Genomic DNA, 144,179 nt, shown 5'->3' on the forward strand with positions numbered 1-144,179 from the left:
CCGAGCAGTGTCGGCCATTTTTTTCAGCAGCGCATCCAGGATATCCGGGGCGCTTCTGGCTCTGCACGTCTTCCAACCACTACTACAGGTTTTCCTGCCGCCTGATTGTCCGGAACCCTCAGCAACAACACCCGCAGGCTGTAACACCGATTGGCACCATCTTCCACGACTCAGTTAATGAGTAAGTGTCTACAACTACCCCTATATATGATTGTTATCAGCTCTGGCAGTTCCATCATTGGTAGTCTGTGGGTGTAATAGGGTTTTGCAAAACCCATATCATAAGTTTGTTTTAGTTGGTTTAGCACGATACCTTATTCTTTGCATTTTTTCTAGTTCACCTGTAGGTGTGACAGGTGAGGCACGGCACCTGTCGGGTATCAGCAGCTTTCACTGATCCATCATTAGCGCCAGTGTGTTAATTTCCTATTTGGGGTTTTGTAAGCTATTGTCTGGCTGCGGCCTGAGCATTTATTATTCCCTCGCTGCAGCATGTCTGCTAGCCAGTCCACAGTGAAGCGGCCCATCCAGTGACCAATTATCCTAGGTGTAGTTCCCTGACTGACCTGAGGGTAAGGGGGGCACCGGAGAGCTGCAAGTTCCAAAGCGGAACTGGAAAGCTGGATATACATAAATCCCTGCAGTTTGTGATATATTGTAGCAGCAGTGGGATAACTAAAATAAGTCCCTGCGGTAAATTGATAGTTTAATAGCCTTGTTTGTGTTTTCATCACATTGTAGCAGTGGAAGGATAACTACGATAAGCTCTCCTGCACAGGTGATAGCCGTGTGCTGGCCAAATGTCATCCCGATTCGTGACATATTGGTGGCAGCACGGTGGGATTCCTGACAGTGGGGCTGTGTGTATGTCTGCTGGTGTGTGCGGAGATGTCTACAGAGCTGTGTGGGTGTCTGTCTGTGGGTGTGTACGGGGCTGTGTGTGTGGGGCTGTGCATGTGTCTTCAAGTGTGTGGGGCTTTGTGTGTGTCTGCGGGTGTGTGCATGTCTGTGGGAGTGCAGGGCTGTTTGTGTGTCTGTGAGTGTGTGTGGGGCTGTGTGGGTGTCTGTCTGCAGCTGTGTGGGTCTGTGTGCTTGCTTTCGGCTGTGTTCGTGTCTGCGGGTGTGTGCGGGTCTGTGTACGTGTCTGTCTGTGAGTGTGTGCGGGGCTGTGTGTGTGTCTGAGGGTGTGTGTGGGGCTGTGTGCATGTCTGTCTGAGTGTGTGCGGGGCTGTGTGCGTGTCTTTCTTTGGGTGTGTGCGGGGCTGTGTGTGTGTCTGTGGGAGTGTGCGGGCCTGTGTGCATGTCTGTCTGTGAGTGTGTGTGGGGCTGTGTGGGTGTCTGTCTGTGGCTGTGTGCGGGGCTGTGTGCGTTTCTGTGTGCATGTCTGCGGCTGTGTGCAGGGCTGTGGGAGAGTGCGGGGCTGGGTGCGTGTCTGTCTGTGAGTGTGTGCGGGGCTGTGTGGGTGTCTGTCTCCAGTTGTGTTCGTGTCTTCTTTTGTGTGCGGGGCTGTGTGCGTGTCTGCGGGTGTGTGCAGGCCTGTGTGTCTGGATGCGGGCTGTGTGCGTGTCTGTGCGGGGCTGTATGCAGGGCTGTGGCTGCGCAGGGCTGTGTGGGTATCTGTCTGCTGATGTGTGCGGGGCTGTGTGTATGTGTGCGGGAGTGTGTGGGGCTGTGTTCATGTCTGCGGATGTGTGTGGGGCTGTGTGTGTCTGTGGGTGTGTACAGGGCTGTGTGTGTGTCTCTGGGAGTGTGCGGGGCTGTGTGTGTGTCTGCGGGTGTGTGCAGGGCTGTGTGTGTGTCTATGGGAGTGTGCGGGGCTGTGTGGGTGTCTGTCTGCGGCTGTGTGTGTATGTGCGTGTCTTCGGGTGTGTGCGTGTCTGCGGATGTGTGCGTGTCTGTGGGTGTCTGTCTGTGGGTGTGTGCGTGTCTGTGGGTGTGCGGGATTGTGTGGGTGTCTGTCTACGGGTGTGTGCGGGGCTGTGTGTGTGCGGGTCTTGTGTAGGCAGGCATCATCTGATGGGTCTACTAGTCCTGTCCAGCTATGCATGCTACAGTGACAGCTAACCAATGATGGGACAACAGTAGTCCCATCATCCAGCTACTGTGTAAAAAAAAAATACATACACACATATACACATAAAGTACATACAGGATATTCTCGCCATACAGATAATCCCCGACTCCCTAATCCTGGGATGGTATAGGTACATCGACGATGTCCTATTCATCTAGAAAGGCTCTGTCCAAGGACTACAGACTTTTCTGTTGGGGTTGAATCCCAACGACGCCAATATCAGTCTCACATATACATATCATCAGCAGTAAATTTTATTTCTTGACTTCACGCTTAGGGTACAGGATAGTGGCATTGTATACACGGATATGTACTGTAAGGAAACTTCAGTTAATGCTTTACTACATACATCATTCTCACATCCGGGGTCCACGGAAAAGGCCATCCCCACTGGTCAGTTCCTTCTTGCTAGAAAGATCTGTACCTCCGATTCTTTATTTGAGAGGCAGGCTGTGGACCTTGGGGAGCGGTTTAGACAAAGAGCATACAACAACAGATCTATCAGGAGAGGATACATGAGGGCAAAAAATACCTCCAGAAATGGTCTGTTGGTGGAGGGAAAAAAGAAGAAAACAAATGAGGATCATCCAAGGTTCGTCTCCACATTTAACCCCTTAACCCACAAGGGTGGTTTGCACGTTAATGACCGGGCCAATTTTTACAATTCTGACCACTGTCCTTTTATGAGGTTATAACTCTGGAACGCTTCAACGGATCCTGATGATTCTGACATTGTTCTCTCATGACATATTGTACTTCATGATAGTGGTAAAAAAAAATTGATATTAACTGCGTTTTTTTTTTAAAAAAAAGGAAATTTTGTGAAAATTTTGAAAATTTCGCAATTTTCCAAATTTTAATTGTTATGCCCTTAAATCACAGAGATACAGTACAGACCAAAAGTTTGGACACACCTTCTCATTTAAAGATTTTTCTGTATTTTCATGACTATGAAAATTGTACATTCACACTGAAGGCATCAAAACTATGAATTAACACATGTGGAATTATATACTTAACAAAAAAGTGTGAAACAACTGAAATTATGTCTTATATTCTAGGTTCTTCAAAGTAGCCACTAGGGTTGAGCGAAACGGGTCGTTCATTTTCATAAGTCGCCGACTTTTGGCAAAGTCGGCGTCTCATGAAACCCAATCCGATCCCAGTGTGGGTCGGCCACGTGGAACGCGAACTTGGCGCCAAAGTCGCGTTTCGAATGACGCCTTCCCCGCCATTTTTTTGAGCCAATTAATTGTGGGCAGCGTGATGACATAGGTTCCGGCTCCTGCGGCATCATAGTGCTATGTTACGTTTTCGGACGTAGTAATTTCCGGAGTCAAAAAATAACATATGCCTTGCACGGAGGAGAGAGAGAGAGAGAGAGAGAGAGAGAGAGAGAGAGAGAGAGGGAGAGAGGGAGAGAGAGAGAGAGAGAGAGAGAGAGAGAGAGAGAGAGAATAAAAAAGATAATTTCATTGACATACATTGGGTTTCGTGTTCCGGGTCCGGAACCCGACTTTACAGTAGAATCGGCCGATTCCATACGATCCGACATCCGAGAAGGTCGGGTTTCACAAAACCCACCTCGATCCTAAAAAAGCTAAGGTCGCTCAACCCTAGTAGCCACCTTTTGTTTTGATGACTGCTTTGCACACTCTTGGCATTCTCTTGATGAGCTTCAAGAGGTAGTCACCAGAAATGGTTTTCGCATCACAGGTGTGCCCTGTCAGGTTTAATAAGTGGGATTTCTTGCCTTATAAATGGGGTTGGGACCATCAGTTGTGTTGAGCAGAAGTCTGGTGGATACACAGCTGATAGTCCTACTGAATAGACTGTTAGAATTTGTATTATTGCGAGAAAAAAGCAGCTAAGTAAAGAAAAAGGAGTGGCCATCATTACTTTAAGAAATAAAGGTCAGTCAGTCTGAAAAATTGGGAAAACTTTGAAAGTGTCCCCAAGTGCAGTTGCAAAAACCATCAAGCGCTACAAAGAAACTGGCTCACATGAGGACTGCCCCAGGAAAGGAAAACCAAGAGTCACCTCTGCTTCTGAGGATAAGTTTATCCGAGTCACCAGCCTCAGAAATCGCAGGTTAACAGCAGCTCAGATTAGAGACCAGGTCAATGCCACACAGAGTTCTAGCAGCAGACACATCTCTACAACAACTGTTAAGAGGAGACTTTGTGCATCAGGCCTTCATGGTAAAATAGCTGCTAGGAAACCACTGCTAAGGACAGGCAACAAGCAGAAGAGATTTGTTTGGGCTAAAGAACACAAGGAATGGACATTAGACCAGTGGAAATCTATGCTTTGGTCTGATGAGTCCAAATTTGAGATCTTTGGTTCCAACCACCATGTCTTTGTGTGACGCAGAAAAGATGAACAGATGGACTCTACATGCCTGGTTCCCACCGTGAAGCATGAAGGAGGAGGTGTGATGGTGTGGGGGTGCTTTGCTGGTGACACTGTTGGGGATTTATTCAAAATTGAAGGCATACTGAACCAGCATGGCTTCCACAGCATCTTGCAGCAGCATGCTATTCCATCCGGTTTGCGTTTAGTTGGACCATCATTTATTTTTCAACAGGACAATGACACCAAACACACCTCCAGGCTGTGTAAGGGCTATTTGACCAAGAAGGAGAGTGATGGGATGCTACACCAGATGACCTGTCCTCCACAGTCACCAGACCTTAACCCAATTAGAGATGATTTGGGGTGAGCTGGACCACCGAGTGAAGGCAAAAGGGCCAACAAGTGCTAAGCATCTCTGTAAACTCCTTCAAGATTGTTGGAAGACCATTCCCAGTGACTACCTCTTGAAGCTCATCAAGAGAATGCCAAGAGTGTGCAACGCAGTCACCAAAGCAAAAGGTGACTACTTTGAAAAACCTAGAATATAAGACATATTTTCAGTTGTTTCACACTTTTTTAAGTATATAATTCCACATGTGTTAATTCATAGTTTTGATCCTTTCAGTGTGAATTTACAACTTTCATAGTCATCAAAAATACAGAAAAATCTTTAAATGAAAAGGTGTGTCCAAACTTTTGGTCTGTACTGTATGTCACACAAAATACTTAATAAGTAACATTTCCCACATGTCTACTTTACATCAGCACAATTTTGGAACCAACATTTTTTTTGTTAGGGAGTTATAAGGGTTAAAAATTGACCAGTAATTTCTCATTTTCACAACACCATTTTTTTTAGGGACCACATCACATTTGAAGTCACTTTGAGGGGTCTATATGATAGAAAATACCCAAGTGTGACACTGTTCTAAAAACTGCACCCCTCAAGGTGCTCAAAACCACATTCAAGAAGTTTATTGACCCCTCAGGTGTTTCACAGGAATTTTTGGAATGTTTAAAAAAAAAATTAACATTTAACTTTTTTTCACCAAAAATTTACTTCAGCTCCAATTTGTTTTAATTTACCAAGGGTAACAGAAGAAATTAGACCCCAAATGTTGTTGTACAATTTGTTCTAAGTACGCTGATACCCCATATGTGAGGAAAAACCACTGTTTGGGCACATGGCAGAGCTCGGAAGGGAAGGAGGGCCGTTTTGACTTTCCAATGCAAAATTGACTGGAATTGAGCCCCTGATGTGCCTAAATATTGAAACCCCCCCACAAGTGACACCATTTTGGAAATTAGACCCAATAAGGAACTTATCTAGATGTGTGGTGAGCACTTTGACCCACCGAGTGCTTCACAGAAGTTTATAATGCAGAGCCGTCAAAATAAAAAATCATATTTTTTCACAAAAATGATATTTTGCCCACAATTTTTTATTTTCCTAAGGGTAACAGAAGAAATTGGACCCCAAAAGTTGTTGTGCAATTTGTCCTGAGTACGCTGATACCCCATATGTGGGGGTAAACCACTGTTTGGGCGCATGGCAAAGCTTGGAAGGGAAAAAGCGCCGTTTGGAATGCAGACTTAGATGGATTGGTCTGCAGGCATCATGTTGCATTTGCAAAGCCCCTGATGTACCTAAACAGTAGAAAACCACCCACAAGTGACCCCATATTGGAAATTAGACTCCCCAAGGAACTTATCTAGATGTGTTGTGAGAACTTTGAACCCCAAATGTTTCACTACAATTTATAACGCAGAGCCCTGAAAATAAAAAATATTTTTTCCACGCAAATTATTTTTTAGCCCCTAATTTTGTATTTTTCCAATGGTAACAGGAGAAATTGGACCCCAAAAGTTGTTGTCCAATTTGTCCTGAGTACGCTGATACCCCATATGTGGGGGGAACCACCGTTTGGGTGCATAGCAGAGCTCGGAAATGAAGGAGCGCCATTTGGAATGCAGACTTAGATGGATTGCTCTGCAGGCATCACGTTGCATTTGCAGAGCCCCTGATGTACCTAAACAGTAGAAACCCCCCACAAGTGACCCCATATTGGAAACTAGACCCCCCAAGGAACTTATCTAGATGTGTTGTGAGAACTTTGAACCTCCAAGTGTTTCACTACAGTTTATAACGCAGAGCCGTGAAAATACAAAATCTTTTTTTTCCCACAAAAATTATTTTTTAGCCCCCGGTTTTGTATTTTCCCAAGGGTAACCTGTGCACAGTATATACCATATGGGAATAAACGTACTAGAAATAGGAAACCAATATGGCTAAATAAAGCTGTAAGGGGCGCAATAAGTGACAAAAAGAAAGCATTTAGAGAATTAAAGGAAGTAGGTAGTGATGACGAGGCATTAAATAAATACAGAAAATTAAATTAATTCTGTAAAAAGCAAATCAAGGCAGCAAAAATTGAGACAGAGAGACTCCTTGCCAGAGAGAGAAAAAATAATCCCAAAATATTCTTTAACTACATAAATAGTAAGAAACTAAAAAATGATAGTGTTGGCCCCCTTAAAAATAGTCTGGGTGAAATGGTGGATGAGGATGAGGAAAAAGCCAATATGCTAAATGACTTTTTTCATCAGTATTTACACAAGAAAATCCCATGGCAGACAAAATGATCAGTGATAACAAAAATTCCCAATTAAATGTCACCTGCTTATCCCAGCAGGAAGTACGGCGGCGTCTAAAAATCACTAAAATTGACAAATCTCCGGGCCCGGATGGGATACACCCCTGAGTACTGCGGGAACTAAGTACAGTCATTGATAGACCATTATTTTTAATCTTTAAAGAGTCCATAATAACAGGGTCTGTACCACAGGACTGGCGTATAGCAAATGTGGTGCCAATATTCAGAAAGGGGACAAAAACTCAACTCGGAAATTATAGGCCAGAAAGCTTAACCTCTACTGTGGGTAAAATCCTGGAAGGCATTCTAAGGGATGCTATACTGGAGTACCTGAAGAGGAATAACCTCATGACCCAGTATCAGCACGGGTTTACTAGGGACCGTTCATGTCAGACTAATTTGATCAGCTTCTATGAAGAGGTAAGTTCCGGACTGGACCAAGGGAGCCCAGTGGATGTAGTGTATATGGACTTTTCAAAAACTTTTGATACGGTGCCACACAAAAGGTTGATACATAAAATGAGAATAATGGGGATAGGGGAAAATATGTGTAAGTGGGTTGAGAGCTGGCTCAGGGATAGCTCAGGGATAGGAAACAAAGGGTGGTTATTAATAGAGCACACTCGGACTGGGTCGCGGTTAGCAGTGGGGTACCACAGGGGTCAGTATTGTGCCCTCTTCTTTTTAACACATTTATTAATGACCTTGTAGGGGGCATTCAGAGTAGAATTTCAATATTTGCAGATGCCACTAAACTCTGCAGGGTAATCAATACAGGGGAGGACAATTTTATATTACAGGATGATTTATGTAAACTAGAAGCTTGGGCTGATAAATGGCAAATGAGCTTTAATGGGGATAAATGTAAGGTCATTGGGTAGAAGTAATAAGATGTATAACTATGTGCTTAATTCTAAAACTCTGGGCAAAACCGTCAATGAAAAAGACCTGGGTGTATGGGTGGATGACAAACTCATATTCAGTGGCCAGTGTCAGGCAGCTGCTACAAAGGCAAATAAAATAATGGGATGTATTAAAAGAGGCATAGATGCTCATGAGGAGAACATAATTTTACCTCTATACAAGTCACTAGCTCGACCACACTTAGAATACTGTGCACAGTTCTGGTCTCCGGTGTATAAGAAAGACATAGCTGAACTAGAGCGGGTGCAGAGAAGAGCAACCAAGGTTATTAGAGGACTGGGGGGTCTGCAAAAGCAAGATGGGTTATTACACTTTGGGCTATTTAGTTTAGAAAAACGAAGACAGTACAAAGACCTTTCTGATGATCTTTTTAATCATAGACCTGAGACATGGACAGAGGGGCATCCTCTGCGTCTGGAGGAAAGAAGGTTTAAGCATAATAACAGACGCGGATTCTTTACTGTAAGAGCAGTGAGACTATGGAACTCACTGCCGTATGATGTAGTAATGAGTGATTCATTACTTAAATTTAAGAGGAGACTGGATGCCTTTCTTGAAAAGTATAATGTTACAGGGTATATATACTAGTGTTATGGTTCTCAATGGCAAGAGAACATAGCCCAGCAAACATAAGAACTAGCTCTTGGAAGGATGGAAACTAAACTGACCATGAACTAAACCTGCCGCACAACTAACAGTAGCCGGGTAGCGTAGCCTGCGTTTTATCCCTAGACGCCCAGCGCCGGCCGGAGGACTAACTAATCCTGGCAGAGGAAAATATAGTCCTGGCTCACCTCTAGAGAAATTTCCCCGAAAGGCAGACAGAGGCCCCCACAAATATTGGCGGTGATTTTAGACGAAATGACAAACGTAGTATGAAAATAGGTTTAGCAAAATTGAGGTCCGCTTACTAGATAGCAGGAAGACAGAAAGGGCACTTTCATGGTCAGCTGAAAACACTATCAAAACGCCATCCTGAAATTACTTTAAGACTCTAGTATTAACTCATAACATCAGAGTGGCAATTTCAGATCACAAGAGCTTTCCAGACACAGAAACGAAACTACAGCTGTGAACTGGAACAAAATGCAAAAACAAACAAGGACTAAAGTCCAACTTAGCTGGGAGTTGTCTAGCAGCAGGAACATGCACAGAAAGGCTTCTGATTACAATGTTGACCGGCATGGAAGTGACAGAGGAGCAAGGCTAAATAGCGACTCCCACATCCCGATGGAAACAGGTGAACAGAGAGGATGATGCACACCAGTTCAATTCCACCAGTGGCCACCGGGGGAGCCCAAAATCCAATTTCACAACAGTACCCCCCCCCTCAAGGAGGGGGCACCGAACCCTCACCAGAACCACCAGGGCGATCAGGATGAGCCCTATGAAAGGCACGGACCAAATCGGAGGCATGAACATCAGAGGCAGTCACCCAAGAATTATCCTCCTGACCGTATCCCTTCCATTTGACCAGATACTGGAGTTTCCGTCTGGAAACACGGGAGTCCAAGATTTTTTCCACAACGTACTCCAACTCGCCCTCAACCAACACCGGAGCAGGAGGCTCAACGGAAGGCACAACCGGTACCTCATACCTGCGCAATAATGACCGATGAAAAACATTATGAATAGAAAAAGATGCAGGGAGGTCCAAACGGAAGGACACAGGGTTAAGAATCTCCAATATCTTGTACGGGCCGATGAACCGAGGCTTAAACTTGGGAGAAGAAACCCTCATAGGGACAAAACGAGAAGACAACCACACCAAGTCCCCAACACAAAGCCGAGGACCAACCCGACGCCGGCGGTTGGCAAAAAGCTGAGTCCTCTCCTGGGACAACTTCAAATTGTCTACTACCTGCCCCCAAATCTGATGCAACCTCTCCACCACAGCATCCACTCCAGGACAATCCGAAGATTCCACCTGACCAGAAGAAAATCGAGGATGAAACCCCGAATTACAGAAAAAGGGAGACACCAAGGTGGCAGAGCTGGCCCGATTATTGAGGGCAAACTCCGCTAAAGGCAAAAAAGCAACCCAATCATCCTGATCTGCAGACACAAAACACCTCAAATATGTCTCCAAGGTCTGATTCATCCGCTCGGTCTGGCCATTAGTCTGAGGATGGAAAGCAGACGAGAAAGACAAATCTATGCCCATCCTAGCACAGAATGCTTGCCAAAATCTAGACACGAATTGGGTACCTCTGTCAGAAACGATATTCTCCGGAATACCATGCAAACGGACCACATTTTGAAAAAACAGAGGAACCAACTCGGAAGAAGAAGGCAACTTAGGCAGGGGAACCAAATGGACCATCTTAGAGAAACGATCACACACCACCCAGATGACAGACATCTTCTGAGAAACAGGAAGATCCGAAATAAAATCCATCGAGATGTGCGTCCAGGGCCTCTTCGGGATAGGCAAGGGCAACAACAATCCACTAGCCCGAGAACAACAAGGCTTGGCCCGAGCACAAACGTCACAAGACTGCACGAAGCCTCGCACATCTCGAGACAGGGAAGGCCACCAGAAGGACCTTGCCACCAAATCCCTGGTACCAAAGATTCCAGGATGACCTGCCAACGCAGAAGAATGAACCTCAGAAATGACTTTACTGGTCCAATCATCAGGAACAAACAGTCTACCAGGTGGGCAACGATCAGGTCTATCCGCCTGAAACTCCTGCAAGGCCCGCCGCAGGTCTGGAGAAACGGCAGACAATATCACTCCATCCTTAAGGATACCTGTAGGTTCAGAATTACCAGGGGAGTCAGGCTCAAAACTCCTAGAAAGGGCATCCGCCTTAACATTCTTAGAACCTGGCAGATAGGACACCACAAAATTAAACCGAGAGAAAAACAACGACCAGCGCGCCTGTCTAGGATTCAGGCGTCTGGCGGACTCAAGATAAATTAGATTTTTGTGGTCAGTCAATACCACCACCTGATGTCTAGCCCCCTCAAGCCAATGACGCCACTCCTCAAAAGCCCACTTCATGGCCAAAAGCTCCCGATTCCCAACATCATAATTCCGCTCGGCGGGCGAAAATTTACGTGAGAAAAAAGCACAAGGTCTCATCACGGAGCAATCGGAACTTCTCTGCGACAAAACCGCCCCAGCTCCGATTTCAGAAGCGTCGACCTCAACCTGAAAAGGAAGAGCAACATCAGGCTGACGCAGCACAGGGGCGGAAGAAAAGCGGCGCTTAAGCTCCCGAAAGGCCTCCACAGCAGCAGGGGACCAATCAGCAACATCAGCACCCTTCTTAGTCAAATCAGTCAATGGTTTAACAACATCAGAAAAACCAGCAATAAATCGACGATAAAAGTTAGCAAAGCCCAAAAATTTCTGAAGACTCTTAAGAGAAGAGGGTTGCGTCCAATCACAAATAGCCTGAACCTTGACAGGATCCATCTCGATGGAAGAGGGGGAAAAAATATATCCCAAAAAGGAAATCTTTTGAACCCCAAAAACGCACTTAGAACCCTTCACACACAAGGAATTAGACCGCAAAACCTGAAAAACCCTCCTGACCTGCTGGACATGAGAGTCCCAGTCATCCGAAAAAATCAAAATATCATCCAGATACACAATCATAAATTTATCCAAATAATCACGGAAAATGTCATGCATAAAGGACTGAAAGACTGAAGGGGCATTTGAAAGACCAAAAGGCATCACCAAATACTCAAAGTGGCCCTCGGGCGTATTAAATGCGGTTTTCCACTCATCCCCCTGCTTAATTCGCACCAAATTATACGCCCCACGGAGATCTATCTTAGAGAACCACTTGGCCCCCTTTATGCGAGCAAACAAATCAGTCAGCAGTGGCAACGGATATTGATATTTAACCGTGATCTTATTCAAAAGCCGATAATCAATGCACGGCCTCAAAGAGCCATCTTTCTTAGCCACAAAGAAAAAACCGGCTCCTAAGGGAGATGACGAAGGACGAATATGTCCCTTTTCCAAGGACTCCTTTATATATTCGCGCATAGCAGCATGTTCAGGCACAGACAGATTAAATAAACGACCCTTAGGGTATTTACTACCCGGAATCAAATCTATGGCACAATCGCACTCCCGGTGCGGAGGTAATGAACCAAGCTTAGGTTCTTCAAAAACGTCACGATATTCAGTCAAGAATTCAGGAATCTCAGAGGGAATAGATGATGAAATGGAAACCACAGGTACGTCCCCATGCGTCCCCTTACATCCCCAGCTTAACACAGACATAGCTTTCCAGTCAAGGACTGGGTTATGAGATTGCAGCCATGGCAATCCAAGCACCAACACATCATGTAGGTTATACAGCACAAGAAAGCGAATAATCTCCTGGTGATCCGGATTAATCCGCATAGTTACTTGTGTCCAGTATTGTGGTTTATTGCTAGCCAATGGGGTGGAGTCAATCCCCTTCAGGGGTATAGGAGTTTCAAGAGGCTCCAAATCATACCCACAGCGTTTGGCAAAGGACCAATCCATAAGACTCAAAGCGGCGCCAGAGTCGACATAGGCATCCGCGGTAATAGATGATAAAGAACAAATCAGGGTCACAGATAGAATAAACTTAGACTGTAAAGTGCCAATTGAAACAGACTTATCAAGCTTCTTAGTACGCTTAGAGCATGCTGATATAACATGAGTTGAATCACCGCAATAGAAGCACAACCCATTTTTTCGTCTAAAATTCTGCCGTTCACTTCTGGACAGAATTCTATCACATTGCATATTCTCTGGTGTCTTCTCAGTAGACACCGCCAAATGGTGCACAGGTTTGCGCTCCCGCAGACGCCTATCGATCTGGATAGCCATTGTCATGGACTCATTCAGACCCGCAGGCACAGGGAACCCCACCATAACATCCTTAATGGCATCAGAGAGACCCTCTCTGAAATTCGCCGCCAGGGCGCACTCATTCCACTGAGTAAGCACAGCCCATTTACGGAATTTCTGGCAGTATATTTCAGCTTCGTCTTGCCCCTGAGATAGGGACATCAAGGCCTTTTCCGCCTGAAGTTCTAACTGAGGTTCCTCATAAAGCAACCCCAAGGCCAGAAAAAACGCATCCACATTGAGCAACGCAGGATCCCCTGGAGCCAATGCAAAAGCCCAATCCTGAGGGTCGCCCCGGAGCAAGGAAATCACAATCCTGACCTGCTGAGCAGGATCTCCAGCAAAGCGAGATTTCAGGGACAAAAACAACTTGCAATTATTTTTGAAATTTTGAAAGCAAGATCTATTCCCCGAGAAAAATTCAGGCAAAGGAATTCTAGGTTCAGATATAGGAACATGAACAACAAAATCTTGTAAATTTTGAACTTTCGTGGTGAGATTATTCAAACCTGCAGCTAAACTCTGAATATCCATTTTAAACAGGTGAACACAGAGCCATTCCAGGATTAGAAGGAGAGAGAGAGAGAAAGGCTGCAATATAGGCAGACTTGCAAGAGATTCAATTACAAGCACACTCAGAACTGAAGGGAAAAAAAAAAAAAAAAAATCTTCAGCAGACTTCTCTTTTCTCTCCTTTCTCTGTCAATTAATTTAACCCTTTGTGGCCGGTCAAACTGTTATGGTTCTCAATGGCAAGAGAACATAGCCCAGCAAACATAAGAACTAGCTCTTGGAAGGATGGAAACTAAACTGACCATGAACTAAACCTGCCGCACAACTAACAGTAGCCGGGTAGCGTAGCCTGCGTTTTATCCCTAGACGCCCAGCGCCGGCCGGAGGACTAACTAATCCTGGCAGAGGAAAATATAGTCCTGGCTCACCTCTAGAGAAATTTCCCCGAAAGGCAGACAGAGGCCCCCACAAATATTGGCGGTGATTTTAGACGAAATGACAAACGTAGTATGAAAATAGGTTTAGCAAAATTGAGGTCCGCTTACTAGATAGCAGGAAGACAGAAAGGGCACTTTCATGGTCAGCTGAAAACACTATCAAAACGCCATCCTGAAATTACTTTAAGACTCTAGTATTAACTCATAACATCAGAGTGGCAATTTCAGATCACAAGAGCTTTCCAGACACAGAAACGAAACTACAGCTGTGAACTGGAACAAAATGCAAAAACAAACAAGGACTAAAGTCCAACTTAGCTGGGAGTTGTCTAGCAGCAGGAACATGCACAGAAAGGCTTCTGATTACAATGTTGACCGGCATGGAAGTGACAGAGGAGCAAGGCTAAATAGCGACTCCCACATCCTGATGGAAACAGGTGAACAGAGAGGATGATGCACACCAGTTCAATTCCACCAGTGGCCACCGGGGGAGCCCAAAATCCAATTTCACAACATACTAGATTCCTTGATAGGGTGTTGATCCAGGGAACTAGTCTGATTGCCGTATGTGGAGTCGGGAAGGAATTTTTTCCCCAATGTGGAGCTTACTCTTTGCCACATGTTTTTTTTTGCCTTCCTCTGGATCAACATGTTAGGGCATGTTAGGTTAGGCTATGGGTTGAACTAGATGGACTTACAGTCTTCCTTCAACCTTAATAACTATGTAACTATGTAACTATGTAACAGAAGGAATTGGACCCCAAAAGCTTCTTTCCAATTTGTCCTGAGATAGCTGACACCCCATATGTTGGGGTAAACCCCTGTTTGGGCGCACAGGAGAGCTCAGAAGGGAAAAAGCATTGTTTTACTTTTTCAACGCAGAATTGGCTGGAATTGAGATCGGACGCCATGTCACGTTTGGAGAGCCCCTGATGTGCCTAAACAGTGGAAACCCCCCAATTCTAACTGAAACCCTAACCCAAACACACCCCTAACCCTAATCCCAACCCTAACCATAACCCTCACCACACCCCTAACCTAATCATGCCCCTAACCCTAATCTCAACCACACCCCTAACCCTAATCCCAACCCTAACCACACCCTTAACTCCAGCACACCCCTAACCCTAATCCCAACCAAAGCCCTAACCACACCCCCAACCCTAATCCTAACCCTAATCCCAACCGTAAATGAAATCCAAACCCTAACTTTAGCCCCAACCCTACGCCAAACTTTAGCCCTAACCCTAACTTTAGCCCCAAATCTAACTTTAGCCCCAACCCTAACTGTAGCCCCAACCCTAACCCTAACTTTAGCCCCAACCCTAACCATAACTGTAGCCCCAACCCTAACCCTAACTGTACCCACAACCTTAACTGTAGCCCCAACTCTAACTGTAGCCCTAACCCTAATGTTAGCCCCAATCCTAACCCTAACTTTAGCCCCAACCCTAACCCTAACTTTAGCCCCAAACCTAACCCTAACTTCAGCCCCAACCCTAACTGTAGCCTTAACCCTAACTTTAGTCCCAATCCTAACCCAATGGGAAAATGGAAATAAATACTTTTTTTAATTTTATTATTTTTTCCTAACTAAGGGGGTGATGAAGGGGGGTTTGATTTACTTTTATAGCGGGTTTTTTAGCAGATTTTTATGATTGGCAGCCGTCACACACTTAAATACACTTTTTATTGCAAAAAATAGTTTTGCATCTCCACATTTTGAGAGCTGTAATTTTTCCATATTTTGGTCCACAGAATCATTTGAGGTCTTGTTTTTTGCGGGACGAGTTGACGTTTTTAATGGTACGTGACATTTTTTGATCGCTTTTTTTTCCTGATTTTTGTGATTCAGAATGACCAAAAAACAGATATTCATGAATTTCTTTTCTTTTTTTTTTAGGGGGGGGGGGGGCGTTTATACCTTTCCACGTTTGGTAAAATTAATAAAGCAGTTTTATTCTTCGGGTCAGTACGCATCGCTTTATTCTGAGGACTATTACCTTTTTATTTTTTTGCTGATGATGCTGTATGGCAGCTCGTTTTTTGTGGGACAAGATGATGTTTTCAGCGGTACCATGGTTATTTATATCCACTTTTTGTTCGGCGGTATGATGATAAAGCGTTGTTTTTTGCCTCTTTTTTTTACGGTGTTCACTGAAGGAGTTAACTACTGGGACAGTTTTATAGGGCGGGTCGTTACAGACGCGGCGATACTAAATATGTGTACTTTTATTGTTTGTTTTTTTATTTAGAGAAAGAAATGTATCTATTGGAACAATATATATTTTTTCTTTATTTAGGAATTTTTTTTTTTAACACATGTAAATATTTTTTTTTTACTTTATAACATTGCCCCAGGGGGGACATCACAGTATAGCGTCAGATCGCTGATCTTACACTTTGCAACGCACTGTGTCAGATCAGCGACCTGGCAGGCACTGCAGGGAGGCTTGCCGGCGCCTGCTCTGAGCAGGCTCTTGCAAGCCACCTCCCTGCAGGACCCGGAAGGAGCCCCACGGCCTATGCCGCCGGAACGCTGCGATGATGTTTGATCACAGTGTTCCGGAGGTTAATGTGCCGGGAGCGGTCCTTGACCACTCCTGGCACATAGTGCCGGATGTCAGCTGTAATAATCAGCTGACACCCGGCGGCAATCGGCCGCGCTTCCCCGATCACCTATGACGTACTATCCCGTCCCTGGGAATTAATTCCCAGGTCACCTCGACGGGATTGTACGTCATATGGGATTAAGGGGTTAATCATAGATGGGATATAATGAGAACTATTTTGAATAGATATTGGCCAATTCTAGAAACTGATCCCATTTTACAGAAGTGCCTTCCAAACCGACCTCTAATGACAGCACGGAGGAGCAGTACCATGAAGGATATTCTCGGGCACAGTCATTATATTGCCAAATTGCCAACAGGCGATTTTAGTCCTGCATATCTGCAGATCTCCTCCGACTAAAATCCCTTTATGTATGTAACATGTACATTTTAAACATTTTTTGCATGTTTTTTTCTAAATAAATTAATATTTTTATCTCTAAGATGTTGTTTGGGACTTTTTTGCTCTATTTCTCTCTGTTGATATCTAGCTGGAGCGGTCCATTTGAATCTATATTTTTTAGTCATTTTGGGAGAGCTGGTACACTTTGCTCTCGGCCTCATTGTATGGTGGTGCTTTATGATTATACTAATGTGTATTAAGTTCACACATTGTGGAAAATTTCTGCTGCTGATTTGATTAGAAATTCGCAACAAAATCCCCAAGTAACACATGCAGATTTCCTTGTGGATTTGGCTGCAGATTTCTCCCTGCTCCATTTACTAAGCATTGAATAGGATGAAAACCGCAATGAAAATCTGCATAATTGGGAAAGATTATTTTTTTAAATGTGAATAGGATTAAAAAAAACAACCAAAGCCTAGATTGCATCTACTGGCCGATCATGGCCGTTTAGCACTCGGCTTAGCTGATCACCAGTCGTTTAGACAGGCCGACTGCACTTTCATGCCCACAAAATGATAGTCATTGTGGGCTCATATCAAATATCATTGTTCTCGGCAGCATGTCTTTACACCGGATAATGTGCTGCCGAGAATGAGCATTTTAATTCTTTCAGCCCCCAAGCCTGTTTTCACCTTCTCGACCAGGCCAAATTTTTCAATTCTGACCAGTGTCACTTTGTGGTGATAACTCTGGAACGCTTCATCAGATCCCACTGATTCTGGGAATTGTTTTTTCGTGACATATTGTACTTCATGGTAGTAGTATACTTTGATCAATATGACTTGTGTTTATTTGTTGAAAATATTGGAAATTTGGCAAAAATGTTGAACATTTTGCAAGTTTCAAACTTTTAATTTTTGTGCCCTTAAACCTGAGAGTGGTGTCAAGCCAGTTTTTTAAGGGACCACAGTTGAAGTGACTTTGATGTTCCTATGTAATAGAAAATGCCCAAAAGTGACCCCATCCTAAAAACTGTACCCCTCAAAGTGCTCAGAACCACATTGAAGAAGTTTATTAACCCTTCAGGTGCTTCACAGGAATTAAAGCAACGTGGACGGAAAAGAAATACAATTTTACTTTTTCCCAGAAAAATGTTCCTTTAGCTCCATATGTGGAGGAAAACTAGCAGGGCTCGGAAGGGAAGGAGCGCCGTTTGACTTTTGGAGCGCAAAATTGGCTGGAATCATTAGCAGATGCCATTTGGTGTTAGGAGAGACCCTGATGTATCTAAACAGTGGAAACCACCCACAAGTGACCCCATTTTGGAAACTAGACTCTTCAAGGAATTTATGTAGACTTGTGGTGAGCACCTTGAATCCACAGGTGTTTCAGAGAATTTTACAAGGTGAAAATGAATTTTTTTTTTTTACATTTTTTCACACAAACATGTGCTAGCCCTTCGATCTCTGGAAGGCAGGGTGAACAAATCAACAGCAGGTAAAGAATTGGTTTTATTTATTTTTTGCGCTGTTCCTTGTGCGGTATAATGATTAGGTGATTTTATTCCCCTGGTCGGTGCGATTACAGTGATACCAGATTTATAACGGGTTTTTATGTTTGGCAGCTGTCACAGTAAAAGACGCATTTTATTGCAAATAGTTTTTGCATCACCATATTTTGGGAGCTATAATTTTTTCCATATTTCTGCCGACAGTCATGTGAGGGCTTGTTTTTTGAGAGACGAGTTGTCATTTTTATTGGTACCATTTTTGGTCACTTTCTATTCAAATTTTTGAAAGGCAGAATGAACAAAACCCAGCAATTCTAGAATAATTTTTTTTGGGGGTGGGGGACGTTTATGCTGTTCCATGTGTGATAATATTTATGAGGCAGCTTTATTCTTCGGGTCAGTACAATTACAGCAATACCATATTTACATAGATTTTTTTTATGTATTGGCACTTTTACACAATAAAATTTTTTATAGAAAAAATAATTATTTTTGCATCGCTTCATTCTGAGAGCTATAACTTTTTAATTTTTCCTTTGACAGAGTTGTATGGTGGCTTGTTTTTTTGTGGGACAAGATGATTTTTTCAGCAATACTATTATAATTAACATTAGTATTTTGAAAGCGTTTTATTCCACTTTTTGTTCGATGGTATGAAGAAAAAGCATTGTATTTTGGCCCTTTTAATTTTTTTTTTTTTACTATTTTTACCATTTTTTTAACTTTAGTCCCTTTTATGGGACTTTCATTTTCATGGTGAATGATAGGGCGGTGAATGGGAATTATAAAGAAGTGTAATGTAGAGCGTGCATATAGGAGTGTGTGTATAATGAGGGGGCCGATTGATCAAAAGGGTGGATAGCTGAAAACAACAATCATGTTGGCGGACCCCTAGTTAGGAAAAATGTGGCAGTTAATAAGTCACTCTGAATGTTGGGCATAGGTGGGTCACTATAGAAATTCTTGGATGGAATGAATGTCTCTCATGTGGAATATTGGAATATAAGGATGCTGCATTAAGGGTGACCGTTTTATTTCAATATAAGTGTCCAAAACTTCTTAGTTCTGTTCACATGTAATCATTAAAGGGGTTGTCCACTACTAGGACAACCCCTTCTTGAAATAATAACGCTTATACTCCCCTCCAATGCCAGCTCCGTTCCTATGGTGTCAGCACTCACCCTCTCTGCGGGACTCTCATGCGGTGTGGTGACACATGACGCTGGCACCCAATCAGCACAGGCATCACTGCTCCCGTCTTTGGACAAATCGAACATGAGAGGAAGTCCGGGCTGCAGCTGAGCTCTGACTTCCTCTTCATGTTCAATTTGTTTGCAAACATTGAACTAATCTTAAAAATGACCCCATTCTAGGAGGGATAATCTAGAAAAACAAAACCTGTATCTCTTAATGTAAATGCAAAATGATCAATAATATAGTCACATCCAATAGGCTCAAACTTAGGAGTAAACAATACATTATAAAGACTCCATCCTTGTTGCCATCTCTTAGGGATAGTTACAGATGTAGGCAGTGTTGGACTGAGGTGCAAAGTTCCACCATTAACCAACTCCAGGAACCCAACTTTTCAGCTAAATGCAAATATGACAATATCCTCAATCACAAATGTATATAACAATGAACGGGGTGTATTGGTAAATGAATAAGATGCTGCCTTTGTCTATAAGTAGTGATTCAAGTATATTGTGCCAAGTACTGCCAAGCACTGAAGATAGCATGTCCCCTGAGTTTTTCCAGCAAGATGGTGCACCACCACATTATGGGTGTCAGGTCCCAGCATTCCTACATGAACAGTTTCCTGGAAAGTAGATTTGTCGTCATAGGCCAGTTGAATGGCCACCAAGGTCTCCAGATTTGACCCCTTAGACTTTTATCTTTGGTGTCATCTGAAGGCAATTGTCTATGCTGTGAAGATATGAGATGTGCAGCATCTTAAACAACGGATACTGGAAGCCTGTGCTAGCATTTCTTCTGCGGTGTTGCTATCAGTGTGTCAAGAGTGGGAGAAGAGGGTTGCATTGACAATCCAACACAATGGGCAGCACTTTGAACACATTTTGTAAGTGGTCATAAACTTGTAAATAACTCATGAAAGAATAAAGTTAGGTTGAAGCCAAGCACACCACTGCTTTTCTTGTGACATTCTCAATAAGTTTGATGCGTCACATGACCTTCTTCCCATTGGAAAAAATAAAGTTGGATCCAAAATGGCCGACTTCAAAATGGCTGCCATGGTCACCAACCATCTTGAAAAGTCCACCCCTGCCATATACTAATATGCCACAAACAGGAAGTTAATATCACCAACCATTCCCATTTTATTTAGGTGCATCCATATAAATGGCCCACCCTGTTGACTTCCTGCGCATTAGTGAGGGACTAGAGAGTAATTATTAATGTAGTTTGTTCTGAGTTTTTGTCTAATTTCTCTTTTGTTCATCCTTAATAGGGGTCCACCACACAATCCAGCTGTCCACCGTATGGCTCCATCAGCCTCAACATCATACACCCTCCTATATATGTCCTCTCCATCTCGAGCACTCTTCTATGGACCGCAGTCATATACAGCCTTATCAAGGAGCCTGTTTTAGGTGAACTCCCCTATAGGAACATCCTGATCTGGAGGGAAAGGGTTCAGTTCCTGTCATGGAGAGAGAGGGAAAGGAAGCAGAGGAGCCGTGTAGCCTGAAGTGCTGCAGCTCCTGGGAAGAGACATTCAGAAGGCAGAACTGTATTGCAGTGAGCGTGCAAGGAAGTCAGAGCAAAGGAGAAGATACCAGAAGGGGACCAGCCCTGCACAGGCTGCCTCCTTCTGAGGCGCAGAATACCGGTAACCAGCACACCAAGGGAGTAAGGACCTTTATGCCTTGCTCCAGAGACCGGCAGGACAGCTAATTTCATGTTACCTGTCTGCCCTACACCCAGGAGGCACGGTGGCACCCCTTAGAGGCTGGGGCATGATAGAGTCCCTATAAACCACCTCAAGCCACCAGTCATACATGTTTGTCCTATCCTATCTGGGGGACAGAGAGAGAGACATAATATCTACAACAGTTGTGAGGACCTCATGAAAAGCTTAGCAGTAAGGGACTACAACACTGCAACGCAAAGGAATGCTACTGATTTCCACCTGGACAAGGGGACTCAGGATTTGTCTCCAAACTGGCCAAATTCTGCCTGCCCTGTGATCTGGTGCTCTGGACTGTGGATGCTGATGTCTTCAGTAAAGGTAAAGAGACTGCAACCTTGTGTCCTCGTTCTTCTTTTGGCCACTCACCATCCACCATCTACACACCGGGAAGACCTGGGGACATACTTCACCTGTGGGATGGTATACCATCTAGCTGCCATAACATCACCCCAGCGGACCTCTTAAAGCAGCGTCGGTCACCCTGACCGAATACCACAGGTGGCGTCACAAACACATACTTTATCCCTTTAAAGACTTTTCCCTTTTACACGGACCGGGTTAGCCACCGTGACATCCCCCTGTGAACCGCAGGACCCGGTACCGAGTACCCCACGGCCCCATGGGGGCGATCCAACTTTGGCATCACAAGCAGGATCTACTAAAGCCTGCAAAGCGGGTTGTGTGCCTAAAAGACTTTGCCTAACTGATTTGTGCTAAAAGACTGTGTATTGCGCATTGCCGCCAAAAATTGCCGCAAGAACTGCCGCCATTGCTGCACTGCGTGGAGCGCAAGGGGAAGGAGACGTACCTTCGTGGGCGGAGCTAGCCAAAAAGCGCAAAGCAGGAAGAATGGGTTCTGCCCTGCTGCCTGGAACGCCGGAAGTGAAGACGTCGTGCAGCGGAGCTGAAAGAAGAGACCCTGCAAAGAGTCAAGCGGAGCACCGGAGGAACCGCTGCTGATTCCGGAGAGGAGCCCCAACTTCCACCAGGTTAGCGAGGGGGAAGAGCAAAGTCTAACCAGGGAGGGGAGTTGGCGGCAGTTGCAGCCGCAGACCTAATGGCACCCCCAGGCCTTGCCGTGGATGTGCCCTCAGGCCCCGGGATAGACGCAGCCGCAGGCCTTGTACTGCTGCCAGGTCCCGCAGAGACTGCCGCTACCATCAGCCAGCCGGGCACCGCTCCAGCTACAGCGGCCATCATGCCCCTCTCCATGCCGTACATACCAGGAGCAGCCTGCCTCCCGCAATATTCTGGAGAATCGCATACATTAGCTGACTTTAAAGAAAGACTCTGCAGCCTGCTTGAAGTTTATCCCCTGACAGAGCATCATAAAGTTCACATTGTAACGGGCCAACTGTTTGGAGCGGCCCTGAGAGAAGTGAAATCCTGGCCAGCTGTGGATAAAGGGACTGTGCAGCGGATCTTTGCTAAGCTTAAAACCACCTTTGACACCTGCACCGCTACAGAAATCAAATTGAAGTTTTATGGGCCAAGCAGAGGCCGCAGGATAGCCTACGAGACTATGTGCTTAATCTCCAGGAAGCACTGTGGGCAATCAGGCAGGTTGACCCTAACAGCGTGCAAGATGAAGACAAACTCTTAAAAGAGCGGTTCATGGAGGGACTCCTGTGCAATAACCAAAGGGCCCAACTGCGCCTCCTGGCCATGCAGAATCCGGACCTAGCCAAGCCCTCACTTACCACCAGGAGGTGGCGCCAGATCCTCAAGTCCTTGCTGAGGCCGATGCCCAGATCCTTGAAGACAATTCTCCCGCAGGACTACACCTCGAGCTGCAGGAGCTGACTATGAACTTTGCAGTGCTAGCCCGGACCGTGCAGTCCCTACAGGAGGCCCCCCAAGGAGAAGATCACGCTGGCTTTCAGACCAGAGGATGTTCCCTGGCGACGACAGAAGAGGATCCCGCCGACCAGAGGAAGAGACGACGATCGCTATCATCAGGACAGACGACCCATCTGCCGCCGCTGCAATCAGGCAGGCCACATTGCAAGGTACTGTCATTTAAACGAGCGACCCCTGGGGCAGAGGGTCAATCCCCAGTAGTAGGATGACCAGGCCCACAAAACAGGAGAGACAAGTACGTTGGAGGATGACCTGTTATCCCCATTGTGATCGATGGTATCCCCATGAACGCTCTGTTGGACACTGGTTCTCAGGTGACAAATATGCCCTACATCCTTTATAAACGTTATTGGGCTGACACAGACATTACTCGTGGCCCTGATGATGATTTCACCATAGTAGCCAGTAACGGTCAGCCCTTACCACAAGTGGGATACAAAGAGGTAACCATTAAAGTGGGGCGGGTAGAGTTGAAATCCCAAGGGATAGTGGTTGTTGATATTGATCACCATGAATGTAACCCTATGATAACCATTGGTACTAATGTCATAGAAAATTGTCTTGCAGAGGTTATTGTCCTATTACAACAGGTGGCCGAAACTGCTGGTTCCAGTGAGCAATGTGTTTTGCAGAAAGAAATCAGAGCTCTGGTACAGAGACAGCAGGTAGAACTATCTGGTGGAGAAATTGGCCATGCCACAGTGAGTGATTCAATCCCCATGGCAATACCCCCCATGAGTGAAATATTAATATGGTGTCGGGCAGCAATAGGCCTCCGAGGTAAAGACTACCAGGCCCTGGTAGAACCTGTGTATTTGGATAGTAGGCCCACAATCCTGACATCCAGAGGGGTGGTTGAGGTCCGCAAGGGGAGAGTTCCAGTACGTGTTCTTAACTGTGGAGATAAAGAGGTCTACCTAACCAAATATGCCACATTTGCCAAACTGTTTACTGTTGATAATAATGTGATACAGGTAACAGAACGCTTGGTCCCGTTCCACCAGGCAGAGGACAATAGCTCTGCAGGACAAATGGAAGATTGGTGTCAGAAACTACACGTGGGCACTGACTCTACACCATCACACCAAAAACGAGCTTACGGGTGGTCCATGAGTATGAGAGAGTATTCAGCAAACACCCACTAGATTTTGGGCAGGTAAAAGGGATTCAACATCAAAACCCCTCGGGAGATCATCCGCCCATTAAAGAGAGATACCGTCCTGTACCTCCAGCTCATTATCAGTGTGCCAAAGACATGTTGCGAGAGATGAAGGAGGCTGGGGTAGTTAGAGACAGTCGTAGACCTTGGGCAGCTCCATTAGTCCTCGTCAGGAAGAAAGATGGCACGATGAGAATGTGTGTAGATTATAGGCAGATAAACCGCATTACACACAAGGATGCATACCCTTTGCCTAGAATAGAAGAGTCATTAGCTGCTTTAAAATCTGCTAACTACTTCTCTACCTTGGATCTCACCAGTGGGTACTGGCAGGTTCCCGTAGCAGAAGCGGATAAGGAAAAGACGGCCTTCACCACACCGATGGATCTCTGCGAATTCAACTACATGCCGTTTGGACTGTGCAATGCCCCAAGAACATTTCAGAGGATGATGGAGCGCTGTCTTGGACACAAGAATTTTGAAACCGTCTTGCTGTATCTGGACAATGTCATTGTCTTCTCCAAAACTTATGAGGACCATCTAGAGCACCTGGCCGAGGTGTTCGAAGCTCTGTCTAGCTTTGGTCTAAAGGTAAAGCCATCCAAATGCCTTCTGTTAAAGCCCAAAGTGCAGTACCTGGGCCATGTGGTGAGCGCCGAAGGAGTGGCCCCAGACCCTGACAAGGTCACTGTGATCAGAGACTGGCCAAAGCCCAGCAACCTCCATGCAGTTCCTCGGGTTGGTAGGCTACTACAGAAGATTTATCAAAGACTTCACTAAGAAAGCCCTACAAGACCTGTTAGTGGGCCAATCCAAGAAAACCAAGGGTAAGAATACCCCATTTGACTGGGACGCCGGACTGGAGAGATCCTTCACTGGTTTGAAGTTGGCTCTGACGGGAGATTAGGTACTGGCTTACCCTGAATATGACCAACCGTTTGTGCTGTACACAGATGCCAGCAACATGGGGCTAGGAGCCGTGTTGTCCGAGGTCCAGAAAGGCAAAAAAAAGGGTAATCGCCTACACCAGCAGGAAACTTCATCCCACTGAAAGGAACCCTGAAAACTACAGTTCCTTTAAGCTGGAGCTCCTCGCCATTGTCTGGGCAGTGACGGAAAGATTCAAGCACTACCTGGTCTCGGCAAGATTCACCATCTTCACGGATAACAATCCACTGAAACACTTAAACACAGCAAAACTTGGTGCCCTGGAGCAACAGTGGATGGCCCGGTTGTCCAATTATGATTTCACCATCAAGTACCATGCAGGGCACAAGAATGCGAATGCCGATGCATTGTCCAGAATGCCCAACTTGCCAGAGATGCAACCTGTACAGATGCAAAAAGATCAAAACAACACCGTACCACCCACAAACCAACGGAATGTGTGAAAAGATGAACCAAGTAGTGATTGACCTACTGAAGACCTTACCTATACAGGAAAGGAACTTATGGCCAGAAAAGTTGCCAGACTTGGTAGACTTGTACAACCACATTCCAGTGAACTCCATCAACTGCACTCCAGCATACCTGATGAGAGGAAGATCCAGCAAACTACCTGTTGATCTAGACATGGGAGTCCTAACTCATCTGATGCAGATTAGGAAACAGAAAGACAACATAGGTACCGCCAAGTACAAGAGTGTGTCAAAAGAAGTCTATCTCAAGCCTGACAAAAACAAGAGAGAGACTACAACCAACATGCTCCTGCAATTCCCTTGTCACCAGGTGAACAAGTGTTAAAGCATAAAAGGAGAATGCACAAACTTGATGATCAGTGGGAAGCAGAAGCATATACCATCTTACCGTCCAACTTTGACAATACTAAAGTCTGTCTTATCAGCAAAGATGGAGGAGAAACTTCGACGGTAATATCTAGAGACCATCTCAAGAAATGTCTTGATAAATTGAGGTACAGAGAAACAGATCCAGGATCATCTCCACCTGTGGAAGAGAAGATGATACACACTGTTCTTGGAGATTTTCCACAGTCTTGGACTCAAGTACATCAGGCCATCATGATACCTGTCTTAACGTTTCCCCAGCTGGAAATACCAGAACAAAATGTGATTCCAGACCATCCTGAACCAGAAGAACCAACCAACCAACCAACAACTTTGCACCAACAGGTTCAAGCAGCAAATGTCACCCCAGCAGTGGAACCAGAGAATCCACCCTCTGCTATTGGTGAATCTGTCAGACCTATGGTGAGTCTAAGAAGATGCAGACTCTTGCCCCATTTACCTACATAATACAGATAGTACACACACTAGTGGGTCCACTACAGTAACAGCAGGCATGTTAGATCAGGAACTGCGCAGGTCTATTCATAGTACCAAAGGTCAAATCCCAGCTCGTTACTGGGACTAACAATGTCAATAATTGCTGTTACATGTTTGAATTGTTTGCTTATCTTTGTTAAAGGTTTAAAAAATGGACATTGCTGTAATGGACAATGCTTATCCAAAAACTTTCTTTGTATATAGTTTGGCACCTCCAAGGTGCACCCTGGTTCTGCCCACATTGCCAGCATGGGTAGAGCCTTTTTTTGCTTCATCTGACCAAAGACAATAACAGATGTACTCTTATAAACTTGTTAATGCAACGTTCAAGTGTCCTCACCTCCCATAAAGGGAAGCCAAAGTTTATAATTGTTCAAATGTTTTTCAAAAATGTTTTTCAAAATGTTTGCATTTTTTAACCTGTAACTGTTGTTTTCTTTTCTCAATCCGGGAGTACTGGATTTAATGGGGGGGGAGTGCGGCACCCCAGGGTCCTGATCATCACAGTGGTATTGCTTTCCTCTCAGGGAGAGTGATGCTACATTTGGAGGCAATGTAGGAGAACTCTTTGTCAGGTAACACAATGCATGCAACATGTTCACACTCCAGACCAGAAGGGGGTGCTTTAAGCCGGTTTTAGGTGAACTCCCCTATAAGAACATCCTGATCTGGAGGGAAAGGGTTCAGTTCCTGTCAGGGAGACAGAGGTAAAGGAAGCAGAGGAGCCGTGTTGCCTGAAGTGCTGCAGATCCTGGGAAGAGACATTCAGAAGGCAGAACTGTATTGCAGTGAGCATGCAAGGAAGTCTGAGCAAAGGAGAGGATACCAGAAGGGGACCAGCCCTGCACAGGCTGCCTCCTTCTGAGGCGCAGAATCCCAGTAGCCGGCACACCGAGGGAGTAAAGACCTTTATGCCTTGCTCCAGAGACCAGCAGGACAGCTAATTTCACATTACCTGTCCGCCCTACACCCAGGAGGCACGGTGGCACCCCTCAGAGGCTGGGGCATGAGAGAGTCCCTACAAACCGCCTCAAGCCACCATACGGGTTTGTCCTATCCTATCTGGGGGACAGAGAGAGAGACATAACATCTACAACAGTTGTGAGGACCTTATGAGCAGCTTAGCAGTAAAGGACTACAACACTGCAGCGCAAAGGAAGGCTACTGATTTCCACCTGGACAAGGGGTCTCTGGACTTGCCTCCAAACCGGCTGGACTCTGCCTGCCCTGTGATCTGGTGCTCTGGACTGTGGATGCTGAAGTCTTCAGTAAAAGTAAACTGACTGCAACCTTGTGTCCTCATTGTTCTCTACGCCTCTCAACATCCACCATCTACACACCGGGAAGCCCTGGGGACATACTTCACCTGTGGGAAGGTATACCATCTAGCTACCATAACATCACCCCAGCGGACCCCTTAAAGCAGCGTCGGTCACCGTGACCGAATACCACAGGTGGCGTCACGAACACAAACTTTATCCCTTTAAAGACCTTTCCCTTTTACACGGACGTCCCAGGGCCACGGACCAGGTCAGCCACCGTGACATCCCCCATGTGAACCACATGACCCGGTACCGAGTACCCCACGGCCCCATGGGGGCGATCCAAATGCATGCATAATAATTCTTTACAGCTACATTTTTCACTAATGCAACTAAAGTAAAAAGATAAAGCATGGAAGCAGTAGATACAAAATATGATTTTTTTCAATGAAGGCTGTTTGAAAAATTACTTAATTCATAGATGTATTCTAGCAATAAATATTGGTTTAGGAGGTGAATAGAGCCTTTAATTAGAATAACAGATCCTGTAATATTTAAGCATTATATCATAAGATCTGTTCAACAAAACTGACACATAATAAATATGGAGACAAAAAGTGAGATGGAAAACTACAGGCCCTGCAACTTTCCATACATCATTGGGGATATACTGTATGTGGTGTGCAAGATGTTCTCCTTGATAGTTGCTGATGCTAACCTTCTCAACCGGTGTCCGCTTGGACTCAACAGTGATTGAAACTAATCTGGTTAGTTTCTATGATGAAGATCAGCAACCTCCTGCACAACAACTGCTGTCAATCTTCAACTCCCAACTCATCGTTTTACAATAGCTAATGTGTCAAAAGTTTCAGATTTCTTTTCAGTGATGAGGTATGTCCCAGATTAGCCTGGGGTAAAGTGGTCAATGTTGTGTAGCTGGATTTATCATGGGCGTTGGATACTGTGGCACATATAATGAGCATGCCGTTCATTTTCTCATGAAGATGGCCTATATCCATGCGGCTCTTAAGGGAAATTACATCATAGACTTTTGCTCGGGCTCCACATGCTCTTTGGGAGGTTAACTTGGCACATATATTTTTGTTAGTAAATAAAGGGGTTGTCAACTACTAGGACAGCCCCTTCTTGATCAAAATGTTTGGCCACCATAAAATAACGCCAGTGCAGCGCCCCAGAGTCCTGGTCGTTGCAGTGATGTCATTCTTCCACCAGGGGGAGTGATATTACATCTGATGGCAATAAAGGAGATCTTCCTTCCAGGTATCACAAACCATACACCACACTTCACACTCCAGACCACCAGGGGGAGCCTTTCTCCTATTTGCTAGGGCACTCCTCACAGAAGGGTAAAACTGGTGGGCTGGATAGAAAGTTAGAGAGAAGCTGACTGGGCTTTGCCCAGGCAAGACCTGTCAGGCAGACAGGGGAAAGGAGGAACATCGGAGCTGCAGACAGAGGGTCCCTGTCAGAGGTGGGATCCTGACAGAGGCCTAGCGAGACAGAAAGACACGGAGCTGCACCTGCCCCACGTGAGGCAGCATCCTAAGAAAGGACACGAAGAGAATTGTGTTGTAGAGGGTGAGAAACGAAGTCATAGCAAAAGGAGAGAACACCAGAAGGAGTTCTGCCCTATAATAGGCTGCCTCCTTCTGAGGTGCATAGCCAGTGGCCGGAACACCAAGGGAGCAACCATCCCCAAGCCTTGCTCCAGAGACCAGCAGGACAGTCAATTCCAAGTTGGCTGCCCGACCTTAATACCTAAGAAGACACGGTGGCAACTTGTGGGGGTTGGGGCATCTCTAGGGTCCCTATAAATAAGCCTCAGGCCATTAGTCATACGGGTTTGTCCTATCCATACCATCTGGGGGACAGAGAGGAAGAAATAACATCTAGAACATCTACAAGAGTTGTGAGGACCTTACCGAGAAGCTCAGCAGGGAGGTACTACAACACACAAGCGCTAGAAGGAAGGCTACTGATTTCCACCTGGATAAGGGGATTCTGGATTTGCCTTCAGACTGGCCGGACTCTACCTACCCTGTGGTCTGTACCCTGGACTGTGGATGTTGAAGCCTCCAGTAAAGGTAAAGAGACTGCAACCTTGTGTCCTCATTATTCTCTGCGCCTTACATCATCCACCATCACCACCTACACTTCTGGGAAGCCCTGGGGACACACTTCACCTGTGGGAAGGTATACCATATCCCTCAAAGGGCCACGTACCGGGTCGGGCCGGTACCGAGTACCCCATTGCCCTTACTGTGGAGGCGCTCCACCTTTACTCACATACTGTGCCGGCGATGTTCCCGACGTGTCATCACTTGCTCTCCCTGGAGCTCTCATGCGGTGTTGTAACAAGTGACGCTGGCGCCCAATCAGCGCTGGTGTCACTGTACCCGCTTTCGGAAAAATTTGAATATGAAGAGAAAGTCTGGGCTGCAGCTGATCTCGGACTTCCTTTACGTGCTCAATTCGACAGGAGGCGGGGACAGTGATGCCAGCACTGATTGGACGCTGGCATCACATGTCACAACAATAGCATGGGAGAGCGAGTGCCGCCACCGTGACAATGGTGCCAGCACAGGAGGTGAGTAGAAGCTTTATTATTTTATGGGGGCCAAGCGTGAGGTATGAGAAGAAGTTGTCCAAGTAGTGGACAATTCTTTAAGGTAAATAAAATAATTGATTTTAATACATTTACGTAAGTATATATGGATACAAGTTTGATTAGATTTCATTGACTACTGCTTTATTTGATACTTTTGTTGTGTTACTAGGAAAATGAAACGCCATCTTGATTTGCTGATCACTGGTACATGCTATATTCCCGTTCTGGATGTTTCATATAGAAATTAGCAAAGTGTGAAATAATTTCTGGAACTGTTTTCTATTTTAGGATGAAGAAAGTAGGAAATATTCACAAACAAAAGTCCTTTTACCTCTCTTCTGTAATGCTGTAGATAAGCCCCCGATGTTACCTGAAAGAGGAGAAAAAGACGTTAGATTATACTCACCCAGGGTCCAGGTGTGGTCAGGTCGGATGGGTGTCTCCGGTCCGCTCCGGCGCCTCCCATCTTCATTCCATGACGTCCTCTTCGGGTCTTTACGCCACGGCTCCGGCGCAGGCGTACTTTGTCTGCCCTGTTCAGGGCAGAGCAAAGTACTGCAGTGCGCAGGCGCCGGGCCTCTCTGACCTTTCCGGCACCTGCGCACTGCAGTACTTTGCTCTGCCCTGAACAGCCGCGGCGTAAAGACCCGAAGAGGACGTCATGGAATGAACATGGGAGGCGCCGGAGTGGACCTGAGACGCCCATTTGACCAGACCTCAGCGGGACCGCCCCTGGGTGAGTATAATCTAACGTCTTTTTCTCCTCTTTCAGGTAACATCGGGGGCTTATCTACAGCATTACATACTGCTGTAGATAAGCCCCTGGTGCCGATGAGCTTACCTCACCAGCCATTTTGGGGGTGACAGGTTCCCTTTAACGCGGTAAAGATTTTAAACATAACCCCGGTTTAGTGGAACATCTGATAAATGAGACACCGGAGAGACCATTTCCGTGCTCAGAATGTGAGAAAAATTTTACTCAGAAATCAAGTCTTTTGGAACATATAAAAATTCACACAGGGGAGAAACCATATACATGTAGAGAATGCGATAAAGGTTTTAGGCACAAAACAAGTCTTGTAAAGCATCTAAGAACTCACACAGGGGAGAAGCCATTTTCATGTCTACAATGTAAGAAAAATGTTGCCTATAGAAAAGGTGTAGGTCATTGACCTACATTTCATTTATTCGCTGGGGAATTACAAGCACGAGCACCGCTGCATTTAGCAGGGCTCCTGCCTGTAATATTAGTTAACCCCTTCAGATGGATTACTTCGTGGGACGAGACGGTTCACCAGAAGGTATGTATCTTGTGCGTTTATTATTTTTCCAAGCGAGGGTGTTCCTGATGGATTGAGAGAACAATAAATTATTACAACAACCGCTGTGTTTATTTCATTAAAATACTTTTAAATCATGTGTGTGTGTGTTTTTTAACCCTTTCGTACTATTGGATTAATAATGGATAGGTGACATAATTGACGCCTCTCCATTATTAATCTGGCTTAATGTCACCTTCCAATAGCAAGGTGGCATTAACCCTTCATTACCCCATATCCCACCGCTACAGGGAGTGGGAAGAGAGTGGCCAAGTGCCAGAATAGGCGCATCTTCCAGATGTGCCTTTTCTGGGGTGGCTGGGGGCAGATGTTTTTAGCCACGGGGGGGCCAATAACCATGGACCCTCTCCTGGCTATTAATATCTGCCCTCGGTCACTGGCTTTACCATTCTGGCGGAGAAAATTGCGCGGGAGCCCACGCCAATTTTTTCCGCCATTTAACCCTTTATTTCAGCAGCTACAGCGCTGAAATTTTGCACATACACACTACTAACATTAGTAGTGTGGAATATGCAAAAAAAAAGGGGATATGAGATGGTTTACTGTATGTAACCATGTGTCATATCCTGTCGGGTTTGTGCAGGAGAAATGAGAAGCCGGCAATTGAATTACCGGCTTTTAACACATATCGCGCTGAATGAAATCTAAATACAGAATATATATATATGTGTCTCAATGACATATATATATATATATATATATATACTGTATATATGTTTTCCCGAACATTTGAGCACATAAATCCATTAGATGTCGGTTTTGCAAGCCTGCGCGAAAATCTCGCAGTACGGATGCCATACGGATTACATACGGAGGATGCCATGCGCAAAATACGCTGACACACCCTGACTACGGATCAATATTTTGGGAACATTTCTCCGTATTACGGCCGTAGTACGGACGTATAATACGTGGCGTATTGTCTTACGCCAAGTGTGAGGCCGGCCTTAATTTGTGTTCATGTCTTCCAAAATCTCAACTAGAAGAAGATTTTTTTGGTGTATTATGTTCCTTAACCTCCAGGGTGCTGTTGGCTAGGGGACTTTGGGGCAGAATAGAAACAGGTGTCATTAACAGATTGGACATTTTGCTCTGCACAACATTAAATGATGTGGTGGCTGAGGAGGTAAACTCAGCAGAAACGCTGACTCCAGCTGATGATGTCACTGTCAGAGGCTACATTATCCTGCTGTGCTTGAGAAAACAATAGCACACATACTCCATCGCATCCTTCACGTTCTCCTCGCTAATCTGACTGCCAGAATTTGCAAAAGAGGCCAAATGTGACTTGTGTTTGGTAATACTGAAGTTTTCTAACAGCACTTCCAGTGGTGTGAGAACATCTGCTGTCCTTGATATTATTATTTTTTCTATCTCCCTGCCATGGCCGTCGCCCGTATTTTGTTTAGGTTTAGTATACATTTTTTGTGAAAGTATAAGGTTTTATTTGTTTCTAAGCTTTTTGCAATTTTCAAGTTTTACAACCTTATTCCCTTAAGCCAGAGAGATATGTCACGCAAAATAGTTAATGACTAACATTTCCCACATGTCTATTTTACATCTGCATAGTTTATGAAACATAATTTTTTTGTTAGGAAGTTAGAAGGGGTTGATCAGCAATTTCTCATTTTTCCAACAAAATGTACAAAAGCACTTTTTCTTGGACCACATCACATTTGAAGCGACTTTGAGGGGCCTATGTGACAGAAAATACCCAAAAGTGACACCATTCAATATAACTGTACCACTCAAAGTGCTCAAAACCACCTTCAAGAAGTTTATTAACCATGCAGGTGCTTTACAGGAATTAAAGAAATGTAGAAGGAAAAAAATTAACATTTTATTTTTTTTCATAAAATTGTTGGTTTTGACCCAATTTATTTATAACAGGAGAAAATGGACCCCAAAATTTGTTGTATGATTTCTCCTGAGTATGTCAATACCCCATATGTAGTGGAAAACTGCTATCTGGGTGCACGGCAAGGCTCAGAAGGGAAGGAGCACCGTTTAACTTTTTGAGCAGAAAATTGGCTGGAATCGAGAGTGTTTGCAGAGCCCCTTATATGCATAAACAGTAGTGTTGAGCGATACCGTCCGATACTTGAAAGTATCGGTATCGGAAAGTATCGGCCGATACCGGCAAAGTATCGGATCTAATCCGATACCGATACCCGATACCAATACAAGTCAATGGGACACCAAGTATCGGATGGTATCCTGTATGGTTCCCAGGGTCTGAAGGAGAGGAAACTCTCCTTCAGGCCCTGGGATCCATATCAATGTGTAAAAGAAAGAATTCAAATAAAAAAATAGGGATATACTCACCCTCTGATGCGCCCTGGACTTCGCTTGAAAGACCTTAGGTGACGTCACGGCTTTGTGATTGGTCGCGTAGCGGTCACGCGACCGCTACGGACCAATCAGAGCGCCGTGACGTCATCTAAGGCCCTTCAAGCGCGCATTCTTAGGTACAACGGCTCCCAGTTACGGCGGTAAAGTCCAGGGGCCGCCGGAGAGGTGAGTATATCCCTATTTTTAATTTTAATTCTTTCTTTTACACATTGATATTAATCCCGATACCGATTCCCGATACCACAAAAGTATCGGATCTCGGTATCGGAACTCCGATACCGCAAGTATCGGCCGATACCTGATACTTGCGGTATCGGAATGCTCAACACTAATAAACAGTCGAAACTCCCCATGAGTCACCCTATTTTGTAAACTACACCCCTAAGGGAATGTATTTAGAGGCCAAAACAGTAGAAACCCCACAAGTGACTCCATTTTGGAAACCACAACTTTTGAGGAATTCATCTAGGGGTGTAGTGAGCATTTTTATCCTTCAGCTGATTCACAGAATTGTATAAGATTAGGCTGAGTAAATAGAAAGTTAACATTTTTTCCACTAAAATTTTGCTTTGGGCCCAAATTTTTAATTTTCAAAAGGAATTATAGGAGAAAATGAATGGGGGAATGTGTAATGTAATTAGTCCTGAGTACACCGAAACCCCATGTGTGGTGAAAAGTACTTTTCTGGCACAGTGCAAAGCTCAGAAGGGAAGAAGCGCCATATTGGAGTTTAGATCTAGAATGGTTTGATGGTGCCATGTCACATTGGCAGAGCCCCTCAGGTGCCAGAACAGCAGAATCCCCAATGAAGTGATTTAATTTTCCAAACTACACACTTGATTAATTCATCTAGGGGTGCAGTGATCATATTGACACCACATGTGCCTCACAGAATTTTATAATATTGAGCAGTGAAGATAGAATAATTACATTTTTATCCCTAAACTGTTGTTTCAGCCCCAAGTTTTTAATTTTTATAAAGGCTAACAGAAAAAAATCATCCAGTCTCGATTACAGCCATTTTTTGCTTTCAAAAAGTCAAACGATGCTCCTTCCCTTCCGAGCCCTGCAATGCTCCCAATTAGTAGTTTTTCCTTACATATGGGATGTCAGCATACTCAGTAAAACGTGCACAACAACCTTTGGGGTCCATTTTTTCCTGTTACTCAACGTGTGAACATCCCGTAAAGTGACACTTGTCAGAATCATTAAATTTGACCTGGTCATCAAGGTGAAAACAGGATTTGGGGGTAAGGGGTTAAAGATGCTTGTTTACATTTGAAACTAGTTGGTTTTTCTACTATTTTTCCATGTGATTTATAAAGTTTTAATTATATTAATAAATAGAATTATTTTAACACTTTGAAGTTGCAACAATTTTTATGAAATAATATTGCCCAGTTCGAAGTTTTGTCAAGAAGCACCAAGAGTTATTTCTGCTGTATGGAGGACGTTCGCTGGTTGCCATTTTTCTTCTCGTGTCTTTCAAAAGTAACACTCATCCCACAAAAAACAAAGCTCTCACATGGCTATGAGGAAGGAAAATAAAAAAGTTATGGCTTTTGGAATAAGGTGAGGAAAAAACAAAAATTAAAAACTGAAAATCTCCCTGGGGGGTTAGGGGTTACAGACTTATCAAAGTAATAAAAGGGAACAGAAGCTTTACCATCTCCTCCCCAGATGGAGGATCGGGTCTTCTACAATATCTAACACAACAACTCCCTCAAGAAACCAGGATCTTCTCCTGATCTGAACAGCTTACATGGATTACAACTAACAATCCAAGTCTTAAAATCAAGAATGTCCGCTACAATAACTTTTATATAGAATTCTCTATTATTCCTGGATCTTCTGGGCCAAACAACAAACTTTTATTGTTCTTACTGGTTCCCCTGTGAATTCTGTTACCTGAGGGATCACAATATCTACAGAAATGGATCACAATGATATAATCTCATTCCACATGAATAAAAGGTGTTTTCTGCAACAACGTATGTATAGAGATGGGCAGAGACCTGGATGTTCGGGTCCGGTGAGTTCGGCTGAACAGTTACAAAAAGTTTGGGTTCGGGTACCAGTACCCAAACCTGGACCCCATTCACTTGAATGTGGGGCCCAAACATCCAGTGTTTGCCATGTGAATAACAGCGCGGCAAACACCGCTTCTGATTGGCAGTAAAACTAAAGCCGCTTTGGCCAATTTATTTCTTTTAATTATTACTTTTATTACATTTTCAAATTTAAAGACAAAACAGGAAAATAAGAAAAGGAAGTGAGAAAATAAGAGGAATATTGGGGAGAAAAAGGTAATATACATTATAGGGTACAGTAGGAAAGGAGAGGTAAAAGGGAATGTAAAATATATCATTAAAGGAGAAAACAAAAGCAAAAAAAACCCAAATATACGTTTTAGTATTATACTTACATAAATAATAGGAGCATTTAACTTTTTTTCCCCAAACATTAATAGCTATATAGAAAAGAAATACATGTATGTGGTTAGTACAATGTAAATACAGAATAATGTTATTAAACTATAATTGCTTTATATATACTTCTGAAGGTCAAGAATACAAATTGTTGACATTGTTGGGGGAAAGTTCAGCTGAAGACAGAAGGATGTAATTCCTCAGTTACCGTAATAATAAGGGAAAAAGTTTGTAGTGTTGTTCCGATGACCCAGTAGTAATAAGCGGCCATGAGGAGGTTAGGAGATGAGAAGCTTCTGCGAGCTCTAAAACCTGATGGAAACAGATATCATAATCATCCAGCATTACCCCCATTACCCCCAGGGGCTACCGCAGGCTCGGAGGCATCACTATTGCTGGAAAACTATTTCTATACCATCAACTCAAAGGGACCCACCCTGAAGAGTCCCAAATCTCCACCAAGCAATTAAAAAATTCCAAACACAATATGAGGTTTCCATTTACTTCATGTACAACTCTCCACAGCACAATTTTCCCACCAATTCCAAGAACACTCTCCTCACTGCCACAGCCAGCATTGCCTGACTCCATATAACACGAGTCAACCCCACCATAAGAAATGTCTGTTCCAAACCCTCCATGAATGATTTAGGCCCATAAATCAATCCCTACTGCATTCACATGCACCCCATCATTCAACCACAAATTCCGCTTGCCGGTCTCCAAATCCATATGCTTCACTACGACCCTATAGCTCTTTTCTAAACATCTCCCCACTGCTCACTTTTATTCTGCTCTTATTGATCTTTTCCATAGCTGGGGCAGCGTGTCAATTTTGATTGGGTACAATATCCTACCACACTATCGTCATGTTCGTATAAGATGTACAGATGTGTAGGACATCATGGCAAATGTCCCCGATCAGATCCCTGCAGGGGCAATTGCCCAAATCGTTTTCCTCAACATGTAGTATCAACACCTCTGGGGAATGATCCAGTTGAGTGAAATGATGAAAAAATGGTAATACCTGTCACTAACTCATACCTCGTACCTCAGTCCACTTAGCTACGACCTCGCTTTTATAAAAACCCAACTGATGCACATTTTCAGTATATCATACCTCATAGTTCCCCAGTACACTAAAGAGTCCCCTAAAATCCACACTAGATGCATTCTGCCTAGATGTGAAAAGAGAGGCGAGGGAAAGAGGGAGGAAACAGATGAGAGCAGATAGCAGCTATCTTTTTATCTTTTCTTCATATATAAATATATATCCATTGTAAGGATGCAGCTGCTCAGGTCCTGGATGGGAGATATCTGTCACCTACATGGTTAGGTTCAGTGATTTCATGCCCAGAAAAGCAGGCTCCACCAACATTAACACTGGGAGGTTTTTTTTGAGACCAGAATGTGGGTTAGGATTTCATTAGTAACTAGGGGTGGGTGGGGGGCCTGGCTGTTCCCTAATCTTCCAATCTAGGCTATGCAGTCTATTTACACTGAAAAAGATAACAATTAGTGATGAGCGAGCATGCTCAGTAATGCTCGGTGCTCGCCCGAGGATCGCAGTGCTCACGTCCTTTCCTCAGATCCTTTCGATAGTACAGTGTGAAAATCAAGCTATTTTAAACAGGTTTTTGACCGTCACAGCGATCACATCTGAGTACGCAGAAAATTCTGCCATTTATGTGGTACTAGCTGTACTACCCGGCTTCGCCCGGGTTAATGACTGCTGTTAGCAAAATAGAATGTGTTAACAAAAATTTATTCTGCACACAAAAACCACAAAACAAATAGATAGAAATGTAATTATTAAAAGGCAAAAACTAAGCAAATAGAAGCATTTCACAACATATATTAGCTTTGTTATACTGAGAATGTCTTTGTTGCCTATATTAACCAATCAGAGCTCAGGTTAATTAACTGTAGCAAAATAGAAGCTGAGCTGTGATTGGTTGCTATTGGCAGCCTGATAAATCCCCAGCCAACAGGAAGCCCTCCCCCCTGGCAGTATATATTAGCTCACACATACACATAATAGACAGGTCATGTGACTGACAGCTGCCGTATTTCCTATATGGTACATTTGTTGCTCTTGTAGTTTGCTTATTAATCAGATTTTTATTTTTGAAGGACAATACCAGACTTGTGTGTGTTTTAGGGCGAGTTTTATGTGTCAAGTTGTGTGTGTTGAGTTGCGTGTGGCGACATGCATGTAGCGACTTTTGTGAGATGAGTTTTGTGTGGCGACATGCGTGTAGCAACATTTTGTGTGTTGAGTTGCATGTGACAGGTTAGTGTAGCAAGTTGTGTGCAGCAAGATTTGTGCATGGCGAATTTTGCGCGTGGCGAGTTTTATGTGTGGTGCATTTTGAGTATGTGCAAGTTTTGTGTGAGGCAACTTTTGCATGTGGTGCAACTTTTGTACATGTGGCAATTTTTCTGTGTGTGCAAGTTTTGCATGAGGTGAGTTTTCCATGAGGTGAGTTTTGCACGTGTGGCGAGTTTTGCGTGAGCCTAGTTTTGCATATGGCGAGTTTTGCATGTAGCGAGTTTTGAGTGGTGACTTTTGTGTTTCGACTTTTATGTGGCGAGGTTGGTGTGTGTGTGTGGTGAAATGTGTGCTGAGGGTGGTATATGTGTTCAAGCACGTGGTAGTGTGTGGCGCATTTTGTGTTTGTGTTCATATCCCCGTGTGTGGTGAGTATCCCATGTCGGGGCCCCACCTTAGCAACTGTACGGTATATACTCTTTGTCGCCATCGCTCTCATTCTTTAAGTCCTCATTGTTCACATCTGGCAGCTGTCAATTTTCCTCCAACACTTTTCCCTTCACTTTTTCCCCATTATGTAGATAGGAGCAAAATTGTTTGGTGAATTGGAACGCGCGGGGTTAAAATTTCACCTCACAACATAGCCTATGACGCTCTCGGGGTCCAGACGTGTGACTGTGCAAAATTTTGTGGCTGTAGCTGCGACGGTACAGATGCCAATCCCGGACATACACACATACATACATACACACATTCAGCTTTATATATTAGATATACCTTTATGTAATCTCCTGTATATAGTATATACCTGTGTGTCATCTCACCTATATATAGTATATATCTGTGTGTCATCTCCTGTATATAGTATATACCTGTATGTCATCTCCTCCTATACATAGCATATACCTGTGTCATCTCCTCCTGTATATACTATATACCTGTAGGTAATCTGCTCCTGTATATAGTATATACCTGTGTGTCATCTCCTCCTGTATATAGTATATACCTGTATGTCATCTCCTCCTGTATGTAGTATGTACCTGTATGTCATCTCCTCCTCTATATAGTATATACCTGTGTGTCATCTCTCCTGTATATAGTATATATCTGTGTGTCATCTCCTCCTGTATATAGTATATACCTGTGTGTCATCTCCCCTGTAAATAGTATATACCTGTGTGTCATCTCCTGTATATAGTATATAGCTGTATGCCATCTCCTCCTGTATTAGCCCTCGTTCACACGTTATTTGGTCAGTATTTTTACCTCAGTATTTGTAAGCTAAAATGGCAGCCTGATAAATCCCCAGCCAACAGTAAGCCCACCCCCTGGCAGTATATATTAGCTCACACATACACATAATAGACTGGTCATGTGACTGACAGCTGCCGGATTCCTATATGGTACATTTGTTGCTCTTGTAGTTTGTCTGCTTATTAATCAGATTTTTATTTTTGAAGGATACCAGACTTGTGTGTGTTTTAGGGCGAGTTTCGTGTGTCAAGTTGTGTGTGTTGAGTTGCGTGTGGCGACATGCATGTAGGGACTTTTGTGAGATGAGTTTTGTGTGGCGACATGCGTGTAGCAACTTTTTGTGTGTCGAGTTGCATGTGACAGGTTAGTGTAGCAAGTTGTGTGCAGCAAGTTTTGCGCATGGCGAGTTTTGCGCGTGGCGAGTTTTATGTGTGGTGCCTTTTGAGTATGTGCAAGTTTTGTGTGAGGCAACTTTTGCATGTGTTGCAACTTTTGTGCATGTGGCAATTTTTCTGCGTGTGGCAATTTTTCTGCGTGTGCAAGTTTTGCGTGTGGCGAGTTTTGCACGTGTGGCGAGTTTTGCATGTGGAGAGTTTTGCGCGTGGCGAGTTTTGAGCGGCGACTTTTGTGTTTCTACTTTTATGTGGCGAGGTTGGTGTATGTGTGGTGAAATGTGCACTGAGGGTGGTATATGTGTTCGAGCACGTGGTAGTGTGTGGCGCATTTTGTGTGTGTGTTCATATCCCCGTGGTGGTGTGATTATCCCATGTTGGGGCCCCACCTTAGCAACTGTACAGTATATACTCTTTGGTGCCATCGCTGTCATTCTTTAAGTCCCCCTTGTTCACATCTGGCAGCTGTTAATTTGCCTCCAACACTTTTCCTTTCATTTTTTCCCCATTATGTAGATAGGGGCAAAATTGTTTGGTGACTTGGAAAGCGCGGGGTTAAAATTTCACCTCACAATATAGCTTTGACGCTCTCAAGGTCCAGACGTGTGACTGTGCAAAATTTTGTGCCTGTAGCTGCGACGCCTCCAACACTTTTCCTTTCACTTTTTCCCCATTATGTAGATAGGGGCAAAATTGTTTGGTGAATTGGAAAGCGCGGGGTTAAAATTTCACCTCACAACATAGCCTATGACGCTCTCGGGGTCCAGACGTGTGACTGTGCAAAATTTTGTGGCTGTAGCTGCTACGGTTCAGATGCCAATCCCGGACATACATACATACATACATACATACACACACACACACATTCAGCTTTATATATTAGATTGTAAAATTTTGTTGGAGTGTCTTATAGAAGTTCTTGACACCAGTTTGCTGAAAAAAAAATATTTACCTACAGAGCAGATATTTTACACTGGGTTTAGTCTGCCACACGGATCGCATATCATTGCGCTCAAAATTGTGCAATTTCAGGCCTCCATTAAACTTTTTTTTGGTGTGTCTTAGCCTATTTATTGACACCATTTTGCTGCCAGAAAAAAAATTTACAGGCCAGATATTTAAAAATGAGGTATCTCCTTCACATGCCTCACCTATCATTGGGCTAAAAATTGTGGCATTTGAGGCCTCCAGTGAACTGTTTTTGCTGGGTCTTAGTCTAGTTATTAGCACCAGTTTGCTGTGGTTTTCCGGCACTCGGCTCACGTATAAGTTCGCTCCAAATTCAGGCATTTGTAGTGATCGTGAAAAATATTGTAGTCCATTTAAAATGGGCAAGGTGCGTGGCAAGGGATGGGTAATTGGACGTGATGGTGATGTTGTATGCAGAGGGCGAGGCCAAGGCCGTAGGCAAGCTGAAATTGAGCCAGAACAAACAGCCATATCTTCTCACTCGACTTTCCTGTCACAATTACTAGGGGACCGCAGCAGCACACCACTATTGAACCCAGAGCAGTGTCAAAAGTTTGTTGGTTGGATAGCAGATGATGCTTCCAGTCACGTTGCCACCACCACCACCACCCTATCTTCCACACCATCAAGTTTGAGTAGCCGTGACTGTGGACCACATATTCCTCACCCTGATCCTCCTTCCTCCCACACTGCCAAGTACCCTGAGACAACTGATCTCACACTTGGACACTCCGAAGAGTTCACTTTTCCATTTAGAGCTTCTGGCCTCTCTCCCGATCCACTTGAAGTGGAGTAAGTGAAGATAGCAAGTAGCGATAACTAAATATTTGAACAGCCACGGTTACACGAAGGCGACGGTGGAAATGTGTCACAAGAGGTGGACAATGATGAGACACAATTGCCAGAAGGTCAGGAGGAGGAGCAGGGTGCAGATGTGGAATACGAGGTGGTGAATGACATAGTGACTGACCCAACCTGGCAGGAGGACATGCAGAGCGAGGACAGCAGCACACAGGGGGAGGGAGGCATAGCACCCCAACAGGCAGGAAGAAGCAGTGTGGTGGCCGCAGACAGAAGGTGGGCAACTATTACTCGTAACACCAACACTACAGAAGTTGGAAGTACAACTGTTAGGTCTTCCCGAGTCTGGTTGTTTTTTAAATACTCTGCAAATAACCCCAAACAGGCCGTTTGCACCGCCTGCCATGCCTGTGTAACAGCCCAGGTAAAACCTAACCAACATAAAGAGGCCTGGCCACATCCTGCAAAAAAGTATATGATATAGTGCAAAAAATTGTATGCATATGATAAACACATACACTGTATGTTGGTTAGGTTTTTCTGGGGCGTCTGTCACTGTGTGCTGCATATTATAGTGCTGGGCAGCCCGCCTGTTATTACAAGGGGCGTCATTAATAGGTTGCATACCAGACACTGTGCACCACACTCATCAGTGTGACTGGCGTCCTATGCGAGTTGTATCAATGTGCATTTTTTCTGCTAGGCAGCCAACCCCTGCAATGTTTGGTTGGTGTGGGGGTGGCTGTTTTTATGAAGTAGTTTGCACCTGTGTCGCTCCTAGCCTTTATCAGTGGAGGCCTGCTGCATCCTGCTAAGTGTGCATTTGTCATCAGACAGGGTTTTGGGAAGGCTGTATCTTATGGTATGTATTTTTTCTGAGTTTTTTCTAGGTGAGCTGTTTTTTGATATTAGTGGTAGGACCCGCAATATTATGAGGACCCTTGACGTTGGGTTGCGGGCTTACTTTATTTTGGCCAAAATATTAAACCAATACCTCATATAGTGTATGTGTTTATCATATGCATACATTTTTTTGCACTATATCATATCCTTTTTTGCAGGATGTGGCCAGGCCTCTTTATGTTGGTTAGGTTTTTCTGGGGCGTCTGTCACTGTGTGCTGCATATTATAGTGCTGGGCAGCCCGCCTGTTAATGCAAGGGGCATCATTAATAGGTTGCATACCAGACACTGTGCACCACACTCATCAGTGTGACTGGCGTCCTATGCGAGTTGTATCAATGTGCATTTTTTCTGCTAGGCAGCCAACCCCTGCAATGTTTGGTTGGTGTGGGGGTGGCTGTTTTTATCAAGTAGTTTGCACCTGTGCCGCTCCTAGCCTTTATCAGTGGAGGCCTGCTGCATCCTGCTAAGTGTGCATTTGTCATCAGACACACTCAATTAGCACCATCATCAAGCATGCCTTCGTCCTTGTCCCAGCGCAGCATTCAGTTGTCCATACCCTAGTCCTTGGAATGCAAGCGCAAATACGCTGTCATGCCTCAGAGGCCACACTGCTAAATTCACACATTTCTCATCTGCTTGCACTTGAAATGTTGCCTTCTAGGCTTCTGGAGACAGAACCTTTCCGCCACCTTATGGTGGCGGCCATCCCAAGGTACTCGTTCCCAAGCTGCCACTATTTTTCCCGATGTCCCGTCCCCGCTTTACACAACCACATGTCTCACAACATAAGCTGTGCCCTCAACAATGCTGTTACTGGGAGCGTACACCTAACCACGGATACGTGGACAAGTGCTTCTGGGCATGGACTGTACATCTTGCTGACGGCACAATGGGTTAACATACTGGAAGCCGGGACCCAGTCAGACCTTGGGATGGAACATGTCCCCACGACGCCGAGTATTGCAGGCTCTACGTCAATCAGGGTTGACCTCACAGTGTACAGCTCCTGCACCTTCTCCTCCTCACCCTCCATCTCCTAAATGACCACATCAGTCACAGGCTGGAAGCACTGCAGCACTACCTCAGCCAAGCGGCAACAGGCTGTGCTGAAGTTAATATGCTTAGATGATAAACCGCACAATGCTGAAGAGTTGTGGACAGCTCTGAAAGAGCAGGCAGATCTGTGGCTGACTCCGCTGAACCTCCAGCCAGGGATGGTCGTGTGTGACAATGGCTGTAATCTGATGGGTACTCTGAGGCGAGGTGAGCTAACACACGTACCATGCCTGGTCCATGTGCTTAACCTTGCTTTTCAACGGCTTCTCAAAAGCTACCCGAAGCTGCCGTATCTCCTTGTCAAGGTACACCGGCTGTGTACCCATTTCAGAAAGTCAGCTACAGATTCTGCCGAACTTGCTCTGCTTCAGCAACGTTTGCAGCTTCCAGACTGTTATGTGATGTCCCCATGCGTTGGAACTCTACACTGCAGATGTTGGAAAGATTTGCCGAAGAGGGCAGTTGTTGACTATCAGAATCAACAAGGTCGTTGGTATTCAGTTCAGACTCCACACATAAGACCTCAGGAGTGGACATGGATGTCAGACATATTTACCATCCTCCAAAACTTTGAGCACTCCACCAAGATGGTGAGCGGCAATGACACCATAATTAGCATCACCATCCCACTTCTCTGTGTCCTGAAATGCTCTCTGCTCACTATCAAAGAGGATGCATTGCAGGCGGAGACTGATGAGCTGGAGCAAGGAGCCATGCATGGTGAATACACACAGCCCACCCACATCTCATCCCAGCTTGGATTGGGTCACAATGAGGAAGAGGAGGAGAAAGAACAAGAGCTACGTTCATGCGCTATAGACGGTACTACAAGCACAACTGTTAAGTCCTTCTCAGTCCCTGGCTTACTAGAGGTAGGGATCCGAGTGAAATGACACGCAGCACAAAAGGTTGTGTGATCATATACAGGGGAAGCCCAGGAGCACGTCTGACTCACTGGGCTCTACCCCCTCCTTTTTATAGCAAAAAGTTAAACATTTTACAGACATGCGTACAAGCGCTCATATTTCACATCCTTTTACAAAAACAGTCTATACTAGAGATAAGGTTCAGCTTCTGGTATGTAGGTAAAAGGTTACAATAGTCAAGAAGGAATGCGTCCATAAAAGGAAATGTCAACTTTGCTTAAGTTTCTTGAAATAAGCCAGATGTCTCAGGAGAAAGACACAATGGATTCTTTCAGTCTGATCTCCACAATTCCCCCCTTTGACATATTCTTTTATTTTTATTACCATAGGGCCAAAGACAAAGCCTTTATTTTTGGTATTACACATGTACATGCTTGTATTCAATAAGAGAATCAAATCTAGTATTAATTCTTCCGTTTAACTCTCGCAACCTTTTCTTTGTTTTGCAATAAGTTTGTTCATTCTTTTTTCTTTATACGGCAGTATATACTAAAACATTTATGAAACAACAAAAAGTTAATACGGTAATAATAATTAGAATCACTAGAAGATAACATAAGAAAAGAAAAAAAAAAAAATTTATACTCTTGCATCTATTACACAAAGTTTATCTGTGCATACTGAGATACCCTTGAGCACAATCTGGAATAGTACGTATATGACTACAATAATCATAACTATATGTATTAATGCTCTGCATAATCCCAGCAACCCACCCACCGATTCCTCTGAACCAGTTGGCTGGGTTAAGAAAAGAAAAGGTATCTGACCACCAGCTATCCTTATTCTGGTCATTATCTTTGTCATACTGATCTCTGAGTCGTTGTACGTCCTTTAATTTAAATGTCATACTCATAGTACTATTCGGGTCTATATAATGACAGCAGGTGGGTCCGATGATTTGACACATACCCCCTTGTGAGGCAGTTAGGTAATCCAATACCAGGGTATGTTGGTTGACGACTATTATAAGCTGATTCTGTACAGCTATACTAGTATTTAGTATATCCAATATATCCCAGATCTGATCATCTAAATAGTCTGTGGCCCTAACCAGTTTATCCCACATTTGTGTAATCATAGGGTAAATAAAAATAGAACTGACAATTTTATTGGCTATACCCATTTGCACTATGTGTGGTCTCCCCGAGGGGCATGGTGAGTTATCTGCAGCTCTTTTATACAGTGTGTGCTTGGGCACGGCTTGCATATTCACTTGTTTATTTGAAATTATGAATGTAGCTGGGGTTAGGCGTCCTAATGTACAAGTACCCTTTATACCTACGGGAAGCCATTTATATGCTCCTTCTCCGCATATCCAAAATGTACCTTCAGGCAGATCCCATAGAGCTGAGTGCTGCAATACCAATCTGTGAGCCAAATCCACAAATCTAGATACATTCTGAAGCATACACCAAGAGGGTTTTTGTCCCAAGGGGCTACAGTACCCGGCTGCGGGATTCCCACATACAGGCATTCCATTGACATACTCATCAGATTCATTACAAACCAGGTTCCCCGGTTTGCTTGTACAATCGCTTGCATTACCTTGAGGGAACAACTCAGAATGTTCCCAATTTCTATTGTGTATGTATCTTTCCAATACTACAGGTTTGAAAGCATCAGAGGGATCGGCGGTTGTACTGAAACTGAGCTGTAGATTTTCTGTGGGGACCTGTCCTAAATTAGTTAATCCAGTCTTATTCCTAGGTACCCATTTTCCTCCCTTAAATGCTAAATATTGTAGATGTGTATTACTCCCTGAGAGATTACCCTGCCACCAAGGAAATTCTACCCATCCCACAATTGGTATGGCGATTGTAGTATTCCACAGCCTAGCATTACCAGTTTGGTTGTTGGCCAGGTTGTCTGAACAATTAGGCCAAGCGAATATTTCTTCTGCTGATACGGGAACTGCTAGAAAAGGTATACTTGTGGCTGATACCGGTGAATGGGTACAGATCCAACAATCTGTCAGGGTTTGTGTATTGTTTAACAAGTCATGCACTAATTTTTTATGATGTTGTACGAATCTATTGTTCAAAGGGGTTAGAGAATTTAGTCTTTCCCATGCCTTTGTCGTGGTTAATACTATTAACATCAATATCATGAGTTTATACTGCTTTTTTTTGCAATGGCTTGCATGTATCCATGATGCCTTTCCTTCAAGCTTGACTGATGTAGGTGTTGTCAACAGGACTTGGAAGGGTCCGTCAAACCTTGGTTCTAGAGCCTTTCTGGTGTGTCTTTTTACATAGACTTGATCACCTGGTTCCAACTTGTGACTTCCTTCAATGTTGTCAGGATCTGGAAGGGAAGCAAAAACTTGTGCATGCACCTTAGTTAATTGTTTCTGAAGATTTTGCACATAAGAAGTCAATGACTCAATATTTAACACAAGTTGCTGTGGAAAATAACATCCTAAATTGGCAGTCCTACCAAACAAAATTTCATATGGAGACAGTTTAGTCTTACCCCTTGGGGTATTGCGTATTGAGTAAAGGGCCAGTGGAAGGCATTCTGTCCAAGGCTTTCCTGTTTCAGCCATGGCTTTCTGTATTTTTAATTTTAAAGTTCCATTCATGCGTTCCACCTTACCAGAACTTTGAGGATGGTACGGAGTGTGTAACTGACTTTCAACACCCAACATTTTCAGTACATTTTGAAATATTTCTCCAGTGAAATGAGTACCCCTATCTGACTCGATCACTTCAGGGAGACCGTAACGGGGTATCAGTTCGGCAACTAGCTTTACAGCAGTGTTTTTAGCTGAAGCCTTCCGAACTGGATAGGCCTCTGGCCACCCCGAGAACATGTCCACACATACCAACACATACTCATACCCATTACTTTTTGGCAGCTGGATAAAGTCTATTTGTAATCGCTGAAACGGATAGAGAGGTCGGACGTGGTGCTTCATAGGGGTCTTTGTTGTCTGTCCGGGATTATGTGCCAGGCATATAACGCATGCAGCACAATAGTCTCTTGCATAGTTGCCAAAACCTGGAGCCAACCAGACTTGCTTTGCCAGTAGTGTCATTGCATTTGCAGACACATGAGTAGGGTGGTGTAGTCCACCAACTACAATCGGGTACCAGGCTCTAGGTAGACATATTAGTCCATCTTTCTTCCAAATTCCTGCTTGTTCTTCTGCCCCTTCCTTTTTCCATCTATCCCTCTCCTCTTCTCCTGCATCTTCCTGTGCTTGTCTCAGTCTATCTTCAGTATTTTCTGTGAGGTTTACAGTATGAACCTGTCGTAAGGGTTTGACTGCCGCTGCTTTGGCTGCTTTATCAGCCCTATCATTTCCCCTAGATTCCCTAGTGTCGAGTCTCACATGTGCAGCTACCTTAATTACTGCTACTTCTTTTGTTTCTTGTGCAGCCTCTAAGATCTGTTTGATCAGAGAAGCATGTTTTACAGGTTGTCCTGACGCTGTCATGTAACCTCTAGCTCTCCAGATTACTCCAAAATCAAACACAATACCATGTGCATACCTAGAATCAGTGTATATATTAGCTGTCTGATTCTCAGCTATTTTTAGCGCTTCAATCAATGCTGTTAGTTCTGCTTCTTGTGCAGACTGTTTTGGTGGAAGTGGTTCTGCTTTGAGAGTTTCAGATTCTGACACAACTGCATACCCTGTATGGAAGTTACCTGTGTCATCTGCAAACCTACTACCGTCTATAAACAGCTCTAAATCTGGATTTTGAAGTGGTGTTTCGGATACATTGGGTAAGCCTGCCGTTTCTTGTAAAATGAGCTCTGTACAATCATGTGTGTCTGTAGGGAAAAAATTTGCGTGTGGATCAGTGTCCTTATTCCCCCCTTCAGACTCGAGAGGTAGCAGTGTTGCTAAATTAAGAGTCTGAAGCCTTGCAAATGAGATAGAGGGGAGCAGCAAAGAACACTGTAGCCGCAAATGTCTGGCCATGGAAATGTGTTTTGGTTGGACCTGGTTTAATATCCCATAAACATCATGTGTAGTTTGAACTGTGAGTGGATGCTCTAGGACAATTTCTGATGCTTTGTCCAACAATAGTGAGACAGCAACAACTACACGTACACAGGTTGGCGCTGCTCTAGCTACGGAATCTAACCTTGCTGAAAGATATGCAATTGGTGTTTGTTTCCCTGCATGCTTCTGGGTAAGAACTCCTGTAGCATGAGAATCAACTTCTGCAGCCATAAGCTGAAATGGTTTGGTGTAGTCTGGTAGCCCTAACGCTGGAGCTGAAACAAGGGCATCTTTTAATTGTTGGAACGAAATCTGACCTTCTTTTGTCAACAAATAAGGTTCACTTTTTACACAGTCATACAGTGGTTGCATTAGTTGACTGGCATGTATAATCCATTGTCTACAATGAGACACTATTCCTAAAAATGCTCGTAGCTGTTTATGATTTCTAGGCTCATTCATCTGTCTTATTGCTTCAGTTCTTTGAGGTGTAAGATGCTTTTTACCTTGAGAAATGCAATGACCTAGAAAGACCACTTTGATCTGACAAACTTGTAGCTTTTGTCTATTCACTTTACACCCTTCTTTTTCTAGAAAACATAGTAAACTCACAGTGGACCTTTCTGCAGTTTCTAGGTCTGGGCAGCAAAGTAGTATGTCATCCACATACTGTAAAATTACTACCTGTGGTTCGGGTTCAAACCTCTGGAGGACTGTTTGTAGGGCATTTGAATAAAGAGTAGGGGAGTGTATCATTCCCTGTGGAAGGCGTGTCCACGCCAACTGTTTGCCCTTAAATGTAAATGCAAACAAATGCCAACTATCTTGGTGTAAAGGAACCGAGAAAAATGCATTTGAAAGATCTATTACAGTAAACACTTGAGAACTGGCTGGTATCTGTGATAGTAACGTATGAGGATTGGGTACAACTGGGGTGATTGGATCTAGAACTTTGTTTATTTCTCTTAGATCATGTACCATACGATATTTGGGCATAGAACCCTTATCAAGAGTTCTCTTCTTGACTGGATACAGAGGAGTGTTAGCAGGTGATTGTATCTCTACCAAAACTCCTTTCTCTCTATATCCCTCTATCTGTTTTGTAATTGCTAATTCCTGCTGGGCACTCACAGGGTATTGTCTGAGCTGTGGGAGAACAGTTCCTGGTTGCACAGATAATTTTACAGGAGAAATATGCAATAATCCCACATCAGTGTCACCCTGTGCCCACAGTGTTTCTGGGATCATTGAGAGATCTAGATCTGTGGTGTACTCTTTTTCTTCAGTATAATCCTCAAAAGCCTGAATTCTGACATATTGTTCTAATGATTCTGCATCATCAGGGATAGTCAGCATAACTGTGCCATCTTCCCTAAAATTGATGTTAGCTTCTAATTTCTTTAGGACATCAGTTCCTAACAGACATGTTGGGGCACCTCTGGCATACAAAAATCTGGATGCAAAACATTTAGGTCCTAATGAGACCTCTAGGGGCACAGTATATGGCAGTGTTCGAATTACCCCATCATAACCCTCAGCAAAAGTTGTTTGTTCTGAAATATCTTCCGGATTCGGAAGAAAATCTTGATTCAAAATTGAGGAAGTTGCACCTGTATCTATCAAAAATGGAATCTCTCTCCCCCCCACATTCACCTGTATCATAGGTCTCCTAGCTGGTAGGGAAGTTTGTAACACATCGAGTCAGTCTGAATCTGGTATGGGACCATCTATGATGGTAGATTTCTGCTGGTTGTCCGTTTGGGGAGGGTTATTTCTGGGAACAAATTTGCCTGACTTTATATCTGCCAACTTCTTCCTGCACTCTCTTTGGAAATGACCTGGCTTTTTACAGTAGTGGCAAGGAAAATTGTGTCTCACTCTTCCTCCTGTATTAGCTTGTGCTATTCTAACAGGCTTACGATTCTCTCTCATATCCATGGCTATTCCTAAACATCGTTGTTTCACAATATTTGGTTGTTCAATTGTTCTCCAATCTGGAGTAGAGGATTTAAATTTTTCTCTGATTTTCGGATCTAGCCCCTCTATTAATTGTTTTGTAAAAAGTCTCCTTACTGAAGCATCAGTCAAATCCAATCCTTCATCCCTAAAGCTATTTTCTAGTTCTTGACTATATTCTTCAATACTTTGCCCAAATTTCTGCATAATCACACCTGTAGACCCCCTTTCCCTCTGTTTTCCTCTCATGAAAATTATTAATGCCTCTGTGAACTGGGTACCTGATGCTTCTGTCTGTAAGGCACCCCCTTTTGCCACTGGTCTATTGGGCTGTAGGTGTGTCAATAATTCCTGAAAAAGTCCGGGGGACATTTTCATTCTACATAATTCTTCCCCGTCCGCCCAGACCCCAGCATGAGTCTGCATGATTTGTTGTATATACTGTGCAAATCGGATAGGATATTGAGTGGGATCAGGCGCATTATGCAGGAGGGACATACCCTCAGCAGGGGACCAAGGAAAGTATTGTCTGGTCTGATGATATCTGGTGTTCATTACTCCGTCAGCACCAGGTTCCCTAAAGGGTCTTGGTACTACCCTAACAGGGGCAAGTACAGCGCCATATCTAGGTGTACCACAGGCTAGGCAATCATTTCTCCAATCTGGATTTTGTTGTCCACAGTGTGAACATTCCCATCCTCCTACCCCACCAAGATTGGGATACAAGGCTGGAAATTGTTTTCCTCCTTCTACTCTTCCAGATGATACAAATGATTGGGCTTTTGGATCTAGGTAAGGTGGCGGGATTATGTCACAACTTTTTCCCTTCCCCATGATCCATTTGGAAGTGTCTGGATCGTACTTCCAATTCTCCTCTTTAGCTGTTTTTGAGACCTCTATCATACAGTGTATGATTTCTTCCCACCCATTGTCTTTGATAATTCCACCTCGTTCTTTACTCAGTTTTTCCCATTCTGTACTGAACATAAGTGCTTCTGAAATTCCCAATTTTTCTCTTACCCTTCTAATCTGCCTTCTGACTGTCTTTCCACATCTTTCCTGTATGATATCTGCTGCTTCCACTTGTCCTAAGACGGTTTTTGTCTGTTTATTTCCCATTTTTCTTTTTCAATATTAGCTATTTCTACCCCAGGTGACGTTTGGACAATCACTTACTCTATGGTGATGTCTCGTTGCCTTCTCTCCTAGGGAGCTAAAATATTGAAAGGCTTGTCTGCTCCATTTCTTCTAATATGCAGGACGTACTTAAGTGCTATTATGCATGCAAACAGACCCAGCAACACCATACAGATCACAAAACTTTCTGTGTCAGTTAGCATACTTGTCCCAGGCTCATGAAACCGCGTCCTGGGCTCATTCTATCAAACCTTATCCAGAAATGAAGGAGGTTAAGCACTTAATGAGAGTCAAGCATGGGCGGAGGTCTCCCAGAAGGACGCAACCACATGACCCAGTTAGGCTGACTTCCGTGTATAAGGCTTATACCCCAACTATTTCGGCTTATTTTTCTACGCACTTTTGCTCTTCTTTCACAACATACCACAACCTTCACACTGTTCACACACTGCCAGGGACAGGACTCATAAATCTATACAATATGGTAACCCGAGTTTTATAGGTATCTACTCACTATTAGACTAACCCAGCGTGACACGGCTCATAGAGATCTTTCGGATAATACAGGGCAGATAAAAGAGAACTAATAATGTCTCTTACCTGGCCAGGTTTTTCAGTTCATTTGCCGTCCTGTCGTGATTCTCAATGGCGAGAGAACATAGCCCAGCATATATGAGAACTAGCTCTTGGAAGATGGAAACTATACTGACCATGAACTAAACCTGCCGCACAACTAGAAGTGGCCGGGTAGCATGCCTACGTTTTTTTATCCCTAGATGCCCAGCGCCAGCCGGAGAACTACCTAATCCTAGCAGAGGAAAAGACAGTCCTGGCTCACCTCTAGAGAAATTTTCCCAAAAGGCAGACAGAGGCCCCCACATATATTGGCGGTGATTTAAGATGAAATGACAAACGTAGTATGAAAATAGGTTTAGCAAAATCGAGGTCCGCTTACTAGATAGCATGAAGACAGAAAGGGCACTTTCATGGTCAGCTGAAAACCCTATCAAAACACCATCCAGAAATTACTTTAAGACTCTAGCATTAACTCATAACACCAGAGTGGCAATTTCCGATCACAAAAGCTTTCCAGACACAGTAACGAAACAGCAGCTGTGAACTGGAACAAAAAGCAAAAACAAACAAGGACAAAAGTCCAACTTAGCTGAGAGTTGTCTGGTAGCAGGAACATGCACAGAAAGGCTTCTGATTACATTGTTGACCGGCATGAAACTGACAGAGGAGCAAGGTTATATAGCGACTCCCACATCCTGATAGGAGCAGGTGAACAGAGGGGATGATGCACACAAGTTAAATTCCACAAGTGGCCACAGGGGGAGCCCAGAATCCAATTTCACAACAGTACCCCCCCCTCAAGGAGGGGGCACCGAACCCTCACCAGAACCACCAGGGCGATCAGGATGAGCCCTATGAAAGGCACGGACAAGATCGGAGGCATGAACATCAGAGGCAGTGACCCAAGAATTATCCTCCTGACCGTATCCCTTCCATTTGACCAGATACTGGAGTTTCCGTCTGGAAACACGAGAGTCCAAGATCTTTTCCACAACGTACTCCAACTCACCCTCAACCAACACCGGAGCTGGAGGCTCAACGGAAGGCACAGCTGGTACCTCATACCTGCGCAACAATGACCGATGAAAAACATTATGAATCGAAAAGGATGCAGGGAGGTCCAAACGGAAGGACACAGGGTTAAGAATCTCCAATATCTTGTACGGGCCGATGAACCGAGGCTTAAACTTAGGAGAAGAAACCCTCATAGGGACAAAACGAGAAGACAACCACACCAAGTCCCCAACACAAAGCCGAGGACCAACATGACGACGGCGGTTGGCAAAAAGCTGAGTCTTCTCCTGGGACAACTTCAAATTGTCCACCACCTGCCCCCAAATCTGATGCAACCTCTCCACCACAGCATCCACTCCAGGACAATCCGAAGATTCCACTTGACCGGAGGAAAATCGAGGATGAAACCCCGAATTACAGAAAAACGGGGACACCAAGGTGGCAGAGCTGGCCCGATTATTGAGGGCGAACTCCGCCAAAGGCAAAAAAGCAACCCAATCATCCTGATCCGCAGACACAAAACACCTCAAATATGTCTCCAAGGTCTGATTAGTCCGCTCGGTCTGGCCATTAGTCTGAGGATGGAAAGCAGATGAAAAAGACAAATCTATGCCCATCCTAGCACAGAATGCCCGCCAAAATCTAGACACGAATTGGGTCCCTCTGTCAGAAACGATATTCTCCGGAATACCATGCAAACGAACAACATTTTGAAAAAACAGAGGAACCAACTCGGAAGAAGAAGGCAACTTAGGCAAGGGAACCAGATGGACCATCTTAGAGAAACGGTCACACACCACCCAGATGACAGACATCTTCTGAGAAACAGGCAGATCCGAAATAAAATCCATCGAGATGTGCGTCCAAGGCCTCTTCGGGATAGGCAAGGGTAACAACAATCCACTAGCCCGAGAACAACAAGGCTTGGCCCGAGCACAAACGTCACAAGACTGCACAAAGCCTCGCACATCTCGTGACAGGGAAGGCCACCAGAAGGACCTTGCCACCAAATCCCTGGTACCAAAGATTCCAGGATGACCTGCCAATGCAGAAGAATGAACCTCAGAGATGACTCTACTGGTCCAATCATCAGGAACAAACAGTCTACCAGGTGGGCAACGATCAGGTCTATCCGCCTGAAACTCCTGCAAGGCCCGCCGCAGGTCTGGAGAAACGGCAGACAATATCACTCCATCTTTAAGGATACCTGTGGGCTCAGAATTACCAGGGGAGTCAGGCTCAAAACTCCTAGAAAGGGCATCCGCCTTAACATTCTTAGAACCCGGTAGGTAAGACACCACAAAATTAAACCGAGAGAAAAACAACGACCAGCGCGCTTGTCTAGGATTCAGGCGCCTGGCAGACTCAAGGTAAATTAAATTTTTGTGGTCAGTCAATACCACCACCTGATGTCTGGCCCCCTCAAGCCAGTGACGCCACTCCTCAAAAGCCCACTTCATGGCCAAAAGCTCCCGATTCCCAATATCATAATTCCGCTCGGCGGGCGAAAATTTACGGGAAAAAAAAGCACAAGGTCTCATCACGGAGCAGTCGGAACTTCTCTGCGACAACACCGCCCCAGCTCCGATTTCAGAAGCGTCGACCTCAACCTGAAAAGGAAGAGCAACATCAGGCTGACGCAACACTGGGGCGGAAGAAAAGCGGCGCTTGAGCTCCCGAAAGGCCTCCACAGCATCAGGGGACCAATCAGCAACATCAGCACCCTTCTTAGTCAAATCAGTCAATGGTTTTACAACATCAGAAAAACCAGCAATAAATCGACGATAAAAGTTAGCAAAGCCCAAAAATTTCTGAAGACTCTTAAGAGAAGAGGGTTGCGTCCAATCACCAATAGCCTGAACCTTGACAGGATCCATCTCGATGGAAGAGGGGGAAAAAATGTATCCCAAGAAGGAAATCTTCTGAACCCCAAAAACACACTTAGAACCCTTCACACACAAGGAATTAGACCGCAAAACCTGAAAAACCCTCCTGACCTGCTGGACATGAGAGTCCCAGTCATCCGAAAAAATCAGAATATCATCCAGATACACAATCATAAATTTATCCAAATAATCGCGGAAAATGTCATGCATAATGGACTGGAAGACTGAAGGGGCATTTGAAAGACCAAAAGGCATCACCAAATACTCAAAATGGCCCTCGGGCGTATTAAATGCGGTTTTCCACTCATCCCCCTGCTTGATTCGCACCAAATTATACGCCCCACGGAGATCAATCTTAGAGAACCACTTGGCCCCCTTTATACGAGCAAACAAATCAGTAAGCAGTGGTAACGGATATTGATATTTAACAGTGATTTTATTCAAAAGTCGATAATCAATACACGGCCTCAAAGAGCCGTCTTTCTTAGACACAAAGAAAAAACCGGCTCCTAAGGGAGATGACGAAGGACGAATATGTCCCTTTTCCAAGGACTCCTTTATATATTCTCGCATAGCAGCGTGTTCAGGCACAGACAGATTAAATAAACGACCCTTAGGGTATTTACTACCCGGGATCAAGTCTATGGCACAATCGCACTCCCGGTGCGGAGGTAGTGAACCAACCTTGGGTTCTTCAAAAACGTCACGAAAGTCAGACAAGAATTCAGGAATCTCAGAGGGAATAGATGATGAAATGGAAACCAAAGGTACGTCCCCATGAGTTCCTTTACATCCCCAGCTTAACACAGACATAGCTCTCCAGTCGAGGACTGGGTTATGAGATTGCAGCCATGGCAATCCCAGCACCAAAACATCATGTAGATTATACAGCACCAGAAAGCGAATAACCTCCTGGTGATCCGGATTAACACGCATAGTCACTTGTGTCCAGTATTGTGGTTTATTACTAGCCAATGGGGTGGAGTCAATCCCTTTCAGAGGTATCGGAGCCTCCAATGGCTCCAAATCATACCCACAGCGTTTGGCAAAGGACCAATCCATAAGACTCAAAGCAGCGCCAGAGTCGACATAGGCGTCCGCGGTAATAGATGACAAAGAACAAATCAGGGTCACAGATAGAATAAACTTAGACTGTAAAGTGCTAATAGAAACAGACTTGTCAGGCTTCTTAGTACGCTTAAAGCATGCTGATATAACATGAGTTGAATCACCACAATAGAAGCACAACCCATTTTTTCGTCTAAAATTCTGCCGCTCGCTTCTGGACAGAATTCTATCACATTGCATATTTTCTGGCGTTTTCTCAGTAGACACCGCCAAATGGTGCACAGGTTTGCGCTCCCGCAGACGCCTATCGATCTGAATAGCCATCGTCATGGACTCATTCAGACTCGCAGGCACAGGGAACCCCACCATAACATCCTTAATGGCATCAGAGAGACCTTCTCTGAAAATCGCCGCCAGGGCGCACTCATTCCACTGAGTAAGCACAGACCATTTGCGGAATTTTTGGCAGTATATTTCAGCTTCATCTTGCCCCTGAGACAAGGACATCAAGGCCTTTTCCGCCTGAAGCTCTAAATGAGGTTCCTCATAAAGCAACCCCAAGGCCAGAAAAAACGCATCCACATTGAGCAACGCAGGATCCCCTGGTGCCAATGCAAAAGCCCAGTCTTGAGGGTCGCCCCGGAGCAAGGAAATTACAATCCTGACCTGCTGTGCAGGGTCTCCGGCAGAGCGAGACTTCAGGGACAAAAACAATTTGCAATTATTTTTAAAATTTTGAAAGTGAGATCTATTCCCCGAGAAGAATTCAGGCAAAGGAATTCTAGGCTCAGACATAGGTGCATGAACAACAAAATCTTGCAAATTTTGTACCTTTATGGCGAGATTATTTAAACCTGTAGCTACACTCTGAAGATCCATTTGAAACAGGTGAACACAGAGCCATTCAAGGATTAGAAGGAGAGGAAGAGAGGAAGGCTGCAGTATAGGCAGACTAGCAAGTGATTCAATTAAGAGCACACTCAGAACTAGAGGGAAAAAAAAAAAAAAAAAAATTGTAGCAGACTTCTTTTTTCTCTCCTTTCTCAGCCAGTAATTTAACCCTTTTTTGGGCCGGTCAAACTGTCGTGATTCTCAATGGCGAGAGAACATAGCCCAGCATATATGAGAACTAGCTCTTGGAAGATGGAAACTATACTGACCATGAACTAAACCTGCCGCACAACTAGAAGTGGCCGGGTAGCATGCCTACGTTTTTTTATCCCTAGATGCCCAGCGCCAGCCGGAGAACTACCTAATCCTAGCAGAGGAAAAGACAGTCCTGGCTCACCTCTAGAGAAATTTTCCCAAAAGGCAGACAGAGGCCCCCACATATATTGGCGGTGATTTAAGATGAAATGACAAACGTAGTATGAAAATAGGTTTAGCAAAATCGAGGTCCACTTACTAGATAGCATGAAGACAGAAAGGGCACTTTCATGGTCAGCTGAAAACCCTATCAAAACACCATCCAGAAATTACTTTAAGACTCTAGCATTAACTCATAACACCAGAGTGGCAATTTCCGATCACAAAAGCTTTCCAGACACAGTAACGAAACAGCAGCTGTGAACTGGAACAAAAAGCAAAAACAAACAAGGACAAAAGTCCAACTTAGCTGAGAGTTGTCTGGTAGCAGGAACATGCACAGAAAGGCTTCTGATTACATTGTTGACCGGCATGAAACTGACAGAGGAGCAAGGTTATATAGCGACTCCCACATCCTGATAGGAGCAGGTGAACAGAGGGGATGATGCACACAAGTTAAATTCCACAAGTGGCCACAGGGGGAGCCCAGAATCCAATTTCACAACACCGTCCATTATCCCAGATCTCCGTTGTCCGTATCCGCAGGTAAATCTCGAGCAAATACTCTCGCCTCAGGTCCCTGTTCGGGCGGCCAAGAAATGTTGAGTCCTTCTCCGTCCCTGGCTTCCTGGATGGGATCCAAATAAATAACACGCAGCACAAAGGTTGTGTGTTCATAGACAGGGATAGCCCTGGAGCCCGTCTGACTCACTGGGCTCTACCCCCTCCTTTTTATAGCAAAAAGTTAAACATTTTACAGACATGCGTACAAGCGCTCATATTTCACATCCTTTTACAAAAACAGTCTATACTAGAGATAAGGTACAGCTTCTAGTATGTAGGTAAAAGGTTACAACACAGAAGGAATGCGTCCATAAAAGGAAATGTCAATTTTGCTTAAGTTTCTTGATATAAGCCAGATGTCTCAGGAGAAAGACACAATGGATTCTTTCAGTCTGATCTCCACAGTAACTAATAGACATGCGCAGTAGCTATTTCCGGGACGCCGTGAAATCAGCGCACAATACTCCTCTACATAGGACACAAGTCCCCAAACAGCTGCACCAGATCCACAAATTAGTAAGTAGTATTTAATCTAGTATCGAGCGCACAGCACACTACCATTACCCCTGATGAAGTCACTACTGTGACGATACGCGTTGGGTGGGACACAGGGGGGCTGACGTCCTTTTTGCCTCTCCTTATTTCAGCGTACGGATCGCCTGTGAGCATGTCCACCAGGACCTTTTGGTGTGGGTAAATATTTGCTTTGTGATTAATAATGTAATCAGGAACAATCGGTTGGTCCAGTAGTCTGTGAGCTTATTGATGTAATATTTGTATATTGATCTAATAGCCATAAAGACTTATATTTAGCAACAGACTTCATGATATGGGTATCGGCTCAGGACTATAGAGGCACATCATGTAGGAGGCCAGTCCTCATGTGATATTTATCTTCTTGGGTAATTTTTCTATTTGTCTGTTTTAAATGTTTTTAACTTGTTAGTGTTCTGTGTAAAGGTACCTTCACACGAAACGACATCGCTAGCGATCCGTGACGTTGCAGCGTTCTGGATAGCGATATCGTTTCGTTTGACACGCAGCAGCGATCAGGATCCTGCTGTGATGTCGCTGGTCGCTGAATAAAGTCCAGAACTTTATTTGGTCGTCCGATCGCTGTGTATCGTTGTGTTTGAAAGCAAAAGCAACGATACCAGCGATGTTTTACACTGGTAACCAGGGTAAACATCGGGTTACCAAGCGCAGGGCCGCGCTTAGTAACCCGATGTTTACCCTCGTTACCAGCGTAAAAGTAAAAAAAACAAACAGTACATGCTCACCTGCTCGTCCTCCAGCGTCTGCTTCCTGACACTTACTGAGCGCCGGCCCTAAAGTGAAAGTGAAAGCACAGCGGTGACGTCACCGCTGTGCTGTTAGGGCCGGAGCTCAGTCAGTGTCAGGAAGCAGACGCTGGGGGACACGCAGGTGAGCATGTACTGTTTGTTTTTTTTACTTTTACGCTGGTAACCAGGGTAAACATCGGGTTACTAAGCGCGGCCCTGCGCTTAGCAACCCGATGTTTACCCTGGTTACTCGGGGACCTCGGCATCGTTGGTCGCTGGAGAGCGGTCTGTGTGACAGCTCTCCAGCGATCAAACAGCGACGCTGCAGCGATCGGCATCGTTGTCGCTATCGCTGCAGCGTCGCTTCGTGTGAAGGTACCTTAAGGACTTGTTATCAATAAAATTGTTATTTTTGTGGATCCCTGCAGTCTTTGCATGTTTCTTTTTTCTGGTGTATTTAATTGGCAAAACCCAGAAAACGCTGACGACCCTTGAGATCTCTGATTTGCACCCAATCCACAATAGCCTGTAACTTCCTAGGGTCCATACGAAACCCCTTAGCAGACAAAATGACCCCCAGAAAGGACAATTCCTGAGCGAAAAATGAACACTCCTCTGGTTTAGCAAATAGTGAGTTCTCCCTAAGCCTCAGAAGAACTGCACGGAGGTGGTCCATGTGACTGTGTTTGTCGGCAGAATATATGAGGATGTCATCCAAATAAATTACCATGAAGCACCCAATAAAATCTGAGAAAACTTGATTCATGAAATTCTGAAATACAGCTGGTGCGTTAGTCAGACCAAAGGGCATAACCAAATTTTCAAACAAACCTTCAGAGGTGAGAAATGCAGTTTTCCATTCATCCCCTTCCCGCATACGGATGGGGTTGTATGCCCCTCTGAGGTCCAACTTAGAGAACCACCTGGCCCCCGACAATTGATTATACAAATCGGGTATCAGTGGGAGAGGATAAGTATTTCTTATGGTGATTTTATTAAGTTCTCGAAAATCGAGGCATGGGCGTAAATCACCATCTTTTTTCTTCACGAAAAAGAACCCCGCAGCCACAGGAGAGACAGATGGCTGAATGTGCCCTTTGCGGAGACTCTCGGAGATATACTCCTTCATGGCAGCCCGCTCAGGGGCGGAAAGATTGTACAAACGGGCTTTGGGCAATTTGGCACCGGGAACCAGATCAACCGAACAATCAAATGAGCGGTGTGGTGGCAGAACCTCAGCCTTTTTCGGAGAACACATCCTCAAAGTCCTTCAGGTACTCCGGAATACCCTCCAGACTGACGGATGACACATATACACAAGCAAGACATCTCTTAGAACAACTGGGACCCCATTTAACAATGTCCCGAGATTCCCAGTTAATAACAGGATTATATAATTGCAACCAGGGAAGCCCCAATACCAGTCCCGCTGGTAGATTGTCCATAACGAAACATGAAATGCGTTCCTGGTGTAAGGCACTCACTTTAAGGAGAAACTCTTCTGAAACCATTTTGATGACATTCTTAGCCAGTGGTGTTTTGTCAATGGCGACAACATGAATAGGAGTCTCCAGCCTAACTGTCCCTAACTTACACCTGGACACCAAGTCAGAGTTAATAAAGTTCATGGACGACCCACAATCCACGAAGGCAGAAGTGGATACGGAGCCACTCCCACCACAAAGTTTCACTTCCAACAAAATTTTTGAAAATGAAAAAAAGGTACCCGAGAGTCGGGGTGACTACCACGACAATCACCCGGACTCAGATGTTTGTAGGTTGGTGGACAGGAGGAGCAGTCTTTTTTCCAATGTCCAGGATCTCCACAGTAAAAACACAACTTTGCTTCAAACCGTCGTCTCCTCTCCTTCTCCTTGAGATTGGCGACTCCCACCTCCATAGGTTCAGACAGGGGTGAAACAACAGGACCAGCAGAAAAAAGTGGACCCTTTCGCTGAGCAATACCTCTTTCCCTGAGCCTTCGATCCATGCGGATAGCCTGAGTCATGGTCTCCTCCAATGAGCTGGGAGGTGGATGGAGGGCCAGAGCGTCCTTCAGGTAATCCGCCAGTCCACTCCTGAACAGACATCTAAGCGCGGAGTTATCCCAGGACACCTCAGTGGACCATCGGCGGAACTCAGTGCTGTACCACTCGGCTGAGCGTTCCCCCTGAACCCGACCCATAATAGTGTCCTCTGCCAACCTGACACGGTCTGGTTCCTCATAGATAAGTCCTAGGGCCTCAAAGAACCTATCTACAGACATCCGTTCAGGAGCAGTGGGGGGCAGTGAGAAAGCCCAAGACTGGGGTCCCTGCCTAAGTAAGGAGATAATAATCCCTACCCGCTGAGTCTCATTCCCAGACGATCGAGGTCTTAGGGTACTGTCACACAGTGCCATTTTGATCGCTACGACGGTACGATTCGTGACGTTCTAGCGATATCGTTACGATATCGCAGTGTCTGACACGCAGCAGCGATCAGGGATCCTGCTGAGAATCGTACGTCGTAGCAGATCGTTTGGAACTTTCTTTCGTCGCTTGATCACCCGCTGACATCGCTGGATCGTTGTGTGTGACAGCGATCCAGCGATGTGTTCGCTTGTAACCAGGGTAAACATCGGGTAACTAAGCGCAGCACCGATGTTTACCGTGGTTACCAGCGTAAACGTAAAAAAAACAAACAGTACATACTCACATTCCGGTGTCTGTCCTCTGGCGTCTCAGCTTCTCTGCACTGTGAGCGCCGGCCAGCCAGAAAGCGAGCACAGCGGTGACGTCTGACGTCACCGCTGTGCTTTCCGGCCGCTGTGCTTACACAGTGCAGAGAAGCTGAGACGCCGGGGGACAGACACCGGAATGTAAGTATGTACTGTTTGTTTTTTTTACGTTTACGCTGGTAACCACGGTAAACATCGGGTTACTAAGCGTGGCCCTGCACTTAGTAACCCGATGTTTACCCTGGTTACCCGGGGACTTCGGCATCGCTCCAGCGCCGTGATTGCACCGTGTGACCGCAGTCTACGACGCTGGAGCGATAATCATACGATCGCTGCGACGTCACGGATCGTGCCGTTGTAGCGATCAAAATGGCACTGTGTGACAGTACCCTAAGGAAAAAAACAATAACTTACAGCTTTCCCTGAACAAGCGAAATTTATCTTTATCACCAGAAAAGGTGTCGGGAAGCTGAACCAAGGGTTCGGCAGAATGCAAAACAACATCTACAGGCTCACCAGGTTGACTAACAGCATGGGGGGTGGTTCCCTGCATGGTCTGAACAGTCTCCGTCAGTTCTTTTTGTAAGAGGGTATGAGACGTGACAAGGGCACAATGTTCCATCAAAAAATCCCGTACCATCTGTGTCAAACTGGACACTTGATCCGCCAGGTTGCAAAGCGGATCCATGACCAGAGAAAAAAAAATGGCAAAGTCCCCTTTAAAGGGAACCTGTCACCACGTTTTTGGAAGATGGGATAAAAATAGCAAAATGGCCGCGGGATGCCGCGCGTGCGCAGATGGATATCGCGGCGGCCATTTTCCTGAAGCCGCGGCCAGCAGAGCGCCGCCTCTGCGCACGCGCCGCCAAAGGAAGATGGCCGCGCCCACCGATCACCAATGAAAATGAACAGCGCGCTCTTTTAAATCCCCTGGCAGAGGATTCGGGACCTTGGGCATGCGCACACCACTACGCCACCAACGGAAAACTACGCAAAATCTGGGGGAAGACAACGCCCTTTTGACCAGACCAGCCTGATTGACAGGCGAAAACGGAGACTTTGCAAAGGTATTTCGGCAACTTAGGTGGGTAATAAACGCATAACAAACACACTAATGTAATGCCCACCTCTGCCCCTATTTAACGCTATTTTTATCCCATCTTCCAAAAACGTGGTGACAGGTTCCCTTTAAATGTATTTTGGGTCTGCTATAATGTAATGTGCTGCAGTGTGATATCGTGCAACCTCCACCAGGGGGAGCTGGTTCAGGAAAAGAGGTTGCACACACAGCACAGCAATACTGAACAACAACATAGGTGTCACAGGTAATGCAAGAGAAGTCAGACAAGCCAAAGGTCATACACATAGAGATAAGCGCAGTACACAGGGGAAGTCAGAAGAATGGTCGGGGACAAACAAGAAATCAGAGCCTACCGGGAACGTGGTAACAAAACGTGAGACGTAAGACGAAGTCGGGATACAAGCCAAGGGTCAGAACAAGTCATAAACGGGTACAGGCAGTCAGAGGCAAAAAGGAACACTAGTACTAGTGACCAGGTCAGGTGCTCAAGCCGTGCAGCATGAACTATAGCAGACACTGGGCCACAGACTGCAGAGGACTTAAATAGCTCAGCCAGCTTTAAAGTGAGGCAGAGAGGGAATTAACTCCCACATGACCAGTCCAGAGACAAGACAGCTGAACATAAACACAGAACTGGATCATGACATTTTTTTTCTTTATTTAGGAATCTTTTTTTTATTTTTTTTTTACACATATGGAAATTTTTTCTTTTACTTTTTTACTTTGTCCCGGGGGGGACATCACAGATCGCTGATCTGACAGTTTGCACAGCACTCTGTCAGATCACCAATCTGACTTACAGCACTGCAGGCTTACCAAGTGCCTGCTCTAAGCAGGCACTCGGTAAGCCACCTCCCTCACCTGCAGCAAGGAGAAGGTAAGAGACCATCGCAGCAACGCGATCACATCGCGTTGCTCCAGGGGTCTCAGGGCATCCCACAGGGAGCCCCCTCCCTGCGCGATGCTTCCCTGTACCGCCGGCACACCGCGATCATGTTTGATCGTGGTGTGCCGGGGGTTAATGTGCCGGGGGCGGTCCGTGACCGCTCCTGGCACATAGTGCCGGATGTCAGCTGCGATAGTCAGCTGACACCCGGCCGCGATCGGCCGCTCTCCCCCCGTGACCGCCACCGATCGCGCTGGACGTACTATACCGTCGGTGGTCATACGGGCCCACCCCACCTCGACGGGATAGTATGTCCAATGTCAGAAAGGGGTTAATGAGCGGTACCACATGACCGCTGAACTGGGGAAGAGCTGTGGCACCAAAGACCGTGGGACGGGCAGGGGGAGCGCTAGGAGCGCCGGGACTAGGTGAGTATGCGACACGCTCTCTCCCCCTCACCCGCTGACCCCACCGCCGACCGTGACTCGAGTATAAGCCGAGAGGGGCACTTTCAGCCTAAAAATTTGGGCTGAAAATCTCGGCTTATACTCGAGTATATATGGTACTTCGAAACACGTTGAAGAAAATCTGCATTTATAATATCTCTCATCACTGGATTTTCTTGAACTTTCAGCAGCACAGAAAAACTTCTCAAACTTTTCTTTATAATTGTAAAAGGGGATATCACTTGATAAATGGTAATACCCAATTGCCACAATATTGAGACTTCTAAAAAAATGCTCCAGAATTGTTGATTTAAGGAGAATACAAGTATTTCCTCAAACAGACATATTTGGAAAGCTGACTATCTTAACATGTTAGAATCAAGCACATAAGTGATAACTTGCTGATCCCAAGGCTATGACCCTCACCAATCCCAAAAAATGGATCTCTGATGTTCCTCTTTTTGAATAGAACAATGGCCATGGGACTACTGTCTCTGGTAGTCCTATAGAAAATAAAAGGAAATGTGGTGTATAAGTTGCAGCCACCGCTCTATTCAAACAAGGGCAACTCAGAGCCACATTTATGGAAATGATGTGATGTCCCAGAAATAGGACACCCAGTGATTAACGAGTTATTTCCTATCCTTTAGAGAAGGGATAACCTTTTAGGATGTTATTAACCCTTTAATTGGCTTTCCCCATCTGAGAAAAACAATGCAATTGAAGAGAAAGGTTGTCTGGCCATCAAATGGGCATTGGATACTTTGAGGTACTTCCTGTTGAGTTGAAAATTTAAGTTAGTGTTGGACTATGCCCTGTTAAGGTGGATGCATGAAAAAAACGTGAATAATGCCCAGGTAACCCAACAGTTTTTGGCTCTGCAAAATGTAAATGTTTGTGTACAGTGTAGACCTGGTAAACTACATGGAAATGCCAATACAATTTCGAGGGTACACTATTTAGTGGCAGAAGGTGCCCAGCTCTCTTTGCTTTTGGGCAGAGAGGGGGGATATGTAGGAAAGCATGAGGTAAAGTCCTGGATGGCAGGTATATGCCACCGAGGTGCCTGGCCTCAGTGATCAAATTCCTAGAAGAATGTGCTCTGGTAACACTAAGTTGCTGAGAGGATTTTAGTGGACCTAATTATTGGGACCTGTATTTAGGAGCGACCATAAGAGCTTGGGTAGGAATAGTCACCCCCAATACATTACAGTCCAGGGCTTTCAGGTCCTATAAAAGGCAGCTGGGCTGGCTCAGATGCGTGATGTGATGGAGCTGGAGAGTAACCAGTAACGCTGAACACACTGGGCCTAAAGCAGAACCTGTATTACTGAATCGGTGAGACTGTGTTAATCAATTTGCCCAGCTTGAGAAAAGGGCTGTATTTTGTTTATTATTTGATTTGGGTTGAAGAAAGCTGTTTTTCCTTACAGGATTTTACGAAAAAATTTGAAACATGCCTGTGCATTTCCTACCCGCCTACCTGAGAGCATGTTCACAGTCTGCATCTGTTTCTAACAGCTCGACTTGTACTGATCACTACTGTTAACCATTTAGGTTTCGTTGTCAGTCTCTGACAGCGGCATAAAAATGGAGCACTTGCAGGTGCGCGTCCACACTTGCTCACATTGTCCCCTCCATGATGCAATTGAGTGATAAAGATGGGTTACCATGGCAACCGAGCGCCTGCTAAAGAGCCTCTTGCAATGCTATCTTGGTACTCCTGTGAATACCAGCCACAAGCTGAGCTTCACACGAGGCTGATTTACACTATATACTGGAATACAGAAGTCGTACAATATATAGAAAGGTGTATGGTATCTGGAGTTCAAACCAAATTTTTGTGGTAAATATTTAATTATTTTTTCCTTACTGCCAAATGGTATAAAATTTTAAGACACACCCGCTATGTCGATATGATTGCTGCACACGCAGATGAATTTATTGAAGTGTAGTTTGTAAAATAGTGTCACTTATGGGGGTGTTCTGCTGTTCTGGCTACTTAAGGGCTCTGCCAATGTGACATGGCACCCACAAACCATAAAAACAAAATATTAATTTTAAAATGGCGCTCCTTCCCTTCGTTTTCTCATATTACCCCTTCAGAAAATTAAGAACTTGGGGCCAAAACAACATTTTAGTGGAAAAAATTGTCATTTTCCATTTACTCACCCCAATTTTTAGATAATTATGTGAATCACCTGCAGTTTAAAAAGGCTCACTACACACCAAGATGAATGTCGATTTTCCAAAATGGGGTCACTTATAGGGGTTTCTGCTAGTTTGGCGTGTCAGGGGATTTTCAAATGTGACATGGCGTCCATAATCTATTCCAGCCAAAATGGCGCTCTTTCCCTCCCAAGCCCTTCCGTGTACCCAAACAGTTGTTTTCCATTACATACTGTATGTAGTATCAGTTTACTCAGGAGAAAGTACAAGTACAAATTGTATGGTCCATTTTCTTCTGCTACCTTTGTGAAAATGAAAAATGTGGTGCAAAACCAACATTTTCGTGGGAAAAATGTACAGTGGGTATGGAAAGTATTCAGACCCCTTTACATTTTTCACTCTTTGTTTCATTGCAGCTGTGGTGCCCCTGGGGGTCCAGTCGCCACAGAGGTACTGCACCTCAGCCAGAGGTGTGGTATCCCACTCTCAGGTAAGGAGGGGGCACTACCCGGTACCCACACACTAGCATCAAACACCACACCACTCCAGGCCAGTGGATCTGGGCGGACCCTAATTAGGGAGGGCCCCATCTCAGGCTGGAGGGGGAACTAGGTAAAGGGTGTGGGTGGAGGAAGGAGACTGGAGGTACAGTGACAGTTGAAAGTGAGGAGTTGTCATGGAAACAGGAAGAGTCAGTTAGTCAAAGAGAGGAGGATAGAGGTGTGAGAGAGGAGCTCCAGTGAGAAGGGATCCTAGGGGCCAGGGAAGTGAAGAATCCACCCTTGGTGCCCAAATCCACGCCGACCGTAGTCAGATGGAGGGACAAGGTCACAGTGGGGGACCGGCCCCAGACTAGTGGAGAGATTGTAGGACTCAGCTAGCAAACCGGAGGCTGTGGTATCTGTATGTGCCACAGCCACATCTACACACATTCGCTAAAAAAGGAAAGGTATACAAGATAGAGGGTCCTGGAAAAGTGCACCTAAATTACCCGAGAGCTGGCTGGACACGGACCCAGAGGACACAGCACCCAGCTGGTGATTGTAACCAACAGACTGAGTAAAAGTGTAAAGACTGCACCCTGCTGTGTCCTCAAAGTTATTTACTGTGTCACCTGCCCAGTGCTGCAACAGTACCCATCTTCTAATTTTACCTATAACTGCCCTGGGGCCCGATCTACCAGTGGAGAGTTGTAACAACTTTGCTGCGTCACCATCAGCCCCAGTGGACCTGAACCGCAGCGTCGGCCATCCCTGGCTGAACACCACGAGTGGCATCACGAATCAATCCCCTATAAACTTTTCCCCTAGCATCATCATAATTTTTAATTGCACACCCAGGGCCACGGAGCCGGGTCATGGCCCCGTGACTTCCCCAAAGAACTCTCCGACCCGGTTCCGAGTACCCCACGGCCCAGGTGGGTGTCGTACAGCCATTTGGTTAATTTAAAAAAGTTCATTTTATTATCATTAATGTACACTCTGCACCCCATCTTGACTGACAAAAACAGAAATGTAGAAATATTTGCATATTTATTAAAAAATAAATAAATTAATTCCAATGAAACATCTGAAGGGTTAATAAGCTTATTAAATGAGGTTTCGAGCACTTTAAGGGGTGTGGCTATTAAAATGGTGTCACTTTTGAGTGTTTTCTGTCTCATAGACCCTCAAAGCCATTTCAAATGCGATGTGGTCCCTAAAAAAATTGGTTTTGTAAATTTTGTTGAAAAAACAAGAAATTTCTGATCAACTTTTAACCCTTCTAATTTCCTAACAACAACAAATTATGTTTCAAAAATATTGCTGATGTAAAATAAACATGTGGTAAATGTTATTTATTAACTGTTTTGTGTGATATAACTTTCTGGTTTAAGGGCATAAAAATACAATTTTGAAAATAGCAAAATTTTGAAAACGTTCGTCAAAATTTCAATATTTTCAAAAATAAATGTAAAAATATTGACCTAAATTTACCGCTATCATAAAGTACAATGTGTCACAAAAGACAAGAATCACTTGGATATGTTAATTCATTCCAGAGTTATCACCACATTAAGTGACACTAGTCAGAATTGTAATATTTGGCCTGCTCAGGAAGATGACAACAGGGATTAATTAGCAACCATAATTTAAATTTTTATTTCATAAGTTAATAGTACATATGAAAATAATCAACTTTGTAATATATCTTATCAGAGAAATCATTGAAATCTGCTTCTTTCTCCTCCTGTCCTCAAACTGTCCCTGGAACTGGGACCCTAACTATCCCTGTATCGGGGTACTCTTAAAGGTAGAGAGGCCTGAGTCTCTGACCTTACTATGCTCCTGTTAATGCCCTAAGCTATCCCCTCTCCCCAGGAGGCGTGTGACAGATATGTTAGTGTATGAACATGAAAGATAAACAGGGATAACATAAAGCAACTTACATACAAAAACACTCACCAAGGCTAGACAAGAATAAAGGGAAGGATAGGAATGTATAAACCAAATGGGAATAGTATAATGGATAAAGCATACACCCAAAAACAGCAGACAACAATCTCCAGAAGCAACTACGAACTCCAACTTCAGCACACCAACTCCAGCAAGTCAGGAAGGAATGAGAAGGTCTGGCCAGGTTTTATTGAGAGAGAAAATGAGCAGGTCAGAAGCAGCTGTGAGATGGAGCTGCCTGTCTCTAACCAGCATACAAAGAGTCATTAACCTCTTCAGCACCAAAGGAAACAAAGTCCATTTAATATGAGGAATAAAGCACACAGGCTAAATGGAAGATTCACAATACTTAATCATCACTTAACCCCAAATCTCCCAGGAGGACATGACACACACATAACATTTATTCCCGATTCTTGCGTGAAATCTGTATTCAGTGAAGACAGATTTTCTCATTACTGAGATAGATGGCAATTGGTGTTGTTAAATTTCTATAGAGAGGGAGGAGCTACGAGGTTGAACTTTATGAACACCAACTGTTATTTCCTATCTCAGTAATGTAGCAATATGTTTTCACTGAATACAGATTTTACGCATGAATTGAGAATTTTGAGAGCAAAAGATCAGTCCAGGAGGAGAAAGAAGCAGATTTCTTTAATAAGATATATTGCAAAGTTTATTTTTTTTTATCTGTGCTCTTTATTTATGGGGAAAAAAAATGATAATTATTCATTATGGAACTAAAGTCCAAGTTAATTATATTGATCACATATTGTTATTAGGGCCTTTGAGTTGATTCCTCATACTGTCCTGCTGATAACATATTTATATTAGATTCTTGCTCTACATACAATTACAAAATATTTAAGGCAGTGAACTTAGAGTTAACAAAGATTTCATAACAATAAAAATGGCTGAATATAGTTGTGAGATTCACATAAAATTTAGAGAAGGAAATGAAAGTATGTGCAATTATAAGATCGGGTTAAGATCTACCTGATCTCACTCTCTGTATTTTTAAAACTGTTTTAAATGGATACAATTGAATGATAAATTAATGCTAAGATCCACTACATGCATTAAAGGAAATAAAAGGCCCTTTAGGGCTTATTCACACGTAGCATTTTTTTGCACTTTTTAAAAGCTTTTTTTGTGCAACTCCCCCCCCAAGATCTCACTGACACTGTAAGGCTGCTTTCACGCATCAGGTTTTCGCCGTCAGGCTAAATCCGGCTAATTTTCAAAAAAACGGATCAGGCGAATGTTGCCGCCGGATCAGGGTTTTTTTCCCATAGACTTGTATTAGTGCCGGATTGCACCGGATGACAGTGCGTTTCGTCCGGTTTTCGCCGGATCTGGCAAATCTGCCGCTTCTGGTTTCTTGAAAAAATGTCCATTGCAACGTTTTTTGTCTCCGGCGAAAAAGCCTGAAGCGCCGGATCCGGCGCTTCCGGCTGTTTGCTACAATGAAAGCCTATGGGAGCTGGAAGGTGCCGGACCCGGAAAAAGGCGGATCTGGCGGCCTGATCCGTTTTTTTAAACTGAGCATGCTCCAAATTTTTTTTTTATCCAATACTGTAGATAGGCTAGCCGGATCCGTCAAAAAAACAGATCCGTAGCATCAGTTTTTCAAAATCTGCGCCGGATCCAGTTTTTCCAATATTCGCCGGATTTAGCCTGACACTGAAAACCTGATGTGTGAAAGTAGCCTAAGTGTTTTTCCCTGCGTTCTTCAATCTGTGGTGCATTTTTTTTAAAACACAGCATGTCAGTTCTTTCTGTGTTTTTCTACGCCAATTTTTTTCTCATCCAGATCAAAATGTCTTAACACAAAAAAATAAACCTCATCACAAAAAGCATAAAAATGCACCTTATGCATGTGTAATTTCTTTTGCTTTTTTAAAGAAAAACCTGCATTTTACATGCAAAAAAAAACCGCATAAAAAATGCTACTACATAGTGAACATACCATTAACACTGTAAAACTAAACGTTAAAACATTACCTCGTGATACAACCCAGGCACCAAAAGACAAAATGACAAAATATACCGGCGATTTCTTCTTTCACCTACTTTTTTCAAAATTCTTATTTTCTTTATTATTTCTTTTTTTTTTTTTTTTTTTGCTGTCTGCACATATTTTTTGCATAAAATTTGTAAACAAAAAAAGGGACACGTGGCTAATGAGATTTGTGCAAAATAGAGAAATGCTTTATAATTTAGTCTTTTAGGTTTTTTTGCCCCTCTTTGAAACAAAATATTGCAGAATGCGCATAAATGTTTCCAAGGTCGGACTGGGGTGCCAAGGGCCCACCAGTAACATTCACTTTGGGGACCCACTTTTCACAGGTATACAAACATTACACGACCCTGGTTAACAAATATCTATCTATATAATCGTCTAAGGTCCACTTCCATCTGTTTGTCTGTCTGTCTGTCACGGAAATCCCGTGTCGCTGATTGGTCGCGGCCGGCTGGGCGTGACCAATCAGCGACAGGAACAGTCCAGCCGTGAATTGGCCCCTCCCTACTCCCCTCCAGTCAGTGCTCCCTCCATACTCCCCTCCAGTCAGCGCCCACATAGCGTTTTAGCAGTCCGTTAAACGGACTGTGTTACACAGCGGCATAACGCTGGGTAACGCCGTACGTTAACGCGGCCATTAACCCTGTGTGACCAACTTTTTACTATTGATGCTGCCTATGCAGCATCAATAGTAAAAACATATAATGTTAAAAATAAAAAAAATCATTATATTTTCACCTTCCGTCGTCCGCGCCAGCCTTTCCCGCTCCTCACGATGCTCCGGTCTCAAGAATACATTGCGGCAATGACCCGTGATGACGTACGGTCTCGCGAGATGATGACGTAGCGGTCTCGCGAGACCGCACATCTTCACGGGTTATGCCGCAAGGCATTACTGGGAACGGAGCGTTGCGACGAGCATTGCTAAAGGCCTGGGCTGGATCCGGGGGCCGCCCGAAGGTGAGTATATTATTTTTTATTTTAATTCTTTTTTTAACAGGGATATGGTGCCCACATTGCTATAAACTATGTGGGCTGTTACATATTGCGTAGGCTGTGTTATATACTGCATGGGCTGTGTTATATACTACGTCGCTGTGCTCTACTCTACGTGGCTGTGCTATATACTACATGGCTGTGTTATATACTGCGTGGAATGTGCTATATACTATGTGGCTGTGCAATATACTACGTGGCTGTGCTATATACTGCATGGCTGTGTTATATACTACGTGGGCTGTGTTATATACTGCATGGGCTGTGTTATAAACTACGTGGGCTGCACTATATACTACATGGACTGTGTTATATACTGTGTGGACTGTGTTATATACTGCATGGGCTGTGTTATGTACTGCGTGGGCTGTGCTATATACTATGTGGGCTGTGCTATATACTATGTGGCTCTGCAATATACTACGTGGCTGTGCTATATACTATGTGGTGGTGTTATATACTACGTAGCTGTGCTATATACTATGTGCCTGTGCTATATACCACGTGGCTGTGCAATATACTACGTGGCTGTGCTATATACTATGTGGCTGTTATATCCTACGTGGGCTGTGTTATATACTGTGTGGGCTGTGTTATAAACTATGTGGGCTGTGTTATACACTGTGTGGACTGTGTTACTGTATATACTGCATGGGCTGTGTTATGACTGCGTGGGCTGTACTATATACTACGTGGGCTGTGCTATATACTACATGGGCTGTGTTATATACTGTGTGGGCTGTGCTATATACTATGTGGCTTTGCAATATACTACGTGGCTGTGCTATATAATATGTGGCTGTGTTATATACTGCGTAGCTGTGCTATATACTATGTGCCTGTGCTATATACTACGTGGCTGTGCAATATACTACGTGGCTGTGCTATATACTACGTGGCTGTGTTATATACTGTGTGGGCTGTGCTATATACTATGTGCCTGTGCTATATACTATGTGGCTGGGCTATATACTACGTGGCTGCTATATACTACGTGGCTGTGCTATATACTATGTGCCTGTGTTATATACTACGTAGCTGTGCTATATACTATGTGCCTGTGCTATATACTACGTGGCTGTGCTATATACTACGTGGGCTGTGTTATATGCTACGTGGGCTGTGAGACTCTTTTGCCTGGGGCCCTCAAAAACCTGCAGCTGGCCCTGGCTTCACTAATTGGTCACGGCCGGCCGTGAACAATCAGCGACAGGCGCAGTCCGGCCATGAATTGGCGTGGGATTTGAACCACGCTTCGCTAATTGGTCGCGCCCGGCTGGCCGAACCCTGTGTATTCATTGCATTATTCTGAAATCTTCATAAATAAACTACATACATATTCTAGAATACCCAGTGCGTTAGAATCGGGCCACCATCTAGTATAATAATAAACTGGGTAGTTTTGATAATGAATGATGAGATGCAGCTTTTTTGTGCAAAGAGTGAATCAAGTGAATTCTGACAAGTACTGCCCATACAGTAAGGTTGGGGGCCCTGATTCTCCTGTACCCCTATGGGCCAGTCCAAGCCTGAATGTTTCAGGTGTGCATAAAATCACACCAGGAAGGACGAGAGAACACTTGCACCTAAATTTTGTGACATTTTAAAGAACATCTGTGAAACAAAAATCACCACCATAGTTGTTAGGTGTCGAGCTCCCACCACTGCACAGGGGGAATCTCAAACCATGTCCTCTGCGGTCTCCCATTCTTCCCCAGCCGCAGTGGAGTCTGTTCAGCAGAGTCATCGTTCCCAGCGTCTGACTCAAGCTGATACTGTGCATCTGGTTACAGCTGCCGCTCCAGGTTCAACCAGCATTGATCAGCGGCGAGCAGACATTCCAGGGGCTAAGTCCTGCTTTTCATCTACTGAGCATGCCCATGGGACGACCTCTCATTGGAGGTCGGAGGTCACATGCTCAGGACCTGTAGCGGCTCCGATTGGACCACTAGGAAGGTCCTGGAAGGCTACATCTATAAAAGGCTCACATGGCCCCTCGGCCATGTGCTAGTATAAATCTGTAATCGTGTATGTGTGGATGTATGCCTGAATCTGGTGAAAGCTCCTTAATCATACCCATTCCTAGTGTTGTTGAATGTACTTGAGTGATTGAGCTACATAGCGCCAGATTGTGCCATCCAGCACCAGGCACAAGTTTACTGCATCAATTTGCAGCAACCGCCAGTGTGGTGCCATGCACAACTAGTGCGCTTTCCTAGCCCTAGTTAGGGTGGTTAGTGGCATCCGCCAGTGCGGCGCTGTACGCACTCTGTGCGGTAAATCTTTAATTAGTCCTGACAACCTGTCAGTGTAGGGTGGGAACTCTTGCTTGATCTCAGCATCTGACTCAGGGTGTCCTCAGGCGCAGGCTCAAAAGCTACCGAGGGTCAGAGCGAGATCAATCACCAGCATAGTGGGGGTGAATTTCAGGGATCCCACTAGCGCCCATCTGCTGTTCGCATCAGTTCATACCGGGTGACGGAACCCATGTTTATTCTGGCATAGTACCGCCATTACCTAGCAGCAGGTTCCATCTCTGCACGGTGGACCCCGGGCTGCGAACGCACCTTATTACTATCTTTATATTCATTCGGTGCGTTCCACCAGCCCTAACAATAGTGAGGAATATAGAAAAAAAACAAGTAAAGGCATAAAATAGACTTGCAAATTTAAATAATTTGGTGCAATTAAAGGTGTAGGTGAGAGTTTGTCAAGTGTTCGTGACGCCACCTGTGGTATTCGGTCAGGGTGACCGACGCTGCTAGGGGTCCGCTGGGGTTATGGAATGGCAGCTAGATGGTGCAACTTCCCACAGGTGAAGTATGTCCCCAGGGCTTCCCTTGATGAGTAGATGGTAATGATGTAGGTCGCAGTAAATGACGAAGACACAGGGTTGCAGTCTCTTTACCTCTTTACTGAAGGTTTCAGCATCCACAATCCAGAGCACTGCTAACAGGGCTGGCTGAGACCGGCCGGTCCAAAGGCACATCCAGAGTTCCTTTTGCAGGTGGAAATCAGTAGCCTTCCTACTAGCGCCTGTGTGTTGTAGTACCTCCCTGCTGAGCACCACGGGATAGACCTCACAACTTACATAGTTACATAGTTACATAGTTAGTAAGGCCGAAAAAAGACATTTGTCCATCCAGTTCAGCCTATATTCCATCATAATAAATCCCCAGATCTACGTCCTTCTACAGAACCTAATAATTGTATGATACAATATTGTTCTGCTCCAGGAAGACATCCAGGCCTCTCTTGAACCCCTCAACTGAGTTCGCCATCACCACCTCCTCAGGCAAGCAATTCCAGATTCTCACTGCCCTAACAGTAAAGAATCCTCTTCTATTTTGGTGGAAAAACCTTCTCTCCTCCAGACGCAAAGAATGCCCCCTTGTGCCCGTCACCTTCCTTGGTATAAACAGATCCTCAGCGAGATATTTGTATTGTCCCCTTATATACTTATACATGGTTATTAGATCGCCCCTCAGTCGTCTTTTCTCTAGACTAAATAATCCTAATTTCGCTAATCTATCTGGGTATTGTAGTTCTCCCATCCCCTTTATTAATTTTGTTGCCCTCCTTTGTACTCTCTCTAGTTCCATTATATCCTTCTTGAGCACCGGTGCCCAAAACTGGACACAGTACTCCATGTGCGGTCTAACTAGGGATTTGTACAGAGGCAGTATAATGCTCTCATCATGTGTATCCAGACCTCTTTTAATGCACCCCATGATCCTGTTTGCCTTGGCAGCTGCTGCCTGGCACTGGCTGCTCCAGGTAAGTTTATCATTAACTAGGATCCCCAAGTCCTTCTCCATGTCAGATTTACCCAGTGGTTTCCCATTCAGTGTGTAATGGTGATATTGATTCCTTCTTCCCATGTGTATAACCTTACATTTATCATTGTTAAACCTCATCTGCCACCTTTCAGCCCAAGTTTCCAACTTATCCAGATCCATCTGTAGCAGAATACTATCTTCTCTTGTATTAACTGCTTTACATAGTTTTGTATCATCTGCAAATATCAATATTTTACTGTGTAAACCTTCTACCAGATCATTAATGAATATGTTGAAGAGAACAGGCCCCAATACCGACCCCTGCGGTACCCCACTGGTCACAGCAACCCAGTTAGAGACTATACCATTTATAACCACCCTCTGCTTTCTATCACTAAGCCAGTTACTAACCCATTTACACACATTTTCCCCCAGACCAAGCATTCTCATTTTGTGTACCAACCTCTTGTGTGACACGGTATCAAATGCTTTGGAAAAATCGAGATATACCACGTCCAATGACTCACCGTGGTCCAGCCTATAGCTTACCTCTTCATAAAAACTGATTAGATTGGTTTGACAGGAGCGATTTCTCATAAACCCATGCTGATATGGAGTTAAACAGTTATTCTCATTGAGATAATCCAGAATAACATCCTTCAGAAACCCTTCAAATATTTTACCAACAGTAGAGGTTAGACTTACTGGCCTATAATTTCCAGGTTCACTTTTAGAGCCCTTTTTGAATATTGGCACCACATTTGCTATGCGCCAGTCCTGCGGAACAGACCCCGTCGCTATAGAGTCCCTAAAAATAAGAAATAATGGTTTATCTATTACATTACTTAGTTCTCTTAGTACTCGTGGGTGTATGCCATCCGGACCCGGAGATTTATCTATTTTAATCTTATTTAGCCGGTTTCGCACCTCTTCTTGAGTTAGATTGGTGACCCTTAATATAGGGTTTTCATTGTTTCTTGGGATGTCATGTCATGTATGTTTCTGTTCTTTCTCTCCGTCCCCCAGATGGTTTGGATAGGACGCACCCGAGGATATGACGGGGTAGGCCTGGAGTTATTTTATAGGAACCCTAGAGACGCCCCTCTCCCACAATTGCCTCCGTTGTCTTCATTAGGTGTAAAGGTGAGACAGCCAACCTAGAGTTAACTGCCCTGCCGTAGTTCAAAGTAATGCGTAGAGCCTATTACTTCCTCGGCGTTCCGGCCGCCGGCTACGCGCCTCAGAAGGATGTTGACGATCTTGGGGCACGACTCCTCCTGGTTCTATCTCCTTTGTGCTGTGATCTTGTTTCTCACTTCTCCACAATATACTTCGCTTCGTGTCCTTTCTTAGGATGCCGCCGCAATGAGGTGCAGGTACGGCTCCGTAATGATCTGTCTCGTGCTAGGCCACTGCCAGGATCCCACCCCTGACAGGAGCCTCCCTGAGTCTTCCCAAGCAACTCTCTCTCTCACTAGATGTTAACTGGGCAAAACCCCGTCAGCTTCTTTTTAACTTCCTATCTGACTCCCAGTTTTACCAGAGTGTGAGGAGTGGCCTAATACATAGAACCTTTTGCTCCCCCTGGTGGCCGGAGTGTGAAGTGTAGTGTGTGACTGTGATACCTGGTCAGGTGAACTTTAGTGCCATCAGACGTACCATCACTCCCCCTTGTGGAAGAGCGACAATACTGCAACGACCAGGACTCTGGGGCGCTGCAGGCACCAAGCACTGCTCACTCGGGGATCATATGGGGCCAGATGCTTCTCATGTTTCCATGTATAAATGAGACTTAAGCTGATCCCTCTGCAGTGCGACAGCACTTAAGACATTTGTAGACAGCTATTTAGTCTCCTATACACATATCTCGTGTGTATGATGTCACTGGTGATCACTGTATAACCTGTGCACTGACACTATATACAGAGCTCCTGTGTATAATGTCACCAGTGATCACTGTATTACCTGTACACTATACAATATATACAGAGCTCTTGTGTATAATGTCACTGGTGGTCACTGTATTACCTGTATACTATATACTATATACAGAGCTCCTGTGTATAATGAATAATGTCACTGGTGATCACTGTATTATCTGTACACTGACACTAAATACAGAGCTCCTATGTATAATTTCACTGGTGAGTCACTGTATTACCTGTACACTGACACTATTCACTGTATACTATGTATAGAGCTCCTGTGTATAATGTCACTGGTGATCACTGTATTACCTGTACACTGACACTAAATACAGAGCTCCTGTGTATAATGTCACTGGTGATCGCTGTATTATCTGTACACTATATACAGAGCTCCTGTGTATAATGTTACTGGTGATCCCTGTATTACCTGTACACTGACACTTAACACAGAGCTCCTGTGTATAATTTCACTGGTGAGTCACTGTATTACCTGTACAGACACTATTCACTGTATACTATGTATAGAGCTCCTGTGTATAATGTCACTGGTGATCACTGTGTTATTTGAACACTGACACTAAATACCTCGGTGTGGGGAGGATGTGTTCCATCCCAAGGTGCGACTGGGTCCCGGCTTCCACTATGTTAACCCTGTGTGCCGTCAGTGAGATGTACCATCTCTGGCCACAAGCACTTGTCCATGTGTCCGTGGTTAGGTGGAATTTCCCAGTAACAGCATTGTTGAGGGCACAGGTAATGTTGTGGGACACATGTTGGTGCAATGCCGGTATGGCACATCGGGAGAAATAGTGCCGACTGGGGACCAAATACCTTGGGACAGCCACCGCCATCAGGTTGCGGAAAGCTTCCATCTCAACAAGCCTAAAAGGCAACATTTTGAGTGCAAGCAGAAGAGAAATGCTAGAATTTAGGACTGTTGCCTGTGGTCCGTTGGCTGGGTATTTCTGCTTGCGTTCCAATAACTGGGGTATAGACAACTGAAGGCTGTGCTGGGACAAGGACGTGGACGGGCTTGATGATGGTGCTGCTTGACTGTGGGCAACAACAGGTGCAGGGCTAGAGGCATCTTCACATGCACAGTGGACTGGGGATTGGCTTCTACGCAAAACAGTGGAAGAAGCAGTGGTGTCACCTGCAGACAGTGTTCCTGGAGCCTGGGGTTCGGCCCACAAAGTCAGGTGCTTTGCTGCCATGTGCCTGATCATGCTGGTGGTGGTCAGGCTGGTAGTTTTGCTACCCCTGCTCATGCGGGCGTGGCAGGTGCTGCAAATGGCCTGTTTGGGGTTATCAGCAGAGTCTTTAAAAAATAACCATACTCGGAAAGATCTAACAGTTAGAATGGCAACTAACCTCATGTTGGTGTTACGGGGAATGGATGCATGCCTTCTGTCTGGCCACCACACTGCTTCTTCCTGTCTGTTGGGGTGATATGCCTCCTTTTCCATGTGTGCTGCTGTCCTCGCTCTGCATGTCCTCCTGCCAGGTTGGGTCAGTCACTATGTCATCCACCACCTCGTCTTCCACATCCGCACCCTGCTCCTCCTCCTGACTTTCTGGCAATTGTGTCTCATCATCGTCCACCTCTTGTGATACTTTCCCACCATCGCCTTCATGTGACTGTGGCTGTTCAAAGCTTTGGGCATTGCTACTTGCGATCTCAACTGGCCCCACTTCAAGTTGACCGGCCGAGAGTCTGGAATCTTGAAAGGGAAAACTGAACAGCTCTTCGGAGTGTCCAAGTGTGGGATCAGTTGTCTCAGGGCACTCGGCATGGTGGGAGAAAGGAGGACCAGAGTGAGGAATATCCACATTCACTTGACCGTGTGGAAGACATGGTGGTGGTGGTGGTGGTGGCTAAGTGACTGGAAGCATTATCAGCTATCCAACCAACAACCATTTCACACTGCTCTGGCTTCAATAGTGGTGTGCTGCGGTCCCCTAAAAACTGGGACAGGAAGGTGGTGCGAGAAGATGTGGGTCTTTGTTGTGGCCCACTTTCAGCTTGGACACGTCCTCGTCCTCTGCATACACCATCAGCATCACGTCCACTTCCCCGTCCCTTGCCCCTTGCCTTGCCCATTTTAAATGGACTACTGCACTATTTCAAAAGCTCAACACAAATCTATTTATTTGGAGCTAAATTATATCTGATCAGTATGCCTGCAAAGCTACGATTTTTCAAACACAGAAAAACCAGGCCTCAGACTGACATAACAGACTGTATTACATTTTTTTTTGCTTTTTGGTGAATTTAAAAAAAAAAAGAGTAGCACAAGGATAGCACACAGAACTATGCTACGTATGCCTGCGGAAATATGATTTTTCAAACACAGAAACACCAGGCCTCAGCCTGACATAACAGACTGTATTAAATATGTTTTTGGTTTTTGGTGAATTTAAAAAAACAAATAAAAAAAAAGAAAGAGTAGAACAAGGCTAGCACACAGAACTATGCCACGTATGCCTGCGAAACTGCGATTTTTCCACCACAGATAAACCAGGCCTCAGGCTGACATATCAGACTGTATTAAATATGTTTTTGGTGAATTTAAAAAAACAAATAAAAAGAAATAAAGAGTAGAACAAGGCTAGCACACAGAACTATGCCACGTAGGCCTGCGAAACTACGACTTTTCCACCATAAATGCACCAAGTCTCAGCCTGACATAACAGACTGTATTAAATATGTTTTTGGTTTTTGGTGAATTTTAAAAAACAAATAAAAAGAAAGAAAGAGTAGAACAAGCCTATCATACAGAACTATGCCACGTATGCCTGCGAAACTATGATTTTTACACAACAGATACACCAGGTCTCAGCCTGACATAACAGACTGTATTAAATGTTTTTGGTTTTTGGTGAATTTAAAAAAAAAAGAAAAAAAGAAAGAGTAGAACAAGGCTAGTACACAGAACTATGCCACGTATACCTGCGAAACTACGACTTTCCCACCACAGATACACCAGGCCTCAGCCTGACATAACAGACTGTATTACATTTTTTTTGCTTTTTGGTGAATTTAAAAAAAGAAAAAAAAAAAGAGTAGAACAAGGCTAGCACACATAATTATGCTACGTATGCCTGTGAAAATGTGATGTTTTAAACACAGATACACCAGGACTCAGCCTGACGTAGTCTGCAGAAATTATTTTTTGGTTTTTGGTGAATTTAAGAAAAAAAATGAACAAGGCTAGCACACAGAACTATGATACGTATGCCTGCGGAAATACGATTTTTCAAACACAGAAACACCAGGCCTCAGCCTGACATAACAGACTGTATTACATTTTTTTTGCTTTTTGGTGAATTTAAAAAAAATTCAAAAAAGAGTAGAACAAGACTAGCACACAGAATTATGCTACGTATGCCTGCAAAAATACGATTTTTCAAACACAGAAACACCAGGCCACAGCCTGACATAACAGACTGTATTACATTTTTTTTTGCTTTTTGGTGAATTTAAAAAAAAAATTGAACAAGGATAGCACACAGAACTATGCTACGTATCGAGTTCCCACCGCTGCACAGGGGGAATCTCAAACCATGTCGACGGCGGTCTCCCATTCTCCTCCAGCTGCAGCGGAACCTGCTCAACAGAGACGTCGATCCCAGCGTCTGGCTCAAGCTGACACTGTGCGCTTGGTTACTCCTTCCTTTCCAGGCTCTGCCTCTGTAGCCAACACTGATCAGCAGTGAGCAGGCGTTTCAGGGACTAAGTCCTACTTTTCCCATACTGAGCATGCCCACGGGATGACCTCCCATTGGAGGTCGGGGGTCACATGCTCAGGTCCTGTTGCGGCTCCTATTGGACTACAGGAAGGTCCCGGAGCGCCACTACTATAAAAGGTTCGCATGGCCGCTTGGCCATGCGCTAGTGTAAACTTGTGTGTGTGGATGTACAGGTCCTTCTCAAAAAATTAGCATATAGTGTTAAATTTCATTATTTACCATAATGTAATGATTACAATTAAACTTTCATATATTATAGATTCATTATCCACCAACTGAAATGTGTCAGGTCTTTTATTGTTTTAATACTGATGATTTTGGCCTACAACTCCTGATAACCCAAAAAACCTGTCTCAATAAATTAGCATATCAAGAAAAGGTTCTCTAAACGACCTATTACCCTAATCTTCTGAATCAACTAATTAACTCTAAACACATGCAAAAGATACCTGAGGCTTTTAAAAACTCCCTGCCTGGTTCATTACTCAAAACCCCCATCATGGGTAAGACTAGCGACCTGACAGATGTCAAGAAGGCCATCATTGACACCCTCAAGCAAGAGGGTAAGACCCAGAAAGAAATTTCTCAACAAATAGGCTGTTCCCAGAGTGCTGTATCAAGGCACCTCAATGGTAAGTCTGTTGGAAGGAAACAATGTGGCAGAAAACGCTGTACAACGAGAAGAGGTGGCCGGACCCTGAGGAAGATTGTGGAGAAGGACCGATTCCAGACCTTGGGGAACCTGAGGAAGCAGTGGACTGAGTCTGGTGTGGAAACATCCAGAGCCACCGTGCACAGGCGTGTGCAGGAAATGGGCTACAGGTGCCGCATTCCCCAGGTAAAGCCACTTTTGAACCATAAACAGCGGCAGAAGCGCCTGACCTGGGCTACAGAGAAGCAGCACTGGACTGTTGCTAAGTGGTCCCAAGTACTTTTTTCTGATGAAAGCAAATTTTGCATGTCATTCGGAAATCAAGGTGCCAGAGTCTGGAGGAAGACTGGGGAGAAGGAAATGCCAAAATGCCTGAAGTCCAGTGTCAAGTACCCACAGTCAGTGATGGTGTGGGGTGCCATGTCAGCTGCTGGTGTTGGTCCACTGTGTTTCATCAAGGGCAGGGTCAATGCAGCTAGCTATCAGGAGATTTTGGAGCACTTCATGCTTCCATCGGCTGAAATGCTTTATGGAGATGAAGATTTCATTTTTCAGCACAACCTGGCACCTGCTCACAGTGCCAAAACCACTGGTAAATGGTTTACTGACCATGGTATTACTGTGCTCAATTGGCCTGCCAACTCTCCTGACCTGAACCCCATAGAGAATCTGTGGGATATTGTGAAGAGAAAGTTGAGAGACGCAAGACCCAACACTCTGGATGAGCTTAAGGCCGCTATTGAAGCATCCTGGGCCTCCATAGCATCTCAGCAGTGTCACAGGCTGATTGCCTCCATGCCACGCCGCATTGAAGCAGTCATTTCTGCCAAAGGATTCCCGACCAAGTATTGAGTGCATAACAGAACATTATTATTTGATGGTTTTTTTGTTTGGTATTAAAAAATACTTTTATTTGATTGGACGGGTGAAATATGCTAATTTATTGAGACAGGTTTTTTGGGTTATCAGGAGTTGTAGGCCAAAATCATCAGTATTAAAACAATAAAAGACCTGACAAATTTCAGTTGGTGGATAAGGAATCTATAATATATGAAAGTTTAATTGTAATCATTACATTATGGTAAATAATGAAATTTAACACTATATGCTAATTTTTTGAGAAGGACCTGTATGTCTGTCGATGGATGAAAGCTCCTAATCATTCCCATCCCTAGAGTTGATGACTGCTTGCGAATGGTGGAGCTACCTAGCACCTGACAGTGCTATCCTGCACATTAGCACAAGATGCGGAAGCTAGGTAGCAGCGGCCGCCAGTGCGGCGCCGTGCACAGATAGTGCGCTTTCCTGGCCCTAGTTAGGGTGGTTAGTGGCGTCCACCAGAGCAGCGCTGCACGCACTCTTGTGCGGTAAATGTTTAGCTTAGTTAATTCCCCGGCACCACAGTAGCGGTGTTGAGCGCAAGAGATCTAGAGGGACTCTTACCCTGAGTCTTGCGGCAGAGTTCTGTGTCGCCTTGCTTGCGCTCTCTGTGCGGTATCGCGGCCCTGTGACGCAACAGGGTTCGCTTCCTTCATACCGGGTGAAGCTAACCCATGTGTGTACTCTCATAATACTGCCATATAGTCCGTCATTACCGAGCAGCAGGTGTCTTAGCTGCACGGTGGACCCCGGACTGCAAACGCACCTTACATCATCTCTAATTATTATTTGGTGCGTTCCGCCATTCCTAACAACGTATGCCTGCGCAAATACCATTTTTCAAAGACAGAAACACCAGGCCTCAGCCTGACATAACAGACTGTATTCAATTTTTTTTGCTTTTTGGTGAATTTAAAAATTTTTAAAAAAAGAGTACAAGGCTGGCACACAGAATTATGCTACGTATGCCTGCGAAAATATGATTCTTCAAACACAGATACACCAGGACTCAGCCTGACATAGACTGTAGAAATTATTTTTGGGTTTTTAGTGAATTTAAGAAAAAACAAATTGAAGAAGGCTAGCACACAGAACTGTGCTACGTATGCCTGCGGAAATACGATTTTTCAAACACAGAAACACCAGGCCTCAGCCTGACATGACAGACCGTATTAAATTTTTTTTTTGTTTTTGGTGAAATTACAAAAAAAGAGAAGAACAAGACTAGCACACTGAACTATGCTACGTATGCCCTCGAAAATACGATTTTTCAAACACAGATACACCAGGACTCAGTGTGTATAAATTATTTTTTGGTTTTTGGTGAATTATTTTTTGGTCTCTTATAGACCTGATGACTCTGTGCGGCCAGCCAATCACTGTAATACCACAACAAAGATGACTGCGCCATTACAGTGCATGGCAGACAATCCCTGCATGTTGATTGACGCTCTAAAAAGTAAAAATAATCCCGCAAATACTCGGAGCAAGCCGAGTACACCGAGCACAGTGATACTCGGGCGAGTACCGAGTAGTGGCGAGCACTTTCGCTCTTCACTAGTTATCACATTTGCTTACCAATTTTTGGAGTGGTGTGCTGTTTTTACCCTGTACATTTGACCTACATTGGTCTGTGTTACTAGTGTCACTGTGTTGTGGGTATTACCTTATCATGGGCAATGGTCATATTTGTTTAGTCACTTAAGTGACTTTTTAAATGCTTTTAAGTATGTTGTTTTTGTATGTTTTGCATTTAATAAAATTTAAATATTTACTGTATGTATTGTGTGGTGATCACCTTTTCTGTGGCCCTAGCTTCTTTCTCCAGTTTATCTATTGTTTCTGTTTTTGGGCCCTGGGTCGATCCCCAGTATTATTGTTCTGTGGTGCCCTCCACCCCTGTTTGTTGCATTAGAGGAAGTTCTTATCAGTGATCGAGGTGGTGATAGAGACAAAGTATTGCATTTTAAAGAAGAGCAATTCATTTTCAAGTTTAATTCCAGAGTTCCCTCTGGACTGAATAAGAGAACGGATATTATGTATTATTATTGAACTTATGTTTTTGCATCTATGATATTATGCTTTTTTTTTTCTTTTTGATTAGCATAATTGTCTCATTTGCATGACTAATTGCTCACCACGTTTCCTTTTCCTCCATTTCTATCTAGCTATGCTTTTTCACTAATCACAGATGTGGTTATGAGTAAGAACACTTTTGTTCGAAACAAGTAATCCATCATTCACTATTTTTACAGCATGTTTTGAAAGGCATTGTAATAGAATGAAGTTTTTAACGTCCACTCAACAACCTGATTTTGGATGTCTGTTGCTGGAACTGTTTTGTTTGATTGCATAGCTAAACAGAATGGGAGTAACAAATAAATAATGTGAAATGGGTTTTCCTGTGGCCATCCAGTACCTTGGTTCAAAGGGTACTTGGGGTGCATGTAACTTTGGGGCAGGCCATTGCATAAGCAAACAGTATGGGAGACTCACTTTCTTCTAATGGGAACAATTTTGTCATTAGCCCCTCAAGTACGTCTGCTGAAAGGCTTATTGGCGTGCATGTAACTTTGGTGCAGGGCAGGTCTTGCATTCAATGCAACATTTTTTCAGGAAGCCCTTTTGTACGTTTTATGAAAGGGGTATTGGGGTGAATCCTAATTTTTAGCAACCCAGCCACTCACTGCATAGGCAATAACAGCATAGGAGACCCACTGTTTAATGACCCTTTAAGACGATTAATGCCGCCTGATGCCCCTCTAAAAATAGTCTCTGTGACTTTAAGAGTCCCTCCTTCATAAATGAATGAAGATGGGTCTGCTTATGCGTCACACACCACATGGCCAGCTAGAGGGTTGTTAAATGTTACAATGACATTTCCCAGTGAATGCATTTGTATTGTTTGAAAGCAATGTAAAAGTTGAAAAACGCATCAAAAACACTGCGTGTGAACATAGCCCAAGTGGTGGAGGAACATTTGATCTGGGGTTAATTATTTTGCCTTATATACAAGTCAATACCCTGGAAAGGATGTTCCTTAACATATTTCCCAGCAAAATCCATTTTGGTTTCGTTTTTGTATGTTTTCGGTGCACCTGTAAAAATGACGTGAAACACTGACAACATTGCTTACAGCCGTGACCTAGGAGTCAGGAATGCTTCCAGGGGCGATCCCCATGATGTTCTTGTGTCATTTGAGCAGTGGTTCCATCATTTTCAGACATTTTTAGACCTTAAAAGGACCCCTGGGGGGATCGCGGTAAAAATACTCGGGTCTCCCATAGACTTACATTGGGCTCGTTGTTCTGTCCGAGTACCCGAGTATTCCAATCTGCTCTACCCGAGCAATGAACACCCGAGCATTTTAGTGCTCGCTCGTCACTAGTTACTATCCTTACATTTTTCTGACAATGGTAGTCTACAAAAGTGACATTTGGGCCACCTGAGTGTGGCTCAGCATGAAATCAGGTAGAGGTGTTGCATGTGGTATCAGGGCTCCCAGCATAGGAGGCCTACACCGATCCCTCACCCACCTCGTCTTACCGTGACGTTCAATTGAAAGCTGTAAATGTTGTCCCAGACCTCGATACCTCATGCCTGGCTGATTGCTGCAGTGCCATGCTACAGTTAGTATTGTGGGTTAATTGAGGCCGCATTCCTGGTGTCTGCCCCTCATTTGATGTGTTTTGGCAGCATTTGGGGCCATTATAAGGTGTTGTGCATGCGTTTGTTTTTACCTCCCATTGACCTGAACGGTGTTTGGCTATGTTCTGCGAATATTGCAAATTCGACGGTCGTAATCCAAACCGAACATTGAAATATTCGCTCATCTCTAGTCATTAGGACCCTCAGCATGTGAACAGCCACCACACAATGTATGGAGTTGTGCTGTTCCAGCTCAGGACACTGAATGAATTCTGCTACCAGGGACCTGCAAACATCTGATATCTAGGGATGTCTGTTGTCGGACCCTTAACTGATCTAAAATTGATCTCCTGATTTAATAGGTCATCAATATCCTCATTCCTGGACCTTCTATTTTAAGCTTTTACATACATAGGCAGATTAATCAAGACAGTGCTGTGTCATTCTCCACAGATGTCTATCACCAAAATATGTGTATCTGGTAGACATGAGTGGATCAGGCAATATTAGAATAAGCCTGTTAGTGCGGATTTTCCCAGGAAATTAGATTCAAGAAGTTATTCTCAGCAAATTTAATATGCTCTGGGGTCTCTCCAGACTTCAGAGCATAATAAACATAATATGTAAAAAAGGTAAAATAATTATACTCACCTCTCCTCTCCATCCCCTCCCTCCTCACCGACACTCATCCGGTCCTCATTGCATCTTCAGATTGCCACCACTCGTATTGAATTCCTTGGGCCTCTCATGTTGGGCCTGGACTTCCTGGACTGATAATTCCCAGGAAGGTTATGTGCCAGCTTGTGCCAAGGGTCACGAGGTCACATGGTGCGCCATGACTTTCTGTGCCCGAGCTGAAGAGTCCCGGGAAATTCAAAGCGAGCGTCAGTGACCTGAAGATGCGACGAGAATCGGACAGGTTACAGCGAGGAGCGGAGGAGCCAGAGAGGTAAGCGGTAAGGTGAATATAAGGATTTTGTTTTTTACATTTTGATGGCCCTTTATGGTTCTGCAAAATAACATCCTGGCCATTTTGCTGAATGCGCATGGAAGCAGTTACAAAAAATCCACATTTTGGTGAATGTGGATCTTAGTGAAATTCAAATAGAATTCCATTAGAATTTATTCTCTCCTCTCTAGTGTATGGGTACAATTTGGAAATGTGGAAAACTTATAGCTATTAACAATCACCATAAAAACAAAATAAGAGTTTTTTTTAATAATTTTTATTTTAAGTTCTAATATAGGTTTGGGGAATCTGTAGTTTTTTCCAATCTGTTAACAGTCCCAGTACTTGATTTTGTAGGTTGTATTAGGTGTATTTAGACTTCTAATGATAGATGTTTCACACTGAAGTCTCGTAAAATATTACTTCCACTCTTTTCACTTTTTCATAGATGAGGTTACTCCGTGTTCCAACTTTCATTACTTTCACAGTTTTGATGCTTTTCCACTTGGTGCCCAGGATGTCAATGGCACGGTTACTTGCCTCCAGCACAACTGGATTAAATGTCTGAGAATTGAGTTTCCTCAACCCTAGAAATACATCAGATAATGCTAGAGGATAGAGTTCTTCATAGGGTAAAGCGTCTCTTATCATAGTGAGGTGTTTCAGGACAGCATCTACCTCGTCTACCATATCCAGTATTTCGGTGCTGTGGATCATCATCTCCACCAGAAGGGCAGGTTCTTTTTGCCCAAGGTGTTGATATATTTTGTAGGAATTTTCGCCATCAGCACATAACAGCTCTTGTACTTTCTTACATCCGATGTAAGGTAGACAATGCAACAAGGCTGCAATACTGGATGCCTTCTCCTGCTGGTCTTTGCTGTGTAACTTTATCAGTAACTCAGGTAGGAATGTCCTGATGTGGTGGCTGAAACCTCTCTTGTCCCTGTTGCAGCTCTTGGCGAGATCTGCAAATAGTGAAGTGGAGTATGTTCGGATCAGCGGGTTTGAGCTGTTCATGTAGTCAGTACAACGTAGTACAATGTCCTCAAATTTACTGCCAAGTTTTGATCTTTTCAGCAGGGTGACAAACTTTGACAGAACTTGTAAGCTTTTGATGACCACTTTAAGCTTCCGATGACCCATTAGTTTACTGTAAAGGCAGTCATAGATGAGGTCTTTCAGTTGATGCACCTGTCTTGGTGCACCTTTACAGGCATTTCCCATAGCTTCTACAGCAAGACAGACCTCAAGCTCGTCCGAGCTGTCCATCTTTGAAGCCATTAATAAGATTAAATCTTTTGCTATTTTCTTCTCCAGGAGCTCAGGATGGAGTAACAGCTCCGAGAAGAACAAGATACTGATGAGTCTGCTCTTTCTGACAGCAGATCTCAGTGCTATAAGGAGGTAATGGATGATCTTTCTCCTTTCCACATCAGTTAAGACACATGTAACGTAATGATACATCTCAGCCTGGGTTGTGTCTGTGTCTCGGAGGACATTAGCGTCATCCTGATGGTTTATGAACCCATAGCTAGGATGCAGAAGATGATAATAAAAATCAAAGCCGTCAGGTGGTCCAGCTTGGTGTTGTGTAAGGGCAATCAAGTCATCCACTGTCAGTTTGGGAAGAAAGAAGTGCAGCGCAGAACATTCTCTGATGGTTTTGTTGAAAATCAGATCCAATGTTTTCACTGCACTGTTCTGTGGATGCTCCTCATTGATTTCCAAGCGCTTCACGACGTCTTCAGGGCGATACACGGCAATATTGGCCAGGAGCGTCATAGCTGCACCAGTTATTCCCTGATGTTTCTCACTTTCTGCTTTCAGCATGTGTTGAGAGGTCTTATCAATGAGCTCATTAGTCAGAAAGTTGTCAGCGTCCGCTCTGGCAGATGTTATGGTTGACAAGAACAGGAGGGCGTTCACCAAATCCTGTCCATCCAGATCATGCAGATGATTTATTAGCATGCTGGTCATGGTCTTCATTTCTTCAGGCTCATATGATGTGACAATGCCTGGAATAGTGTCCTTCAGGAGCGGGACAGCGAGCAGGTCCAACGAGGCCAACAGGTCTTTATACTGACGGCTGGATGCCATGCTGGAATGCTTCATCATATAATCAGAGGAAATCTGAGAAAAATGGAATATGATGTTAGAGGAAACGTCATGAAATTATCAATGGAATTAATATGCATTATAATTAAACGTAAATTATTATTTCTACAATATAAATATAAATAATACAATGATATTTCACATTACAGATGTTGTTTTAGACACACATTTCAGTAAATCTTACTCTAATGGCAGAAGGAACAATAAAATGTTTCAGGGCTCAGATACAGAGTACCTGGTGTTGTTATCTACATCTGTGGAGAACAGAGGAGGATGCAGCCACCGCCATATTGGAAATATGCTTACCCCCTTATGGGACGACACCACAAAACTTACTGGCCCTAATTATACGGAAAGAACAATCTGCATATTGTAATAAGAGATCAGACCCCTCAGTAGTTACTGATCTGCAATTCATCATTTTTTTGGTGAATCTACGAAATATCCATCAAAATGTTGAGCTCATTGCTTTGTTTAATAATCCGGCAAATTCAGCCTCTTATCAATTGTCACCATAGCTGCTCCTGTTGGGAATATCACAGATTGCTGCTGACCCTTTAACTCCTTCCCAACATTGAACATAACGGTATGTCCAATTTGGAGTGCATGAAACGGGCTCCCTCTCTCGCCCCATCGGCCTTCACATGACACAATCGCGGGGAGTCAATGGTAGTTATGGCAAGCAGAGGTCAAATAATGACATGATGCAGATGTAAAGTAGACATGTGCAGGGGTGTACATAGAAATCATGAGGCCCCATAGAAAAAGCCTGAATAGGCACTTTTACCACTTCCCCCATAAAAAAACAAAAATTCCAAAACAATCACCCGGTGTTCTTAAATCCAGGCATGCATGTATTAGATATAGGCTAAACATTGTATAAGTAACAGATTGTCCGGAAATACAAGACAATGTACATTTTATAGCGAGGTTTGGGTTTTTCTTCTCATTTGAGTAAAATAAAACACTTACATCCAAGATATGTTCCTTGTAACAGTCAGATAAGTAGTACGGCAGGATGGGAGGATAAAGCCGGAGGACAACCTGAGACAGCAAAACATAAAGAAAACATTCACTTTACATGGGAACTGAACCTTCAACAAATTGTATAAGAGAATATAAGACACTTCGTAATATATCTTATCAGAGAAATGAGCTTCATTTTATTCTCATCAGTCAGCTCTTCCCCTCCCCCATCTCCTGATCCCATTAACTCTGAATCAACGGCACAAATCCGTCTTGCATAGTGATTTCACAAGTTTGGAGGGAGAGGAGGAGCAAAGCCAGGAGGAAGCACAGAAACATTGTCCTGCAGGATTCTAGCAGGTATATTAGCTTATTCCAGAGCTGGATTCACAGCTACAATGCTCAGTACTGCTATGTAATTTCCTCCATGCCTCTGTGCTACCTGAGGAAACATCTAAAATACTTTTTGTATGGGAGACACTGATTCAAAGACAAATGCAAATTAGAGATAGTGACTGTAGGGTGAAAACTGGAGAACAATGCAAAACACCATACAAGCCATATAATGGCCGGAAATAGCGTCATTCTTCACATCATATTCACACATTACAACCTATGATTAAATGTCACATAAAAGTATCGTTACCCTCTAACTACTTTACTCTTCTGGTTGATCCAAGAAATGTGATGGGAATAGTAGTGCTACAGAATTCAGCTGGGATCTTAGTAATCGACAGGGATCTTCTTGTCCAGATTTCAGCTCTGTAGTCGTTTATCAACCCTAAAATGAGCAATAGATCGGTCAGATTTTATACTTTTATTTTTTGGCAGGAAATGTTTGTTATAACCTCAGAATACTTACAGTAATATCTGGTGAATTCCCGATGGAAATGAGATTTCTAATCCAGAACACAGTTTACACTTCAGCTTTCAACGCTCCACAAGTAAAACTGTGAGAACCTTCCAGCAGTAGAGCGATATTCCACCTGTAATATAAGGAGCAGAGTAGATTTTACCATTTTATTTCCCAGTTCTGTGTGTACAGTGATGGTATACCCGAACACCACAAACCTAGTAACTCACACAGGTTTTATTTCAGACCAGCCAACAAGTAGCCGATTGATAGTGGTTAAATGTGGCAGGTTGTCAGGTGCAATCCTGGCCTAACTCGGTGGTCGGTGCCGACAGCCGTGGTCCGGCCTCGTCCACTTATCTAATTAGTGTAAGAAGAAGGCCCAGAGCCTCCGCCATTATACTCACTCTACAGATGTCCGGCTCTGCGGGGTCCTGTACACGCTGACGTTCTCTTCTCAGCTATGTAGGTGGTGACTGACGTCCCCTCTGTGGTCCTGGACCAGACAGAGTCAGGAGGGAGATCTGAAGGGGAGGAGAAAACATTGGAGCCATATTACATGGTGACATAATCCATAGTGCAGCTCACCCTGCACCATACAAGTAGAGAGCTGGCTGCCATTATCATTACTAGTATTTATCTCTATAGGGAACCTGTCACCTGATTCCTGCTGCCCGAGCCACGGAGCCATGAATTGCAGCAAGGTACATTATGTAGTATGAAGAGCGAGCCGGGACCCATCGCCGGAGACAGGACTAGTCCAGCACTGCACCGGCCGTCTGTGATTGACAGGTCTCTCCCTCGCCTGTACATAAGGAGACACCTGATAATCACCTGCTGTGGTGCTGGGAAGAGCCGGCCAGGTGCCGTGCTGGACTAGTCATGTCTCCGGCTATGGTCCCTGGCTAGCTGGAGCGTTTCTGAGAATAATATACCTCGCTGCAATTGTGCGGCCATCTGTGACTCATGCTGGCTGTGACTTAGGCAGCATGAATCAGGTGACAGGTTCCCTTTAAAGCACCATTAAAGGGGTTGTCCAGTCTTAAGCTAGAAGTTTGCAGTCACTTTATGTGATGGAGACTTATGAACGCTCACATAACACGCACTGCGCTCTGCGGATCCTCCGGAGCAGGGGGTCATGTGCTTCCATGTCTGTGATTTGCCACATTCCGACTAGACTGAATCTGACCTCGCTCTATACACTTGCATTAATCAAGGCCGCGGCTGCCTAGTCTGTACATGACCTCATGTATGTAAAGCACTTGTGGTCATGCACCCACCGCCGGCGAATCATAGAGTGACTGCAGACTTGTAGCTCAAGGCCAGACAACCCCTTTAATTCCAGAGCGCTGCACATGTGAAGAGGGATTACATATATACATACAGTACAGTGAGAGCTGGATACCCCTTTCCTTATTATCCCCCTTGTAAATAGCTGAGGGCACATTTTACACATTATCGCCCTCTTCCCCATGTAAATAACTGGGGGAACATCAGCGTCCCCCCATGTAAATAGCTGGATGCCCTTTCTGCACATTATCCCCCTCCCACCTTATAATGTGCATCTATCTATCATTCCTCCCCATGTAAACAGATGGGGGCACATTTTGCATTATTGCCCCCCTCCATTGAACATGTGGTAAATGTTCTTTATTAACTATTTGTGTGCTTTGACTACTGGTTTAAGGGCAGAAAAATTCACATTATGGAAAATAAATAAAAGGAAAAATAAGAAAGGCATGTCTGTTTGAAAAAGTGGAGGAAAAAAAGAAAATGGAAAGACTGAAATTGTCTTCCATCACTTTTTTTTCCCATTTTTGCATATGAGAAAACATTGATGACACATGGAAGGAAAAAATAAATATTCTGCCCAAGAACGGATGAAAAACAGATGGAGCATACAGAGCAAGAAACAGATGAGGGAAAAATGGCGTCTAATGTTGGCCCAATCCTGACATTGAGATTTGCTCCCTGGTTTTCTATCGGCGATTCCTACTTTTATATCCGATCACTGAGGACTGGATTTGTTTCATGATTTGTAAATAAAAAACAAAATTGGTGAAACCGTTTTCAGGAATTTTTGTTTTGATCTGTGTTATTGTGCCAGGATTTGTGCTGGACGAGTTACTCATCTCTAGGGGCAATGGCCGCTACCCATACACCAGAGTACAAGGAAAATAATCAGGAGAAAAACTTCTAGTGTCATAACAGCACACAATAGATTTACCTCCAGATGGAGAAGTCCTCAGTCGATGATCTTCAGGAAAATCCACAAATAATCCGCTAATCCAGAAGTAATCTGTTAATACCGAAGTATTTAGCTAATATCTGCTAATACAGAAGTATTCAGCTAATTCACATGTATTTCGCAATTAAATCACTAATACACAAGAAAAAGATCTAAGTAAGTGCAGTCAGGAGACAAACAATTACCAAGTCTGAGCCAGGGAGATGGAACGGAGTGTTTTTATGTTCCGCTCTATTGTGACATCATCACTGACCTGTGTGACATCACTGCCAACTTCCATATAAGGTAAGTGATGATGTCACAATGCAGTGGAATAACCAATACTTTTTCTCTCACTACCTGTCGCTTATAAAGCAGCTGATAATGATGGTGGCACAAATAGGGATGAGTGAAATAACATCCTGGCAGTTTTCCATGTAATAGATGACATCCGGTGGTTACAGAGGTTAGGCTGAGCTTTTCCTATTTCCAATTCTCAGCATATGACATGTAGTGATTAGAGACCATGCTCGGGGGTTAACAAAGTGTCTTTGACGTTCTCAAATACTATTTTCAAGTCATCATGGCTGAATGTCTCGCCGCTGTTCGATAGCCGCAGCACATGCAGGGATTTGTTAGACATGCCTGTTTGTTAGACAATCCCTGCAAGTGTTGCAACTGTCGACCAACCGTGCGACTTGCAGCTGCAGCAACTCGTCCATAGTATTCCAGCACGCCGAAACGCTCTATTAACACTTTCCTTTATCTTCTCAATCTCTCTGAAACGATGCATCAAACTATATGACCTAATGCTCAGGATAAAGTCTTCAAACATTTGGTGGCATCAGTGGATTTTCTCACATTTCCACTGATAGGGGGCAGTGTTCTGAGAATTGTGTCATCATCTGATTCACCAGGACCACATGTCCTCATACATTCTACTAGATTGATGATAGAATTTCTCAAATTGGCATTTCTATGATAGAAGTGATGATAACATATTGCTGATGGCCTGGGTAGGACTCAGACCTCTGTGACCAGGGCCAGCTCAGCTGCAGGTTTATTCGACCTCTTGGATGATTGATTCTGTGATGCAGTGACCCCTGTTACAGCTAGGTGGCGCTGCATGTGCTCCTCAGGATATGCATGGAGACATATCTGTAGTTGTAATGGTTGAACTAGCCACACACACCTCCCACTTATGGGAGTGGCTACAAGTATATAATGTGACCATGTAGGTCACATGGAGAGAGATCGATGGACCTGAGTGGTCTGTGTGCCAGGTCCTAGAGGGCCTCTGTGTTGGGAGGTCCTGGGAGTAGGACTAGATCCCTGAAGAGGAGGCCTTGGACCTGGGGGCCTGTGTGTTGGACGGTTTCAGATGGGGATGGACATCCTGAATAGCGCAAAGAGAGGATGCATGTGCAGAGTCCGTGATGGCACTGCGTTTGGGGAAGCTATAGCCCATCTGAGCATCTGGACTGTCAGGTGGCCTGGTGAGCAAGGCATTGCCCGGGACTGTGATCCCAGTTCGGCAACTTCCCTGAGAGAGAGAGAGTACTGACAGGAGTCAGCGTATGGAGCAAAAGCTCCTGGAAGGTAACCCAGCGTATGGGGTGCTGTGCAGTCACCCATGGTAACTGGACGGAGTAAAGTCCAGCATGATTAGAGACTGCAACTATAATGTCGTATGTTGGTGCCTGTTGTGCTCCATGGACATTAATGAACTGTATGGCGTGGGGTCACCCACGATAACTGGACACCTAGGTTCAGCGTGTTTAGTGACCGCGTTTCAAAGCCATATACTATGATGTGAAGATTGATGTAAAGACTGTTTGCTTGTCGTTCATATTTCTGTGGCTTATGACTCAAGATCTTCCACTTTTTATTCTTTGGTTGATAGAATTATCAATGATTATCCATAAGGTGCCAGTTGCATGAGATGTCAATAATACACTGCTCAAAACAATAAAGGGAACACTTAAACAACACAATGTAACTCCAAGACAATCACACTTCTGTGAAATCAGCCTGTCCAGTTGTGAAGCAACACCGATTGTGAATAAATTTCTCTTGCTGTAGTGCAAATGGAACACACAACAGGTAGAAATATATACATATAACATAGTAACATAGCTATTAAGGTTGAAGGAAGCCTTTAAGTCCATCTAGTTCAACCCATATCATTCCTAACCTAACATGCCCTAACATGTTGATCCAGAGGAAGGCAAAAAAAAACATGTGGCAAATGGTAAGCTTCACATTGGGGAAACAAATTCACTCCTGACTCCACATACGGCAATCAGACTAGTTCCCTGGATCAACGCCCTATCAAGGAATCTAGTATATATACCCTGTAACATTATACTTTTCAAGAAAGGTATCCAGTCCCCTCTTAAATTTTAGCAATGAATCACTCATTAAAACATCATACGGCAGACAGTAACATTGTCTCTCTGCTCTTACAGTAAAGAATCCGCATCTGTTATGATTAAAGGGAATCTGTCACCTCATATTTCGTATATAAACAGCGGCCACCACCATCAGGGGCTTATGTACAGCATTCTGTAATGCTGTATATAGGCCCCCAATGTATCCTGAAAGATAAGAAAAACAAGTAAGATTATACTCACCCAGGGGCGGTCCCGGTTTGGGGCGGTCCCGGTTTGGTCCGGTCCGATGGGCGTTGCGGTCCAGGTCCGGCGCCTTTTATCTTCATGTGATGACGTCCTCTTCCTTGCTGCTGTGTGTGGGTGTCACAATAATGTATAAAATGGAGTAGGATTTTTCATTTTCCCTGTTATCATGCACACTGTGGGCTCTGACCCCCCCCCTTCTCTTTTTGCTTCTGCCTGCTGATATGTGTGTGTGTGTGAATCACAAACCTCTCATTCCCTCCCACCTCAGGAATGTTTATGGCTTTTAGCTGCAAGCCAATCTCCCTAGATTGCTCATTTCTCCCTCATCCCATCTAGTACCAGCTAAAACTGGTATAGTCTCTCTCAAAAGACATGAGGTTCTTTGTTCTATTATAGTGAGATATTGGCCCACCGATTTGGGCTAGGAAAATAAGGAGTACATATTGAGAATTCCCATAGGTAGATCTGTCAATCACTGTAAGTGCTAGCAGATAAATGCAACGAGTACCAAGTGCGGATTTCTCCTGAACCGTGTGGAACAACTAGACAACGAGTGCAGTATCATTAGAAAGCAAATTTTAATATAAGATGAATGATGGGTGTGCTGTGACTCTGCCATTTTCTGGAGCCAAGATATGATAATTATAAGTATTGCTGGTAATATCTGTAACTTTGAGGAGAGGGGAGGGTGCAGGTACACCAGCCCCTTTAGTGATGTCACAGCTTACCAGTATAAGTTACTGCCATTGAGTCCAGCATTCATTCTTGCCTGGGATTTCATACTATCCAGACTCCCTGATGAACTGGGATATTTGGCTCCACCCACCAGCATGGTTAGCTAGGATGATCTGAGCACATGTAAGTGTTAATTTCTGTTTTAATCCCTGTTTATTTTGTGATTGCCTTGTATATACCTTGTCTCATTGTAAAATCTTAATATACCTTTTATAAACACTGCCTAATTTTTTTGGAGTAAACTATGAAACTACTAGTTCGTCTATATGAATTTTTCACATGCCTGAAGTAATTACGCTACTAATTTGGGTTGGCTCGAACCCCTCTCTGTGAGAAATCTGAGCTGGTGGCAGCAAAGTATGTTCTGGGCTAGGTGGGTGCCGCTGGCAGCGACGGAATGGGGTTTTGAAAGCTATCGCGCTAAACCAACTAAAACAAACTTATGATATGGGTTTTGCAAAACCCTATTACACCCACAGACTACCAATGATGGAACTGCCAGAGCTGATAACAATCATATATAGGGGTAGTGTTAGGCACTTACTCGTTAACTGAGTCGTGGAAGATGGTGCCAATCGGTGTTACAGCCTGCGGGTGTTGTTGCTGAGGGTTCCGGACAATCAGGCGGCAGGAAAACCTGTAGTAGTGGTTGGAAGACGCGCAGAGCCAGAGTGGGGGCGCCACTTTGCGTACAAGATAGGGTGCCAACCTCCACTGCCAGGAAGGGCATATTAGGGAGTAACAGGGTACAGTAGGGGCCTAGTGTTTATTATTATCTTTTTGGATGTGGGTCTGTGGTTAATTGTCAAAAAGTTTCTAATAGTTTTCAATAAAGGTATCTTTTAGGTATTGGGTTTTTTCTGTTTGAATATTACATTACCATACCATTATATCCTAGGAATTTTTCTTATATGGGAAGGCTCCCAAGCTGAGCTTAGTACCTTTCTTTTGGGACTCAACAACAATTCCTATGGCCTGGAATTTACATCCCATACAAGCCCTGTTGAGGTTAATTTTTTGGATCTCACCACTTATGTGGGGAATAACCAATTGCGCACCAAATGCCACCGAAAGACGGTCGATTCCAATAGTTTTATACATCTTACCAGCTGCCACCTCCCAGATTGGCTTACAAACATACCAAAAGGGCAATTCACGAGGATTAGGCGCAATTGCTCAACGATTGAGGACTACTATATGGAATCAAGCTATTTGACCAAGAAATTTCTGGAAAAGGGGTACCCCAGGCTGCTGCTGGAAAAAACGAAAAATGAGCTGGCCCAAACAGAGGCTCTCTATTTAAACCAACATCCAAAAAGAACCTAAGTAACAGTAAACTATCGGAACAAGTTCACACTTTGCCATTTGTGACACAGTTCCATGCAGGCTATAGTAAATTTGTCCGCATTATCCGCAAACACTGGCCTGTCTTACAGAAAGACAAAGAGGTAGGTGAGCTTCTTCCTGTCCACCCTAGGTTCGTATATAGGAGAGCCCAAACATTGGGCAATCTTATAGCCCCCACTACGGCAATTAACAAGAAAATGTGTTCTCAAACATCGAACCATTCAAGTGCTGTTTTTTTACCGTGTGGTGGCTGTTTTTGTTGTTTACATACTTCTTTTAAAAAAAAACGACAAATTACGTTCTTTGACATAGATGGCACTAAGGATTTTCAAATCAAAGAAAGTATTTCCTGTTTTTCCTCAGGAGTTATCTATTTCATTAAGTGCCCATGTAGTAAGTTATATGTTGGTCGCACTAAACGCCGCCTAATGGAGCGTATTAAGGAACATTTTAAAAATATGCAAAAAGGCTGTTTAGGACACCCCCTTTCTCGTCACTTTAAGGACAAACATAACCAGTCCCTGAGGGATGTCCTTTTTTGTGGCATACAGATTGTTCCTCATAGCCAAAGGGGTGGGGACTATCTTTAGAAAATGTCCAGGGTTGAATCCCAATGGATTTTTAATCTAAACAGTTTGGCCCCTATGGGCCTGAACCACGAGTTAGAGTTATATGCATTTTAAGTCATTTTGAGTAATGGGGGGTATCTTATAAAAAATAAAAAATTATAACTCAAACCTTTAAAAAACATTTTTAATAAAATTCTGAATCATTTTTCTAAGTAAATAAATAGTTTTATCCACACTATTTATGTCGTTTTTACATGGTTTTACCTTTTATACAAGCAGTAGTTATTTATTAAAAGTGGTAGTTGTTTATATGCGCTATTATATATATTTTTAATTCTAGTGGTATACTTTCACATCCACTTCTAGTTTTCAGTTTTAATAATATCAATAAAGATAATTTAGTTCCATTTGTAAATATTTTCAATTATTTGTAAAGGTGTTTAATGTCCTTCTGCAGCATCTTGCACACTTCTATAACAATTCTATTTATATACTATTTATATACTAAGTATTATGTATATGTGATCTGATATCGCACGGTCACTACTACCAATTAGTGTGCAGTCATAATCATTGTGCATTTATATCTTTTCTGTAGTCCGGTTCCTTGGGGGCTAATATGTCAATTATCTTGGACAACTATATATAACAATCGGCAGGGAGGGGGCGGTAACTCTGACGAAGAGGGACGGAGTCCCTCGAAATGCATTGGTTAGCTTTTTGCCCCATCCTAGCTCCGTAGCTTTGTGACGTCACACGCTGCCGAGCAGTGTCGGCCATTTTTTTCAGCAGCGCATCCAGGATATCCGGGGCGCTTCTGGCTCTGCGCGTCTTCCAACCACTACTACAGGTTTTCCTGCCGCCTGATTGTCCGGAACCCTCAGCAACAACACCCGCAGGCTGTAACACCGATTGGCACCATCTTCCATGACTCAGTTAACGAGTAAGTGTCTACAACTACCCCTATATATGATTGTTATCAGCTCTGGCAGTTCCATCATTGGTAGTCTGTGGGTGTAATAGGGTTTTGCAAAACCCATATCATAAGTTTGTTTTAGTTGGTTTAGCACGATACCTTATTCTTTGCATTTTTTCTAGTTCACCTGTAGGTGTGACAGGTGAGGCACGGCACCTGTCGGGTATCAGCAGCTTTCACTGATCCATCATTAGCGCCAGTGTGTTAATTTCCTATTTGGGGTTTTGTAAGCTATTGTCTGGCTGCGGCCTGAGCATTTATTATTCCCTCGCTGCAGCATGTCTGCTAGCGAGTCCACAGTGAAGCGGCCCATCCAGTGACCAATTATCCTAGGTGTAGTTCCCTGACTGACCTGAGGGTAAGGGGGGCACCGGAGAGCTGCAAGTTCCAAAGCGGAACTGGAAAGCTGGATATACATAAATCCCTGCAGTTTGTGATATATTGTAGCAGCAGTGGGATAACTAAAATAAGTCCCTGCGGTAAATTGATAGTTTAATAGCCTTGTTTGTGTTTTCATCACATTGTAGCAGTGGAAGGATAACTACGATAAGCTCTCCTGCACAGGTGATAGCCGTGTGCTGGCCAAACGTCATCCCGATTCGTGACATATTGGTGGCAGCACGGTGGGATTCCTGACAGTGGGGCTGTGTGTATGTCTGCTGGTGTGTGCGGAGATGTCTACAGAGCTGTGTGGGTGTCTGTCTGTGGGTGTGTACGGGGCTGTGTGTGTGGGGCTGTGCATGTGTCTTCAAGTGTGTGGGGCTTTGTGTGTGTCTGCGGGTGTGTGTGCATGTCTGTGGGAGTGCGGGGCTGTTTGTGTGTCTGTGAGTGTGTGTGGGGCTGTGTGGGTGTCTGTCTGCAGCTGTGTGGGTCTGTGTGCTTGCTTTCGGCTGTGTTCGTGTCTGCGGGTGTGTGCGGGGCTGTGTACGTGTCTGTCTGTGAGTGTGTGCGGGGCTGTGTGTGTGTCTGAGGGTGTGTGTGGGGCTGTGTGCATGTCTGTCTGAGTGTGTGCGGGGCTGTGTGCGTGTCTTTCTTTGGGTGTGTGCGGGGCTGTGTGTGTGTCTGTGGGAGTGTGCGGGCCTGTGTGCATGTCTGTCTGTGAGTGTGTGTGGGGCTGTGTGGGTGTCTGTCTGTGGCTGTGTGCGGGGCTGTGTGCGTGTCTGTGTGCATGTCTGCGGCTGTGTGCAGGGCTGTGGGAGAGTGCGGGGCTGGGTGCGTGTCTGTCTGTGAGTGTGTGCGGGGCTGTGTGGGTGTCTGTCTCCAGTTGTGTTTGTGTCTTCTTTTGTGTGCGGGGCTGTGTGCGTGTCTGCGGGTGTGTGCGGGGCAGTGTTGGTGTCTGTCTGCAGGTGTGTGCGGGGCTGTGTGCGTGTCTGTGGGTGTGTGCAGGCCTGTGTGTCTGGATGCGGGCTGTGTGCGTGTCTGTGCGGGGCTGTATGCGGGGCTGTGGCTGCGCAGGGCTGTGTGGGTATCTGTCTGCTGGTGTGTGCGGGGCTGTGTGTATGTGTGCGGGAGTGTGTGGGGCTGTGTTCATGTCTGCGGATGTGTGCGGGGCTGTGTGTGTCTGTGGGTGTGTACAGGGCTGTGTGTGTGTCTCTGGGAGTGTGCGGGGCTGTGTGTGTGTCTGTCTGCGGGTGTGTGCAGGGCTGTGTGTGTGTCTATGGGAGTGTGCAGGGCTGTGTGGGTGTCTGTCTGCGGCTGTGTGTGTATGTGCGTGTCTTCGGGTGTGTGCGTGTCTGCGGATGTGTGCGTGTCTGTGGGTGTCTGTCTGTGGGTGTGTGCGTGTCTGTGGGTGTGCGGGATTGTGTGGGTGTCTGTCTACGGGTGTGTGCAGGGCTGTGTGTGTGCGGGTCTTGTGTAGGCAGGCATCATCTGATGGGTCTACTAGTCCTGTCCAGCTATGCATGCTACAGTGACAGCTAACCAATGATGGGACAACAGTAGTCCCATCATCCAGCTACTGTGTAAAAAAAAAATACATACACACATATACACATAAAGTACATACAGGATATTCTCGCCATACAGATAATCCCCGACTCCCTAATCCTGGGATGGTATAGGTACATCGACGATGTCCTATTCATCTAGAAAGGCTCTGTCCAAGGACTACAGACTTTTCTGTTGGGGTTGAATCCCAACGACGCCAATATCAGTCTCACATATACATATCATCAGCAGTAAATTTTATTTCTTGACTTCACGCTTAGGGTACAGGATAGTGGCATTGTATACACGGATATGTACTGTAAGGAAACTTCAGTTAATGCTTTACTACATACATCATTCTCACATCCGGGGTCCACGGAAAAGGCCATCCCCACTGGTCAGTTCCTTCTTGCTAGAAAGATCTGTACCTCCGATTCTTTATTTGAGAGGCAGGCTGTGGACCTTGGGGAGCGGTTTAGACAAAGAGCATACAACAACAGATCTATCAGGAGAGGATACATGAGGGCAAAAAATACCTCCAGAAATGGTCTGTTGGTGGAGGGAAAAAAGAAGAAAACAAATGAGGATCATCCAAGGTTCGTCTCCACATTTAACCCCTTAACCCACAAGGGTGGTTTGCACGTTAATGACCGGGCCAATTTTTACAATTCTGACCACTGTCCTTTTATGAGGTTATAACTCTGGAACGCTTCAACGGATCCTGATGATTCTGACATTGTTCTCTCGTGACTAGTGTTGAGCGATACCGTCCGATACTTGAAAGTATCGGTATCGGAAAGTATCGGCCGATACCGGCAAAGTATCGGATCCAATCCGATACCGATACCCGATACCAATACAAGTCAATGGGACTCAAGTATCGGACGGTATTCCTGATGGTTCTCAGGGTCTGAAGGAGAGGAAACTCTCCTTCAGGCCCTGGGATCCATATTAATGTGTAAAAGAAAGAATTAAAATAAAAAATATTGCTATACTCACCTCTCAGACGCAGCCTGCACCTTACCGAGGGAAGCGGCAGCGTTCTTTGTTTAAAATTCGCGCTTTTCTTTCCTTACGTGAAGTCCCGGCTTGTGATTGGTCGCATGCCGCCCATGTGGCGGCGACGCAACCAATCACAGCAAGCCGTGACGTAATTTCAGGTCATTCAGTATTTTAAAATTACGCTCCGGCTTTGTGATTGGTTGCGTCGCAGTCACATGGGCGACGCAACCAATCACAGCAAGCCGTGATGTAATTTCAGGTCCTTAAGGATTTTAAAATTACGTCCCGGCTTTGTGATTGGTTGCGTCGCAGTCACATGGGCGACGCAACCAATCACAAGCCGTGACGTCACGGGAGGCTGGACACGCGCGCATTTTAAAATGGGCGCGTGTCCAGCCTCCCGTGACGTCCCGGCTTGTGATTGGTTGCGTCGCTGTCAACCAATCACAAGCCGGGAGGCTGGACACGCGCGCATTTTAAAAAGCGCGCGAGTCCAGCCTCCCGTGACGTCCCGGCTTGTGATTGGTTGCGTCGCTGTCAACCAATCACAAGCCGGGAAGCCATTTTAAAATGCGCGCGTGTCCAGCCTCCCGGCTTGTGATTGGTTGACCGCGCCGCAACCAATCACAAGCCGGGACGTCACGGGAGGCTGGACACACGCCCATTTTAAAATGCGCGCATGTCCAGCCTCCCGGCTTGTGATTGGTTGACCGCGCCGCAACCAATCACAAGCCGGGACGTCACGGGAGGCTGGACACGCGCGCATTTTAAAATGCGCGCGTGTCCAGCCTCCCGTGACGTCACGGCTTGTGATTGGTTGCGTCGCCCATGTGACTGCGACGCAACCAATCACAAAGCCGGGATGTAATTTTAAAATCATTAAGGACCTGAAATTACGTCACGGCTTGCTGTGATTGGTTGCGTCGCCCATGTGACTGCGACGCAACCAATCACAAAGCCGGAGCGTAATTTTAAAATACTGAATGACCTGAAATTACGTCACGGCTTGCTGTGATTGGTTGCGTCGCCGCCACATGGGCGGCATGCGACCAATCACAAGCCGGGACTTCACGTAAGGAAAGAAAAGCGCGAATTTTAAACAAAGAACGCTGCCGCTTCCCTCGGTAAGGTGCAGGCTGCGTCGGAGAGGTGAGTATAGCAATATTTTTTATTTTAATTCTCTCTTTTACACATTTTTACATTAATGTTGTTTCGATACCGATACCCGATACCACAAAAGTATCGGATCTCGGTATCGGAATTCCGATACCCGCAAGTATCGGCCGATACCCGATACTTGCGGTATCGGAATGCTCAACACTACTCGTGACATATTGTACTTCATGATAGTGGTAAAAAAAATTTGATATTAACTGCGTTTTTTTTTTTTAAAAAAAGGAAATTTTGTGAAAATTTTGAAAATTTCGCAATTTTCCAAATTTTAATTGTTATGCCCTTAAATCACAGAGATACAGTACAGACCAAAAGTTTGGACACACCTTCTCATTTAAAGATTTTTCTGTATTTTCATGACTATGAAAATTGTACATTCACACTGAAGGCATCAAAACTGTGAATTAACACATGTGGAATTATATACTTAACAAAAAAGTGTGAAACAACTGAAATTATGTCTTATATTCTAGGTTCTTCAAAGTAGCCACCTTTTGTTTTGATGACTGCTTTGCACACTCTTGGCATTCTCTTGATGAGCTTCAAGAGGTAGTCACCAGAAATGGTTTTCGCATCACAGGTGTGCCCTGTCAGGTTTAATAAGTGGGATTTCTTGCCTTATAAATGGGGTTGGGACCATCAGTTGTGTTGAGCAGAAGTCTGGTGGATACACAGCTGATAGTCCTACTGAATAGACTGTTAGAATTTGTATTATTGCGAGAAAAAAGCAGCTAAGTAAAGAAAAAGGAGTGGCCATCATTACTTTAAGAAATAAAGGTCAGTCAGTCTGAAAAATTGGGAAAACTTTGAAAGTGTCCCCAAGTGCAGTTGCAAAAACCATCAAGCGCTACAAAGAAACTGGCTCACATGAGGACTGCCCCAGGAAAGGAAAACCAAGAGTCACCTCTGCTTCTGAGGATAAGTTTATCCGAGTCACCAGCCTCAGAAATCGCAGGTTAACAGCAGCTCAGATTAGAGACCAGGTCAATGCCACACAGAGTTCTAGCAGCAGACACATCTCTACAACAACTGTTAAGAGGAGACTTTGTGCAGCAGGCCTTCATGGTAAAATAGCTGCTAGGAAACCACTGCTAAGGACAGGCAACAAGCAGAAGAGATTTGTTTGGGCTAAAGAACACAAGGAATGGACATTAGACCAGTGGAAATCTATGCTTTGGTCTGATGAGTCCAAATTTGAGATCTTTGGTTCCAACCACCATGTCTTTGTGTGACGCAGAAAAGATGAACAGATGGACTCTACATGCCTGGTTCCCACCGTGAAGCATGGAGGAGGAGGTGTGATGGTGTGGGGGTGCTTTGCTGGTGACACTGTTGGGGATTTATTCAAAATTGAAGGCATACTGAACCAGCATGGCTTCCACAGCATCTTGCAGCAGCATGCTATTCCATCCAGTTTGCGTTTAGTTGGACCATCATTTATTTTTCAACAGGACAATGACACCAAACACACCTCCAGGCTGTGTAAGGGCTATTTGACCAAGAAGGAGAGTGATGGGGTGCTACGCCAGATGACCTGGCCTCCACAGTCACCAGACCTTAACCCAATTAGAGATGGTTTGGGGTGAGCTGGACCACAGAGTGAAGGCAAAAGGGCCAACAAGTGCTAAGCATCTCTGTAAACTCCTTCAAGATTGTTGGAAGACCATTCCCGGTGACTACCTCTTGAAGCTCATCAAGAGAATGCCAAGAGTGTGCAACGCAGTCACCAAAGCAAAAGGTGACTAGTTTGAAAAACCTAGAATATAAGACATATTTTCAGTTGTTTCACACTTTTTTAAGTATATAATTCCACATGTGTTAATTCATAGTTTTGATCCTTTCAGTGTGAATTTACAACTTTCATAGTCATCAAAAATACAGAAAAATCTTTAAATGAAAAGGTGTGTCCAAACTTTTGGTCTGTACTGTATGTCACACAAAATACTTAATAAGTAACATTTCCCACATGTCTACTTTACATCAGCACAATTTTGGAACCAACATTTTTTTTGTTAGGGAGTTATAAGGGTTAAAAATTGACCAGTAATTTCTCATTTTCACAACACCATTTTTTTTAGGGACCACATCACATTTGAAGTCACTTTGAGGGGTCTATATGATAGAAAATACCCAAGTGTGACACTGTTCTAAAAACTGCACCCCTCAAGGTGCTCAAAACCACATTCAAGAAGTTTATTGACCCCTCAGGTGTTTCACAGGAATTTTTGGAATGTTTAAAAAAAAAATTAACATTTAACTTTTTTTCACCAAAAATTTACTTCAGCTCCAATTTGTTTTAATTTACCAAGGGTAACAGAAGAAATTAGACCCCAAATGTTGTTGTACAATTTGTTCTAAGTACGCTGATACCCCATATGTGAGGAAAAACCACTGTTTGGGCACATGGCAGAGCTCGGAAGGGAAGGAGGGCCGTTTTGACATTCCAATGCAAAATTGACTGGAATTGAGCCCCTGATGTGCCTGAATATTGAAACCCCCCCACAAGTGACACCATTTTGGAAATTAGACCCAATAAGGAACTTATCTAGATGTGTGGTGAGCACTTTGACCCACCGAGTGCTTCACAGAAGTTTATAATGCAGAGCCGTCAAAATAAAAAATCATATTTTTTCACAAAAATGATATTTTGCCCACAATTTTTTATTTTCCTAAGGGTAACAGAAGAAATTGGACCCCAAAAGTTGTTGTGCAATTTGTCCTGAGTACGCTGATACCCCATGTGTGGGGGTAAACCACTGTTTGGGCGCATGGCAAAGCTTGGAAGGGAAAAAGCGCCGTTTGGAATGCAGACTTAGATGGATTGGTCTGCAGGCATCATGTTGCATTTGCAAAGCCCCTGATGTACCTAAACAGTAGAAAACCACCCACAAGTGACCCCATATTGGAAATTAGACCCCCCAAGGAACTTATCTAGATGTGTTGTGAGAACTTTGAACCCCAAATGTTTCACTACAATTTATAACGCAGAGCCCTGAAAATAAAAAATATTTTTTCCACGCAAATTATTTTTTAGCCCCCAATTTTGTATTTTTCCAATGGTAACAGGAGAAATTGGACCCCAAAAGTTGTTGTCCAATTTGTCCTGAGTACGCTGATACCCCATATGTGGGGGGAACCACCGTTTGGGTGCATAGCAGAGCTCGGAAATGAAGGAGCGCCATTTGGAATGCAGACTTAGATGGATTGCTCTGCAGGCGTCACGTTGCATTTGCAGAGCCCCTGATGTACCTAAACAGTAGAAACCCCCCACAAGTGACCCCATATTGGAAACTAGACCCCCCAAGGAACTTATCTAGATGTGTTGTGAGAAGTTTGAACCTCCAAGTGTTTCACTACAGTTTATAACGCAGAGCCGTGAAAATACAAAATCTTTTTTTTCCCACAAAAATTATTTTTTAGCCCCCGGTTTTGTATTTTCCCAAGGGTAACCTGTGCACAGTATATACCGTATGGGAATAAACGTACTAGAAATAGGAAACCAATATGGCTAAATAAAGCTGTAAGGGGCGCAATAAGTGACAAAAAGAAAGCATTTAGAGAATTAAAGGAAGTAGGTAGTGATGAGGCATTAAATAAATACAGAAAATTAAATTAATTCTGTAAAAAGCAAATCAAGGCAGCAAAAATTGAGACAGAGAGACTCATTGCCAGAGAGAGAAAAAATAATCCCAAAATATTCTTTAACTACATAAATAGTAAGAAACTAAAAAATGATAGTGTTGGCCCCCTTAAAAATAGTCTGGGTGAAATGGTGGATGAGGATGAGGAAAAAGCCAATATGCTAAATGACTTTTTTCATCAGTATTTACACAAGAAAATCCCATGGCAGACAAAATGATCAGTGATAACAAAAATTCCCAATTAAATGTCACCTGCTTATCCCAGCAGGAAGTACGGCGGCGTCTAAAAATCACTAAAATTGACAAATCTCCGGGCCCGGATGGGATACACCCCTGAGTACTGCAGGAACTAAGTACAGTCATTGATAGACCATTATTTTTAATCTTTAAAGAGTCCATAATAACAGGGTCTGTACCACAGGACTGGCGTATAGCAAATGTGGTGCCAATATTCAGAAAGGGGACAAAAACTGAACTCGGTAATTATAGGCCAGTAAGCTTAACCTCTACTGTGGGTAAAATCCTGGAGGGTATTCTAAGGGATGCTATGCTGGAGTATCTGAAGAGGAATAACCTCATGACCCAGTATCAGCACGGGTTTACTAGGGACCGTTCATGTCAGACTAATTTGATCAGCTTCTATGAAGAGGTAAGTTCCGGTCTGGACCAAGGGAGCCCAGTGGATGTAGTGTATATGGACTTTTCAAAAACTTTTGATACGGTGCCACACAAAAGGTTGATACATAAAATGAGAATAATGGGGATAGGGGAAAATATGTGTAAGTGGGTTGAGAGCTGGCTCAGGGATAGCTCAGGGATAGGAAACAAAGGGTGGTTATTAATAGAGCACACTCGGACTGGGTCGCGGTTAGCAGTGGGGTACCACAGGGGTCAGTATTGTGCCCTCTTCTTTTTAACACATTTATTAATGACCTTGTAGGGGGCATTCAGAGTAGAATTTCAATATTTGCAGATGCCACTAAACTCTGCAGGGTAATCAATACAGGGGAGGACAATTTTATATTACAGGATGATTTATGTAAACTAGAAGCTTGGGCTGATAAATGGCAAATGAGCTTTAATGGGGATAAATGTAAGGTCATTGGGTAGAAGTAATAAGATGTATAACTATGTGCTTAATTCTAAAACTCTGGGCAAAACCGTCAATGAAAAAGACCTGGGTGTATGGGTGGATGACAAACTCATATTCAGTGGCCAGTGTCAGGCAGCTGCTACAAAGGCAAATAAAATAATGGGATGTATTAAAAGAGGCATAGATGCTCATGAGGAGAACATAATTTTACCTCTATACAAGTCACTAGCTCGACCACACTTAGAATACTGTGCACAGTTCTGGTCTCCGGTGTATAAGAAAGACATAGCTGAACTAGAGCGGGTGCAGAGAAGAGCAACCAAGGTTATTAGAGGACTGGGGCGTCTGCAAAAGCAAGATGGGTTATTACACTTTGGGCTATTTAGTTTGGAAAAACGAAGACAGTACAAAGACCTTTCTGATGATCTTTTTAATCATAGACCTGAGACATGGACAGGGGGGCATCCTCTGCGTCTGGAGGAAAGAAGGTTTAAGCATAATAACAGACGCGGATTCTTTACTGTAAGAGCAGTGAGACTATGGAACTCACTGCCGTATGATGTAGTAATGAGTGATTCATTACTTAAATTTAAGAGGAGACTGGATGCCTTTCTTGAAAAGTATAATGTTACAGGGTATATATACTAGATTCCTTGATAGGGCGTTGATCCAGGGAACTAGTCTGATTGCCGTATGTGGAGTCGGGAAGGAATTTTTTCCCCAATGTGGAGCTTACTCTTTGCCACATGTTTTTTTTTGCCTTCCTCTGGATCAACATGTTAGGGCATGTTAGGTTAGGCTATAGGTTGAACTAGATGGACTTAAAGTCTTCCTTCAACCTTAATAACTATGTAACTATGTAACAGAAGGAATTGGACCCCAAAAGCTTCTTTCCAATTTGTCCTGAGATAGCTGACACCCCATATGTTGGGGTAAACCCCTGTTTGGGCGCACAGGAGAGCTCAGAAGGGAAAAAGCATTGTTTTACTTTTTCAACGCAGAATTGGCTGGAATTGAGATCGGACGCCATGTCACGTTTGGAGAGCCCCTGATGTGCCTAAACAGTGGAAGCCCCCCAATTCTAACTGAAACCCTAACCCAAACACACCCCTAACCCTAATCCCAACCCTAACCATAACCCTCACCACACCCTTAACCTAATCATGCCCCTAACCCTAATCTCAACCACACCCCTAACCCTAATCCCAACCCTAACCACACCCTTAACTCTAGCACACCCCTAACCCTAATCCCAACCAAAGCCCTAACCACACCCCCAACCCTAATCCTAACCCTAATCCCAACCGTAAATGAAATCCAAACCCTAACTTTAGCCCCAACCCTACGCCAAACTTTAGCCCTAACCCTAACTGTAGCCCCAACCCTAACCCTAACTTTAGCCCCAACCCTAACCATAACTGTAGCCCCAACCCTAACCCTAACTGTACCCACAACCTTAACTGTAGCCCCAACTCTAACTGTAGCCCTAACCCTAATGTTAGCCCCAATCCTAACCCTAACTTTAGCCCCAACCCTAACCCTAACTTTAGCCCCAAACCTAACCCTAACTTCAGCCCCAACCCTAACTGTAGCCTTAACCCTAACTTTAGTCCCAATCCTAACCCAATGGGAAAATAGAAATAAATACTTTTTTTAATTTTATTATTTTTTCCTAACTAAGGGGGTGATGAAGGGGGGTTTGATTTACTTTTATAGCGGGTTTTTTAGCAGATTTTTATGATTGGCAGCCGTCACACACTAAAATACACTTTTTATTGCAAAAAATAGTTTTGCGTCTCCACATTTTGAGAGCTGTAATTTTTCCATATTTTGGTCCACAGAATCATTTGAGGTCTTGTTTTTTGCGGGACGAGTTGACGTTTTTAATGGTACGTGACATTTTTTGATCGCTTTTTTTTTCTGATTTTTGTGAGTCAGAATGACCAAAAAACAGATATTCATGAATTTCTTTTCTTTTTTTTTTTTTTTAGGGGGGGGGCGTTTATACCTTTCCACGTTTGGTAAAATTAATAAAGCAGTTTTATTCTTCGGGTCAGTACGCATCGCTTTATTCTGAGGACTATTACCTTTTTATTTTTTTGCTGATGATGCTGTATGGCAGCTCGTTTTTTGTGGGACAAGATGATGTTTTCAGCGGTACCATGGTTATTTATATCCGTCTTTTTAATCACGTGTTATTCCACTTTTTGTTAGCCGGTATGATGATAAAGCGTTGTTTTTTGCCTCTTTTTTTTACAGTGTTCACTGAAGGAGTTAACTACTGGGACAGTTTTATAGGGCGGGTCGTTACAGACGCGGCGATACTAAATATGTGTACTTTTATTGTTTGTTTTTTTATTTAGAGAAAGAAATGTATCTATTGGAACAATATATTTGTTTTCTTTATTTAGGAATTATTTTTTTTAACACATGTAAATATTTTTTTTTTACTTTATAACATTGCCCCAGGGGGGACATCACAGTATAGCGTCAGATCGCTGATCTTACACTTTGCAACGCACTGTGTCAGATCAGCGACCTGGCAGGCACTGCAGGGAGGCTTGCCGGCGCCTGCTCTGAGCAGGCTCTTGCAAGCCACCTCCCTGCAGGACCCGGAAGGAGCCCCACGGCCTATGCCGCCGGAACGCTGCGATGATGTTTGATCACAGTGTTCCGGAGGTTAATGTGCCGGGAGCGGTCCTTGACCACTCCTGGCACATAGTGCCGGATGTCAGCTGTAATAATCAGCTGACACCCGGCGGCAATCGGCCGCGCTTCCCCGATCACCTATGACGTACTATCCCGTCCCTGGGAATTAATTCCCAGGTCACCTCGACGGGATAGTACGTCATATGGGATTAAGGGGTTAATCATAGAAGGGATATAATGAGAACTATTTTGAATAGATATTGGCTAATTCTAGAAACTGATCCCATTTTACAGAAGTGCCTTCCAAACCGACCTCTAATGACAGCACGGAGGAGCAGTACCATGAAGGATATTCTCGGGCACAGACATTATATTGCCAAATTGCCAACAGGCGATTTTAGTCCTGCATATCTGCAGATCTCCTCCGACTAAAATCCCTTTATGTATGTAACATGTACATTTTAAACATTTTTTGCATGTTTTTTTCTAAATAAATTAATATTTTTATCTCTAAGATGTTGTTTGGGACTTTTTTGCTCTATTTCTCTCTGTTGATATCTAGCTGGAGCGGTCCATTTGAATCTATATTTTTTAGTCATTTTGGGAGAGCTGGTACACTTTGCTCTCGGCCTCATTGTATGGTGGTGTGTTGTGAAATTGGATTCTGGGCTCCCCCGGTGGCCACTTGTGGAATTGTACTTGTGTGCATCATCCCCTCTGTTCACCTGCTCCTATCAGGATGTGGGAGTCGCTATATAACCTTGCTCCTCTGTCAGTTTCATGCCGGTCAACAATGTAATCAGAAGCCTTTCTGTGCATGTTCCTGCTACTAGACAACTCCCAGCTAAGTTGGACTTTTGTCCTTGTGTGTTTTTGCATTTTGTTCCTGTTCACAGCTGCTGTTTCGTTACTGTGTCTGGAAGGCTCTTGTGAGCGGAAATTGCCACTCTGGTGTTATGAGTTAATGCTAGAGTCTTAAAGTAATTTCTGGATGGTGTTTTGATAGGGTTTTCTGCTGACCATGAAAGTGCCCTTTCTGTCTTCTTGCTATCTAGTAAGCGGACCTCGATTTTTGCTAAATCTATTTTCATACTACGTTTGTCATTTCATCTAAAATCACCGCCAATATATGTGGGGGCCTCTGTCTGCCTTTTGGGAAAATTTCTCTAGAGGTGAGCCAGGACTGTCTTTTCCTCTGCTAGGATTAGGTAGTTCTCCGGCTGGCGATGGGCATCTAGGGATAAAAAAACGTAGGCATGCTACCCGGCCACTTCTAGTTGTGCGGCAGGTTTAGTTCATGGTCAGTATAGTTTCCATCTTCCAAGAGCTAGTTCTCATATATGCTGGGCTATGTTCTCTCGCCATTGAGAATCATGACAGTTTGACCGGCCCAAAAAAAAAAGGGTTAAATTACTGGCTGAGAAAGGAGAGAAAAAAGAAGTCTGCTACAATTTTTTTTTTTTTTTTCCTCTAGTTCTGAGTGTGCTCTTAATTGAATCACTTGCTAGTCTGCCTATACTGCAGCCTTCCTCTCTTTCTCTCCTTCTTATCCTTGAATGGCTCTGTGTTCACCTGTTTCAAATGGATCTTCAGAGTGTAGCTACAGGTTTGAATAATCTCGCCACAAAGGTGCAAAATTTGCAAGATTTTGTTGTTCATGCACCTATGTCTGAGCCTAGAATTCCTTTGCCTGAATTCTTCTCGGGGAATAGATCTCACTTTCAAAATTTTAAAAATAATTGCAAATTGTTTTTGTCCCTGAAGTCTCGCTCTGCCGGAGACCCTGCACAGCAGGTCAGGATTGTAATTTCCTTGCTCCGGGGCGACCCTCAAGACTGGGCTTTTGCATTGGCACCAGGGGATCCTGCGTTGCTCAATGTGGATGCGTTTTTTCTGGCCTTGGGGTTGCTTTATGAGGAACCTCATTTAGAGCTTCAGGCGGAAAAGGCCTTGATGTCCTTGTCTCAGGGGCAAGATGAAGCTGAAATATACTGCCAAAAATTCCGCAAATGGTCTGTGCTTACTCAGTGGAATGAGTGCGCCCTGGCGGCGATTTTCAGAGAAGGTCTCTCTGATGCCATTAAGGATGTTATGGTGGGGTTCCCTGTGCCTGCGAGTCTGAATGAGTCCATGACGATGGCTATTCAGATCGATAGGCGTCTGCGGGAGCGCAAACCTGTGCACCATTTGGCGGTGTCTACTGAGAAAACGCCAGAAAATATGCAATGTGATAGAATTCTGTCCAGAAGCGAGCGGCAGAATTTTAGACGAAAAAATGGGTTGTGCTTCTATTGTGGTGATTCAACTCATGTTATATCAGCATGCTTTAAGCGTACTAAGAAGCCTGACAAGTCTGTTTCAATTAGCATTTTACAGTCTAAGTTTATTCTATCTGTGACCCTGATTTGTTCTTTGTCATCTATTACCGCGGACGCCTATGTCGACTCTGGAGCTGCTTTGAGTCTTATGGATTGGTCCTTTGCCAAACGCTGTGGGTATGATTTGGAGCCATTGGAGGCTCCGATACCTCTGAAAGGGATTGACTCCACCCCATTGGCTAGTAATAAACCACAATACTGGACACAAGTGACTATGCATATTAATCCGGATCACCAGGAGGTTATTCGCTTTCTGGTGCTGTATAATCTACATGATGTTTTGGTGCTGGGATTGCCATGGCTGCAATCTCATAACCCAGTCCTCGACTGGAGAGCTATGTCTGTGTTAAGCTGGGGATGTAAAGGAACTCATGGGGACGTACCTTTGGTTTCCATTTCATCATCTATTCCCTCTGAGATTCCTGAATTCTTGTCTGACTTTCGTGACGTTTTTGAAGAACCCAAGGTTGGTTCACTACCTCCGCACCGGGAGTGCGATTGTGCCATAGACTTGATCCCGGGTAGTAAATACCCTAAGGGTCGTTTATTTAATCTGTCTGTGCCTGAACACGCGGCTATGCGAGAATATATAAAGGAGTCCTTGGAAAAGGGACATATTCGTCCTTCGTCATCTCCCTTAGGAGCCGGTTTTTTCTTTGTGTCTAAGAAAGACGGCTCTTTGAGGCCGTGTATTGATTATCGACTTTTGAATAAAATCACGGTTAAATATCAATATCCGTTACCACTGCTTACTGATTTGTTTGCTCGTATAAAGGGGGCCAAGTGGTTCTCTAAGATTGATCTCCGTGGGGCGTATAATTTGGTGCGAATCAAGCAGGGGGATGAGTGGAAAACCGCATTTAATACGCCCGAGGGCCATTTTGAGTATTTGGTGATGCCTTTTGGTCTTTCAAATGCCCCTTCAGTTTTCCAGTCCTTTATGCATGACATTTTCCGCGATTATTTGGACAAATTTATGATTGTGTATCTGGATGATATTCTGATTTTTTCGGATGACTGGGACTCTCATGTCCAGCAGGTCAGGAGGGTTTTTCAGGTTTTGCGGTCTAATTCCTTGTGTGTGAAGGGTTCTAAGTGTGTTTTTGGGGTTCAAAAGATTTCCTTCTTGGGATACATTTTTTCCCCCTCTTCCATCGAGATGGATCCTGTCAAGGTTCAGGCTATTGGTGATTGGACGCAACCCTCTTCTCTTAAGAGTCTTCAGAAATTTTTGGGCTTTGCTAACTTTTATCGTCGATTTATTGCTGGTTTTTCTGATGTTGTAAAACCATTGACTGATTTGACTAAGAAGGGTGCTGATGTTGCTGATTGGTCCCCTGATGCTGTGGAGGCCTTTCGGGAGCTCAAGCGCCGCTTTTCTTCCGCCCCAGTGTTGCGTCAGCCTGATGTTGCTCTTCCTTTTCAGGTTGAGGTCGACGCTTCTGAAATCGGAGCTGGGGCGGTGTTGTCGCAGAGAAGTTCCGACTGCTCCGTGATGAGACCTTGTGCTTTTTTTTCCCGTAAATTTTCGCCCGCCGAGCGGAATTATGATATTGGGAATCGGGAGCTTTTGGCCATGAAGTGGGCTTTTGAGGAGTGGCGTCACTGGCTTGAGGGGGCCAGACATCAGGTGGTGGTATTGACTGACCACAAAAATTTAATTTACCTTGAGTCTGCCAGGCGCCTGAATCCTAGACAGGCGCGCTGGTCGTTGTTTTTCTCTCGGTTTAATTTTGTGGTGTCTTACCTACCGGGTTCTAAGAATGTTAAGGCGGATGCCCTTTCTAGGAGTTTTGAGCCTGACTCCCCTGGTAATTCTGAGCCCACAGGTATCCTTAAAGATGGAGTGATATTGTCTGCCGTTTCTCCAGACCTGCGGCGGGCCTTGCAGGAGTTTCAGGCGGATAGACCTGATCGTTGCCCACCTGGTAGACTGTTTGTTCCTGATGATTGGACCAGTAGAGTCATCTCTGAGGTTCATTCTTCTGCGTTGGCAGGTCATCCTGGAATCTTTGGTACCAGGGATTTGGTGGCAAGGTCCTTCTGGTGGCCTTCCCTGTCACGAGATGTGCGAGGCTTTGTGCAGTCTTGTGACGTTTGTGCTCGGGCCAAGCCTTGTTGTTCTCGGGCTAGTGGATTGTTGTTACCCTTGCCTATCCCGAAGAGGCCTTGGACGCACATCTCGATGGATTTTATTTCGGATCTGCCTGTTTCTCATAAGATGTCTGTCATCTGGGTGGTGTGTGACCGTTTCTCTAAGATGGTCCATCTGGTTCCCTTGCCTAAGTTGCCTTCTTCTTCCGAGTTGGTTCCTCTGTTTTTTCAAAATGTTGTTCGTTTGCATGGTATTCCGGAGAATATCGTTTCTGACAGAGGGACCCAATTCGTGTCTAGATTTTGGCGGGCATTCTGTGCTAGGATGGGCATAGATTTGTCTTTTTCGTCTGCTTTCCATCCTCAGACTAATGGCCAGACCGAGCAGACTAATCAGACCTTGGAGACATATTTGAGGTGTTTTGTGTCTGCGGATCAGGATGATTGGGTTGCTTTTTTGCCTTTGGCGGAGTTCGCCCTCAATAATCGGGCCAGCTCTGCCACCTTGGTGTCCCCGTTTTTCTGTAATTCGGGGTTTCATCCTCGATTTTCCTCTGGTCAAGTGGAATCTTCGGATTGTCCTGGAGTGGATGCTGTGGTGGAGAGGTTGCATCAGATTTGGGGGCAGGTGGTGGACAATTTGAAGTTGTCCCAGGAGAAGACTCAGCTTTTTGCCAACCGCCGTCGTCGTGTTGGTCCTCGGCTTTGTGTTGGGGACTTGGTGTGGTTGTCTTCTCGTTTTGTCCCTATGAGGGTTTCTTCTCCTAAGTTTAAGCCTCGGTTCATCGGCCCGTACAAGATATTGGAGATTCTTAACCCTGTGTCCTTCCGTTTGGACCTCCCTGCATCCTTTTCGATTCATAATGTTTTTCATCGGTCATTGTTGCGCAGGTATGAGGTACCGGCTGTGCCTTCCGTTGAGCCTCCTGCTCCGGTGTTGGTTGAGGGTGAGTTGGAGTACGTTGTGGAAAAGATCTTGGACTCTCGTGTTTCCAGACGGAAACTCCAGTATCTGGTCAAATGGAAGGGATACGGTCAGGAGGATAATTCTTGGGTCACTGCCTCTGATGTTCATGCCTCCGATCTTGTCCGTGCCTTTCATAGGGCTCATCCTGATCGCCCTGGTGGTTCTGGTGAGGGTTCGGTGCCCCCTCCTTGAGGGGGGGGTACTGTTGTGAAATTGGATTCTGGGCTCCCCCGGTGGCCACTTGTGGAATTGTACTTGTGTGCATCATCCCCTCTGTTCACCTGCTCCTATCAGGATGTGGGAGTCGCTATATAACCTTGCTCCTCTGTCAGTTTCATGCCGGTCAACAATGTAATCAGAAGCCTTTCTGTGCATGTTCCTGCTACTAGACAACTCCCAGCTAAGTTGGACTTTTGTCCTTGTGTGTTTTTGCATTTTGTTCCTGTTCACAGCTGCTGTTTCGTTACTGTGTCTGGAAAGCTCTTGTGAGCGGAAATTGCCACTCTGGTGTTATGAGTTAATGCTAGAGTTTTAAAGTAATTTCTGGATGGTGTTTTGATAGGGTTTTCTGCTGACCATGAAAGTGCCCTTTCTGTCTTCTTGCTATCTAGTAAGCGGACCTCGATTTTTGCTAAACCTATTTTCATACTACGTTTGTCATTTCATCTAAAATCACCGCCAATATATGTGGGGGCCTCTGTCTGCCTTTTGGGAAAATTTCTCTAGAGGTGAGCCAGGACTGTCTTTTCCTCTGCTAGGATTAGGTAGTTCTCCGGCTGGCGCTGGGCATCTAGGGATAAAAAAACGTAGGCATGCTACCCGGCCACTTCTAGTTGTGCGGCAGGTTTAGTTCATGGTCAGTATAGTTTCCATCTTCCAAGAGCTAGTTCTCATATATGCTGGGCTATGTTCTCTCGCCATTGAGAATCATGACAGTGGTGCTTTATGATTATACTAATGTGTATTAAGTTCACACATTGTGGAAAATTTCTGCTGCTGATTTGATTAGAAATTCGCAACAAAATCCCCAAGTAACACATGCAGATTTCCTTGTGGATTTGGCTGCAGATTTCTCCCTGCTCCATTTACTAAGCATTGAATAGGATGAAAACCGCAATGAAAATCTGCATAATTGGGAAAGATTATTTTTTTAAATGTGAATAGGATTAAAAAAAACAACCAAAGCCTAGATTGCATCTACTGGCCGATCATGGCCGTTTAGCACTCGGCTTAGCTGATCACCAGTCGTTTAGACAGGCCGACTGCACTTTCATGCCCACAAAATGATAGTCATTGTGGGCTCATATCAAATATCATTGTTCTCGGCAGCATGTCTTTACACCGGATAATGTGCTGCCGAGAATGAGCATTTTAATTCTTTCAGCCCCCAAGCCTGTTTTCACCTTCTCGACCAGGCCAAATTTTTCAATTCTGACCAGTGTCACTTTGTGGTGATAACTCTGGAACGCTTCATCAGATCCCACTGATTCTGGGAATTGTTTTTTCGTGACATATTGTACTTCATGGTAGTAGTATACTTTGATCAATATGACTTGTGTTTATTTGTTGAAAATATTGGAAATTTGGCAAAAATGTTGAACATTTTGCAAGTTTCAAACTTTTAATTTTTGTGCCCTTAAACCTGAGAGTGGTGTCAAGCCAGTTTTTTAAGGGACCACAGTTGAAGTGACTTTGACGTTCCTATGTAATAGAAAATGCCCAAAAGTGACCCCATCCTAAAAACTGTACCCCTCAAAGTGCTCAGAACCACATTGAAGAAGTTTATTAACCCTTCAGGTGCTTCACAGGAATTAAAGCAACGTGGACGGAAAAGAAATACAATTTTACTTTTTCCCAGAAAAATGTTCCTTTAGCTCCATATGTGGAGGAAAACTAGCAGGGCTCGGAAGGGAAGGAGCGCCGTTTGACTTTTGGAGCGCAAAATTGGCTGGAATCATTAGCAGATGCCATTTGGTGTTAGGAGAGACCCTGATGTATCTAAACAGTGGAAACCACCCACAAGTGACCCCATTTTGGAAACTAGACTCTTCAAGGAATTTATGTAGACTTGTGGTGAGCACCTTGAATACACAGGTGTTTCAGAGAATTTTACAAGGTGAAAATGAATTTTTTTTTTTTAAATTTTTTCACACAAACATGTGCTAGCCCTTCGATCTCTGGAAGGCAGGGTGAACAAATCAACAGCAGGTAAAGAATTGGTTTTATTTATTTTTTGCGCTGTTCCTTGTGCGGTATAATGATTAGGTGATTTTATTCCCCTGGTCGGTGCGATTACAGTGATACCAGATTTATAACGGGTTTTTATGTTTGGCAGCTGTCACAGTAAAAGACGCATTTTATTGCAAATAGTTTTTGCATCACCATATTTTGGGAGCTATAATTTTTTCCATATTTCTGCCGACAGTCATGTGAGGGCTTGTTTTTTGAGAGACGAGTTGTCATTTTTATTGGTACCATTTTTGGTCACTTTCTATTCAAATTTTTGAAAGGCAGAATGAACAAAACCCAGCAATTCTAGAATAATTTTTTTTGGGGGTGGGGGACGTTTATGCTGTTCCATGTGTGATAATATTTATGAGGCAGCTTTATTCTTCGGGTCAGTACAATTACAGCAATACCATATTTACATAGATTTTTTTATGTATTGGCACTTTTACACAATAAAAATTTTTATAGAAAAAATAATTATTTTTGCATCGCTTCATTCTGAGAGCTATAACTTTTTAATTTTTCCTTTGACAGAGTTGTATGGTGGCTTGTTTTTTTGTGGGACAAGATGATTTTTTCAGCAATACTATTATAATTAACATTAGTATTTTGAAAGCGTTTTATTCCACTTTTTGTTCGATGGTATGAAGAAAAAGCATTGTATTTTGGCCCTTTTAATTTTTTTTTTTTTACTATTTTTACCATTTTTTTAACTTAAGTCCCTTTTATGGGACTTTCATTTTCATGGTGAATGATAGGGCGGTGAATGGGAATTATAAAGAAGTGTAATGTAGAGCGTGCATATAGGAGTGTGTGTATAATGAGGGGGCCGATTGATCAAAAGGGTGGATAGCTGAAAACAACGATCATGTTGGCGGACCCCTAGTTAGGAAAAACGTGGCAGTTAATAAGTCACTCTGAATGTTGGGCATAGGTGGGTCACTATAGAAATTCTTGGATGGAATGAATGTCTCTCATGTGGAATATTGGAATATAAGGATGCTGCATTAAGGGTGACCGTTTTATTTCAATATAAGTGTCCAAAACTTCTTAGTTCTGTTCACATGTAATCATTAAAGGGGTTGTCCACTACTAGGACAACCCCTTCTTGAAATAATAACGCTTATACTCCCCTCCAATGCCAGCTCCGTTCCTATGGTGTCAGCACTCACCCTCTCTGCGGGACTCTCATGCGGTGTGGTGACACATGACGCTGGCACCCAATCAGCACAGGCATCACTGCTCCCGTCTTTGGACAAATCGAACATGAGAGGAAGTCCGGGCTGCAGCTGAGCTCTGACTTCCTCTTCATGTTCAATTTGTTTGCAAACATTGAACTAATCTTAAAAATGACCCCATTCTAGGAGGGATAATCTAGAAAAACAAAACCTGTATCTCTTACTGTAAATGCAAAATGATCAATAATATAGTCACATCCAATAGGCTCAAACTTAGGAGTAAACAATACATTATAAAGACTCCATCCTTGTTGCCATCTCTTAGGGATAGTTACAGATGTAGGCAGTGTTGGACTGAGGTGCAAAGTTCCACCATTAACCAACTCCAGGAACCCAACTTTTCAGCTAAATGCAAATATGACAATATCCTCAATCACAAATGTATATAACAATGAACGGGGTGTATTGGTAAATGAATAAGATGCTGCCTTTGTCTATAAGTAGTGATTCAAGTATATTGTGCCAAGTACTGCCAAGCACTGAAGATAGCATGTCCCCTGAGTTTTTCCAGCAAGATGGTGCACCACCACATTATGGGTGTCAGGTCCCAGCATTCCTACATGAACAGTTTCCTGGAAAGTGGATTTGTCGTCATAGGCCAGTTGAATGGCCACCAAGGTCTCCAGATTTGACCCCTTAGACTTTTATCTTTGGTGTCATCTGAAGGCAATTGTCTATGCTGTGAAGATATGAGATGTGCAGCATCTTAAACAACGGATACTGGAAGCCTGTGCTAGCATTTCTTCTGCGGTGTTGCTATCAGTGTGTCAAGAGTGGGAGAAGAGGGTTGCATTGACAATCCAACACAATGGGCAGCACTTTGAACACATTTTGTAAGTGGTCATAAACTTGTAAATAACTCATGAAAGAATAAAGTTACGTTGAAGCCAAGCACACCACTGCTTTTCTTGTGACATTCTCAATAAGTTTGATGCGTCACATGACCTTCTTCCCATTGGAAAAAATAAAGTTGGATCCAAAATGGCCGACTTCAAAATGGCTGCCATGGTCACCAACCATCTTGAAAAGTCCACCCCTGCCATATACTAATATGCCACAAACAGGAAGTTAATATCACCAACCATTCCCATTTTATTTAGGTGCATCCATATAAATGGCCCACCCTGTTGACTTCCTGCGCATTAGTGAGGGACTAGAGAGTAATTTTTAATGTAGTTTGTTCTGAGTTTTTGTCTAATTTCTCTTTTGTTCATCCTTAATAGGGGTCCACCACACAATCCAGCTGTCCACCGTATGGCTCCATCAGCCTCAACATCATACACCCTCCTATATATGTCCTCTCCATCTCGAGCACTCTTCTATGGACCGCAGTCATATACAGCCTTATCAAGGAGCCTGTTTTAGGTGAACTCCCCTATAGGAACATCCTGATCTGGAGGGAAAGGGTTCAGTTCCTGTCATGGAGAGAGAGGGAAAGGAAGCAGAGGAGCCGTGTAGCCTGAAGTGCTGCAGCTCCTGGGAAGAGACATTCAGAAGGCAGAACTGTATTGCAGTGAGCGTGCAAGGAAGTCAGAGCAAAGGAGAAGATACCAGAAGGGGACCAGCCCTGCACAGGCTGCCTCCTTCTGAGGCGCAGAATACCGGTAACCAGCACACCAAGGGAGTAAGGACCTTTATGCCTTGCTCCAGAGACCGGCAGGACAGCTAATTTCATGTTACCTGTCTGCCCTACACCCAGGAGGCACGGTGGCACCCCTTAGAGGCTGGGGCATGATAGAGTCCCTATAAACCACCTCAAGCCACCAGTCATACATGTTTGTCCTATCCTATCTGGGGGACAGAGAGAGAGACATAATATCTACAACAGTTGTGAGGACCTCATGAAAAGCTTAGCAGTAAGGGACTACAACACTGCAACGCAAAGGAATGCTACTGATTTCCACCTGGACAAGGGGACTCAGGATTTGTCTCCAAGCTGGCCAAATTCTGCCTGCCCTGTGATCTGGTGCTCTGGACTGTGGATGCTGATGTCTTCAGTAAAGGTAAAGAGACTGCAACCTTGTGTCCTCGTTCTTCTTTTGGCCACTCACCATCCACCATCTACACACCGGGAAGACCTGGGGACATACTTCACCTGTGGGATGGTATACCATCTAGCTGCCATAACATCACCCCAGCGGACCTCTTAAAGCAGCATCGGTCACCCTGACCGAATACCACAGGTGGCGTCACAAACACATACTTTATCCCTTTAAAGACTTTTCCCTTTTACACGGACCGGGTTAGCCACCGTGACATCCCCCTGTGAACCGCAGGACCCGGTACCGAGTACCCCACGGCCCCATGGGGGCGATCCAACTTTGGCGTCACAAGCAGGATCTACTAAAGCCTGCAAAGCGGGTTGTGTGCCTAAAAGACTTTGCCTAACTGATTTGTGCTAAAAGACTGTGTATTGCGCATTGCCGCCAAAAATTGCCGCAAGAACTGCCGCCATTGCTGCACTGCGTGGAGCGCAAGGGGAAGGAGACGTACCTTCGTGGGCGGAGCTAGCCAAAAAGCGCAAAGCAGGAAGAATGGGTTCTGCCCTGCTGCCTGGAACGCCGGAAGTGAAGACGTCGTGCAGCGGAGCTGAAAGAAGAGACCCTGCAAAGAGTCAAGCGGAGCACCGGAGGAACCGCTGCTGATTCCGGAGAGGAGCCCCAACTTCCACCAGGTTAGCGAGGGGGAAGAGCAAAGTCTAACCAGGGAGGGGAGTTGGCGGCAGTTGCAGCCGCAGACCTAATGGCACCCCCAGGCCTTGCCGTGGATGTGCCCTCAGGCCCCGGGATAGACGCAGCCGCAGGCCTTGTACTGCTGCCAGGTCCCGCAGAGACTGCCGCTACCATCAGCCAGCCAGGCACCGCTCCAGCTACAGCGGCCATCATGCCCCTCTCCATGCCGTACATACCAGGAGCAGCCTGCCTCCCGCAATATTCTGGAGAATCGCATACATTAGCTGACTTTAAAGAAAGACTCTGCAGCCTGCTTGAAGTTTATCCCCTGACAGAGCATCATAAAGTTCACATTGTAACGGGCCAACTGTTTGGAGCGGCCCTGAGAGAAGTGAAATCCTGGCCAGCTGTGGATAAAGGGACTGTGCAGCGGATCTTTGCTAAGCTTAAAACCACCTTTGACACCTGCACCGCTACAGAAATCAAATTGAAGTTTTATGGGCCAAGCAGAGGCCGCAGGATAGCCTACGAGACTATGTGCTTAATCTCCAGGAAGCACTGTGGGCAATCAGGCAGGTTGACCCTAACAGCGTGCAAGATGAAGACAAACTCTTAAAAGAGCGGTTCATGGAGGGACTCCTGTGCAATAACCAAAGGGCCCAACTGCGCCTCCTGGCCATGCAGAATCCGGACCTAGCCAAGCCCTCACTTACCACCAGGAGGTGGCGCCAGATCCTCAAGTCCTTGCTGAGGCCGATGCCCAGATCCTTGAAGACAATTCTCCCGCAGGACTACACCTCGAGCTGCAGGAGCTGACTATGAACTTTGCAGTGCTAGCCCGGACCATGCAGTCCCTACAGGAGGCCCCCCAAGGAGAAGATCACGCTGGCTTTCAGACCAGAGGATGTTCCCTGGCGACGACAGAAGAGGATCCCGCCGACCAGAGGAAGAGACGACGATCGCTATCATCAGGACAGACGACCCATCTGCCGCCGCTGCAATCAGGCAGGCCACATTGCAAGGTACTGTCATTTAAACGAGCGACCCCTGGGGCAGAGGGTCAATCCCCAGTAGTAGGATGACCAGGCCCACAAAACAGGAGAGACAAGTACGTTGGAGGATGACCTGTTATCCCCATTGTGATCGATGGTATCCCCATGAACGCTCTGTTGGACACTGGTTCTCAGGTGACAAATATGCCCTACATCCTTTATAAACGTTATTGGGCTGACACAGACATTACTCGTGGCCCTGATGATGATTTCACCATAGTAGCCAGTAACGGTCAGCCCTTACCACAAGTGGGATACAAAGAGGTAACCATTAAAGTGGGGCGGGTAGAGTTGAAATCCCAAGGGATAGTGGTTGTTGATATTGATCACCATGAATGTAACCCTATGATAACCATTGGTACTAATGTCATAGAAAATTGTCTTGCAGAGGTTATTGTCCTATTACAACAGGTGGCCGAAACTGCTGGTTCCAGTGAGCAATGTGTTTTGCAGAAAGAAATCAGAGCTCTGGTACAGAGACAGCAGGTAGAACTATCTGGTGGAGAAATTGGCCATGCCACAGTGAGTGATTCAATCCCCATGGCAATACCCCCCATGAGTGAAATGTTAATATGGTGTCGGGCAGCAATAGGCCTCCGAGGTAAAGACTACCAGGCCCTGGTAGAACCTGTGTATTTGGATAGTAGGCCCACAATCCTGACATCCAGAGGGGTGGTTGAGGTCCGCAAGGGGAGAGTTCCAGTACGTGTTCTTAACTGTGGAGATAAAGAGGTCTACCTAACCAAATATGCCACATTTGCCAAACTGTTTACTGTTGATAATAATGTGATACAGGTAACAGAACGCTTGGTCCCGTTCCACCAGGCAGAGGACAATAGCTCTGCAGGACAAATGGAAGATTGGTGTCAGAAACTACACGTGGGCACTGACTCTACACCATCACACCAAAAACGAGCTTACGGGTGGTCCATGAGTATGAGAGAGTATTCAGCAAACACCCACTAGATTTTGGGCAGGTAAAAGGGATTCAACATCAAAACCCCTCGGGAGATCATCCGCCCATTAAAGAGAGATACCGTCCTGTACCTCCAGCTCATTATCAGTGTGCCAAAGACATGTTGCGAGAGATGAAGGAGGCTGGGGTAGTTAGAGACAGTCGTAGACCTTGGGCAGCTCCATTAGTCCTCGTCAGGAAGAAAGATGGCACGATGAGAATGTGTGTAGATTATAGGCAGATAAACCGCATTACACACAAGGATGCATACCCTTTGCCTAGAATAGAAGAGTCATTAGCTGCTTTAAAATCTGCTAACTACTTCTCTACCTTGGATCTCACCAGTGGGTACTGGCAGGTTCCCGTAGCAGAAGCGGATAAGGAAAAGACGGCCTTCACCGCACCGATGGATCTCTGCGAATTCAACTACATGCCGTTTGGACTGTGCAATGCCCCAAGAACATTTCAGAGGATGATGGAGCGCTGTCTTGGACACAAGAATTTTGAAACCGTCTTGCTGTATCTGGACAATGTCATTGTCTTCTCCAAAACTTATGAGGACCATCTAGAGCACCTGGCCGAGGTGTTCGAAGCTCTGTCTAGCTTTGGTCTAAAGGTAAAGCCATCCAAATGCCTTCTGTTAAAGCCCAAAGTGCAGTACCTGGGCCATGTGGTGAGCGCCGAAGGAGTGGCCCCAGACCCTGACAAGGTCACTGTGATCAGAGACTGGCCAAAGCCCAGCAACCTCCATGCAGTTCCTCGGGTTGGTAGGCTACTACAGAAGATTTATCAAAGACTTCACTAAGAAAGCCCTACAAGACCTGTTAGTGGGCCAATCCAAGAAAACCAAGGGTAAGAATACCCCATTTGACTGGGACGCCGGACTGGAGAGATCCTTCACTGGTTTGAAGTTGGCTCTGACGGGAGATTAGGTACTGGCTTACCCTGAATATGACCAACCGTTTGTGCTGTACACAGATGCCAGCAACATGGGGCTAGGAGCCGTGTTGTCCGAGGTCCAGAAAGGCAAAAAAAAGGGTAATCGCCTACACCAGCAGGAAACTTCATCCCACTGAAAGGAACCCTGAAAACTACAGTTCCTTTAAGCTGGAGCTCCTCGCCATTGTCTGGGCAGTGACGGAAAGATTCAAGCACTACCTGGTCTCGGCAAGATTCACCATCTTCACGGATAACAATCCACTGAAACACTTAAACACAGCAAAACTTGGTGCCCTGGAGCAACAGTGGATGGCCCGGTTGTCCAATTATGATTTCACCATCAAGTACCATGCAGGGCACAAGAATGCGAATGCCGATGCATTGTCCAGAATGCCCAACTTGCCAGAGATGCAACCTGTACAGATGCAAAAAGATCAAAACAACACCGTACCACCCACAAACCAACGGAATGTGTGAAAAGATGAACCAAGTAGTGATTGACCTACTGAAGACCTTACCTATACAGGAAAGGAACTTATGGCCAGAAAAGTTGCCAGACTTGGTAGACTTGTACAACCACATTCCAGTGAACTCCATCAACTGCACTCCAGCATACCTGATGAGAGGAAGATCCAGCAAACTACCTGTTGATCTAGACATGGGAGTCCTAACTCATCTGATGCAGATTAGGAAACAGAAAGACAACATAGGTACCGCCAAGTACAAGAGTGTGTCAAAAGAAGTCTATCTCAAGCCTGACAAAAACAAGAGAGAGACTACAACCAACATGCTCCTGCAATTCCCTTGACACCAGGTAAACAAGTGTTAAAGCATAAAAGGAGAATGCACAAACTTGATGATCAGTGGGAAGCAGAAGCATATACCATCTTACCGTCCAACTTTGACAATACTAAAGTCTGTCTTATCAGCAAAGATGGAGGAGAAACTTCGACGGTAATATCTAGAGACCATCTCAAGAAATGTCTTGATAAATTGAGGTACAGAGAAACAGATCCAGGATCATCTCCACCTGTGGAAGAGAAGATGATACACACTGTTCTTGGAGATTTTCCACAGTCTTGGACTCAAGTACATCAGGCCATCATGATACCTGTCTTAACGTTTCCCCAGCTGGAAATACCAGAACAAAATGTGATTCCAGACCATCCTGAACCAGAAGAACCAACCAACCAACCAACAACTTTGCACCAACAGGTTCAAGCAGCAAATGTCACCCCAGCAGTGGAACCAGAGAATCCACCCTCTGCTATTGGTGAATCTGTCAGACCTATGGTGAGTCTAAGAAGATGCAGACTCTTGCCCCATTTACCTACATAATACAGATAGTACACACACTAGTGGGTCCACTACAGTAACAGCAGGCATGTTAGATCAGGAACTGCGCAGGTCTATTCATAGTACCAAAGGTCAAATCCCAGCTCGTTACTGGGACTAACAATGTCAATAATTGCTGTTACATGTTTGAATTGTTTGCTTATCTTTGTTACAGGTTTAAAAAATGGACATTGCTGTAATGGACAATGCTTATCCAAAAACTTTCTTTGTATATAGTTTGGCACCTCCAAGGTGCACCCTGGTTCTGCCCACATTGCCAGCATGGGTAGAGCCTTTTTTTGCTTCATCTGACCAAAGACAATAACAGATGTACTCTTATAAACTTGTTAATGCAACGTTCAAGTGTCCTCACCTCCCATAAAGGGAAGCCAAAGTTTATAATTGTTCAAATGTTTTTCAAAAATGTTTTTCAAAATGTTTGCATTTTTTAACCTGTAACTGTTGTTTTCTTTTCTCAATCCGGGAGTACTGGATTTAATGGGGGGGAGTGCGGCACCCCAGGGTCCTGATCATCACAGTGGTATTGCTTTCCTCTCAGGGAGAGTGATGCTACATTTGGAGGCAATGTAGGAGAACTCTTTGTCAGGTAACACAATGCATGCAACATGTTCACACTCCAGACCAGAAGGGGGTGCTTTAAGCCGGTTTTAGGTGAACTCCCCTATAAGAACATCCTGATCTGGAGGGAAAGGGTTCAGTTCCTGTCAGGGAGACAGAGGTAAAGGAAGCAGAGGAGCCGTGTTGCCTGAAGTGCTGCAGCTCCTGGGAAGAGACATTCAGAAGGCAGAACTGTATTGCAGTGAGCATGCAAGGAAGTCTGAGCAAAGGAGAGGATACCAGAAGGGGACCAGCCCTGCACAGGCTGCCTCCTTCTGAGGCGCAGAATCCCAGTAGCCGGCACACCGAGGGAGTAAGGACCTTTATGCCTTGCTCCAGAGACCAGCAGGACAGCTAATTTCACATTACCTGTCCGCCCTACACCCAGGAGGCACGGTGGCACCCCTCAGAGGCTGGGGCATGAGAGAGTCCCTACAAACCGCCTCAAGCCACCATACGGGTTTGTCCTATCCTATCTGGGGGACAGAGAGAGAGACATAACATCTACAACAGTTGTGAGGACCTTATGAGCAGCTTAGCAGTAAAGGACTACAACACTGCAGCGCAAAGGAAGGCTACTGATTTCCACCTGAACAAGGGGTCTCTGGACTTGCCTCCAAACCGGCTGGACTCTGCCTGCCCTGTGATCTGGTGCTCTGGACTGTGGATGCTGAAGTCTTCAGTAAAAGTAAACTGACTGCAACCTTGTGTCCTCATTGTTCTCTACGCCTCTCAACATCCACCATCTACACACCGGGAAGCCCTGGGGACATACTTCACCTGTGGGAAGGTATACCATCTAGCTACCATAACATCACCCCAGCGGACCCCTTAAAGCAGCGTCGGTCACCGTGACCGAATACCACAGGTGGCGTCACGAACACAAACTTTATCCCTTTAAAGACCTTTCCCTTTTACACGGACGTCCCAGGGCCACGGACCAGGTCAGCCACCGTGACATCCCCCATGTGAACCACATGACCCGGTACCGAGTACCCCACGGCCCCATGGGGGCGATCCAAATGCATGCATAATAATTCTTTACAGCTACATTTTTCACTAATGCAACTAAAGTAAAAAGATAAAGCATGGAAGCAGTAGATACAAAATATGATTTTTTTCAATGAAGGCTGTTTGAAAAATTACTTAATTCATAGATGTATTCTAGCAATAAATATTGGTTTAGGAGGTGAATAGAGCCTTTAATTAGAATAACAGATCCTGTAATATTTAAGCATTATATCATAAGATCTGTTCAACAAAACTGACACATAATAAATATGGAGACAAAAAGTGAGATGGAAATGGAAAACTACAGGCCCTGCAACTTTCCATACATCATTGGGGATATACTGTATGTGGTGTGCAAGATGTTCTCCTTGATAGTTGCTGATGCTAACCTTCTCAACCGGTGTCCGCTTGGACTCAACAGTGATTGAAACTAATCTGGTTAGTTTCTATGATGAAGATCAGCAACCTCCTGCACAACAACTGCTGTCAATCTTCAACTCCCAACTTGCCTGGACAGCTGCGTGACAGCCAGGGAATACAGGGAGTCATCGTTTTACAATAGCTAATGTGTCAAAAGTTTCAGATTTCTTTTCAGTGATGAGGTATGTCCCAGATTAGCCTGGGGTAAAGTGGTCAATGTTGTGTAGCTGGATTTATCATGGGCGTTGGATACTGTGGCACATATAATGAGCATGCCGTTCATTTTCTCATGAAGATGGCCTATATCCATGCGGCTCTTAAGGGAAATTACATCATAGACTTTTGCTCGGGCTCCACATGCTCTTTGGGAGGTTAACTTGGCACATATATTTTTGTTAGTAAATAAAGGGGTTGTCAACTACTAGGACAGCCCCTTCTTGATCAAAATGTTTGGCCACCATAAAATAACGCCAGTGCAGCGCCCCAGAGTCCTGGTCGTTGCAGTGATGTCATTCTTCCACCAGGGGGAGTGATATTACATCTGATGGCAATAAAGGAGATCTTCCTTCCAGGTATCACAAACCATACACCACACTTCACACTCCAGACCACCAGGGGGAGCCTTTCTCCTATTTGCTAGGGCACTCCTCACAGAAGGGTAAAACTGGTGGGCTGGATAGATAGTTAGAGAGAAGCTGACTGGGCTTTGCCCAGGCAAGACCTGTCAGGCAGACAGGGGAAAGGAGGAACATCGGAGCTGCAGACAGAGGGTCCCTGTCAGAGGTGGGATCCTGACAGAGGCCTAGCGAGACAGAAAGACACGGAGCTGCACCTGCCCCACGTGAGGCAGCATCCTAAGAAAGGACACGAAGAGAATTGTGTTGTAGAGGGTGAGAAACGAAGTCATAGCAAAAGGAGAGAACACCAGAAGGAGTTCTGCCCTATAATAGGCTGCCTCCTTCTGAGGTGCGTAGCCAGTGGCCGGAACACCAAGGGAGCAACCATCCCCAAGCCTTGCTCCAGAGACCAGCAGGACAGTCAATTCCAAGTTGGCTGCCCGACCTTAATACCTAAGAAGACACGGTGGCAACTTGTGGGGGTTGGGGCATCTCTAGGGTCCCTATAAATAAGCCTCAGGCCATTAGTCATACGGGTTTGTCCTATCCATACCATCTGGGGGACAGAGAGGAAGAAATAACATCTAGAACATCTACAAGAGTTGTGAGGACCTTACCGAGAAGCTCAGCAGGGAGGTACTACAACACACAAGCGCTAGAAGGAAGGCTACTGATTTCCACCTGGATAAGGGGATTCTGGATTTGCCTTCAGACTGGCCGGACTCTACCTACCCTGTGGTCTGTACCCTGGACTGTGGATGTTGAAGCCTCCAGTAAAGGTAAAGAGACTGCAACCTTGTGTCCTCATTATTCTCTGCGCCTTACATCATCCACCATCACCACCTACACTTCTGGGAAGCCCTGGGGACACACTTCACCTGTGGGAAGGTATACCATATCCCTCAAAGGGCCACGTACCGGGTCGGGCCGGTACCGAGTACCCCATTGCCCTTACTGTGGAGGCGCTCCACCTTTACTCACATACTGTGCCGGCGATGTTCCCGACGTGTCATCACTTGCTCTCCCTGGAGCTCTCATGCGGTGTTGTAACAAGTGACGCTGGCGCCCAATCAGCGCTGGTGTCACTGTACCCGCTTTCGGAAAAATTTGAATATGAAGAGAAAGTCTGGGCTGCAGCTGATCTCGGACTTCCTTTACGTGCTCAATTCGACAGGAGGCGGGGACAGTGATGCCAGCACTGATTGGACGCTGGCATCACATGTCACAACAATAGCATGGGAGAGCGAGTGCCGCCACCGTGACAATGGTGCCAGCACAGGAGGTGAGTAGAAGCTTTATTATTTTATGGGGGCCAAGCGTGAGGTATGAGAAGAAGTTGTCCAAGTAGTGGACAATTCTTTAAGGTAAATAAAATAATTGATTTTAATACATTTACGTAAGTATATATGGATACAAGTTTGATTAGATTTCATTGACTACTGCTTTATTTGATACTTTTGTTGTGTTACTAGGAAAATGAAACGCCATCTTGATTTGCTGATCACTGGTACATGCTATATTCCCGTTCTGGATGTTTCATATAGAAATTAGCAAAGTGTGAAATAATTTCTGGAACTGTTTTCTATTTTAGGATGAAGAAAGTAGGAAATATTCACAAACAAAAGTCCTTTTACCTCTCTTCTGTAATGCTGTAGATAAGCCCCCAATGTTACCTGAAAGAGGAGAAAAAGACGTTAGATTATACTCACCCAGGGGCGGTCCAGGTGCGGTCAGGTCGGATGGGTGTCTCCGGTCCGCTCCGGCGCCTCCCATCTTCATTTCATGACGTCCTCTTCGGGTCTTTACGCCACGGCTCCGGCGCAGGCGTACTTTGTCTGCCCTGTTGAGGGCAGAGCAAAGTACTGCAGTGCGCAGGCGCCGGGCCTCTCTGACCTTTCCGGCACCTGCGCACTGCAGTACTTTGCTCTGCCCTGAACAGGGCAGACAAAGTACGCCTGCACCGGAGCCGCGGCGTAAAGACCCGAAGAGGACGTCATGGAATGAACATGGGAGGCGCCGGAGTGGACCTGAGACGCCCATTTGACCAGACCTCAGCGGGACCGCCCCTGGGTGAGTATAATCTAACGTCTTTTTCTCCTCTTTCAGGTAACATCGGGGGCTTATCTACAGCATTACATACTGCTGTAGATAAGCCCCTGGTGCCGATGAGCTTACCTCACCAGCCATTTTGGGGGTGACAGGTTCCCTTTAACGCGGTAAAGATTTTAAACATAACCCCGGTTTAGTGGAACATCTGATAAATGAGACACCGGAGAGACCATTTCCGTGCTCAGAATGTGAGAAAAATTTTACTCAGAAATCAAGTCTTTTGGAACATATAAAAATTCACACAGGGGAGAAACCATATACATGTAGAGAATGCGATAAAGGTTTTAGGCACAAAACAAGTCTTGTAAAGCATCTAAGAACTCACACAGGGGAGAAGCCATTTTCATGTCTACAATGTAAGAAAAATGTTGCCTATAGAAAAGGTTTGGTCTTACATCAGAGAACTTACACAGGGGTGAAGCCATTTTCTTGCTCAGAATGTGGAAAATGTTTTACCTACAAATCCAATCTCATTAGACATCAGAGAAGACACATGGAAGAGAAACACCTTTAATAGTTGCTAGAGATGGACAAATGCTTCGCTAAAATATAGAAAACCATCACTGCTTAACATCAAGAGATTTTTGTGATGATCTCACTTATGGTTTTTGTGCTTTAGGCCGGCCTCACACTAGCGAGTTTTACGGACGTATGAGCGCATAAACTACGTCCGTAAAACTCGCAAAATAAACGGCACAATTATTCTCAATGGGGCTGCTCCTATTAGCCGTATATTACGGTTCAGTATTATACGGCTTTCTACGGCCGTACAAAATCGCAGCATGCTGCGTTTGTCACCGTATTGCGCAAAAAAATCGCCAATGAAAGTCTATGGGGGCGAGAAAAATACGGATTCCACACTGACCAGCAGTGTGACTTGCGAGAAATACGCAGCGGTGTTAGTGAAAAGTCGGTAATTCAATTGCCGGCTTTTCATTTCTCCTGCACAAACCCGACAGGATATGAGACATGATTACATACAGTAAACCATCTCATATCCCCTTTTTTTTTGCATATTCCACACTACTAATGTTAGTAGTGTGTATGTGCAAAATTTCAGCGCTGTAGCTGCTGAAATAAAGGGTTAAATGGCGGAAAAAATTGGCGTGGGCTCCCGCGCAATTTTCTCCGCCAGAATGGTAAAGCCAGTGACTGAGGGCAGATATTAATAGCCAGGAGAGGGTCCATGGTTATTGGCCCCCCCGTGGCTAAAAACATCTGCCCCCAGCCACCCCAGAAAAGGCACATCTGGAAGATGCGCCTATTCAGGCACTTGGCCACTCTCTTCCCACTCCCTGTAGCGGTGGGATATGGGGTAATGAAGGGTTAATGCCACCTTGCTATTGGAAGGTGACATTAAGCCAGATTAATAATGGAGAGGCGTCAATTATGACACCTATCCATTATTAATCCAATTGTTGGAAAGGGTTAAAAAACACACACACACATGATTTAAAAGTATTTTAATGAAATAAACACAGCGGTTGTTGTAATAATTTATTGTTCTCTCAATCCATCAGGAACACCCTCGCTTGGAAAAATAATAAACGCACAAGATACATACCTTCTGGTGAACCGTCTCGTCCCACGAAGTAATCCATCTGAAGGGGTTAACTAATATTACAGGCAGGAGCCCTGCTAAATGCAGCTGTGCTCCGTGCTTGTAATTCCCCAGCGAATTAATGAAATGTAGGTCATTGACCTACATTTCATTTATTCACTGGGGAATTACAAGCACGAGCACCGCTGCATTTAGCAGGGCTCCTGCCTGTAATATTAGTTAACCCCTTCAGATGGATTACTTCGTGGGACGAGACGGTTCACCAGAAGGTATGTATCTTGTGCGTTTATTATTTTTCCAAGTGAGGGTGTTCCTGATGGATTGAGAGAACAATAAATTATTACAACAACCGCTGTGTTTATTTCATTAAAATACTTTTAAATCATGTGTGTGTGTGTTTTTTAACCCTTTCGTACTATTGGATTAATAATGGATAGGTGACATAATTGACGCCTCTCCATTATTAATCTGGCTTAATGTCACCTTCCAATAGCAAGGTGGCATTAACCCTTCATTACCCCATATCCCACCGCTACAGGGAGTGGGAAGAGAGTGGCCAAGTGCCAGAATAGGCGCATCTTCCAGATGTGCCTTTTCTGGGGTGGCTGGGGGCAGATGTTTTTAGCCACGGGGGGGCCAATAACCATGGACCCTCTCCTGGCTATTAATATCTGCCCTCGGTCACTGGCTTTACCATTCTGGCGGAGAAAATTGCGCGGGAGCCCACGCCAATTTTTTCCGCCATTTAACCCTTTATTTCAGCAGCTACAGCGCTGAAATTTTGCACATACACACTACTAACATTAGTAGTGTGGAATATGCAAAAAAAAAGGGGATATGAGATGGTTTACTGTATGTAACCATGTGTCATATCCTGTCGGGTTTGTGCAGGAGAAATGAGAAGCCGGCAATTGAATTACCGGCTTTTAACACATATCGCGCTGAATGAAATCTAAATACAGAATATATATATATGTGTCTCAATGACATATATATATATATATATATATATATATATACTGTATATATGTTTTCCCGAACATTTGAGCACATAAATCCATTAGATGTCGGTTTTGCAAGCCTGCGCGAAAATCTCGCAGTACGGATGCCATACGGATTACATACGGAGGATGCCATGCGCAAAATACGCTGACACACCCTGACTACGGATCAATATTTTGGGAACATTTCTCCGTATTACGGCCGTAGTACGGACGTATAATACGTGGCGTATTGTCTTACGCCAAGTGTGAGGCCGGCCTTAATTTGTGTTCATGTCTTCCAAAATCTCAACTAGAAGAAGATTTTTTTGGTGTATTATGTTCCTTAACCTCCAGGGTGCTGTTGGCTAGGGGACTTTGGGGCAGAATAGAAACAGGTGTCATTAACAGATTGGACATTTTGCTCTGCACAACATTAAATGATGTGGTGGCTGAGGAGGTAAACTCAGCAGAAACGCTGACTCCAGCTGATGATGTCACTGTCAGAGGCTACATTATCCTGCTGTGCTTGAGAAAACAATAGCACACATACTCCATCGCATCCTTCACGTTCTCCTCGCTAATCTGACTGCCAGAATTTGCAAAAGAGGCCAAATGTGACTTGTGTTTGGTAATACTGAAGTTTTCTAACAGCACTTCCAGTGGTGTGAGAACATCTGCTGTCCTTGATATTATTATTTTTTCTATCTCCCTGCCATGGCCGTCGCCCGTATTTTGTTTAGGTTTAGTATACATTTTTTGTGAAAGTATAAGGTTTTATTTGTTTCTAAGCTTTTTGCAATTTTCAAGTTTTACAACCTTATTCCCTTAAGCCAGAGAGATATGTCACGCAAAATAGTTAATGACTAACATTTCCCACATGTCTATTTTACATCTGCATAGTTTATGAAACATAATTTTTTTGTTAGGAAGTTAGAAGGGGTTGATCAGCAATTTCTCATTTTTCCAACAAAATGTACAAAAGCACTTTTTCTTGGACCACATCACATTTGAAGCGACTTTGAGGGGCCTATGTGACAGAAAATACCCAAAAGTGACACCATTCAATATAACTGTACCACTCAAAGTGCTCAAAACCACCTTCAAGAAGTTTATTAACCCTGCAGGTGCTTTACAGGAATTAAAGAAATGTAGAAGGAAAAAAATTAACATTTTATTTTTTTTCATAAAATTGTTGGTTTTGACCCAATTTATTTATAACAGGAGAAAATGGACCCCAAAATTTGTTGTATGATTTCTCCTGAGTATGTCAATACCCCATATGTAGTGGAAAACTGCTATCTGGGTGCACGGCAAGGCTCAGAAGGGAAGGAGCACCGTTTAACTTTTTGAGCAGAAAATTGGCTGGAATCGAGAGTGTTTGCAGAGCCCCTTATATGCATAAACAGTAGTGTTGAGCGATACCGTCCGATACTTGAAAGTATCGGTATCGGAAAGTATCGGCCGATACCGGCAAAGTATCGGATCTAATCCGATACCGATACCCGATACCAATACAAGTCAATGGGACACCAAGTATCGGATGGTATCCTGTATGGTTCCCAGGGTCTGAAGGAGAGGAAACTCTCCTTCAGGCCCTGGGATCCATATCAATGTGTAAAAGAAAGAATTCAAATAAAAAAATAGGGATATACTCACCCTCTGATGCGCCCTGGACTTCGCTTGAAAGACCTCAGGTGACGTCACGGCTTTGTGATTGGTCGCGTAGCGGTCACGCGACCGCTACGGACCAATCAGAGCGCCGTGACGTCATCTAAGGCCCTTCAAGCGCGCATTCTTAGGTACAACGGCTCCCAGTTACGGCGGTAAAGTCCAGGGGCCGCCGGAGAGGTGAGTATATCCCTATTTTTAATTTTAATTCTTTCTTTTACACATTGATATTAATCCCGATACCAATTCCCGATACCACAAAAGTATCGGATCTCGGTATCGGAACTCCGATACCGCAAGTATCGGCCGATACCCGATACTTGCGGTATCGGAATGCTCAACACTAATAAACAGTCGAAACTCCCCATGAGTCACCCTCTTTTGTAAACTACACCCCTAAGGGAATGTATTTAGAGGCCAAAACAGTAGAAACCCCACAAGTGACTCCATTTTGGAAACCACAACTTTTGAGGAATTCATCTAGGGGTGTAGTGAGCATTTTTATCCTTCAGCTGATTCACAGAATTGTATAAGATTAGGCTGAGTAAATAGAAAGTTAACATTTTTTCCACTAAAATTTTGCTTTGGGCCCAAATTTTTAATTTTCAAAAGGAATTATAGGAGAAAATGAATGGGGGAATGTGTAATGTAATTAGTCCTGAGTACACCGAAACCCCATGCGTGGTGAAAAGTACTTTTCTGGCACAGTGCAAAGCTCAGAAGGGAAGAAGCGCCATATTGGAGTTTAGATCTAGAATGGTTTGATGGTGCCATGTCACATTGGCAGAGCCCCTCAGGTGCCAGAACAGCAGAATCCCCAATGAAGTGATTTAATTTTCCAAACTACACACTTGATTAATTCATCTAGGGGTGCAGTGATCATATTGACACCACATGTGCCTCACAGAATTTTATAATATTGAGCAGTGAAGATAGAATAATTACATTTTTATCCCTAAACTGTTGTTTCAGCCCCAAGTTTTTAATTTTTATAAAGGCTAACAGAAAAAAATCATCCAGTCTCGATTACAGCCATTTTTTGCTTTCAAAAAGTCAAACGATGCTCCTTCCCTTCCGAGCCCTGCAATGCTCCCAATTAGTAGTTTTTCCTTACATATGGGATGTCAGCATACTCAGTAAAACGTGCACAACAACCTTTGGGGTCCATTTTTTCCTGTTACTCAACGTGTGAACATCCCGTAAAGTGACACTTGTCAGAATCATAAAATTTGACCTGGTCATCAAGGTGAAAACAGGATTTGGGGGTAAGGGGTTAAAGATGCTTGTTTACATTTGAAACTAGTTGGTTTTTCTACTATTTTTCCATGTGAATTATAAAGTTTTAATTATATTAATAAATAGAATTATTTTAACACTTTGAAGTTGCAACAATTTTTATGAAATAATATTGCCCAGTTCGAAGTTTTGTCAAGAAGCACCAAGAGTTATTTCTGCTGTATGGAGGACGTTCGCTGGTTGCCATTTTTCTTCTCGTGTCTTTCAAAAGTAACACTCATCCCACAAAAAACAAAGCTCTCACATGGCTATGAGGAAGGAAAATAAAAAAGTTATGGCTGTTGGAATAAGGTGAGGAAAAAACAAAAATTAAAAACTGAAAATCTCCCTTGGGGGTTAGGGGTTACAGACTTATCAAAGTAATAAAAGGGAACAGAAGCTTTACCATCTCCTCCCCAGATGGCGGATCGGGTCTTCTACAATATCTAACACAACAACTCCCTCAAGAAACCAGGATCTTCTCCTGATCTGAACAGCTTACATGGATTACAACTAACATTCCAAGTCATAAAACCAAGAATTTCCTCTACAATAACCTTTATATAGAATTCTCTATTATTCCTGGATCTTCTGGGCCAAACAACAAACTTTTATTGCTCTTACTGGTTCCCCTGAGAATTCTGTTACCTGAGGGATCACAATATCTACAGAAATGGATCACAATGATATAATCTCATTCCACATGAATAAAAGGCGTTTTCTGCAACAACGTATGAATAGAGATGGGCAGACGCCTGGATGTTCGGGTCCGGTGAGTTCGGCTGAACAGTTACAAAAAGTTCGGGTTCGGGTACCAGTACCCAAACCCTGACCCCATTCACTTAAATGGGGGGCCCAAACATCCAGTGTTTGCCATGTGAATGACAGCGCAGCAAACACCGCTTCTGATCGGCAGTAAAACTAAAGCCGCTTTGGCCAATTTATTTCTTTTAATTATTACTTTTATTAAATTTTCAAATTTAAAGACAAAACAGGAAAATAAGAAAAGGAAGTGAGAAAATAAGAGGAATATTGGGGAGAAAAAGGTAATATACATTATAGGGTACAGTAGGAAACGAGAGGTAAAAGGGAATGTAAAATATATCATTAAAGGAGAAAACAAAAGCAAAAAAAACACCAAATATACGTTTTAGTATTATACTTGCATAAATAATAGGAGCATTTAACTTTTTTTCCCCAAACATTAAAATCTATATAGAAAAGAAATACATGTATGTGGTTAGTACAATGTAAATACAGAATCATGTTATTAAACTATAATTGCTTTATATATACTTCTGAAGGTCAAGAATAAAAATTGTTGACATTGTTGGGGGAAAGTTCAGCTGAAGACAGAAGGATGTAATTCCTCAGTTACCGTAATAATAGGGAAAGAAGTAAAGTTGGTGAAAGTTGGTAGTGTTGTTCAGATGACCCAGTAGTAATAAGCGGCCATGAGGAGGTTAGGAGATGAGGAGCTTCTTCGAACTCTAAAACCTGATGGAAACAGATATCATAATCATCCAGCATTACCCCCAGGGGCTACCGCAGGCTCGGAGGCATCACTATTGCTGGAAAACTACACTGTGTTCCAAGTTATTATGCACAAAGAGTTTAGGAGTGATAAGGTTAGAATTTTTTTGTTTGTCATTTAAACTCCTTGATGGTGATGTGTGTCAGGGCTCTTTATATCACTGAAAGCAATTGCAGATACCTGTGCAAATTAGTTTGGCAGGTGTGTCCAAATAAAGGCAAGACTACTTAAGAAGGCAGTTTGTTGTGAATTCCGTTCTTGGGCTCCCTCCTGTGGTTGTGAATGGTACTTTTGGGAGTTCTGCCCTTGGGCTCCATCTGGTGGTTTCGAGTGGAACTGCTGCTCCTGGAGTCTGGCCTGGCAGCTGCTTTCACTAATCAGCTCCCTTGGCCTTGCTATTTAACTGGGCTCTGGTTTGTAATTCATGCCAGCTGTCAATGTTTTCTGGGTTAGACTCAGTCCTCTCCTTGGAATTCTCTGATGGCCAGTCCATGTCAGCATAAGATAAGTTCTTGCTAGTTTTTGTACTTACTGTTCAGTTTAAAGTTATGTCTCTTTTTGTCCAGCTTGTCATTGTGAAATATTCAGGCTAGCTGGAAGCTCTGGGGATGCATATTTGCCCCTCCACACCGTGAGTCGGTGTGGAGGCTATTTTTTGTAAACTCTGCATGGATTTTTAGTTTTTTATTACTGACCGCACAGTATCCTTTTCTATTTCTGTCTATTTAGTCAGTATTGGCCTCCTTTGCTAAAATCTGTTTTCATCTCTGTGTGTGTCATTTTCCCTCTCCACTCACAGTCAATATTTGTGGGGGGCTATCTTTCCTTTTGGGAATTTCTCTGAGGCGAGATAGTTTTCTATTTCCATCTTTAGGGGTAGTTAGTTCTTAGGCTGTGACAAGGCGTCTAGGGAGTGACAGGAACGTCCCACGGCTATTTCTAGTGTTTGTGTTAGGATTAGGGATTGCGGTCAGTAAAGCTACCACCTCCTCAGAGCTTGTTCATGATTTATTTTACCCACCAGGTCATATCAGTGCTGCTCCGTTACCACCAGGTCATAACAGCAGTTCCACATTATTAAGCAGCCTACATTTTTTGCCAAAATGGGAAAGAAAAAGGATGTGTCGGCTGCTGAGAAGCAACAAATTGTGGAGTATTTAGGTCAAGGCATGACTACAATCAACATTGCCAAGACACTTCATCGTGATCATCGCACAATCAAGAAGTATGTAGCTGATTCCCAGCACACACGTGTGCGTGCTGATAAGGAAAAATTGAGGACTCTTTCCAACAGGCAATTGCGTAAGGTTAAAAGAGCAGCTGCAAAAATGCCTTGTTATAGCAGCAGACAAGTTTTTGAAGCTCCTGGTGCCTCCAACGTCCCCAGAACAACAAGATGCAGGGTCCTTCAGAGGTGCATAAACCATCCTGTCGACCACCTCTATCCACTCACACAAGCAGAAACGGCTCCAGTGGGCCAAACGATACATGAAGACTGACTTCCAAACTGTTTGTTCACCGATGAGTGCCGTGCAACGCTCGATTGTCCAGATGGATGGAGTGGAGGATGGCTGGTTGATGGACACCCCAAGAAAACACGGCTAAGGCGCCAACAAGGAGGAGGTGGAGTAATGTTTTGGGCTGGAATTATGGGGAGAGAGATTGTCGGCCTCTTTATGATCCCTTAAGGGGTAAAGATGAACTCCATAATCTACGTGGAGTTTCTAAAACAACACTTCCTGCCATGGTTCAAGAGGGAGAACCGTGCTTTCTGCAGCAAAATAATTTTCATGCATGATAATGCACCGTCTCATGCCGCAAAAAACACATCTGCATCTCTGGCTGCTATGGGCATAAAAGAGGACAAACTTATGGTGTGGCCACCATCTTCCCCTGACCTCAACCCCATTGAGAACCTCTGGAGCATCATCAAAAGGAGTGTCTATGATGGCGGGAGGCAGTTCACATCTAAGTAACAGCTCTGGGAGGGTATTCTGTCCACATGCAAAACAATTGAAGCAGAAACCATCCAAAAACTGACAAATTCAATGGACGAGAGAGTTCAGAAGCTTCTTTCGAACAAGGGGTCCTATGTGCAAATGTAACTTCACCTAGAATAAAGTTTTCACTTGAAAACTGTTTGATTTAATTTTTTAATAAGCCGATAATGCTTATAACTTCATAATTGACCATTTTTTTGTTCAAAATAAAATAAAAAAGGTTGAAAACTCTGCTGTGCATAATAATTTGGAACATGCATTTTGAGTGTTTTTTTTTTTTTTTAAAATACTGTTTTCATAGGAAGTTTGTTCCAAAGCATTGCAATTATACTAGAATAGTAGATGACTGGAAAATAACAATGACTGCAATTCAGATAGGTAATTTAGAGAAAATATGAGGAAATTTTATTTGCATAATAATTTGGAACACACTGTATTTCTATACCATCAACTCCCTGTTCCAAATGTCTGTTCCAAACCCTCCTGAATGATTTAGGCCCATAAATCAATCCCTACTGCATTCACATGCACCACATCATTCAACCACAAATTCCCCTTGCCGGTCTCTGAATCCGTATGCTTCACTACGACCCTATAGCTCTTTTCTAAACATCTCCCCACTGCACTGCTCACTTTTATTCTGCTCTTACTGATCTTTTCCATAGCTGGGGCAGCGTGTCAATTTTGATTGGGTATAATATCCTACCACACTATCGTCATGTTCGTATAAGATGTACAGATGTGCAGGACATCATGGCAAATGTCCCCGATCAGATCCCTGCAGGGGCAATTGCTCAAATCGTTTTCCTCAACATGTAGTACCAACACCTCTGGGGAATGATCCAGTTGAGTGAAATGATGAAAAAATGGTAATACCTGTCACTAACTCATACCTCGTACCTCCGTCCACTTAGCTACGACCTCGCTTTTATAAAAACCCAACTGATGCACATTTTCAGTATATCATCCCTCATAGTTCCCCAGTACACTAAAGAGTCCCCTAAAATCCACACTAGATGCATTCTGCCTATGTGAAAAAAGAGAGGCGAGGGAAAGAGGGAGGAAACAGATGAGAGCAGATAGCAGCTATCTTTTTATTTTTTCTTCATATATAAATATATATCCATTGTAAGGATGCAGTTGCTCAGGTCCTGGATGGGAGATATCTGTCACCTACATGGTTAGGTTCAGTGATGTCATGCCCAGAAAAGCAGGCTCCACCAACATTAAGGCTGTGTGCACACGTAGCATATTTTTCGCGTTTTTTTCACGTTTTTTCGCTATAAAAACGCTATAAAACCGCAAAAAAAGGCTAGCATTAAGCATCCTATGTAATAGAATGCATTCCGCATTTTTTGTGCACATGCTGCATTTTTTTCCTGAGCGGAATCGCATTCCAGAAAAAAACGCAACATGTTCATTAAAATTGTGGAATCGCGGCGATTCTGCACCCATAGGAGTGCATTGATCTGCTTACTTCCCGCACGGGGCTGTGCACACCATGCGGGAAGCAAGCAGATCATGTGCGGTTGGTACCCAGGGTGGAGGAGAGGAGACTCTCCTTCACGGACTGGGCACCATATAATTGGTAAAAAATAAAAGAATTAAAATAAAAAATCGTGATATACTCACCCTCGATGTCCCCCGCAGTCTTCCGGCCTCTCCGCTGCACGCTGCCGCTTTGGTTCCTATAGCTGCTGTGCGGTGAAGGACCTGTGATGACGTCGCGGTCTTGTGATTGGTCGCGAGACCGCATGTGACCGCTCACGCGACCAATCACAAGCTGCGACGTCATCGCAGGCCCTTCACCGCACACCAGCTATAGGAACGGACGCCGCTGAGGTCTGCAGGTGAGTATAACCATTTTTTTTATTTTTTTTATTATTTTTAAACATTCTATCTTTTACTATTGATGCTGCATAGGCAGCATCTATAGTAAAAAGTTGGTCACACTTGTCAAACACTATGTTTGACAAGTGTGACCAACCTGTCAATCAGTTTTCCAAGCGATGCTACAGATCGCTTGGAAAACTCTAGCATTCTGCAAGCTAATTATGCTTGCAAAATGCTAGTTTTCTGCGGGTATATGCATGCCTAATTCTGCATGCGATATACCCGCGGCAGGAGGCGCAGAATTGCCGCGGAAATTTCCACGGCAATTCTGCAACGTGTGAACTTAACCTTACACTGAGAGTTTTTTTTATGAGACCAGAATGTGGGTTAGGATTTCAGAAGTAACTAGGGGTGGGTGGGGGGAGTTTGGCTGTTCCCTAATCTTCCAATCTAGGCTATGCAGTCTATTCACACTGAAAAAGATAACAATTAGTGATGAGCGAGCATGCTTGGTAATGCTCAGTGCTCGCCTGGGCATCACAGTGCTCACGTCCTTTCCTCAGATCCTTTCGATAGTACAGTGTGAAAATCCAGCTATC

This window comes from Ranitomeya variabilis, chromosome 3 (genome assembly GCF_051348905.1).
Source record: "Ranitomeya variabilis isolate aRanVar5 chromosome 3, aRanVar5.hap1, whole genome shotgun sequence".
Classification (NCBI taxonomy): Eukaryota; Metazoa; Chordata; class Amphibia; order Anura; family Dendrobatidae; genus Ranitomeya; species Ranitomeya variabilis.